The sequence below is a fragment of the Chaetodon trifascialis genome, chromosome 4 (assembly GCF_039877785.1).
Source record: "Chaetodon trifascialis isolate fChaTrf1 chromosome 4, fChaTrf1.hap1, whole genome shotgun sequence".
NCBI classification, from domain to species: Eukaryota; Metazoa; Chordata; class Actinopteri; order Chaetodontiformes; family Chaetodontidae; genus Chaetodon; species Chaetodon trifascialis.
The window spans coordinates 22,434,545-22,578,723 of NC_092059.1; positions in this window are offsets into that span (position 1 = coordinate 22,434,545).

The following is a 144,179-nucleotide window of genomic DNA, read 5'->3' on the forward strand; positions in this document are numbered from 1 at the left end:
GTGAAACCAGAGAGCCCACAAGAGAGAGGAGGCACGCCAGCATCAAACAGTTAAAACCTATGTATTATCAAACATTTTTTCAGGTCATAAGACAAAACTTCAGATATCATCAAAGTGGCCAAAACATATAAATCATATAAACATAAAAGAGGTGTATTCCTGAACTCCAAAGTACCATGAAAAACTGTACTTAATCCTGGAGGCCAAAAATAATACATTTATAAATCTATACTTATTTGTGCTTTGTTTCTATCTCTAATTTTAGTTTATATACTTTATAGATTGTGAACATGTAATTTTAAAGAAATCCATTTTTGTACTTGGCATCCTTGTCAGAGCTGATACAGAATTATTGTTATAAAAAGTAAATGGATACAAAATATTTCCAGTCTGTTTCCATTGAGGACCACGAGGCTAGTCGGTGCCTATCCCAGCATGCACTGGGTGGACAGGCCACTGGTCCCCAACAGGGAAAACATAGATTGATCACGAACCACTTTCACACACATGGCCATTTCAGAGTGTTAAATTCAAGTCAGCTGCATGTGGTTGCACTGATGGAGAAAAGTAGCACACCTGCAGGAAATACCACATGCACACGTGGACAACATGCCACTCAGAGAGGACCAGAGCAGAGGTTCACACTGAGAAACCTCTTATTTTGAGGCCAAAGTGCTAACCACTGACCCTGTACAGTCCACAATCACATTCTAATTGTCAAAATGGACCAATCCAGGAACAAGGCTTCACATCAGTATGCTGATGACGACAGTTTGGTGAGCCATGACAAATTGAGGACAAACAGATGCACAATGGTAATGATTTTCCTTTTGCATTCAAATCACAACACTTGACTTATTTGACTAAACGCAACCTCCACGTTAGCTTCCGCCGCCGTGATAGAGAAAGATGCCAGGCGACCAAGGTCACCTCCCCCCGGTCTTATCAAAGCAGCTGGATGGCACTGAATGTACGTTGTCACCTTGATGCTCACTGAAACTGCAGAGCGAGATGGAAGATCTGCATCTTGGACTCGTCGGGGGCCCAAGGTTTGCTGTTGGAGCTGTCGAATCTGTCCTTGTTTGTGTGTGTGTATGTGAGAAGAGCAGCAGTCTGTCAAAGCTTCTGTCTCTGTTCTTGATACAAAGTGTTCCTGCAGTTTAATTAGAGATGACGGAGCAGCAAAAGCTCAGGTACCTGCAATAGGAAGGTTTGCACGCACACTTTTTCCCTTTGTTTGTCATTTTTGAGCTAAAAGCCTGAACCTACTCCTTAAACGTGAACCCTAAAACCCTTCATCTTAACCCTAAACTAAACGACTAATCCAGGGACGAGATGTCTGTGTTCACGTGGGAGGCAAATCTCTGCAATGTGACAGAAGAGGCTCAGGCTGCCCCTACAATGTGACTGATACAAGGAAACACACACGGCCCAGTCTCAATTTGTCTTGGGATTTGGTCTTAAAATGGGACAGGAAGAGGACTAGACTATCACTGATATCGCCGAGCTCTTATCAAAACATTTTGTATTTCACCTCTTCTTTCTGGCAGAGGAGGAGCAGAAGGAGAAGGATCTCTTACTGTTTATCCCTGTGTCCTTCCACCGGTCAGCCCTGGTCCCATTTCACTCCCCTGAGGTTGGGTGGAGGAGCTCTCCTCTCCTCTCACTCATTTATAATATTCATAGACGTGAAGAGTGGAAAAGCATCATGGATTATTAATTTTGTCCTGCACCATTAATAACAATGATTTAATCTAAATGATCACTAATTAAAAGCATAGCAAACAAAGACATGGTGGTCCAGTGTTATTCAGCTTTTTATGCTTGTGTTTAGGCTCCAGCACGTTACATGAAGTATGGAGTTTTATTCACTCAAACAAACGCTGACACTGCATTATTGACGTACAGTACAGGAAGACTGAATGTTTCAGATTTCAGAAGCTAAGATTTACAAATCAATCATCGCATTCATTTCAGTTACACTGTGTTCAAACACCACCAACTGTTATTTAGATTGTTCTACTTCACGGTAATGTAGATGTTGACTATCGTCTCGATCAGTTATGATAACATTGTGCTCTCCAAAGTGCTTGCTGAGTTTTGGCAACACGCCATTGCCACAGAGAGGTCCAGTTGGATAAGAAACACGAGCTGTCAGGTGGTTTTTTTTTTAGACAAATGATCAAAACCGCTCTATTTAGGGGTAAAGCTAAATGTGAGTGCACCTGATGGGGATCTCTTACGACACAGAAAAATCATCAATATGCACTACTATGGTTGGTACGATTGGTCAAAGCTGAACCAGAAAACTGTGATGAATGTTTACTGTGGACATTTGGGCTAAAAATGTTCCTATCATTATATTATACTGTAATTACACTGAATGCTCTATTATTAACATTTCGGCTAAGCTATGATTTGGATAAACCCTGTCTGATAATCTGCCTGCTTGTGTTTTTGCCCCTTTGGACTTCCAACTTTACTGTTCCCAGACCTCAGCTACTAACAATACGATGTTATTGGCTGGTAGGAAAGATGACCAAATTACAAAATAGGTTTAATGAACTGAAATAACCCTTTAAATGCCACCCAACAGCGTTAGATAAATGCTTTCCCTTTCATTGTGCGTTTTTGAGATGGTAGAGCAGCTTTAAGTCTCACAAGTACTTTTGTTGATGTTTTGTCACTCTGTGTGTGTGTGTGTGTGTGTGTGTGTGTGTGTGTGTGTGTGTGCCACAAGGGGTTTTTGCCCCACTGACCTCAATGGAAAAAAAACTTGATATTAACACGACTGCTTCCGTTTTCTCCCTCTTGCTCTCCTTCTCTCAGTCTTTCCATCCTTCCCTCTCTCTATCTCTGTGCCTGGTTTCCGCTGGTTCGATCCCACCTTTGTTTCTCTGTAACTAATATGACACATAAAAGGCTTCTGACAATAGAAGTGGTGCTAACTCAGAATCAGGCTTCACCTGATACTGAGGCTTTACTCATAAGCCTCAGGGTGTGTACGCAGGGAGTGGGAGGTGGGAGGAGGGAGGAAGGAGGAGGAGGAGGAGGAGGAGGAGGAGGAGGAGGAGGAGGCAACCGCAGCTTATTTATCTTTGTCATGTGGCTTTCTCGTCTTTTTAAACGCTATCAGGCTCTCTCTTCAGCGGTTTTGTGATTGTTTTTCTCTTCAGGTGGATCTTTTGTCCGTCAGGAAGAAGAGTTTAATACTCAGACCCCTGGGGTTAATAATAGGTTTGACCTCACAGATAAACCTACATGTGTCTTTGCCTTTGTGTGTATAAAGGTGTTTGTGCGTGTCTGTGTGTGCTGCCTCCTCTCCTCTTAAAGGTGATAAATCTGTGTAATAAGTTGTTTTATAGATAATGCCAATTGTCTTTGACTGCCGCAGCGCTGCGATAAGCTCCCACATACTCTGTAGCCGCTTGACTCTAATTGTTCTGCTTGACTCCTCTTGGTACACATTAATATTATCATTAAGGTTGGATGGTGTTAAGTGGCTACCCCTGTAGGCGCAGGGTAAAACAGATAGTGCTCTCTGTTCATCAAATAAGTGGCTACAATAATCCTCATGTTCCAGCATTCAGTTAACAGATAGGCGGTGTGATGGAGAAAGACTGGCCTGTCATATCAACAGTGAGGGAAATGAAGAGGGACAAACTAAAATCACCTGAAGACCTGCAGCCTGAAAAGAGAATATTTAGCAGCAGGGCTGGTATTAATTTTATCTTGTGAGTCTGTGTGTGTCATCGTGGCAAAATGTGGTCCTGGAGACAGGTTGTAGTAAGATCTGCCGCAGAAGCAGTTTTAAGTACTTTGCCAAGCGTTTATATGTCTGTTGACAGATTTTGTCGGCGTGATAGTGTCACAAACTGCAAGGTGCTGTCATGAAACAGTACAGGTGTGGAGCTGAGATCAAAATGAACTCTGAATAAGAAGAGGAGTGCACTCCAAGCAAGGGGCCATTACGCCTGTGGCACAAATGTGGTTTAAGTTGCGAAACATGTCATGAGAGAAGTGAGTTTGGTCAAACCGGTGAACTGTGCCAGATCTGAATATGCCTGATCGTCATGGAATGTACAACATTAAAGACGGTGAGTCATGACCATCAAATGTGTCTTTATTGGCAAGAGATAAATGATGAGTTTTTTGGCAAGAACATGAATCAATGTCAGTCTGTCTGTCTGTCTGTCAGTCTGTATGTTTGTGCGTGGACAGATTTTGTCAGTGTAATATCATCACAACCATGCAAAAGGCAGTCACGAAACCTCACAGGTGTGTAGCTGAGATCAGAATGAAGGCCGAACATGGGTGTGGTTGGACCCATGAGGACTGAGTATGTAATAATGTAGTAATGACTACTGAGCACTTACTGTATGGGTTGGAACGTGTTGACTTGGCTTGGGGCTGAGTGCCACAGAGAGGGCAGGAATTGCAGAGATGAGCTAACACATTGTTGGTTTTGGTATTTTCGTGGGATGTGACAATAGCAAATGTAGACTATTGCCAGCTTTATTCTCTAAAATACCATGTGGTAAAACTCTTATGCACTGTTAAAATATTTAGCCAATTAGCAATATTTTGATATTAACATTGAATCAGATGACTAGCTGTAATATGAAAGGGATACTTATAGCACTAAACCCACTGAGAATCAGCATCTAACTCCACAGGTCTTTAGAGCTTATACTCACTTTTAGCTCTAGCATTTTTTTTTTTTTGTTTGATCTGCACCTGGACTGTTTGATTCCATCTCATGACTTCTGGTTAACTGACGAAAGCTGCTGAAAGCAGAAATCAATCTCAGATAAACTGATTACCCTACGTATGTGCCCAGCAGGAGATGGCATACGACCAAAGCAAACGAGTGGTTGGTGAAGAGATACCTGTGATGAGTTAAGGCCAGATGTCTGTCTCAAGAGTTGGTGGAGGCAGAAAAACAGAACAGAGATAAAAGAAGAGTGAAAATTGATTGTACATTTGTAGGATGGATGGAAACAAAACAGTAATGATGATAAAATACTCATGTTGCTTTGTCTGCTCTATGTGTATGTGGGCTTTATTTCAGATCTGATTTTCATGTTTGAGCTTGTTAATTCTTCATAGTTGTTCACCATTTTCAGTGTAATCTTTGTGCTCACTGTACCAAAACATTATATATATGCACATACAGTACCCTTGAAAAGTTTGGGATCACATTGTATTGATCCCTTCCTCTTTCCTTCAATAATGGTTATTTTAACATGGATAAAAATTGTATTTTTCAAACACAAAACCCTTGCCTAACCTTCTATTTCTGTTTTGATGTTTTACGAATAGCTTTGCTAAATGAACACTACTGTTCATTCCAGCTTGTTATCGGCATTATTGTGCTCTTGACACTGAAACAGGAACCTGCTCCTATTTAAACCTGCACTGTTATTGATGCTAAGCTTCCAGTTTCTTCCAATCACCTGTGATGTCATGTTTTTATTTAACTGTTGCTCAGGAGAATATTTTGGTTGAACCACTGAACAGTGTTTCTTCTTCGTGTACAAAATGTTATTTTCTTTGCAAAATCTTCATACAAAATAACATCTATTTGTAAAGAAGACTTTTTACAATCTAATAGCATGAAAGACCATTCAGAAATACGGAGTTGTCCTCTCAGTCCTCTGACTGTACTGAGTCAAGCTTTAGTGGCAGGTGATTGGAAACTTTTGAACGGTTGTGCACATATAGGTATAAGGGAACAAGATGTGAAGTCGGGGAATAAGAGGGTTACAATGTAAGGACTAAAAAATTTATAGTATAGGTATTCTCTTTGTACAAAAAAAAGTTATTGAGATTTCTGGTGGCAACAGAAATGTGGAGAAAATTGGTGGTGAGGAAATTTCAGAACATGCTACCAGTAACAGAAAAAATAGAAGGAAAATAGAAGGAAAAATTAAGCCAAAAAACTGCAGTTCCTTGAATGGCCACTTAAGGCTGGCTGCAAAAGCAAGTCAATCCCCATAGACACCCTTATCAAAAATAAAACTTTACAGCAGAAATAATTTTTACATAAACAGTTTTGGTCTCTACAGCTAATTTCCTCATTCAAGGCAACTATACAGGGTTTTATATAATTTACCCATTTGAATTATATCAATGCTTAAAGTTATGCATAACTATGGGCATGGCTACTTTGAGTGATGGGTAGCTGCTATGTTTTAGCAACCAGGTTTTATTTGGTCCACCTAAACTCCATCCACGCTCCACCTCTTTGCCCATTTTTGGATTATCTGGGAGTTTGGTGGAGGCAGACCCTGCCAAGATGGTGAGGGCCAGAGCCAGCTTCACAATGGCTCATCAAGAACCTATGGATGACATCACAGAGATCACATGCATGCTTTATACTTTATCAGTTGTCTATGAGAAAACTGATGCAAAACATCAAAGAGTCCCTGATTACACAGACACATTTTAACTAAACATAAATATCAATAATTCCAGTCTGGTCCACATTGTTGTCATCTTGTTTCAGAGAAATTAAGTCCATCAAAGCACCATCAGATCCTAAACTGCACTTGTGGCAGTGCTGAAAGTCTATCCTTCTTTTGAGGTAGAAGGATCACAACTCAGTCATGGTACTCCAAATATTTTTGACATTTGCTTTCTTAGCGCTTATACAGTAACAGGAACACACACACGGACATGTCTGACAAGTAACCAAATAAAGTTTGTTGGTGTTTGTCATGACTTCAACTTTCAGGGAAATGTTAATGAGGTGGCAAGAAATAAGTCATGGGATTTTAAGAATGTGTGTGTGCATGCTTGTGTGTTAAGTTGACACTGAGGTGGAGCGCTGAATCCTGTCCAACAGTGATAAGGCTTTTGATGACAGGGCTGCATTAACCTACCTGACACACACACACACACACACACACACACACACACACACACACACACACACACACACACACACACACACACACACACACACACATAGCATGGTTGGGGAGGGAGGGGGTGTGTGAGAACATGCTTTAAGAAGCCTTGGCTCTCTGTCTGTGACACTAAATCCCATTCATGGCAACAAACACACTGACAGAGAGGCAGGAGTGAGATGGAGGTGCAGAGAGGAGGTTTATTACACACCAACATGGCATAATATGTCATCTTCTCCTCCTATATTATAGGAGGAGATGGAGGGAGGAGACTGTGAATCTACCAAGACACACGCTCGGCTGTCATCTTCTTCCCAAGAACAGGAAGAGAAAGGGAAAATGCTTGAAGCGAATGATACATGTGAAACCTGCTGGAATGTGTCCCACTGTAATGCAAATATTCCTCCAAATGGGTCTGGGCAACTCTAAAATCCCCCAGAGCAATTTGTGCCTCTAACTTCAAGGAGATCATTCCAGCTGTACGGTGCGTAGTACTGGAAACCAGTATTCCGCAGTTCAGGACTGGTGTGAGAATTTTTTAAATTTATCCCATGATCTGCAGTCATGATTATCAGCTCTGAACTCAACCAAGGATTTTAAATATCTTTACATCTTAGAAAGCAAGGCCTTACAAATGAAGACACGGGTATGCTGACAGCGTGACTTGTATGATGAATTGAATAGCACTGTGGTAGATGGCGTCCAGTAGTTTAAGGGTAGTGGCAGCAGTATGAGCACATAGGACATCTCCATCATCCATTGTAGACTGCACAGTGTATTTAGAGTGGTTTTTCTGTTCTGAAAGGAGTAACAAGCTCTGTCAGCACAGGGAGCCTATTTGAATTTTTAGTTTTTGAGTTTTGTTGGAAAATCTGCTGTCTAACCAAATTCCTATGCATTTTCCATGCTGTTCTGTATCAGTTTGAATGGATAGAAATAATTCATCAAACAGTCACCTCGATACCACAGCCAGTTCTGTCAGGATCCTGCTTTTTGATTGTTCAAGTGCTTTTAATACAATACAGCCACACATTTTAGCCGATAAACTAAGTAATTTTAAATTGCATAACAAAACCATTGCCTGGCTTTTAGACTTTTAGATCTTCTAGCTCGTCCCCAGTATGTCAGGCTTGACAAAGCTTCAGACATCATTTTAACCAATACAGGAGCTCCACAGGAGACAGTTGTATCTCCTTTTTTTATATTTTGCTTTATACAGCTGATTACAGACATAGTCAGCCATCCTGTCTAATACAGAAGTTTTCAGACGACACTGCACTTGTGGGTCTGCTTAAGCATGGCAATGACCTGGCCTACAAAAAAGAGGCACACTCATTTGCCAAATGGTGTGATACAAATGTTTTTACAGTTGAATGTTGGTAAAACAAAAGAGCTTATCATCGATTTTAGGAAGAATAGAGAGGAGGCTGTCCCAGTGACAATTAATAATCAAAAAATTGAGTTCTACAAATATCTTGGTGTCCATTTGTACAATTTGTACAATAAGCTCGACTGGAAGGAAAACCACCCACTCCACAATACATTTAAGGAGCTCAAAAGCTCGTTTAGTGTGCCGTTACCGATGCCTCATGTTTCTACTGAATGACTTAGACGCTCCTTTGTTCCTGCAGCAGTCAGATTTTTTAACAGATTTTTTATTTATTTTTTTTTACCTTCTGGAGGTGTATATTTATTTATTTATCTTTGCCTGTATCAATTTAATTCACTTGTTTTGAGTACTCTGTCGTATTAGGTATCCAATCATGTCGATACAGCTGTTTTTGTGCAATGGTATGGAATTGTTCGTATTGTTTGTTAAGTGGATGTATGTACTTTTATTGGGTGGCAAAGCAGTTTCCCTTTGGGGATCAATAAAGTTTTCTATCTATCTATCTATCTATCTATCTATCTATCTATCTATCTATCTATCTATCTATCTATCTATCTATCTATCTATCTATCTATCGCCATTTTGCTATTTTGGATTTCAGGACAACTTGCAAATTGATTAGAGAGGTCTGGAAGTTGTCAAAAACACACTGCAAACTGGAGAAAGCCTGATACACAGTGCTGCTGATGGCATACAAGATCAGTGGCAGTGGTCCTAGTACTGACCCTTGAGGGACACCTGTAATGATCATTTAGGAGTTTGATTAGTAACAATGGACAACAACAGTTGTAAAACTCTATGAGAATGATGTGATTTGAACCAGCTGACAAGAATCCTAAAAAAATAAATAAATAAAACAAGAAACAGCTTATTTCACAAAATATAATGATGAACAGTAACAGCGGGTTTGGAATAGTTCTACAAAGCCTGTCTCGCTTCAGTGGCAATGAGTTCCAGTGAATGCACATTGTGGATGTTGGCATATTTGGCCACTTAACCTAGTGAAAAATCTGTGCAGGTCTTGCCCTGGACAATGGACAGAGCTTGTGATCCCCTTCAGGGATGTAACATAGTTGGTAGTATGGGAGATTATGCCATCAGACAATTTGCACACTTCAACTCTATTTATGTGATATTTTTGATATTGACATTTATTTCAATGACTTCCTAAACCTCTGTTAGTGCTCCTGATTCCAATTGAGAACACTGAATTCTGCAGCTCTTTTAGCTGGAAAAGGGAAAACAGAATAAGCTATGGCTATGTGCTAATGGAGCAGAGGCCACCAAGGAGAGGGGTCTTTGGATGTAAAGTGAGAAAATAAGAGTTTGTAGGAGCTGCAAAGCTCAGTCGCTTGTATATCTAATGGTAAAATGTATGTAAAATACTGATATATTACGCTATGAATTGAGTCACCAGGAACCAATGTCCTGGTTTTTCATAGAAAATGAAAAGTGGAGTCTGTTTGCAGCTGAGATTAATTCACAGTGATAAATAACCTAGAGCAGGTGTTTGTAAAAGTACAGAATGTACTGAAAAGGATATACAATAAAACTTAACTACTAACAAGGTTACATGAGGGAAAAGTCACTTGAAGAAACTTACAGGGCACCAAAATGTACAATTCTTTACCTGATGATGAACTCATATTGACAATGGATGGGATTGGATTCATATTAAACATTGTACCAGTTATCTATGACAAACACTTCTTTAAAAGCATCCGTCAATTGTAAAATGTGATGTAATCGAATCACGAGATAAAAAAGTAATTGTACTGTTCAAAAGTCATGAAACTATGACACAGATACCAACTGGTTGCATTGTAAAGCTGTCTAGAAGAAGAAGAGAACGGACCGAGGGAGAGACAGAAAGATGACAAATAACAACAGGAAGACGGGTGGAGTAAAAAAGAGATCGTGAGATACGCCCAGTTCTGACTTTAACTGTCATTCTCCATATGGTGCAGTAATGACAACCCTCCACCTTCAAACCACCCGCACTGCTCGCCAACACGCCTCAGGGTTTCTGCCAGTGTGTGAGCTTGCGTGTGTGGTTGTGTGTGGACGAGTTGTTACCTGTCTCATTTACCTCGACACAGCTTGCAAGTGTGACATAGCTGAAGGCCAAAAACAATTTAAACACTTTTTCTTTCTGAGCCTTTTACTTTTACTTTACTATAATTACCAAGGTAGAAATTGTAAGTGAAACTCTCTTTAATCAATTTTTGGCTTTCGCCAAACCATTACTTTAAAAAATTTGTATCAACACACAAAATTCATGTATGCACGTTGTTTTAATAGCCTGAATCCTCCATAAAAATGGTGGGATTGTTATTGTAGTAAAAATGTGATTTTTTTTCTGTCATGGAGTGAAGTCAGACTGTCCCATTGTTGCTCACTGTAAACTTAAAACACTCCCGTACAACAAATTCTGAAACCCTACCTGCAGAATAAAGACAAAGATGGTCCTGAATTATTATTTTTTTAATTGATAAAGTAATGATACTACCGTACTGTTGCCCAACTACTTTCTGTCATCTCATAGTTTATGCAAAAAAAGGTAAGCATTAAGTGTCACGCCTGAACGTCTCCATCTATCTATATGATCAGAGACACCCAGGCAGACAGCCAGACAGACAGCTGTGAGAGGCGACAGTTGTCAGGCCAGCACCAGAAAAACTCCCTTTTGCATAATTCAGCTGTAACGGTCTGTCCTGTCATCAGGACCATCAACATCCAGGTATCACGTCATTAATCAGCTATAACCTGTAATATTATCACTTTGTCAGTCTTTGATCATGTATTACATGGCCATCTGCTGTGAACACGCATATATTTAAAGTATCCGTTTATAAAATAGACATGTTAAAGTTCAAGCATTCAGTGGTTTTATCAGAGGAATATGGATTTGTTCTGATTCAGAAACAATATGACCACCAGGGCCTTCAGGTATCATATGTAGAAAGGTCAGACAAACAAAAAAGTGTATTTTCTACTCATTGTCACCCACATTTCAAAGGTATTTATTTAGTTTAGTATTGCTGAGTTGACATTATTAGGACATTAAGTCACAGTTCAGTAATGTATTATGGCCTTAATAATAATACCATCAAATGATTTTTAGGATTAGCAATAATTATTGCAAAAACAGCATTTTCAACTGTCTTGATTATAGGATATTGCATTTGCATGTTGTGAATAACCAAGAGAGGTGGAAAAGGGTGAGAAAATGGAAAGAAAGAAGGAGGAGAGGTGAAGCCAGAGTAAAGAGTGAGAGAGAAAAAGAGAAAGAGGGAAAAATGGAGTGGAAGAAAGGTAAAGAAAGCAGAGAGGGAGACCATCCGTCATGTATCAGACGGAGCTCTGCGACCACCAGAGAGCTCCCCTGAGACCTTCTATTGCACACACACCTGCACACACCATGCACACATACACACACACCTGTGCACACCATGCACACACACACACACACACACACACACACACACACACACACACACACACACACATATATAGGTAGGGTACCATGGGCTGTAGGCTGAGGGCTGCCTGTCTACCTGCCTGGCACACAGATACCTGAAACTGCTTCAAAGCTGAGGTGAGCCCCCATTCCCCCTGCCCCCCACCTCACTGCTTCTGCCTCCCTACACACACACACACACACACACACACACACACACACACACACACACACACACACACACACACACACACACACACACACATGCACACAGGCCTAAGGCTACTCATGCTGTTCCCTCTGTGACAAAGTCAGACTGTCACTCAATGAAAGAACTGCAATAGATGAGGTTCGCTCATATGAGAGTACAGATTCTCACATGCTACACCTCTCACTAAACTGTAAGCTTCACATAGATAGTGCACACACAAGTGCTTTCAATTTATCATAAGCTGATATGATCATGAAATTTAGAAGTGTGACTGTGATCCAGATCATCAAGGCCCATTTACCCTCCTGATTTCATACATGTCCAGCTGCACTTAGCTACTGTATGTGAGCCTATGCAGTTATGCATTTAAATGCATCTCAAACTGCCTTCCGAGCTGTTTTCAGACAGAGCACAACCACACAACCAGCACACCAAAACAACACGTTAAAGTCAGAAAAACAACAATCAAGCAACAAAACAGAGCTGATAAATACAGTGTGATAAAGAATCATAACTTACTTTTTTTATTGCCTACAGTTTGTGGTCTACCTAAAACAAGTGCAGTAGTAAAGTGCAAATGTGCTATAAAAGAAACCAGTTCTTGTGTAGCATTTCAACATAAGTACAAATATTTTTGTTAATATTTCAGATAATATGTAGCATTAGCAGTTCTAGTGATAAAAAATACTCATACTATGCTAACTAAACTTTAGATTTGTTGTTTGAAACCGGCCGTAGGTAAACACTCAAAGAGGAAGCTACAAGAAAGTCAGTCCTCACCAAATCAACAGTCAAGATGAAAGGCGGCGGCACTGAACACAACCTTTGATTGATGTGAGATCTTTCGGAAGTGCAGTAGCACAGAAACATAACCACATCAATTCTGTGCCAACATCATCATCAAAACATGAAGGAAGTCGTCGATTCACATTTTGATTTATTGCTCTACATCTTTGTTAGATAATCTGTCAATTACAGGAAATGTTTCTCTCCCTCCTTGTTGTTTTTCCGCCCAGTCTCTTCATGCCAATTCTTTGATGTTCATTTGACAAGTAGGATTACACCAAAATGCACTTCCCACCGCTCATCTTAATGAAACGGCCTTCTCAAAGCGGAAACTGAATCTATATTTGGTGTCTAAAAGGCTTGTGTGGTACGTTAGTGTCACTTATTATATAGGATGAGAGGCTGTCAGAAAGGCAGACAGACAGAGGGAGAATAAGTGCTACTGTAACAGTGTCCTGTAATAATAGTTAGCTCTAACTGAGTTAATCCAACTGGAGCTATAGCGTCTGTTGTGATTTAGCCAGGATTAAAAGACATGCCAAGGCAATTTTTTTTTCTCTGGTATCCATAGCAACGGAGTCCTATAGGGATCTAAGAGGGAATAGCTGCTAGCACATAGTCAAACACATATAGTGCATGCCCAAGTGTGTGGACACCTTAACACTGTAGTTCTTGTGCTTGTAGAACATCTCATTTCATCACCATGGCCATTAATATCTTACAGAAACAGCCTCCTCTCTGGGTTTTGAAACCAGGCTGCTGTTAAAGTTCCAGTCCATCCCAAAGGTGTTGGATGGGATTGAGGTCAGGATTCTGTGCAGGCCAGTCTTCTTCTACACCAAAAACCCCCCAAAGCATTACATTTACAACAACTGACAAAGTACATTGTTATAAATAATCTCTTTGATCTGATCTGATGCCCCAGTGTGGACAACAACATCAATCACTAATAATCTGATGCTACGAATCTGCTACACTTAAGGTTTGGTTAGGTTAGCGCACACTAATGACTCAGTTAGGGTTTGAGAAAGATCACGGTTTGGTTAGAAGTCACTACTTGGTTAATGTTAGGGAACAATCATAATTAACAAACTAACATGATTAAAGAAGCCAGTGCTGACTGTTGATGCTGGGGCTGCAACGGGTCAAAGTTCGGCATTTTGTTGGCCAATCCATCCACCCCATCCTCCCTCCTCTGCAGACCTTGTAGCTCTATAATAAGGTCACACTATTTCCTCCTTTGCTCCTGAGACTCCCTGCCAGAGGGCTTTATCACTTGAACATAAATCTGTGTCATTGTTGGATATTTGCTTAAACAGCCGGTGCTGCCGTTTTTTCTTAAAAGCACAGTTTCTTCTTTATGGACTTGCACGGGGGAATCATCATGTTGAAATGAAAGCAATTTTCCACAAACTTCTGTGACAAAGTTAGACGCACACTGTTGCCTCACATACTATTATATGCCGTTGAGTTTAAGGTTTCAAACCTTGAAAAACAGCTCCAAACCAAAAATACACAAAGTGTAGAGCAAAAAGTTCTGGGTCAAAGTCTCTCTAAAAAGCATGCTATGTAATGTTAACCATGAAATAGTTAACTCTAGTCAACGATCTTCCTGTCTCACTTGCTCTACCTGCTGTGATCTATGTCTCTCTGCCTCAGGGGAAACACAATCATCAGTCAGTGGATCCACCCATCCGTCCCTCCACCGTGCCCAGGGGCCCCCCGGGCCACTCCTAACCCCAGAACACTGCACCCTCCCTGGGATGAAACCTGGCTGTGCGCCCCCTCTCCCCTCCCTGGAGCCTCCGTGGAGCTGCTGGCATCGACTCGTCTTACAGGGCGTCGATTCAGCCTGAAATCAAACCCTGGTGAGAGAACACAGGCCTGGATGGACAGACAGATAGATGGATGGACAGACAGTAAGGTAGATACGTGGGGAGCAGATGAACGAGCGCATCCAGGCCAGGTTGAGGGAACAAGAAGAGGTCCACAGGGACAAGCACCGATGAATAGAGGCTGGAAGTGTGTCATTTTCCTGCGGGAGGTGGGGAATGTAACTTTGCAGGCCTCCTAAACTTGATCAAGCCCGATTCTCCAACTGTGTCTAGTTTTTGACCAAAAACCCTGAAATCTGTCATGAAACAGAGCTGTGGGAAGGAGAGAGAGTGGAACAGGAGACTCCTCTATTTACCAGCTGTTGTTTCAGGAACACACACACACACACACACACACACACACACACACACACACACACACACCCACACACACCCACACCCACACACACACACACACACACACACACACACACACACACACACACACACACACACACACCCCCAATGGCAATTCCAGGGAAAAGCCAAAGCTACTGTAAACAGCACATATGGGAGATAGGGAAGTCACACTGGCACACATAGAACTAAAATGTGAGTCAAAACATGTACATGCCTACAAATGATGCTCATGTCGTGAGTGAATATATTTGATGCATGTTAGATGTGCTTGAGAGAAGAAACACCGTCAGTATAGTGTGCACGTCCTGTAATATCATCTCATGTCCCAAATTGTAGAAAGGTACTGACAAACAGACACACACACAGACAGACACACAGTAAAAGCTGGTCAGGAGAATAGTTTATTCGTAAAATGACAAAAATGAGTTTCTGAATTGAAAAAATGTGCAAAAAGGTAGGATTTTTGAGTTTATCATGTCCATGAAAGTGTTTGAATTACAATCTGGCCTTCAATATGTATTTGTATACGCTGTATATTACTTCCAGTACATGTGGATGACAGTGTATGACATGTATAACAGTGAATGACAAGATTATACAAGACACGTCATATTGTTTGAGCATCATTAATGGACCTCCATCTAACTACAGTTGTAGAATCCAGGTGCTGTCATGACAATGACATACACTTTCACACACACACACACACACACACACACACATTCTTATGTGTCAATAGATCCCCGGAGAACACAATGCAAAAGCACTTTACAACCATAATTCATAAGAGGACATCCCACCACATGTTGACAATTACATCCAATGTGCTTGATTGTTCAGATAATTTAAGGTTACCCTCACTACACTTCTCATTTAGCAGCACAAAGATGAGTGCAGATTCAACGTTATTTCAGTAAAACAAATCACAATGGTTGGCATCAATGGTAGCCTTTGGCTTTTTTCGTGAAAACAATAATGAAGATATTCTCTTGTGTTAGAATTGCAAAATCTCTGAAAAACTCTGTTGAATGCAGAGTATCAAAAAGCTCAAAACGAGCTCAGGGAAGAAAGTCCAGTCTTATTTTGATGTCTTTTGAGATTTCAAACCATAAGCTTTTTAACTCATCTCCATCTGTTTCGGTTTCAGTCAGAGCCAAATAATGACGATTATCATAGCTTGACTTGTGGTCACAAATTTATGTCAAATCATAGAGTTTCTCCTCATGTGTTCCTCGTGTACATGTACCTTTCTTTTTCTTCAACTGCTCTGTACAACTGTATCCTTCTCTTCTCTTCTCTTCTCATCCCTTCTCTTCTCTCTTTCCACTCCTCTTTCCATTTCAAGCATGCATCCAGAAGTTAACATGGAGGGAAATAAACTTTGAAGCTCTGCAACCTCCAGGCACGAAGGAAAATGAGAGAGAGGGGGAAAGACAGCAAGAAATGCAGGTAGATGAAGAGGGAGTGAGGAAGAGACTTGTTACTGAATGTTTCCATGCAACTATCAAGTGAATTTTACGCAAACTTTTGAAAAGTCCCAGAAAGTAAAATGTGAATTAGGCGCGCTTCCATCAGCTGAAGTTGAAGTTGATGAGAACAAATCGGTTAGATAGAAGATAGAAAGTAGAAAAAAGAGCAAAAGAGAAGACAGAATTTATTTTCCCTTCTGCTAAATCAAACACTAAACAACTTGTCTGTCTCTCCATCTGTCCACGTAGCTTTCTTTAGCTGAAATCTTCCAGCTCTTGCTGCAGTATTGGGTTTCCTGACATTAGCGGCCCCCGTGGCGGCTCCGAGGCTGTTGCTCTTTGAAGCTTCGGCGGTGCTGCTCCGGCTCATTTGGTAACAGGTTGGGAATGGGCCGCTGGCGAAAAATGAGACCCCGGTCGCCTTGGAAACAGGTCCCCCACCCACTTTCACAACGTGGTTTGGAGGGAGCGTACAGTGACATTTAGCCGGTTTCTCACCGCAGAGCCAACAACACATGGAGGGTTAACAGGTAAATAGTGAGTGAAGAAGATTAAACAGAGATCTGCAGAGAATGTGGGACTAATGATGCTGGCCCCAAAAGTGTATGTGTGCACTTTTGTGTGGGAATTTGTGTGAGCATTTGCGACAAAAAGTGCGTTACTCTCCTGGTTATACTTAATGAATTTAAAGCATAACTGAAGATTTCAGTTCACAGAGCAAAGTGGAAAAACAGCTCCTGGCCTTTAGTTGGAAGGTCTTAAAGATATCCTGTTACCCTCCTCACAAGGAAGCCAGCCCAGAATCAGGCCCTGGGCCCATTTTGGGTCCTGACCCGTAGTTTAAGAAACCTGGTTTTGGACAATTGGTTTCGGTGTAATGAGTTTGTCTTCGCAGTGATACCTGGTCATTACTGTGGCGGGGAAGTAGAAGGGGCTAAATGTTACAGAGTGTTTAATGTAACAGGCATCTTCTAACTGACCAGCCAGCAGCAGGTATCAGTTTACTGCAGCTGCGAGCCTCAAGGCACCACAGCATTCTGGGAAGTGTAGTAAACATCATTTCTGTAAACTACACCTAAAATTTGATATGCTCATTTTTACAAATCCAAATATTTTTGGGTCACAAAGTGAAAACGATGAGGCTTACTCATATAGGCCGGATTCTCATTCGCTCTCTGAACCTTGACCAATACAAAAACCTTCCTTTGACTGGCTGCTCCACAGTCCTTATCAGTCCAGTCTTACATTATTTGGTATTGCAGTTCTCAGTGCTAGTAGACACAGTATTATTAAGCAGTACAGTTGCTCCTGCCCTTGTCAGCCTACAGCAGCTGGTAGTGAAGAAGTCTGAAGTACTACTCCAGTGCTCGGTGCTCCAGGACTTTGTCCTTCAGTACTTCGGGTAAAATTAAGTTCTGCAGTTTAAGCAGTTAATTATAGCCATAACTAATGATCAGCTGGCTCTGTCATGTAGATGGGTAAAACTGTAAGCAGGTTGCGAGCATAATCAGAAACAATTTTATACTGCAAACAGCTTTTCCCTGCAGTAATCAAGCTGAGAGCAACCTGATGCAAAGTAGTTTACATTTCAGGCTATATGCACTCCCTCCCTCCCTCCCTCCCTCTGTGTCTTTATCCTTCATCGTCCCACTCCTACTCTACTTTTTCACTTGTTTTACCTCATCCCTGCACATCGTTGCCTCTCTGTCCCCCCTCTGCTGCTGATTAAGAACACAACCTGTTGTTGTCGCCACTCTTTCCTGATTACCTACTGCTATTTTTTTTATTCCTTCATCTTCCTCCTCCTCAATCTCCATCTCTTTTTGGCCTAGCTGCTCACTCAACCATACAGTGTGTATGCGTGTGTGTGTGTGTGTGTGTGTGTGTGTGTGAGTGTGCGCGCATGCGTGTGCGACGGTGCGTGGCGGCCTAACGAGTTTGATAGCTGTCACCTGATCTCGGTGATGAGGGTTGCAGTAGTAGCGAGAGGAGCGGGAGCGAGAGGAGAGTTAGATTTCTCCGCTGTAATTAGTTTTCCCAGCCTCTAATTATACCAGGCGGAATTACAAGCCTGATTGACTGTCATTTAAGCATTTTAATTCATGGAATTACCCTTTTTCTCTTTAAAAAAGAGAGAGACTTGTTGTTTTGACAGGTGGGCATGTTGGGATGGAGTGCAGACCATACCCATACATACTGGCAGTTCTGACAGAGGTAAACACGCTGGGCTGGAGTACAGCAAAGACACACACTGTAAAACAGTGAGTTAAAATGAAGAGCCTGAACCGGTAAAAACGATGCACTGAGAGAAGGTTCACGACAGTCCAGAGCCTAATTAATCATAGATTAGCTTCGATAAATGCTTTAAAAAGAGAACAGGCCGAGCAAAAAATAACCAACTTTAGATACTATATCTAATTCTCCTTCCTCTCCTCTCCTCTCCTCTCCTCTCCTCTCCTCTCCTCTCCTCTCCTCTCCTCTCCTCTCCTCTCCTCCTCTTAACCCTGGAAGCTGTGTTGTTTTAACCCTCATCTTTAATTCATCCCCACCGAGCAGCCTGCACTCAGAGCAGATTAGAGTAGCTGAGAGGCGACACAGAGAGTTATTTGGTTTCTCCTCTGTTTATAATCTTGTTTTTGCATTTTCCTCGTTCAGGATGAGAGGTTTGAATGAGCCTCTGGACACTTTGTAACTACTCCTCTCTCCTGTCAGCTTTTACTGAACAGAACAGAACAGAACAGAACTACTGAGAATGATCATTAAAATCATATTGTCTGCTAATGTTTGGTTATATTTGAACATGTTTGCTGATGCTTCTCCTCTCTGGATGAGAGTTAGAGTACCAAACAGCAGGTCTAACAGGGCGTGAGATCCTTCTATCTGTCACACCATCAACCTGTTAAAAGCTCATGATGAGTCAGCTGATGGTGAATCTTCAGTATAACAGTTGGTGGGAGATGATGATGATGGTGAAAATGTTTTAACCTTCAAGCACTGGGTTGGATAAGGTTTTGTGATTTATTGTCACTTTAACTGCATTGTCCTTTATGTGAGTAATATGTCGTTGTCGAATTATGACTGCTGCCTGTACGACTGTGGTGGAAGAATGAGATCACAGGCAAAGTAGCTAACCACTATTGTACTGCACTGATATTGTTGCCATCATGTCTCAAAAGTAGTATAAGAAGTTTTGTTTCTGTCCCATGTTTTCATGATATCAGTCACTTTAAGTCTTTTCCTTCTTTCATCATCACCAGCAGTTGCAGAGCAAACCAGTCCTGGATTCAACAGATGCTGGTGAGAGCTGCCATGAATGCAACATAAACCAGCTTTTAGGTTCCTCTCCTGGCCTTGAGTGAACTCCTAAAAACTAATCTCTGTTCATCAAAATTACATATTAAGATTTTTTCCCTTCCTTCCCTAAAATGGCTCTGGTGTAACTCTACACTTTTACTGTCATTTAGTATGTACAGATCCAAATAGTGCTCCACCCACCCCTCCACCGCTCGCCTGCAGCTCCTGTACCTGCTAACCAAACACACAGACCTCTGGTTGTTTTTTGTTCTGCTAGCTGCTGTATGTTACACAATGGCTTGTGGTAATATAGGAGTATCAATGCGTCTAACATCTATGCATGTTGGAACTGAAAACAGTGTTTTCTGTCAGATCATCTAATTGAGCAGCTTAGTTTTCTGACAAACTTTTTGAGTAAAGTTTACTGTAACTTTCTTTGCCATCTCCCTCAAGCTATATAAAATGTCCTGTCAGCATTTGACATGAATCATCATGTAACTTGGCAGGCTAATGTTGGCTAGCATTATGTAGCACTCTGCAGATTTGTTTGGACACAGTCAACGATGAATCACAAGAAAAATAAACTTACCAACATGTTGGCTCATACTGTCTTCAGGATAAATGAGTGGCACAGCTTTGGCTTCAGTAGAAGTTCAGCCACTCTTGGATATGTTTGTCACGTTCTTTTGACAAATCTGGTCACACTCGGACGGTGGGCAGCTTACAACAGCCCAGGGAATGTTTTGGCCTTAAAGGTCAAAGGTTTCCATGAGTCAGGTAATGTGATTATTCATCCTACATCACTGCGTCTGCTCTGTGAAGCTTGATGAAGCTGGAATATTGGCTAATGGGCTCTGCTCTCATACTGTACATCTGATATCCAACTAAAACAAACACACACACGTCTGAAACTCGATGCCGTTCCTCATATCAGGTGTGATTCCCGTCAATACACTGAAGTGATAAATGAGCCAGCAGCCTGTTTGTCTGCCTGTGTTTCCACACTGAGCGTTCATAGGAAACTACTACGTAATATCAATAAAGGAGAAATAAAACTGCAGCTTTATGTTTGGAACTCAACTAATTTTTAAAAGGAACATGACGTTGTTTTTTTGTCCTCCATGAGTTTATCAACACTTTGCCTCAGTTTAATATACAGCCTTGCCACAGTATTGATCAGTGTGATGGTACTTTTACTTTTCTTTATTGTTTCTCATGTTTCATCTCTTTGCCCTGAAACTATATGTGCAAACTCATATCTCAAAGACTATCAAGTGTTCTGCTTCTTCGAGCGTGTGCGTGTGTGTGTCTTTTGCTTTTGTGTTGCTGCTCATGCTGCTGTAGTGACCTGAGAACTCGCTGATCTCATTAATAATCCGGCTGACTGAACTGAGCGTGCTCCACAGAGCTCTCACCCCTCTTAAATTTTCCTTTCCCCTTATTGTCTTTTGTTTCTGTCTTCTCCTCCTCTGTTTTTCTTTTGTTCCTCTCTCATCTGGTCTATTTCTTTCCCCTCCATCCTGTCGTTCTTCTGTCTCTGCCTCCTTTCCTCTTCTTCTCTGCACGTCTCTTGCTGTCTCGCTTGCACTCTCTGTCTGTCCCCTATCTCTTTCTCAGTCTGTCTCTCGTTCTCTCTCCCTGCAGACTTCTGCCTCTGATAGAGCAGCAGCCCCTCAACCGATTAACTCTGCAATCCCTTAATAACAATCTCATTCCCTCTATCCCCCCTCCCTCACTGCCTCTGTCTCTCTCTGAAGCCCTCCCAGTTCATTTGACCACTTTATTTCAACCTCCCATTCATGGGGCTCAGATCACACAAGGGGCTGTAATGACAGCACATTTATTAATTAATTGCATGTGTAATTGCTAAAATTAAGTTTTGGAAACTTGGTAATGATGTGAGGAATTACAGGGATGGAAGGAGGGGACGAGCTTTGAAGACAAGCCCCCTGAAGTTCTTCTGGGGATGGAGGATGGGGGAGGCGTGGATGGATGGATAGAAAGGGAGAGATAGAAAAAGAAAAGAGGAGCGGGAGGGGTGGGAGAGGAGTAATCCAGGAGGAGAGCCGCACTGTAGGGCTGATCAGAGCCGAGAGTTTTGTCTCTGGGCTAATCTTCTCTTCTCAAGTGGTGTCATGGCCGTCACTCCGCTCTTCCCGTCAGTCCGTCGGTCTGTCCGTCGAGCGGCAGCAAATTCCCCCATTGATTCAGACTGGGCCACTTTAATTAACTTCCTCCCTGAGATAATGGCTAGCTCAGAGGAATCTGCTCGCCGCGAAAAACTCTGAGAAAAACTTTTCCCTATGTCTCCAGGATGGCTAAGACGGCCCCTTCAGCTGCGGCGTAATTTATTTCTTTTTATTGTCAAGACTTTGTCCGAAAAATGAGATTTGAACATGAGGAGTGAATTGTTTATTGTCTGGGGTATTCGGGAGCAGATGTGGGTTCTGGGTCTCTCTGTGCTGAGACGATAGGAACATATTCCATTATGTGTTGAGTGTGTAATTTCACTGGATGGACGCTCAGATGGAAAAAACGTCCTTGGAGGGATAAATGGTTTATCACATGAACCGTCGAGAAGGAGAGCGAGAGAGAGAGATGGAGAAAAAAAATGGAAAGTGGAAGAAAAGAGGTGTCAATAGTGCAGTTTATACTGAGACATATATTCATACCTCTGAAAGACATAAATTGGTGGAAGACAGAGTCCATATGTTCTGCACGCTGCTGGCTTCTTTCATTCAGCTTATTTGGCCACAAATCTTTAACTTGTCACTTATTTAATGGCAGAACAATGCAGCCATTTTCTCTCAGTGTATGTGAGAATGTCAAAGTGCATGTGTGTGTGTAAATATTTCAACAGAGTGCTGTGGAGGTACTGCAATAATCTTATAGGACTACCGACTGTGGTCATAGTGCCATAATTAACTGCATAAGTAGTCAAATCAGTGCGTTTTGAAAGACTCACATTTTGGCTGATACTAATATTTAAACCAAGGTGCAAAACACAAAACAAAAGGAAAAATCAGCATGTAATTTCTTTCTTTCTTTCTTTCTTTCTTTCTTTCTTTCTTTCTTTCTTTCTTTCTTTCTTTCTTTCTTTCTTTCCATGGACTGATCTTGCAGGCGCACTGAAACAAAGTGGTATTTCAGCAAATTACTGGCAGTGAAGTAAGAATTGCTGCAGTACGATGGTTTGATTTTGGTGAGACACAGAAGGGGCTCTTGGAGCCAATGCACTGGTGCACAGCATGTCATGTCCTCCATCTGCTGCAGGGTTAAAGCGCAGAGGCAAGCGTTCACTCCCCCAAACTTTGCTGTTTGTCTCTTTGTCTGCACACAGTTGGTACAGTAATGTTCAGTGGGGACTTACCTGCACTTTGTACCCTGTGCCTCAGTTCATGTAATTAGTGCTCATTATCATGCAAATAATATCTCAGAATTGTTAGATGCACTCTCGTTGTCAATCAGTGATTTTTTGCTTCTCAGAGAATGAGAAATATTCTTTCCTTTTACTTTCTGTTGTTCTCTAAGCTGCAGTCTTTCTATCAGCTACTCTCTAAATGGGCAACAATGGACGGATATATGACACAGACATCTCTGTTGACACAACTGACAATCAGAGAGACAGCAATGGTGTCAGTGTTGATCTTCTACATATGTGAAGGACGTAGTTTGAAGGAGGGCCTCTCAGCTTTTAAAAGAGTCTTCAGATAATTTGGGATTGCAATCATCGTTTGAATCACAAGAGACAGTTAAAAAAAATCTAAAACAATGCACCAGAACCGTCTTTTTATGCCTCATATTTTTCTTTCTTGACAAAACCAACCAACAACTCATCTGCAGCTCAGGTAGTGATTTTGGATATGTTATGCCAATAGTCAGCTAGCCTCGAGCTGCTACCCTCAACCAGAGATAAGGAGCAGGCTACAGAGTCCTGGTAAGATCACTTCTTGATAACTCACTGCCTCAAGTGACATCACTGAAGGCAGCTTATCAGATTTGGTGCAACTCCCTCCAGAAAAGGCTTCATACTACATTTAAATGAGCTGCTTTTAACTTTCACTCAAGTAGGTTTTTAAACATGTAACTTAAAGCTGCTCTCAGCAATATCTCTATACTGTATGAACAATGTTAACAAAGACAAAATGACTAATGCAATGTCAAAAGAGGTCACTCGTAGTTTTGGCTTTATAGCTTTACAGTTTTAGTGTGGTCCTGGGAATCTCATCAACACTGATTCACCAAATAAAGTGCATACCAATGAATACTACTACTACTACTAATAATAATAATGATGAACTTTATTTATATATCACCTTTCATACAAGAATGCAACTCAAAGTGCTTTACAACAAAGCAATCACATGCACATAATCACATAAAAACAGACACAATGAACTTAAAACATGGATAGAAAGTTAATGTAAAATAAGATAAGATAATAATAATAATAGTAAAAATAACATAAAAATAAGCATGGAAATAGAGAATGTATAACATAAGATGGGTAATAAAACCCACTGAATATTAATAATAAAAATATTAACAAAATTTTCTTTTGGTTGTTGCTGGAAACCTTGAATAAACCAGCAGCATTTAATCAGAGTGTTCTCGAAGGCAAATAGTGTACGTGTAAGGCAATTAGCAATGTCGCTTGGTCTGAGCCCATTAAAGGCTTTGTGTATGAAGAGGAAGACCTTAAAATCAATTCTGAGTGTTCCACAAAGCCAGTGCAGAGCAGCTAAACCTGGACTAATGTGCATAATATGATAAAGTGTGTGACTAATGTGATAAAGTGACAAGCTAAATATTGAACTTACTTTTGTCATGTGGACACAAACACAATTCCAAGGTAGTGCTAATGTCACTCCATGTCTGCTGGGTGTGCAAAGATGACACTATCTGCAAACATCTTAACCGGATCAACGTATTAAGGTGATGAATACGTCAAAAATTGATAAATGAAGGTTTAACTATTGCACTGGAGCAATAATAGTATCAAACGCACCATCCCACAATAGAGGTCTACAGAGGCTCTCTCATGTTGCATTCATTCCTTTGCAAATAAATATAATGCTTTCTGTTTTATCTCCTTAAGTTGTTTCCGGTTTGTTGCCTTTATTGCCCAACAGGCCAAGAAATGACCTCTGAAATCAAGTTAACAGTAGCCGCTCAGTTTCATTTTACCAGTGAGAGCAGGTCTGAAAGGTCTGCAAGTCCAAAATGACTGAACATCTCCTCATCTCCTCTACCTGTCTGCTTCCACTGAGAGGCACAAAGAGGGGGCAGCTAATCCATGTTGGTGTGGAGGGAGGAGGGGGGAAGTAAATCCAGCCAGCCGGCCAGCAAGCCAGCCACTCCGATGTGAGGGCTTGTGATAGCAGAGACACTTGATCACATTTATCTGCAGTTTACACCTTCCTGTCTTGATCTCTGAGCTATACAGGGGATCGCCTTTCCTACTCAAAGAAAGAAAGCAAGCAAGCAAGCGAGGGTTGGGGGTGGGAGGTGGAGAGTTGGATGGATGGAGGGAGAGAAAAGAGGCCAGGGCCCTCTGTGTGAATGCTGGTTGGGATTGTAAAGCGAGCTGAGCGATGACAGCTAAATGCGCTAATTTTCTACTGGGACTTGGTCTTTGTCTCACAGGGAGGGCTCGGCCACGGAGCTGTGACATAGAGGGCCGATGAACCTTTTTATTTAAGATCTCAGTGATCCAGTTGCAAGTTTGGTGACTAAATGTTGGTACAAAATGTTTGACAAATGCTTGCTGTCTGGATTCGTAGCCACTGCCTGGCAAGTCTGACTAACAGTCTACAGGCATTGATTTGTTCAGTTTCAGTCTTCTCAAAATGCTCTATTGGAGATTTATGAATATAAAGCAAAAACCTCTTGGCGTCTAAGGATAAAAAGCTGTTTTAAGAGATCAAGTTTGAATCAAAAACCTCTGAAAATTGTCATAAGTTGAAAATCTTTGACTCGACTGCCTGCCCACGCTGAACCAGACAAATGTGAGGAGAGAGCCTTTGTTTTGTGTGTGTACCAAGTTAAACAGTGATTACAGACATCTGCATGAGGTTTCATTTTCTTGTGAGGAAACCTTGAAAGAAATGAGCTTTTACAATCAGATGTTACCATGTTTTGATGTGCTTGTTCCTCGCTTTTGGCTTTTTTTTTTTTTTTTTTTTCATGTGAGCTGTGTGGAAGTTAAGTGTGGTCTGACCATGATATGTGACCATGAAAATACTCAATTTCCATAACAGGCTCATTACAACATGCTTCTTTATTTTCTTCAGTGAACCCAAACTCAGTTTAGCAAATGAATGTGCTGCACAAAAATCTTGGCAAGAGTGACACAAGTTGTGGTTTGTGTTGAGGAATGTTTTTCTGAATTCCCCTCCCCTAAGTGATGCCTTACCCTACGAACATTTACGACATGGTTTTAGGTGATGTCTCCAGTTTGAACACAACATTACTAACTAACCATTAGAATGTGGATTCGTAAGTGTAATCTACGAAAGCTGAGCCTGAAGTGATCCTTTCATGGGACCAAACAATCACCAAACAGGGAGCACATCAGGCGGTAAGACCAGCAACAAAACAATAAACTATACAGACATATACTGTGTATGCACAGTCAAATTATGTGTGCAGCAGCGTAAGCAGGAATTTTTCAAACTTTGACATACCATAATACTGTCTGTAATGCATTAATCATTAATGAGAAACTATAATGACAAATGTATTAGAGATAATGTTGGTCAACCTTAGTGAAAGTTGGCCTTCATGGTTTCATGAATGAATCTAATGTTGAATATTGGCACAGTAAGAGGGGACGCAAACCCTGGTCTCTGGTGTCAACATCACGACTCAAATGGCAGCTTTTATTGTATTTTTCCTTTGGGAAGTATGACTATAAGGACTGGGAAAATTGTGGAATGCTCCAAAAACACCTGTTTGGATCATTCCACAGGTAAACAGGTTCAGTGGTAACAGGGGATAGTATCATGATTGGGTATGAAAGGGGCATCCTGGAAAGGTACAGTCGTTCACAAGCAAGGATGGAGAGAGGTTCACCTCTTTGCAAATTCAGCTGAGTTCAGTTCGTAAGCATTGCTGCACATAGAAGCTACTGCTCTTCTTTGCTGTGATTTGTGCATTTAGGGAAAATAAAGTAGAAAACAGCAGAATATGTAATGTTTGTTGAAGACAACTTTTTATTCTATCATTTTAATGACTGTAGTGAGGTGGGTAGGAAGAGGACATTGAGGCTAGGTGGAGGAATGGGACACACAGACACACACACTCTAGCATGAAAGCTCTACAATGTAAAGGAGCAATAAGCAGTGATAATCCCCCAAGACTCCTCATGGAACAGTCTCCTGTTGTTTGGTTGTAATTATCCTTTAATATGGACTCTGATGTCGTCTCTGCTTTCACCTGCGCTGTCATACAGTATAGTACATACAACACACACACACACACACACACGCACGCACGCACGCACGCACGCACACACACACACACACACACACACACACACACACACACACACACACACACACACACACACACACACACAGTGTTGCTCTGTGCATCATTACACTCACTGTATTGCCTTACACAGGTAGAAACCTGAAGACTGTGTTAAGCTGTTTAAGACTCTTTTAGCTTCATTAAGACAGACAGAGCTCAGTCAGACAAAGTAGCTTTCACTGAGGCCCACAGTCTGCGGCATTCAGTCATGGATAATTTAACTCAGACCAAATGTCAAGTGATTTTCAACTTTTACTTTGATTCTAATCCATTCTTTTCCCCTCCGATACATTCTAGGCTCTTCTATTCTACTCTATTTTGTTCTCCTCTACAGTCATAATACAAATGTGCTGACTGAGAAACATTCTCTTGTCTGGCAGCCAATGTCAATCATCTTGCCTGTTTGTGGAAATCACACCTGCGCCAAAAAACGCTCTGCAAGTGGTTTCACATGTCTCTATTACGCCTGAGGAGAGCCTGATTTAACTTCAGAGCCGCTCTGAGAAGCATCAGAAATTAAAAGTGAGAGAAATGATCTGACAGAAATACTCCTCATGACAAGACAGAAGTTGGTATTTTCTAGTGGTGCGGTTGCTTTAATGTGGTTTAACAAGCAGAGCGGAGATGAAAGCGGTTGGGAGTCATCTTAAAATATAGTTTTCATGACCTTAGCATAAAATTTCCTCTATTGCTCAAGTCAGAATGCTTCTGTGGCCTCATGCTATTATTCCATATCTTATATTTCCCTTTTTTCTGGCTATTATTCCTTCCTTAGCCTTATTTTTAGGCATGTTTCCTCAACGGCAGGTCCAAAAATCACCCTGCAGTGCAATGTAAAACAATGTGAAGCAAAGCACAATATTGTCTACTTCCTGTTGAGTTATCCATTAAGATTTCTTATAATTTTCTGGCGTTCAAAGAGAATTGTCACAATCCCAGACTTTCCCTTTCAGCTGGAAAACACCTGATCCTGACTTTTAAGACCTTAGATACCCAGATGACCAGATATTAATGCTGCTCACTGAAAAGTGAAAAGTTCTCTAGTGTGTCTTTCCCTCCTGTAAAAAGAAAAGAAAAGAAAAGAAAAGAAAAGAAAAGAAAAGAAAAGAAAAGAAAAAAAGATTATTGAACATCAACTTCTGCAGGACAGTCTGATTAAGTGCTGTTGTGACTGCAGTCTGCCACCAGGGGGCACTGCAACTTCATGGCCCCACAATAGAGCAAGTGAAGAACGCCTATGGAGAGTGGAGTGAGAGTTGGGGACAAAGAGGCAAAGTGTGACAGACGGACATGGGAAGAGTGGTTGAGGCGCAGAAATGCTGAGAAAGTGATATAAATAAGGACATGTGACTGAACAGTGAAAGACAATGAGAGAGACGGAGAGACAGATGGGTTTAAGGACATCCAGAGTGAGCCTAGAAGAGTTCAGGGGCGAAGACAAACTCTTTCTCCAGTCTCTCAGGTTCATGACGGGACGCTTGTCTGTCGATGTCTGTCTTTGTTTCATGTCTCCTTTGTCCCCCTAACTCAAGTCTGACCCTCTTTAGGTAACAAGCATCAAACCTATATCAAATGTATGAGTGAGAAAAAGTAGTTTAGGAGGAGGAAGATGGAGTTTTTCCTCATATTGTAGAATTATATGAGTTTTGTTTGAGTTGTATTTCTATATTGACAAAAAAAAAAAAAAAAAAAAAAGATTTATGTACTGAATGGACTACATTTGTCACAAATGGGATTCAGGCTGTCCTTGTCTTGGCTTGGACTTGACCTGCATGTCGCTCTCTCAACTCCAACTTTCGCTAACAACAGCTCATCTAGAAGGAACTGCTCACAGCGGCAACCATGACTCACAATGGGTGAATCAGCACAATAACCTGAAAAGGCTAGAACACCAAGGTTTTAATCAACAGTATGAGAGGTCAAAGGTCAGCAGAGCCACAGAGCCCAGGTAACAAACGTCAATACTTATGCCTGTGGGTGTTAGCAATGCAAGGAAGGGATGCTGAAAGTCAAAAGTAAGAAGGAGCTTTTTAAGAGGGTAAAGACAGGACAAGGACATGGTGGCTGCTTGAATGCAATTCAAGATGCGGTAATTGTCGACCATGGCGCGAACACCTCAGGCCATTCCCATGTTGTACATCAAGGATGTGGATCTGCTGCTGTCAGCTGGCTTGTTTCTTCTTCACAACGGTTCAGACTGCACCTTTCCCACAAATAAACAACAAAACCAACTTTTTCTCTACCTCTTATTCTTTACAGTTGTTGCCCATTGCTTGAACACTGTTGACACATGCTTAGACAAAAGTAACAAAACTTTAAGTTTTTGTTACTATACCTTGAACACAGTGTAACCACACCCTAAACAAAAGTGCTGCTTTGCACTTTATTTGCAATTCTGCAACACACTTGCTCACACACTACAAACTATTTCATGCATAAGACACTTCGTTCATAAATGAAATCTCAGGCTACCATTGGGAAAACACATCCATTCAAAATAAAACACACATACTTACTTATAAAACTGAACACCAACCAGCCACAAATAGGCCTCAGCTAAGCAATAGTTGGCTAATGCTCCTTTTGCAACAAAAAATGGAAGTTCTGTGTAACATACAGTACAGTATAGTACATAATACTGTACCACTGAGATGTTACAGTACTGTGTACTGTACACTATACAGTACAGTACTGCAAATACAATAAAGTTTTGTGAAACATGCAGTGATTATACTGAGATGTTTAGGTACTGTGTATAGTACATACAGTAAAGTACAGTATATACATTACTGTAAAAGTAACCAAACCAATAACAATTTGTGGTTGCATTTTCCTACAGAATGGCTAGAAGACCCTCTGGGGGTACGGCAAAGCATGTTCACCCAACAGCAGGAACTTGCCATTGTAGAAATAGTCAGAGCAAACAATGCAATCCATCTCCACCGGCTGCGGCAACAAAAACTTGCAGATAGGCAAGTATTCATCAACATAAATCGAGTAAGCATTACCACTATCAGACGCATCTTGGTAAATCACAACATCACCATAAAGCAGTTGTATAGGGTCCCATTTGAGAGGAACACTATAAGGGTCAAAGGACTTCTGCATGAATATGTACAGGTAAGTGTTACAGTCCTTTACATTTACAATGCAGTATTGGTCAAATTGAGTAATAGCTGAATATGTACCATTGTATCAGTACCACATAGATACATCCAGAGAGGGCCGCAGGTACCTGTGTGTGTAATTTTTGTTTTATTTTCTCTTTACTGCATGTACTGTACTGTAAAGTATAATACCATAATGTGCAGTACTGAATAAAAACAGTGAAAATGAAAGACTGCAGTGTTTTATATAAAGTACACTAGTGTGTTGCTGCTAATCTGAAAGTGTATTCGTATGATGGAAGTGTGTATTACAGGCAAAAACTGTAATGTACTGTCGTGATTCTTGCAGTTGTTGGGTTGTGTCCACTCACTGTAAGTCGCTTTGGAAGGGTAGGGACTGAAGTCAGAGTCTGACTTCACTGTTTCTGAATACACCTGACTACTGGACAGTGTTTCTGACTACACTGATGGTCAGTCCCAAGATGATAGAATCTTCTTTCTTATCCTGATTCAGACAATTTTGCATTCTGATCACACAGATCTGTTCAGCCCACAATTAAAGGGGCCTTACACCGATTTTACACATAAGAGTTCCACATACTCAGCCTGTGAACACACTTTATGAATATTATCTCAGTGTGTGTGTGGCTTAATATTTCAAACAGGAAGGCTGCATTACAAACTGGAAGTGTGGGGTTTGAAGGAGGCAGGTGGTTAATGAAAGACACTGACTTGCATCATGGGAAATTGTTTTTTGGAGGTTGACCTGTACTAAAGACTACAACTCAAACTCAAATTTGCCCCATGTCAGTCCCTAAACTTTATAGAGCTGTTATGCTAAATCACTGGAGTACCCCTTTGAGTTGTATACTGAATAAAGAAAACCTAGTGTCAGGTGCTTGTTGAAATAGTGTCAACACATGCATATGCATGTCTGTTATGTTTCTAAAACTCTTAAAATAACTGTGTTCGGTAACATACCATAAACCAAGCTGTTGTTTTTCTTTTCAAGCATGTTATTTTTCACAATTTTGCAGCACAGAAGATGTGAAAAAAGGATTTGAAGGAAAGACTAAGAGGAGGAAAGAAAGAAGAAAGAGACACAAAGGCAAACAGAGTGAGAGTGAGTCAAAAGCCTGGAAGTGTTTCCTGAGCTCCTGTGTGTGTGTGTGTGTGTGTGTGTGTGTGTGTGTGTGTGTGTGTGTGTGTGTGTGTGTGTGTTTGTGTGTGTGTGTGTGTGTGTGCGTCGGTATGTGTGTGCGGTGTGTGTGTGTGTGTGTGTGTGAGAGTGAGTGTCCAGGGGTCCTAGAAGTGGGAAAAAAACATCTGTGACCGCAGTGATGTCATTGAGAAGGGTGGCAAGAGAGGAGCAATTAACCATCATACACACACACACACACACACACACACACACACACACACACACACACACACACACACACACACATACGGTGTGGGACAAAACAGAGCTGTAAAAACAGGGCCAGCTTGCGGCCAGTCAGTTCGTTACCCACAATGCTTTGAGTCTGGATGGTTGTCACTAGGTTCCGGTCGGCGTGGCAACAAAGCTTATTAATCTGCTGATGGAGGGCCAGCTGCAGAGGTGGCAGACACACACACACACACATGCCCCCCCCCCCACACACACACATAAACACATGCGCGCGCACACACACACACACACACACACACACACACACACACACACACACACACACACACACACACACATTACGGCAGAAACAAACACACGCATTCATAGACACACACACACACACACATTAGTGTAGAAATGAACACACGCATTCATAGACACACACACACACACATACAACATAAGTTGCCATTTGTTGCAAATCAGGTGTAACACTGGTCACTTACACAACACCTCCAAGACAGACACACACACGCATGCACATTCTTGTGCTCTTGTTCACCTCTGCATCACTGTTGGTTTTGAGTCAAACCTCTGAAGGTCAACACATAGTGTGGCACTTCGTCATTTCTCTACACACACTAACACAGCGCGCCTCACTCACTCACCTTTCCTTTTTATTGCTCGACATTTCTGATTGGTTTTACAAATACGGAGAGAAAGAGTGTCAGCCTAAAAGTGTGTTTGTGTCTGTCTGTATGTGTGTGCGTGCGCGCGTGTGTGTGTGTGTGTGTGTGTGTATGTTAGTGCTTGAACAGCTATCTTTGTGAGAACCAATCTGTGTTTTAGACCTTGAAAGTGAGGACATTTTGGGTAAGTGAGGACATTTTGGCCTGTCTTTCAAACAGACCTTCAAAGGGCTGTTTGAAGCTTAAGACTTGGTTTTAAGGGTTTGGTTAGAATCAGGTTTAGGTTCGGCTTAGGTTTGGGGTTAGGTGTTCAGTTGTAAGGGTAAGGGGCTAGAGAATGCAGTATGTCAATGAGTGTCCTCACAAGGACAGAAGCATAAACGTGTGTGTGTTTGTGGTGTGTGTGTTTTTTAGTTTTTCTCCAACTTTAATGCTGTTCCCCCAGCATATCCTTGCTGGTTGCCTAGAGACAGGGATTTGAGCGAGGCCCCTTGGTTCATTCCCACACAGTCCTGTGGTCTGTGTATGTGTGTGTATGTGTGTGTGTGTGTGCGTGTATGTGTGTGTGTGTGTGCGTGCGCGCATGCGCATGTGTGTGTGTGTGTGTGTGTGTGTGTGTGTGTGCATGCATGTTGAAAGGATATTTCTCTCCTTTGCCTTTTGATTCATTCTCAGTGTGAAGCAGATCCCTGTGGAGACAGTATGGGTGGGCAGAGAGGAGGAGAGGTGGAAGAGGAGGAGGTGAAGAGGAAGAAGAGGAGGAGAAGGAGAGAGAAGAGGAGAGGAGGAAAGAAGTGACAAGAAAGCAGAAGGCTGAGTACGCCAGGATGAAAGAGTGGAAGAAGGGAAGGAGAAAAGAAGGAGAGGAGCTGGGCAGTATGTCGTATGAAGGGAGGAAAGAAGGAGGGAAGGAGAGCTGCTGGTCACACATCAAGGCCTGGAAACAAAGAAGCCAAGAACTCTCCCTCCTCTCCTTCCTCCATCCCTCCATCCCTTCATCCCTCCATCCTCACAAACACAAGTTTCTCTTCTCACAGGAAGAGTGAGTCCAATGTTTCAGCCGTCTGAGAGAGAGAGGAGGGGGGCGGCTCGCAGTGTCCATGCTTTGGTTTGTGTCGAGCTTGTCTCCACATAAAGGTGTGATTAATATCCACTGCCTCCTCTCATGGTCATTTCTGACTGGTTAGAAACTACATCTCCCATCGACCTATGAGTAGGAGTCTCGATCAATGCAGGGTTCACTTGAAATCAGTGAATGGCGCCTTGCTTAACAAAGTTCAGCAGTCAGAGGCTGAGCTGTGACTTCTTATACAATAAAGTAAAACAATAAGTTTTCAGTCACGTAAAAAGAAAATAAATGGCAAACCACTCAAGCTTCAGTTCTTTCTAAAACAGCCCGTGATTTATGGTTTAATTTTATTTGTACTTGCCACTTCCTGCTGGTGCTTAAATGAAGAAAAAGAAGAGGAAAAAAGACTATAGGCAACATTAGATAACAACTGGCCATTTTAGAGGAAAGGAGAAATTACACTGTACTGGGTACACCACTGAGAAAAACAAAACAAAACAAAACAAAACAAAACAAAACAAAACAAAACAAAAAAACTGTTAACAGCACTGATATCTTGCAGAACCTTTATGAAATAACAAGATAAGACAGACAAGACTTTATTGATCCCACACCGGGGAAATTTAGTAGTTACAGCCAAGTATTACAAAGAGCAAGCACAGTGGCATAAAGAGGTCAAAATAAAAAAGTATACAGGGTACAGAATAGAAAAAGAACTATGTATATGTAGGTTGGTACAGGTTATAAAAAATACATATAAAATAATAAGATAATATGGATGTGAGGGATTTCACAGCCCCAAAAGAATCCTAAATAGGTTTTGTAACGGGACAATATAAAAATGTCAGTGAGTCAAAATGGGTTACCCCTCTAATTCCCTTTCAAAATAAAAGTATGGCAAGCTGTGGAGCAGTTACTACAACACATTAATGTCACACTCAGCTCAGTCTGATGTGGTTGTGTACTGACTGGTTTAGCATTGCAGCACTATTAGTGGTCATGGCGCAAGTCTGTGGACTCTATTATTATCCTATTCCATCCTCTTCTCTCCCGTGAAGGCTCTGCAGCAGATTTTGGAACCTGGCTGGAAGGATTTACTCCCATTCAGACACAGGAACATTAGCGAGGTCAGCCAATGATGTCGAACAAAAAGTCTGATTCATAATAGGAGTTCCTGCTCATCCTGATGCTGACATGTTCCTGTGCTGGATGGGTTTGATGTCAGAAATATGAGCAGGCCAGTAAAGTTCTTCTACAAACTCAGAAATGTCTTAGTGAACCAAAAGAGCAAAACACAAACTGATGCCACAAAGTTGGCTCTCGTTCTAGTGACATTATTTATTAATTTGCTGTACAACTACAATCACTGTTATATATTTAGTATTGTCTCAGAATAACATGTCCTGCAATGATAATACTGATTTTCTCAATAATGAGAAACACAGCAAATTACTACTTTCACGCCACTAATAACAGTCATTACCAATCAAAAAGAAAGTTGCTATGTATCATCACCTCTTGGAGATTGAAGTTGAATTATCCAGAAGTGTCATCCTACCGCTGTCAATCTGATTTATTTTCAACAGAATTAGTCATCATCTTCCCACTGCTGTATGGAAAATGACAGTTTCATCCACTTCCCACTACTCTGATTCCCACTGCTTTGCATTTAGCAACATGACAAGAACTTTACACACCAGTGCTGCTTGGTGTTGATCACTCACGAGAGGAGCCTTACACATATGTAATGGTAAGGAAGTGTCTCATGTTACACTACGTTCATACATCAATTAATCTTTAGAATTAATATTACAATAAAAAACACACCACAAACCCACTCATCCAATCTTGTCTGTTCATATTCTTTCAGTTTGTCAACTTTTGTCAAACTCCTCTCTACCTCATCATCTCTCCTCCTTTCCCCTCCAGTGGCACCTCCTCTCTCCTCCTTCCTCACATCCTCATCATCACCCCCTCCACATAACGCCCTCTGATCCCAATCAACCCCCTCTCCCCTCCTCACCTCCTCCCTCCCCTCTGCATTCCTCCCTGCTGATGTCAGACTTTAAATGAACCAAAGAGAGTGTGTGTGTGTGTGTGTGTGTGTGTGTGTGTGTGTGTGTGTGTGTGTGTGTGTGTGTGTGTGTGCATGCATTTGTGTGTGTTTGTGTATGCGTGTGTGTGCGTGCTCATGTGTGCTAAAGGGTCAGGCTTGGTTGCCAGGACGATAGGCCCTCCAACAGCTTTCTGCTCCGACGCTTTGAGCCCAGAGCCCTCCTCAAAGCATCATGGGAAAACAATTAAAAACTCCTCCAAATCTCTCTTGTTCCCCTCTTTCTGTCTCTCTTTGTCCTTATCTCTCTCTCTTTCCCTTCATCTCTCCATCCCACCCTCTCCATCTCTCTTTCAGACAATTTTCACTCAAACTTGAGATTCTGCCTGAGTTTTCAAACAAGCATTTTTATTCTATTTTCCACCTGACATGTCTCTTATATGGGGGATAACATGGGAGGGGGGCTTTATTCTTAACACTATAGTCTGTGTGTATGTGTGTGCTTGTGTGGATATTTTATTTGATTAATATTCAGTGTGAAGGGAAACAAACTCCTGCTCAGTTACTTGCAGAGGGAGGCGTTCATGATCTTGCCAGCAGATATTTACAAATACAACGCTGCTCTGCTCCATCCTCCGGCACTATCCAATGCAGGGATTTCAGACGTTGAGCTTAAAAGCTGAGATCTAGAAGTTTTAGTTTGGATTCTGTGTTCCAAGATGGTGCCCCAGTTATTGCAGAGAAAGATCTTTACCGGGTGAAAAGTTATATAATAGCACATAGTCGCGTCCTTCTGAGCCACCTGACTTCCTGCTTTCTCCCTACAGGCATGAATGGCATGGAAATAATATGCTAATAGTAATCTTTGGGACCTTTTGATTTTTGTTATTGGCCCTAATTGTTCAAATTTTGGGCTGCATGGTGGTACAGAAGGTAGTGCGCGTGCCTCACAGCAACAAGGTTGCCGGTTCGATTCCCTGGTCGGGCCTTTCTGTGTGATGTTTGCATGTTCTTCCCGTGCATGCGTGGGTTTTCTCCGGGCACTCCGGCTTCCTCCCACAGACCAAAAACATGCTCATTAAGTTAATTGGTGACTGTAAAATTGCCCCTAGGTGTGAGTGTGTGTGTGAATGGTTGTTTGTGCCCTGCGATCGACTGGCAACCGGTCCAGGGTGTACCCCGCCTCTCGCCCGTTGACGGCTGGGATAGGCTCCAGCACCTCCCGCAACCCCGAAAAGGATACGCAGTATAGAAAATGGATGGATGGACGTTCAAATTGTGTTAATACACAGAGGTATAGATGTATTTATTTTCTAATAATTATATTCTGGGCCCAAGCAGTGACCATAATGACAAAATCACCACGTAGCCCAGCACTCTTCCAGGAGACTTGTACATAGTTCAAGTAAAAGTAAAAATATATTATTATCATCAGCTTTAATCACAAGGATCAACTAGGGTGGATTGATGATTACTGTGAATGCGAACTGTCACCAAAAGCATGTACAAGGTTTGATAGCCAGACCTTTCTGTGTAGAAATATTTCCCAGAATTGGTTTTTAAGCTGTTTGGTTGTTAGATTTTTGGCCACACACAGTAGAGAGCTGACGAGAGAGACGGGATAACAAATGCCCCCACTGTACCTGTTTGGATCACTCCACAGGTAAACAGGTGCATTGGTAACAGGTGATAGTATCATGATTGGGTATGAAAGGGGCATCCTGGAAAGACTCAGTTGTTCACAAGTGAGGATGGAGAGAGGTTCACCACTTTGTTAAAAACTGCATGGGCATCTGCTATTCATAATATGATGAAAAGATTCAGAAAATCTGGAGAAATCTCTGCACATAAGGGACAATGTGAAAACCAACATTGAATGGCGGTGACCTTCGATCCGTCAGGCAGCACTGCATTAAAATCTGACATGATTGTATGAAGGATGTAACTGCATGGACTCGGGAACACTTGTTGTCAGACTGTCAGTAAACACAGTTCCTCACTGCATCTATGGAAGCAAGTTAAGACACTGCTATGCAAAGTCAAAAGACAACATCCAGAAATTCTGCTGACTTCTCTGGGCCTGAGCTCCTCTGAGATGGACTGATTCAAAGTGGAAAAGTGTGCTGTGTGAGTCCACATTTCAAACTGTTTTTTGGAAATGATGGACATCATGTCCTCCAGGATAAAGAGGATGTACCATCCAGACCAGCACGTGTGATGGTATGGGAGTGTGTTAGTGCCCATTGCATTAGTAACTTTGACATCCGTGAAGGCACCATTAATGCTGAGAGACTTTGCAGCAGCATATGCTGCTGTCCAAATGACGTGTTTTTCAGGGACTTCCCATCTTTTTCAGCAAGACAATGCTAAGCCACATTCTGCACATGATACAACGGCATGGCTTTATAGTGACGGTGCAGGTACTGGACTGCAGTCTAAACCTGTCTCCTACTGAAAATGTTTAGTGCATTACAAAGCACAAAATATGACAATGAAGAACCCGAACTTCAACAATTAGTGTCTTTAGTTCCCAAACGCTAGTGCGCCCCCCCAAAAAAGAGGACCCTGTCCCGACTTTGCTGGAATGTGTTGCAAACATCAAATTCAGAATGAGTGCATTTTTACAGAAACCAATAAAGTTTATCAGCTTGAACATGAAATATCTTGTGACCCTGAACAGAAATTACCTGGGTACAAATTATTCTAAGAATTCCAAGCAGTCAACTGGAAAAGTCTTATTATATTTTTCTCCTGAAATAATTTCCACTGAAAGCATCCAGACTGCACGGTACAACATGCTGCCAGGATGCTACCAACAGTAGCCCTAAGGCTGGAGATTGCATGGACCAAAAACAAAACAGGGAAACACAACCTGGTCACTTTCTGTTTGCTGCTCTGTAGTGTCCATTATGCACAAATAAGATATATGTTCATTTTTTCAGGCCTGTCCAGATTAATTAATTTCATTTTGATGAAGTGTGAAAGTGAAAGTGAAAGCAAGAGTGAGTGAGAGCAATGTCCTTTGTGTGTGTGCTTTTTTTTCCCAACACACTAGTAAATGCTGAGTGCTAAAGTAGCCACCCCCTTCCATTCATTTTCCTTTTGGCTGACAACAGCTTTGTAAAGCAGCATGTAAACAAAGACGACTTTTCAATGGGAGAACACAGTGGAAAGGGAGACCTAACTCTGTGCAAAAGGCATGAAAATGGCCTAAATCACAGATAAAGACAGTTAAAATGTTGAAAGAATAATCCAAAGGCTGTGTGTCTGCTTCAGTGGAGAGTTTTCCCCAACACAATATATGTACCATCAATGGGTTTTTAACAGGTGATGGAGACAAGGTGAATAAAGGAGGGAAACCAGGAATAAAACCACGTTTGGCTATGACTGTGGCTTATAAGGAAGTCCCCTGAGGGCCGACCCTCATGAGTGGACCCATGGTTGGACTCTTTTTTAAAGGATAATTCTGCACTATAACACCTTGGGTAACATTTTTTGTAGCTTTGGAAACCAATGCAATGGTAAATCACGACTTTCTACTAACCATCTTATTTGTTGAAAACAAAGGTAAAAGATAAAATGATGTCCCATCGCAATTTACGAATAACAGTCATTTTTCACTTTTGGTGCGCTCACTGTCAGATTTGCTGCTTTTGAATTAATTGGTTCCAATAATGTTTATGACCTGTCTGATCTCTTGACTCTCATGTTTCTGATCTGTCATGATTCTTCCAGTTCTCAGTAATTTACTGCTGATTTAGAAAAAAAAAATCCTTTTGCAGATGATTCATACCAAAATTCATCAAGCCGCTCATGAAGTTTGAAAGATTACTGGTGAGTGTCACCGTACTGTACTTTGCAATCCTCTGTGATACTAACTTCTCCATGTGACGGGGTCTTTCTGCGTTTTTCTGCGTTGTCATTTTCGTAAATGTCACAGCTAACATATCATCTGCTTCTCAGCTTATTATCTCCACATGTACTTTACAAATTCAATTAGGCCCTTCTTTCCATCTTGTTACATTTCCTCAACAGCTGAAATAATTTTTGGAGCTGCAGTAATTTACTACACGACATTAACATTTTCTGTCGTGAGCCGTCACGTCTTCGTCTCTCTGACAAACTTACTGAAGTCATAGATAATTCATTTGATTCTAAATTACAGCTTTCCATCGCGCCGCGCGCCCCTCTTGCAGGGGTTTGTTGTGACAGGCGGACGCGTCGCTCGTCTCCAGCCGTGGTTTCTGTCGGCCCTGATGACAAAGATATCATGCAGCGCGTCTTTAAACATGACGCTGACATGTAGCACTTATTCACTCACTCAGAGAGAACACGACAGCATTGCTCCTTGTGACACCTCCCTCATTTCCCATGATGCACATGTAAGGGGTCGCCTCCGCATGACGATTAGTATTAATAAGAGTTCTTGAAAATTTTGGGATGCACTTTATTGTGGGGGGGTTCCAAGAGGGGAATGGGGTGGGGAGCTGGAAGGGGACAAAAGCTGCCAAAGAGCCATTGTGTCTTAATAAAATGAGACATTTCTTCTATTGTGTGTGAGTGAGTCACTTATGAAGGCAGTAACGTTGTACAAAGGGAGACGTTTATTTCATTCTGATTCTGGTCCAAATTTGCATGTGAAACAATGAAAAGGCTCCATTTGATGTGTTTTTCTTGTTGAGGCTGAGGGCAGAGGAGACGAGAGGACTAGAAAGGAAAGGAAAGGAAAGGAGAGGAAAGGAAAGGAAAGATGAAAGATGTGAATAGAAGAGAGAGAGGAGTGATGAAGGGGGCTAAATGAGGTCATGGGAGCACAGGAGCCAGCAAAGAGGCAAACAGGAGTTGATATAAATGTTCCTGTAGGTTAGCTATTCTATGTGTTGCCTTCTATTGCTGCTGCAATGCTGCTGTTTTTTTTGTTTTTTTTTTTCAAGAAAATCTAAACACATTTTCCAGTTGTGTGTATTTGGATGACATAAAGACTTTGTCAGTGTGTGTTTGTGTGTGTGTGAGTCAGTGATGATGTCAAGTGCCAGTGTGTGGGTTGGAAATGAGCACAGATTTACAGCCACGCTGGATGAATGTCTGGCCTCTGTCTCCGAGTCAATCAATAAATCTCTGAAATTGATTTCTTTCACAGGTCAGCCACCTCGACTGTTTACAGCAGCTAACTTTAAACACTTCTCGTGGCCCTGTGGGAAGAGGGACCCTCTGATTTACTCATGTCTCACTGAAAGTCAGGTATGGATTGGGGAGAAGGTTATTTAGCCTTTGATTGTTATTTTGATAAACATTCTTTGATTGAGTCACTTGAAATACTGAAGTGTTCTTCAGGGCCGTGACCCTGCACCGCTGGACTGAGTTCACACCTCTCACATGTGATTGGGGTCATGTCTGATTCCCTCGTTCACAGAACCTTCTTGAAACTTTTATTTGTGATGTGCATTGATTGGTTATTGGTAACGTCTACAGTACAGTGATGGATGGACTGGGGCTGGTGTCAAGTTTTCCTTTTCTTACTGTTGGATATAGTTGGCAAGTGTTGGAGAACGACAACAACATTTTTATCTGAATGACAAAGCTCTTCAGTTTAGAGCAGACCTGGACCCAAGATCCAGGACACCACAGTGGACCCTCTAGCCCACGCATCTCCACATTTAATGGTCTATTGGCTTATCAGGCTTCACCCATTCTGAGCAAAACAGGACATTTCACATTTCATGATGACAACAGCCAAAAGGGTTGTCAACGTATCAAGTCACCAGCAGCCTTCAAAAACAGCAAAGTGATGGCACCAATTGGAATGAGAGAGATGACAGATGGTGACGGTTGCATTTTCATGGAAATGTATGCGAACTTGACCTCTACTTCAACAGATTTTGAAAGCTGCATGTAAAAATCTATTAATCTATACCTCATGTTTTTACTGGGGATCACCTGAAGTTCAAGTTTATATCTGGAACAAGTTTATTTGACCAGTTTGATACATATGTATACATATACATAAAATGTAAAAGACCAAAAAGGTAATAAATCATTTTATGTAATAGATTTACAGACTGCTAGCTCCTTCCATCAACATACACATTTAATTCTCCCTTAAACAATGTCAACATTTTATCAGTAATATCCATTCTTTTACTTTCTAGTTTTGATGGGCAATAATTTTCAAAAGTCTATCTTAATGTGTACACATCTATTTCTATCCTAAATCTAACGATTTGGCGATAATGGCCTAAAAGTTAGAGAAAAAGACCTCTGACCCTAAGTTACTACTGATATTTAAATGTCTGCCTTAGTAAGCGTCCACTGCAACAACAGTGAAGTCATAAATATTTTAATGTTTCACCAAAAGTGAGATTAATGGTGCTGTAAGGGCCAATGCTACATAAAAAGTTTCAGTACTTTCAGATCCAGACGTACACTTAGGTCATACAAGTGGCTTCAGAACTGCTGCTGAACCTGTATCTGATGCTGAAAAAACAGGCGGTGGTGGTCAAACTGTGAATGGGAGCTGTGTGACATTTGTGAAATGAACAATCGTAACAAACAGCTGCCAGCCACAGCAGGTGAAACAGGTGCAGCCAACATGGATACTGATTGAAACTGCAACCTGTACTACATAAAGTAGATAGTACAGAGTAATACATATGTACAAATAGTACACACTATGTAGTATGAACTGCTTTTGATTTAGTTTTTGCAGATGGTTTACCAAAAATCAATGGAGTTACTTTAGGATTTCTAAGACCTTTCTGGAGTTGCCTCACCACCATCCTTACTATGGAGCTGGTACATAGGAACAGAAATAGATTTTCTGTAGTCTGGTTGAGGCCAGTAACAAACATGAACCGCTCTATTCCAAGACACGTCCTCTAACCTGACATGATTGACAATCTTGAGGCGTCTTACAGTGTAAAGAATAGAGTGATGTTTCAAGACACGTTTGAGTGAGAAAATGCATAAATATTCTTCTACCTTCACTCCAGGGTTCTTTTTATCTGAACCATTTTCTACAGACTGAAGGAGAGACAAATAAAACCAAAAGAAATCGAGAGAGCACAGAGACGCACAGACACACAAGGACGAGCACTGAAAAACAGACCAGAGACTGAGTGACCTTGGAGGAATTCTGGTTGACCTTTGCCTTGTGCGAATTAGTCTGGGGAACAGCCGGCTGGTGTAGCCTGAGGCCACACACACACACACACACACACACACACACACACACACACACACACACACACACACACACACACACACACAGATAGAGAAATAGAGAGAGATGTCAAAGAACCCAGTGTGTCTCAAAGACCAAAGGACACATTACATTTTTGCCGCATTCCCTGAAAATTATTTGTGTGTATGTGTGTGTGTGTGTGTGCATTGGTGTGTGTGTGAGACCTCTTGGTCAGAGTGCTTCTGTCAGTTTTAACTGTCTCCAAAAGCACATAACTGTTTCATTAAAGAAGGACAGGGAGATACACACACACACACACACACACACACACACTCTCTCTCTCTCTCTCTCTCTAACTGCTGTTTTGACAGCCATCATGGGCGTGGCTAACGGGCCTGCAAAAGAAATTTGTCTGTCGGTCAGTCTGTCTGTCTGTTTGTCAAATTTTCGACTGATAAATTGTTGGGGAGAGGGTGTGATGATGCCTTGGACTCACCCAAATTCTCCTTTCAGCATCGCTCTCTCTCCCTCCCTCTCTCTCTCTCTCTCTCTCTCTCTCTCTCTCTGTCTGCTCACCTACTTTTCAATCTCTCCGACATGCATTAAAAGCAACTGAAGGGAAGAGCCACAATTTGAAAGATAAGAATTTTCATTTGAATATGAATACTAGTGGTTCCATTTGTGTGTGTGTGTGTGTGTGTGTGTGTGTGTGTGTGTGTGTGTGTGTGTGTGTGTGTGTGCGTGCGCGCGCGCGCGCGCGCTGCAGGTATATTTTGGCGTGCTGGGAGCATTTTTAAGACTCGAGTTTAGCTTTTGTATCAGCTGGACATCTTCAGCATATCAGGACAAGGCAGAGACAGCCTGGATGTTGTTGTCAGGTGAAGTGTTTATTCCGGAGCCATGCCTGTAATCTTTGTCTGCCGGGATGTCAAGGCAAAGATGGAAAGACGTGGCCATGGATCATGACTCCAAAAGAATGCTAATGTGGCTCTGTATCTGCACGGCGTCTAGACAACTGTTTGCTTCTTTACAAGGTGATATTATGTCAATGTTGTGTTTACAGCTTGTTTTGCTCCCAAGTGGCCAGAACAATCAATTAATCCTGCTTTGTACTGACTTGGCCCCTGAAACTGATTCTGATCTGCACTTATTTCTTCCTTGTAATTTTCCTATGAGGGATACAGCATAAAACTGACAATTCTTTCATCTATTTTCTCTGAAAACCAACAGATAAACTGGGCGGTGAAGTTTAGGGGCCATTTATTTGCTCTCAGATCACTCTGTGCATGAACCAGTGGCCATTTTCACTCTTATTTGTTTTAAGAGAAAAAAGAGAAAAGAGAAAAAAAATCATTTTAGTAAACTGAAGGAGGTGTGGTATAATGTGAAAATGGTATAACCAAACTTCTCTTTAATATATTTCCAACAATTAATTTCCATGTCGACAGAATGTACACCTTTTAACATTGTACCCAATCACGTTGGCCCACGTTCCAAAGTCTTTTTTGCCAAATAATACGAATGTTTCTACTTGCATCATCAAATTTAGGATCTATGGATCTTTCTGATATCAGCTCATCAGCCTTTCTAAAACTGCGTCATCTTTCACATGTTGTCACCAGTCAAATGTGCTCCTGAAAGGCTCTGAATGGTTTTCAAGGATCCTGAGTTATTAAAATTGTGTCCACCTGTGCAACAGAAACTAGCAATGAAATATAATTCTCTTCTCCTCTGTGGCACATCTGTATTCTCCCACCTTCCCCTCCGTTCATCAGCCCTCTCCATTAGAGCTAAAGGTGTTGGGCTTCTGTCTGTATTCTCCACACTGAGATGTGTCTCTGCTGATTAATTGCTGTCTGATCGTTGCTGTTGCTGCTCCCTGCTAATTTCTCTCTCCCTGGATTTTTACAGCCTGTGGCAGCCTGGGTGTGAGGGTTTCTAGTGGTAATTGTGTGGTATTTGTTGCTAATAGGATAATAATTGGAGCAGGTGCAGATAGCTGGGTGGTTATTGGGTTGGGTGAGTAGAGATGGAGTTTGGCACCACGCCAGGGAAGCCCGCTGTGCAGCACGACGACGCAGACACGTAAAAAACACACTTTAAAAACCAGAGTGCCACAGAGGGAGGGCAATTATTATCCTCTGCTTTTTTTATCTTCCCCATCCAGCTCTATTTGTCTCTCTGGAAACCTTGTACTTTTTTCATGAATCTGTGTTTTCAGTCATTTGTCTACTAGTTTCTCTTTCTCTACATGTATCTGCTGTTCCCTCTGTTTATGGTTTTTCTGATATGACCTTTTTCTTTCTCTGCTTACTGATTCATGTCAGTTAATGTACTGCAGTTTTGGCCAGGTTTAAGCACAGTTGTCATAGAGGTATTTTTTTCTCACGTGATAATAGCTAAACTGCGTGACAGCTGAGAAACTCCGACTGCAGAGGATGGCCACAAGACGCAGTTGAACGGTTTGGAAACAAGTTAGACCTTGTGATGAGATATTATTTGTCAAGCTTCTGTTTCTTTGGTAAAGAATAACAATATGAAGCTGATATTGTATTCTATTTTAGTTACGCACTTGTGTGCAGCTACAGGATTGATTCTCTTGTTGGGGGACAGTGTTCCAAAAAAATAATGTCTCAATCCGTCTTTGTGCTAGTCAGTCCAACTGATGGCAGTGTGACCACAACCCAAAGAAAATCTGGACTCACTTTGCAGATTTGCATGGTTTTGTTCAGTTGGGTTTAGTTCAGTTTGTCACGTCATTATTGAAATGCACATCAGTAAACAACGACAGCAGCCTTCACTGTCACTCTGACATTAGAGCACTGCTTGTGTACTTCACTTCACTTTTTGGATTCAAGGTCTGTTGCTTGAAACTTTTTCATCCAGTTCATTAAGAAATCAGGACTACAAGCACTGTATGTAAGATTAATAGCTCATCAACCCCGTGTCTGCAGGTTAGTACATAATGATTGTGTCTGTGGTTCTCAGTGAGCTTGTACTGACACCCTGTACGTCACGGCTGACAGCAGCACTTAGACTCACCTTCAAGGACAGCGCGGCTACAAAAGTCTCAGTCACACTGATGACCCAGAATAATCAGTTTAGAATGAGGAGTCAGTCTTAAAGATTTGTGTGGTCATGAACTAACACCTGCAATAAAGGAGTCTTAAAAATAATTTTAGACCATGGAGCTTATGTATTAGTCATAATATGGCACTGAAGCATCTATGTCAATTGACCGTGTAAAGGTCGGTGATAAGTGTACACCATCATTGTCATTCTCTCACAGTAACTGAACTAGTAGCTAACCTGGAGATGTTTAAGTGGAGGAGAAATTAAAGTGCTATCTCTTTTTCTGTATCTCCTCACAGTTCTACATACAGTTAATGACCCTGAGATACTTATAAAAATGACCGATGAGATATTGAAACAGAGAAAATTTCTGCTGTCTGAAAAGTTTGATTTTTTTTTTCCATCACGTTTACAATGTCAGACACCTGCTATTCTAATTATTTACCATGCTTTTTCCTGCTTCAAGGCCTCCTGGATACAATGTCTAATTTCCAACATGGAGGGGGGGATGTGTGAAAGTGCTGAGTAACACCTCTAACCCTGCGAACCAGGCAAAGCTGCAGTTATGATTAAAGCAAGAGACGTCTCCTCAGTTAAGGTCATGCTTTCAAAAAGCAAGCCGCCATATTTGGGCAGCAACAGTATTGTTGTGAATACCCCTCCCTCATTCCCCTCTGAGACTTCTCAGCCTTGAATATGGTGATGATATTAATACTAATCGTAATATAGCCGGCAATAGATATAGGCTCTGCCGCTTTGAACTGTAAATGGGTTGTGTTTGGAGGAAGAGAGGCGATTAAGAGCCGCGAGTCGGTATAAGATGGTAAATCTGGAGAAGCAGAGGCATTCCAACCCCCCCCCACCATAAACAAATAATCCAGTACTGCTTCTCAAACCCCCCTATGCCAACTCAAATCAGTTTGGATTAGGACAGAATACAGGGATGTTCCCTTTAATGTCACACAGAGACATAGAGAGAGAGGGTGCATCTTCCTCTTCCTCCTGTGCCCCCCCCCCCCCGCCTCTCCACGGTGCGCTGTGTTTAGCCCTGCTTAGCCAAATGAGCTCCTAATAACTGCAGCGCTGAGCCCGTCTGCTGACGAGTCGCTTATAATTGGAGGGCTTTCTCCTTTGCTTTAGAGAGGAAAGTATTAATGAAGGGGTGGGGTGGTAGGTGTGTGTTGAGGGTGGAGGGTGTATACGTGTGTCTGTGAGTGTGTTTGTAAGGCGGAGTGAGCGAGCAAGTGGGTAAGTGGGTGACTGTGTGTGTGCAGAAGGTGGAGTGCGTAAGGGTGAGCTGTGTATGTGGAGGGTGTGTGTCCCTGAGAGTGTATTGGAACACTGTGTGCATGCTTTGCATATACGGTAAGTCGCACATATGTGTGTGTTTCCACCTGTGCTTCGTTCATATGGAAATGCGATCCCATGTCTTCATTTCATGCTGCCGCTCACCAACCAAACACACTTGTGTTTTTTTTTAACCTCTCGTTATCATTTTTTTTCCCATTTCTCTCCCTTCCACTCCTCTCTCCTGTTTAATCCTGCATGCTACCTGCAGTGTGAAGCTGCTTTGTGCTCCAACAATAGAGAATCTATATGGCTCATTTTGAGCATGCATGCCTTAAAGACCCTCAAATCCTTCATTTTGCTTTTTTTTCATCTGTTGTTACTACTCCCTGGAACCTTGGGTAGAGAAGAAAAAAACAGACTAACAAAGATGAAGAGGGCCGCCTTGTTTGTCCGCTTAGGTAATTAATTTTCCTCCAATTAGAAGTGTTGACCAGTATGTGTGTGTGTCAGTCTAATAACCGCAATGCACAAGTGTGAAGGCGTTAATTTGAACTGCCATTGGCATGTTGATAACAAGATCAGAGAGATCATGGTCCACCCTGTGATGTCAGACCTTATCACCTAATTGGTTGACAGAGTTTGAACTCTGACGGAGCAGTGTGATGGATGACTGACTGATGACTGTGTGTGTGTGTGTGTGTGTGTGTGTGTGTGAGAGAGAGAGAGAGAGAGAGAGAGATAGAGAGAGAGAGAGATAGAGAGAGAGAGAGATAGACAGAGACAGAGATAGAGCGAGGGGTTGGGGAGCCTTGAGGACTCAAAGCTCTGTGGTCACTGACGGGATGGTACTTGTTGATAATCCTGTTCACTGCACAGCTGTACTGGCAGATGTTATAATGGATGGATGGATTTGCTTATATGCAGTAATATGAAATGTGTCCTCATCCTCACACACGTCCTCTAGAAGACCACACTGGTTCCCGATGTGTTGTTTTCAGAACATACATGTTGGCAGGTCTTGTTTTGTTGTTTGAAGGTCAGAGGTCAGCATCAAACTGCAGCGCTTGAATGAACCCCATCTGTATCAAACATGCTTGAAATGTACAACATTATTGCTGATGTCAACAGCTGAAATCTGACTCAAATAAGTTTCACTTTTGCCTTTTCACACTCCAGCTCTTTCATTAGCACTCAGGCTCTTTAAATCTATCTCTTTTGCTCTTTTTTTTTTTTTTATTCCCCATCCTAAGTTTCAGTTAGCCAATAAGTTTTTGTTGGTTGTGCCTGGGGAGAAATGGAGAGCAGGAAGATACCTCTCAACAACACATGTACATGAGTTTTGAATAATTACTTACGTGTATTCACCAAAAAAAGGTGTAAATTGCATTTAGGAAGGACACAGACTTCAACAAAAGATCTGAAAGTCCAAAGTATGTGAGCAAAGCTACTGAATGCTGAAAAGACAAGTCAGACAGGAGCACAGAAAGAAGTGCATACTGTAATGCAGTCTCCATTAATTCTCATAATACGTACAAATTAAATTCTGGTGAAGTGCATTAAAACTTCTCTATACACATTATTTGACAAATCAAAACCAGATACAAATACAAAAATGAGCTATAAGCTAAATGCTGTCATGTCACTGTGGTTTTCTTTGATACAAAGCATCAGGTTGGCTTAACTGGTCAAGCACATGAGTGCACTTCACTGATGTCATCTCACAGGATTTCTGGGAAATGCAGTTCAAACAGTTTTCAAGTGCCACTTTTGTGTTTTAACCAAAACCCAATCTGTAGTCCAAAGGTGCCTGAAGCATAATCAGGTTTAAATGGCAGACCTTTTAAGATCTTTACCCTTGCAACTTTTTCTATCGAAGGAAAAGTAAAAGTGAATTTTTAGGACGTGTGTTTCAGTTAGCCAAACTCCATTCCCATGAATGCTGGTGTCAGGGTACTGCATCCAAGCTCCTGGTGCTTTATTGGGTGGCACCCTCAAATACATACAGTGTGAATAGGAGTCAAACTGAAGAATATAAACAAAGGAATACAGTAAGCAAGATACACAGTGAATTTATACGCTGCTACAGAAACTCCACATGCATCTACCATGCATCTGCAGTGTAAGGCTTCAGGTGTGTGGTATAGCAGCTACTGGATACCATAATTCTAACATACAGAAATACATCATACATCACAAAATACTATCCAGATCAAGTTCTATGGTCGGTGCTAAACTAATAGTTAGAGAAAACATTTTCAAAAGCATAAACAAAAGGAAGGATTATAGCAGATGGTTTTCGTACCATTCAGCAAAAAATGTAGCTGCATACTAAAAACTGAAATGGCAAACATACTGTTCTGGGTTAAAGTGTCAAACTAAAAGAAAACTAAAAGGCACAGTAGGGGGCACTAATCCACCAAACCCGAAGGCAGAACAGGGCTTCTCAAATCCGAACCGAACGGCAAGTCAGTCTGGACATATTAACAACTGCAGGTTGCATGTATGAATGACTTCAGAAAAATTACATCTAACATGACTCAGGCCCAGTTTGTCTGAGAATGACTGCGTATTAACTTGCCAACACTTGGCAACGAGCCAAAAATATCCAGAATTTGTAGTTCACCTGCTCTACAGAAATTCACTGAGACTCACTGAGCTTGTCTATTTGACACACGAGGCGTCACTTGGGTTCATTTTCATTGTCCAACTGTTGTATTGAGTCTCAAACTGAATATTTTTGTTTGCTTCGTGGGATCCTGAAGAGGAGTTTTTTGTTGAGATAAGGACTCATTCATTGGTAGCTGAACTGTGGGTTTTGCACTGAGCTCTGTCTGCCTCCTTGACAGAGGTTGGACATACATTTAGAAATGTGCTTACACTCGTGTAGACTCATAAAAATAACATTAATTTCGAAAAAAGTGAAAATATGAAACAACAATAGGCTAATAAGGCCTAAATCAGTTCTAATTATTATTTGAAAGTTTTAATTGGGCTTACTTCCATTGAAAGGGTCTTGTTTTCTCTGGTACATTATTTCTACAACTAATGCAAATGCAGTTGTAAAAATATGTTTGAGTTAGAAATAAATATGGACTGGTTGTCCATAACTGTCCTTTTCTGCCTTGATTTCATGGTAGTGGTGTGACATCAATTGACTTATTAAATGTTATTTTGTTATTTCCGATAGTTCTGGACCTCTGACCTTGACCTTTGAGTTATACGTTTGAATACACACTCCATTCTTCATACTCATATTATCAGCAGATTTTATCCTAAACCTTTATGGGTCCTGGTGCATGAGACAGACTCTCGATCAGGAAAGACTGTTATAGAAGATGGTGGGAGAGGACCGGAATGGTGGAAAGTAAAGATTTATATCCATCTTTAAGGATGATAGAGGCTAAGTATAGATGATCAAAGTTAAATGCTAACTTCAGATGGATCAGTTCCTCTTATGAAAACAGAAATTTGTACTTAGATAAGGTTTTGTTTCATTTGCTCTCAGTTTACTGAAGCCAGAGAAACTGGGGCTCTTGGGACACACAGTAGTAACATGGTTGCTGGTTAGCCATGACTTTCAGGTCAGATCTTTGTTGCATAGCAACTAAAATAATGTAGACTACTAAAATATGAGCCAGATATAACAGGACAGGATCTGGGGTAGTGATTTCAAAAATTTGGGATATGAATCATTCAATTGGAGGCACAACTTGACTAATCAGGATCTACAAGCCTTTGCTGATCTGGCTTTTTTTTGGGAAGATTTCCTTCAAATGGTTCAGGGGAAAGACATTGTAGCGTCACATGATATGAGTTTGAATTGTCGTCTCTGATGTAAGTGAATACGAATCCAGAGATAGAAATGGAGTGAAAATGGGCAGCTGAGAGCATGTCTTAAAATCCTCACATAGAGTATCCTAATACTCCTGGTTTAATTGAGCTGACCGCACTCGAGGTTGGGAATGTGCGGCTACTGATGTCTGCATTTAAAATCTGAGATAGTGCTGGCCTTCTCTTGGCTTAGCTTAAAAAATCCCAGCTTAATATATAAAACCCCGAATCCAGAAACTGACAACGGCTGAAGTGGTGATGGCTCGCTGCAGAGGTATCTGAGCAATGGATGAGGACCGTAGTGCTTAGTACCTGGAAATCCTGCTCTAATGACATTCACCACGGAGACAGAAGGTCCTGAGCTGCCTAACCTTTTCACTGCAGTGAATAAAATGTTCAATGCCAAGACATTGACACCACATACAATTAGTTTGCCAGAGCAGTCTGAGTCCGGTGTGTATAATGGCGAATTAGTGTCAAAACAACAAGCCCGATGTTACATCTTTTGTTGAGTTGTTGAGAAATCCATCATTTTATTCAAGTTAACAGTGTGTTTCATTTGACTGCCTGCCAGTTACAACACAGGAAACACCAGGGAGCTAATGTATTGAAGACTTTCATACTGAAACTCACAAGATTTGAAAAGTACGTACACACGGAAATCTCCACATGCATAAAACTGTGAGTGCATGCCACTTCACCAAGGTTTGTACACTGGAATCAGCTACAAATGCAGATTCATGGAGTGGCAGTGTCACAATGTCAGTCAGTGCAGCCAACTCGGAGACACAAACGGTCTGATATCAAAGTGGATGTCAGATTTCACATTACACAACACAACGTGCAACATATATTGAGTTCCCTTCCTAGCTGACTCGCTCTGGATAGTGTAGAGGAGGTGTAATCAGTCAGTTGCTGAGATTACAGCATGAAAGAAAGAGAGTTTGAGCTTAGTGTGTGTGTGTGTGTGTGTGTGTGTGTGTGTGTGTGTGTGTGTGTGTGTGTGTGTGTGTGTGACAGAGAGTCACAAGGTCATGTTCATAATGCCAAGCTGCTACAGAGGAAGTGTTCCCCTGAAAGGAAGCTGACCCAGAGAATGGAAAGAGCTGCCTAAAGAAAAGCCGCTGTGTGGCAAAAAAAAAAAAAAAAAAAGGGGGTAAGACAAAATAAAACATGACAAACGAGAGAAAGAAACATTCCTCTGCTGCAGTCTGTCTCTCATTGACGCTCACAATAAGGTCTCGGCTGTCTTTTGTTGTTTTCTCTGTCCCTCCTCTCTTTCTCTGTTTTCAGCACTAATTTGATTTCTGGAAATCAGGGTTTTGTCTCGTCAAGTGACTGACAGTCTCCTTCTCCTTAATGAATGCCGAGAGGGAAAAAAAGATTGTGGTGGATAATGCTGCTCTCCCTCTTGCTCCCTCTCTTATATCGAGCTCCAATAATTAATTCACTCACATATCTGCAACATTAGTTCCAGAGGAGATAATTAAGGAAATGATTTTGGTATTGTTCCCCGGCATCTATCAAGACAACGTTGCTATCTGTTTTTAGAAAAGCTAGTAGTCACCATTACCGTATCTTTAAAGGGCAGTGATTTTGCGTTTGGTAATTGCATGACGGATTTCAAGCAATGCTATTAATTGAGTGGAGTAAGTATGCATTTATCTGTGTTTTATTCTCATCAAGTGTGTGTCGTTCGTCTGTGAGAGGGAGATAGTATGGTGTGTATGTGTGTGTTTAAACAAATAAACTATCTCCGCGTCACATTCATTATCATCTTAAGTCATTTATTTTTCTGCTATCTGGCAGCAAACATTTGTGTGCTGAGTTCTTTGTCACGGGACACCATTCAGCCACAGCGTTCGGCTGCGGCGCTGCTTTCATTGTGTCTGTATCTTGTTCATCATGCTAACGTCAACTGCTAACATGAAAGGCAACTTTTTATCAATACGCTCGGGCACCAGGCCAGATATTAAATTAAATGGATGGAGGAAGTGGAGATATGCTTTTTGCCCTTCTTTGGGCATAATTTGACGTTAATTTAAATGTGGGTGAGATTCAGCGGCAGCACGTGAACACATACCATTTTCAGATCAAATTGTTGCACTTTGGTATGAATTCCTGTTGACATATGAGAACATGCAGAAGTTGTCAGAGCAGCCGTATCGTGGTGTTACCTCTTCTCTGGATTGAGGTCACATTTATATGTGTAGCTTCCTGTTAAAAATACTGTGCGTCATTTCATCCTGTTTGCTCAGCGCGTTTTGTATTTTCTTTGTCTTAAAGCTGCATTAATTGATAAATTGTTGTTTTTTTGTTTTTACCATTTATGCGCAACAGAAAAAGCTGGCAAGATGCAATCACCTTATAAAATTATCATGCCAAATAGTTTTCTATTAACATGTTCAACAGGAATGGAGCAACATTTGTGTTTTTGGCCAGCAGATGAATTTGTGTTCATTCACCCTCCTTTTAACCATATTTTGCTCTTGACTAGCTCCTGAAGAGAGCTCCTGCTCTCTTTTAATATGGGGCCGTAGAGTTCAGAGTATTTTTCCCGCCCATTGTAGCAGCTACAAGACCACAGAAGACGACGGGCTATCGTCAGATGAGAGAAGTCAAGGCAGCCTGGATGTGTTACCTTGAATGAGCCAGTGAACAATAGCACGTGGGAGCATCCTGTTGCAATATGCTGCGCCTAGTTACGCCAACATGTGTTGCCACCGTTGATGTGGGTGTACATTGAAAACGACAAGGGCAGCTGTTCTGACCTACATTGTACAATATGCATTTGTTATGGATTTCACAGGCAGGAGATGCTTATTCTGGTCTTCTTTTTATTCTCACTCACTACGCTTACATGCAGGCAATGTTCAGGTTATGGTCAATATTCCGGTTTCTGAAACATTCGGAATAACCTGTTTACAATGCGTGAGCAAACAGGGGTAATCAATTGGGATATCCCGATCAAAAACGTCATGACGCAATGCATTTCAAAAACATCGCCTTCGTTTGCGCTTTGGTGCTGGTGCTGACCCACCACCAGTATGTGACACTATTCTGTCTCACTTTCTTCATTAATGGAAGGCGAGAACGTGAAGAAATAGGAATTGGAGCCGGAGCTGTGCCATCTATATCCATGCTACCTGCACTCAAAAGACCAAGATTCCTTGTGAATAGAACTTGTGCAGAACACAAATTAATGTTTCGTTCGATGGGGATATTCAGATAGGCGTATACATGACCAAATATTCGGGTTAGAAAAGGAGTAACCCAGGGGTCATATTCGGGTTTTTAAAAACCTGTAAACTGTATTCTAATTGAGCCAAGGTAAATAAAAGTGGTCAATGGCAATATTTGTATTATTTTTTTTTTTTAAAGTAAATAAGTATCTATATAACAAGGTCGGTGTGAAAGCAAGTAAATACAACTGAAATCGACTGAAATCACTGAACGATGTTTTCACACTCAGAGGAATTTGACACAGCATGCTGAAATACTTCAATGGCATTAGTTTCAGCAAAGATATCAGATTTTCTTTCTCAGTGACTGTACATTGATTCCATTTTACACAACGGCACACAGATAGTATTTACACCTGAACAGCTGAAACCTTGATTCATGCCACCTTGAGCTATACAGATTTAAGCTGAAAAGGATTTTCCTATGAGTGTGATCTGCCAAATGAAAATCTGTATTCTGTAAATGACTCACCAATTGTAAATAAGCAATTCTGGTATAAAGTTCATGTCACAAGACGTTTCCTGGAGCAGTGCAGTTTGCATGCCATGTGCTCGTCTGTGCGTCTGATGGGGAGACAGGTATGGTGTTTGCTGAGGGTCAAAGTTCATGTTTGTAAAGTATGGAGTTACTTTAGCATGCATGCTTGCTATGCGGATAAAGGTGTTTGTGAATGTGCCTCTGTATTCACATTTGTCCCACATGCATACTCTGCATATATGTGAATGTGTCTCTTATTCATGCATGTGTTTGTGTGTGTATTTGTGTGTGCGTGTATGTGTGAGAAAGCAGGTGCGGGTTATATTTAGTACAAGGTGCGTTCCTTCACTCTGACGTCAGTCAACAGGACAATTGACCGAACCCTGATAACTAATGGCCTGTCAGTCACAGAGTCAAACCCCTCCCTCTTAGACAATAACCACCCCCTTCTTCAACATCACCTGCCTGATCGTGTGTGTATGCAAGCAATGTGTGTGTGTGTGTGTGTGTGTGTGTGTGTATGCGCAAGTACTGCATTAGTGTGTACACCCATACTTTTGGCTGAGGTCTTTTGTAAACTCCAGTCACTCTGTCGTACAGCAGGTCAGATGGGCAGGCCTGATACACCATGTACACTGCAGACGACGTGTCTGTCAGGCCTTTCATATGCATTTGAAATTGATATGTTTTTCAAACATTATACTCTCACATCAGGTGTTTGCAGTGATCAGGGATTTAGGATCATCAAATTTAAACTAAGATGTCACAATTGGTGTTTTCAGATTCTGACTTTTTCTGTGCTCAGTGTTTGAAAAGTTATGTCTGTCATCTAGGCTACGAAATACTCCACAATGGAAAAAGTGATGCTATGGTAAAGCTAAAGCTCACAAAAAGATCCAGTGGTTCTTTACATAGGTTACATCATGACAAACAGCTTTTCTTGCACAAGATGAATATCTGGCAGTTTCCACAAATAGTCAGAATGGAATAAGAGAAACAAAACATTTCAGTTACTGTGAAACAGACATTAGTAGACATGGACGATGTCCAATGTCTGCCCATTTCTAAACATTTATTCTTCATTTACAAACCCATCATATTACTCCTGAACCCTTTTAAAAATGTGTTTTTCTCATGTATTTGTCTGAAGCAAATGAAATCTGGTCTGGTATTGTGTTCACTGACACTTCCACTTGCTGAGGAAACACAGTTGAATCAGTACTTAGTAAGCAGGATTAAGAAGGCAGATTTGGTCTTCAGAGCTTCTTAACTATTTCGATACACTCATCAGAAATACTACAATAGACACAGTTGTACAAGTTGTTGTACTGTAAGACCGACTGAACTGACAGAAGAAGCCCTCAAAGTGCTCAGAAAAAAACAGACGTTTTTCCGTGACAGCTTGGAACTTCATCTGCTGAGGAAGACCATGTGATACAAAAGCAACAGAACATCTACTGAGTGGACCTTGTGTCAAATAAAACCACTGTTTGCCAAATGTATTAGATTTGGAAAATGCTTAAACTACCACATGCTACTGGAAATGTTGGTTAAAAGACGAGCTCTTCACTGCTCCTTCTCTGCACGTGATTTCAGTGAAAATGTTAACAGCTCTAATGTCAGTGCAGCAGCAGATATTGAGATGTCGGGGACTGTTCCAAGAAGCATGTTGCTGAGTTTATAAGTTCTAACTTTGCTAAGTAAAACCTGGAACAGTAACTCATGTAAAAAACACATTTTTAATTTCCTTCATTGTACGTGGAGCAGCTGTTTCCTCATACAAGAATACTTAAAGTGACTTCAAGAGTAAAATTCAATCAGCCAGAGATGAGATGCTGCATTTCCTGCCCTAAAAAGACAGACCACTTTTAGATTTCATATCAGAAACATATTTTCAAATTCATATAGCATTTCTCAAAGTATCTCTCTTTCTCTTGCTCTCAAACAAACAAACACACACCCACTCGCACACAGTGTTTGCTCTCTGCAGCTCCAGGTGAAACAGGTCTGACATTTGAGACCAGGTGCAGCAGAGAGGAAGGGAACGAGGAGGTTAGCTGTGTTTTCTTTCTTCAGCACGCCAGCAAACCAATAAATCAGCTCCCTCTGTCTTTTACCCACCTCCAAACATGTTATCACGTTTTTACATGACACGCTTTGATTTTAGGCCCACAATCTGTAAGAACAAATGCTGTGATTGTCTGACTGCATCTTTTGAAGTGGTTCAAGTTAATCCCATTACTTTGATCTGTTGATATTAAAGTTATTATGGAAATGACTGAGGAGAAAATGTTTTATGATAAGCACTTAAACCTGCGGCTATCGTGAGGTTCTTTCTCTTTTTTGATAACTGGCCGCAGCAGCAAGTTGGTTCAGAACCAAATATCTTGTCAAAGTAGTTTTACAATAGATCAGACTGACTGAAAACACACTGGCGTCCTGCCAAAATAGCTGGCAGGTGACTTCCAGCCACAGGCAGAATTACCAGCATCTGAGCTGCGATAATGTCAGTTTCCAACCAACTGCCCTGAGGGAGGAGCAACAATGCAGCAGGTGTGTTAAAAATGGGACTTGATTAGTTGTTCTTTGCATCCAGCTGTCAAGCGTATTTTTGAACTTTATGCAATGTCACATAAATGCAAATGAAGTGACTTTTCAGCAGCTAAAATGAAGCAAACACCTTGTTCTGGATTTTGACCCAGTTGGAGAAAATGATTGTGTATTGTGTGTTCAATTTCATTTCAATTCAGTGTATTTATAGGGCGGAAAATCACAATAAAGGTTGCCTGGAGGTCTAGACAATACGCTTTAATGCACAGAGATCCAACTTTTCCCCCATGAGCAAGCAACTGGTCATGAGCAACTTCCTTTTCAAAGGCAGAAACCCCGATCAGGACCAGGTCTGGGTGGCCTCCCCCTGCTTCAGAGAAACAGAGATGTGCAATGTGCACCAGCTGAAAAGAACACCAGCAACAGCAAAAAACAGAAATAATTTGCGCTCTGGTTCGACTCCAGCCGCAGACCTTAGATCCATATCATATCCAACACGTCCTCATACCGAAATGACTGAATAGATCAACTGCCAGTGACTCCTAAAACATCATTTATGACCATTGCAGAGAACCAGTGATAGGCTTGCATGCATTTACACTGTGCTTTTTTGATAACGATATGAATGTGAAGTAAGACGGTGCAGGGAGTTCATCACTTCACTTCTGTTTGAAGCTCGAGCCATTTTTCAGCCATTTGCTGTTACAACTGGAGTCAAGTCTGAATGGGTCTCGGCTGGGAACCAGTCAACTGTTTGACATCACATTTCATCTGTAATCTGCGTAAATCAGCTGTTAATGCGTGCTGTAGTCTTTGTTAATATTGCAGTTTTAACAGACGATTTTCAGTATTAGTAAGATTTGTCCAATCAGAGCAAAGCTAAATCATTGTGTGTTCTCAGTTCATAGCATAACTTTATTATGCCAAAAGTCTAATATTTTCAGTTACATTTGTAAAGCAGGATGTTTTTGTGACAGTTTTTCCTTTTTAGCTCTGATTTCAAGCATCGTTATTGACAAAACAATTCATTGGATTGTTTTTTGACATTGTGACTTCATCTGAAACACCTGAAACAGACACATTTTCACTTGTAAATTAGATGTAGCTCTATTCTTCCGAACAAAAGACACAAATGAAAAGAGTGGAGAATGGCAAAATAAATTCCAATAAATAAACAGCAGTAACAAATATTCTTTACATCATTTGTCCAACAGGTCCAGCACATATTCCTTGTACAGTAATGTGTCGTTTATCATAACCTGCAGTATTTGTATTGCCTACATTTCACTAATAAAGTAAAAAAGAGATGAACAGATGATTGGACAGACTCTCAGTTTAGTTTATGTACTGTAGCTATTAATGGATAAAAATGATGATTTGATTATCCTCAGGCCAACTTCTGAGAGCAGGAGTTATGAAACAGTAAATCAAAGCACATAAAAAATTGAGAAACACTAAGGAGACATGCACATGTTCACAAGAAAAGATAAATGGATTTTCTGGCACTTGGCCTGTACAGTGTGTACTCTCCCTCTTTTAATCTCTCTCCATTCAGTCAGCCTGTCTCAGTGTGTGTGTGTGTGTGTGTGTGTGTGTGTGTGTGTGTGTGTGTGTGTGTGTGTGTGTGTGTGCGTGTGTGTGATTAAAAGGTTGTCTTGTCACACCTGTGAGGATCTTCTGCCTACTGCAGGCAACACATCTCTTACACACCTTTCTTGGCCCTTGGCCACCCCTCCACATGAGGGAGATTCCTCTCTCTCTCTCTCTCTCTCTCTCTCTCTCTCTCTCTCTCTCTCTCTCTCTCTCTCTCTGCATGTATTCAGATGCTCAATGACAGACTTGAGCCACTTCCACCTCTCTGCCGCTAGCTGCTATGCAGGCAGTAACACACATGTTTTATGATGCCATAACTGACAGGATAATATACGACATGTTTGTTTTGTCTTTTAAGGACAACATGAGACATGAGAACGTTTGAGGCATCAGAGATTACAGTAAATACAGGAGATCACCGAGGAGCTGGCAGCCTCTGCTGCCTTCTACAGTACACTTCATTTTCAGAACTTTGTAGAGCTGGGAGCTGATTAGCTTAGCTTAGCATGAAGACTGGTCGCAGGGGTAAATAGTTAACCTTGCTGTCTTGAGGCTGTTTAATTCTTCCACAAACCTCAATGTGAAAAAGATAAATTGTGGTTTTATGTGGAGCTACATGCTGTAACTATTGTTACTAGTATTGCTGTCATCATGTGATCGGCTAGCTCCATTGTTAATGCACACTCATGAGAGTGGTGTCATTCTTATCATCAAACACTCGGTAAGAAAGCAAATGAAAGTATTCCACAAAATGTTAAACTCTTCATTTAAAATCTTAAATAATCAATAAAGGGAGATGCTTCAAACACCTACCTGCTGCCACACTCAGACACATCTCCTCCACCCTATTTGCTCTTACTGTATGTCTGGCTCTCCTTTCCTCACTGATAATGGTACTGTGGAGGAAGGGTTCTCCCCTGCTGTCGGAGGCCTGACACATGCTCATCTTCTCCGTGCTGGTTTTCACACTGGAAGACAACCGATCACTGAGTCAAACATCTTCACCTATCTATATCAGCACAGAGATAACACACACAGCATCTTCGCACACACCTACTAGGAGCTGTTGTCAAATGTGCCCACAAGGTGGCTCATTTTCATGAACCGATGCTGAAGTCCACAAAGCACGCCCGGTCGCTTGCATCAGCACTTGCTTCAGCGCCGGACAGTTTGTGACACACCTGTGCAGGATGAGAAAGACAGATTTTTAAGATTTCAAAAAATGCTGTCTTAAAGAGACATCCTGCCTGCTCCAGCTCGCTCAGGCTGCTCATCGTTCACAGGTTACAGGAGAAAATTCCCTCTTTACGTGGTGACTAAAGAGAGTAAATGTTTGAGTGAGCTCATGTGTTCCAAATGCAGAGCCAGACAAAAACAAAGAAACACAGGTTATTACAAACACAGCTAGATGAAGACCAAATAATGATACCTTCAATTTCCACAGGGGCGGTTCACGGCTGGCGTGGAAAAACCGCTTTGTGTGGAGTCCAGCCCTCAGCATATGATCTGGAGGCTTTCCAATGATGTGGAAGATGTGCCTCATCTGTGGGGACAACACAACGCTGTGCTTCACTTCAAGGTCCATTTGTTAGAAGCAGACTGATCTTACATCGTATAATCCTTATCTTTTATATCCTTTTCCACAAGAACATGCTGAAAAGAAGTTGCACTGCACCATAATATTACCTCATTATGGCTGAAAATTACATTTATGTTGTGTTTTAAGTGTGATACTATTAAAGTGGAATACTTACAAAATCATATTCATCCTTGGTGGGGAACAGTGGAGCGCCCATCAACATTCAGGCGGCGATGCAGCCCAGAGACCTCACGTCAATGGCCTCGTTGATGTGAAACAGCTCTCCCAGATATCCAGATGTGCTGTCAGTTACCTGCACATCTGCTCACCTGAACCAAAGGCCCTGAAGAGTGGCTCCCCTCCATGCTGTGAGACTGACACAGGTTAATCCAAAGCCAATGACTTTCACCCTCAGTGGCTGATGTAAGCAGCCCACCATCATGCTGTTGTCAAGCTTCAGGTCTGCATGAGCGATCCCTGCACTCGTCAAAAACTTAAGAGCTGTAGCCAACTGGAGTCATGAATTACAGTAAAAATCAGCTGTACTACAGTGTTCACTTCATCACCAAAACTATGACAACTTTATTGATGGATGTTTTCCCACAATGACAATTCAGCTATAACAAGAGCAAATATGTACTTTTCTCAATAAAACTTGAAAAATGTATTTCAGCTTTTGTCAGCAGTTACAAACAACCAAAAATATGAACACATAAGCAGGAAATTTCTGAGACAGTTTTGAGAAAGACCAATATTTGTAGCCACAGTCACAGTGCACACTCTGGATGATGACTACAGAGACTTTGAAGGTCTTTTACCTTCATTTGAAAGAACTGAAGATGGAAATGTATCAACCATCTCCATCCTTTGGTATCATTATTGGGCTAAACATACTTCAAAAATCTATCCTTCCTTTGTATTTTGTTGATAAAATTGCTTTAGATGTAATAAAGTACACCCTTCATCCATTGTTTTAGATCCTGCAAAGCAATTTGTGCAGAAGTTTGACTTTGCAAAAACAAACCTGTTGCACGATGGGGCGGATCTCTGCCAACCTGACGGACGGAAATAATCTCTGGTCTAGAAAGTCAAAGAGACTGACGTTAAACTTCTCAAACTCAAGACAAAAATGTCCTTTGTAGGTGAAGGAGTCTTTCCAAGAGACACTGTTTAAAGAGTTCACCTCTTTCATCTTTTTAAGGATTGCCTCCTGAATGTATGAGATGTTAGAGAGATCTGGTGTGAATGCAAAGGGTTACTGAATTATTATACAAGAGAAATGTTGGTAGAAATCATTTGTGTTGCACCTCTTCCTTTGCCTCCACAATGCATTCCTTGTTTTTCAGGATTTTTACAGCCACCGTTTCATTGGTGGCTGAGTTCATGCACTGGGTGACGTCTCCATAGGTGCCCGTCCCCAGGACAGCCTGCACCTCATACACAGTGGTGTCAGAGAAGATCAGGTCTCCTTTGACCGCCTGAAAGCCCTGGCTGTCAGTCATGTTACAAGATCAAATGAGCTGTTGATTTGTCACACCTGAGAGCAGAAAATAAGGAATTTAGACACACAAAGTCCTGTTTCTCCTCTCGGGACCCGGCAGCCAGTGCCCATGCACACAGCAACACGTGGACAGGCAGGGATGTGACTCATCAGGTTCAGTCAGGATCAATCAGTCATCTGCCATTTTAGCCTTAAAACTGATCTGAAACCAAATAAACCTAAGTTATAGATTGAGAAATATTGCTCACTTCTACTCTACTACTACTCCCATATTGTAAGCGGAATAAACTTATGCTGATATTAATATACAATCTTAATAATACATGAAAATAAAAGTATTACTAACTCACGCAATCACAGATTTTTAGGCCCTTTACTCCCACTTACTTGATTTTTTCTTGGTGTTGTTGTTCATGTTCACATCCCTGCTCATCAATAAGTACACAAACAAAGCTGCATATTATTGTATGTTTCCTGTATTTCATTTTCAGTATACTTAAAGCACAGATGGAAACTTTTACAGTAAGTTTAAGATGAAAAAGTAATCAGTGAGAGATGGGATTCAACTCATTTCTCAAAGTATCTGTTCCTCATAAAACTCATAATACTAATAAGATGTTTTCACTGTTACTTCTAAAAACAATGAGCCAATGTCAGCTACATTAGTTTTGAACTAAGTCAACTCTTTTTATATTTACAGTGCAGTCAGATGCTCATGAAAACTGGTGACATTTGGAGAATTTAATCGACTTACGAGACGCCCAGAGGTGACTTGATGTCAGTGATGTTTTGTTGTTGTTTTGTCGATCTTCGGTTTACATGAACTCCTCTTAGACAAAATCTTTCAAAGATGTTTGCAAGTTAATCGGCCAACAAACAAGGCTGAACTGACTGAAATGATGAAGTCTAACATACATATAACCTGTGACATTCTGCTGATCGTATTCCACCATTCGGACTTCTTTCTGACACACAGGTAGATGGAATGGAACTTTGACTTTCATGAAAAACTCCATTCTATACAGATGCACATGTTTATTAGATAAAACAAACTAAAAGCAACACCTTGACAGAAACTTTCTTTAACCCAGAGGGGAAGTTTGCATGTCACAGCAGCAGCACATGAACAAACCAAACGGTACAAAGAATAGTACAAAAACAAATGTCAGACACAAGTAGCAACATAACAGTAAAAAAGTACCTTCTTTTAAGCACATGCATACAAGTGTGCTCAAATTCAAAAGATGTATTGCTCTGTGCCATTGCTAACTGTTGCGTCAGTGCATGTGGATACCTCTCCTCTTTAATGGTTCTCTTTAACAGCCTCCTCCATATGTGCATCCATACTTACAGTACACATGGATCAGTAGATACAGTGTCTGTCTGGAATCACCCTGTGCACATTATTTCAGTTTGAAGTTATTCTTCTTCTGCCAGAAGCTCACTCAGTTTTTGATAATAATAATAGTGATTTTCATTATTTTTATTATTATTTTATATTTATTTGTATGGGTCATCAACAAAATAACACAGATATTGTAAAGTATTTACTTTGAGGAAAATAGATCAATATCAAATACAACAATAATGTACAAGGTGAAGCTGTTTATAATATATTCAACATTTCACAGTTTGTGAGACCTTTTTCCTCCATTAGGAAAAATTTTTGTATGTAATAATCTCCCATTTTTGTATGAGCGTATCTGAATGCATTTGTATTCATCAATGCTCATGTGATTGAATACCATCAGCAGCAGAGGTGTGGAGCGATGAAGACTTTTGTGAGATCTTGTTTTCACTGAAATGATCATTTCTGTGTACATGCTTTGGTTCTGATTTCAATATTAAGGCTGAATATGCTGCTGAATATGCCACAGATGTTTTGACTGTTTCCTTCATGCTTAAGTACACATATTTACAGATTTGTTGATTTGTGATTCCATTTCATCTTAGTTTGAATATGTTTATCTGACGAGAAAGTCATAGTCGTCCTTATTACTCAAATCATATTATCTTGTTAAAGAAAAACAGAACTTGGAAAAACTCATCAAACAGTTGAATTGAGATTTAAAAACATTCACGCTCTCACATCTCAGTGTCTTTTTAATGAATTTTCAGCCCACAGTGAAAATACAGCCATTGTCTCTGTATGTGTCCCTGTGCTTCTCTTCACCGTGTTTACTGATTAATCTGTCATCCATCAATATCAACTCATCTCCGCCCAGTAAACAGAGGTATCAGTGATGGATCAGCCTGATTTGTATCAAGAGACCTAATCAATGAGGTTAAACACTCTAATGCGGCACTAGAGAGTGTGCAAACAAATGTGTGTGTGTGTGTGTGTGTGTGTGTGTGTGTGTGTGTGCGTGCGTGTGTGTGTGTGTGTGTGTGTGTGTGTGTTTATCTGTACTTTTAATTGCAGACCAAGTTTTTTTTTTTTTTTAATTTTTTTTTTTTTTTTTTTACCAACAAAGTAGGGATATTTTGACCAGTCCTCACAATTTCAGAGGGCTGTTGGACTGTTAAGACTTAGTTTTATGGGTTAGGTTGAATTAAAATGTCACCAGTAGCAGGTACAGTTCAGTCTGCACATGATCACAAGATAGAATACATTAATGTTTACACACATCCATACATGCAGAAATACTGACTCACCAGGTTAACCAGCTTCAGTGCTTTAATCTTTAATTCTTTTCCTGTCCCATAGTGAAGAAATCACTAGTAGTTTACTGGGTGACCTTGTGGGTCAGAAATCTGAACATCTGATTAAGTTTTTAGAAGTGATCAACAACCTCACCTCATTTTGGGTCGTTGAGAGAAAAGAAATGCACTTGAGTCAGTTGCAAAGACTCAAGAAAGACTTTCATGGGGCACACTGACGCTATTTTCTTGACTGCATCAGTTTGTTATCTTGGTGCCTTGTTGTGTGCCCCAACAAAAGGAAAAGAGGCATTGTGTCGATGCCAATCCAGCAGCGCACAGCAATCTTACTGCCAAGAATGAGTGCATTGAGCCACCACTTTATATGGTGAAGGCACATCCATATAACCCCTGAAATCACATAAAACCCTTTATTATGTTTTATTCCTCTTTAAACTTAACTTAGCCAGTCAATACTGTCTTTTACCTAGGTGTCACAGGTGCTTGATTGCTGTCACATGTGTCCTGCATTCATTTGGATTGTTGGTTGTCCATGTCCTCAGAAATAAAGATTTGGATGCCTGTTGCCAGAAAGTGGAGGGTCACAGCAAGCTGGTCTGCTGAACTGAGTCACTGACTGACTCATTGTGTGTGTGTAGTGGTGTATTATCTGTGCGCTGATCCAACAGAAAAAAAATCATCAAATGTCCTGAACATGATAAAATACTGGTGGTGTTTCTCACCATCACTGTCTTGTATTTTTAGAGTAAGAGAAACATACTCACCATTGACACAACATGCCTGATTTAGTGGCTTTACTTATCTCTGTAAACAGATATATCATCATATGAATGCAGAATCAGGACGAAAAGGACAAGATTTTGTTATTAGAAGTAGAGATTAGCCAAACTAGCTGATAAATTGCTAATCCCACTGTACACAATGACTGGTATACTGAAGATATTCTGCACTCTGATATTTGTTATTTGGCTATCAACTGTCTACACCAGAAGCTCCAAAACATTGGCCATTGCCCCCAGAGGCTAAATCACTGCTTTCAAGATCGGAGGTCTTAATCAACCATCTCCAGCCTAACTGGAGCGATGCTGCACACTGCCAAGCCATAATTACATATGACAGATCCTCTGCTTAAATTTTATGCAACCACCACCAGACTTTTGTAAAACTGCCCAGTGTGTCCATCCAAACTGTGGCAAAGGCTCTGCACATCTTTTTTATCAAGAAGCAAATTAAGAGTGCACCAGGTCAGCCTTGACTGCAATCTGCTGGTTTCACAAAAATAGCACCATTACTTCTTACTCACCCCAATTTACAACAAGAGTTTGAAACTACCATTTGGGCTCAGTGGTGCAGCTGCTTTGGATTCATAACTGATGCTTCTTTCAATAAACACCCAATTATTTGGACTACATTCTTTTAGCCTGAACTATGCTGGTCTCAATATGGAAGAAATAGTTGAAAACTATTTCTAGGTTAAAAGAATCATGGATCCCATCTTTTATAGTCTGGAATTTCACCACAGTGTGTATTATTACCCACTGCAGCCAACTACAGGTCAGATTTGCCTGTGATGCGAGTGGTCCAGTGTCATTTCAGTTGGAAAAAGAGTTGTTAAATAATCGAACTGACATTACTCAAGGCGAATTAAACAAGCTACATCAGTTGGAGACATGAATCTATTCGACAAATTCTTCAATCTTTGTTTGAAGCCAAAGAATATTTCAGTTCGTAGAAACGAATCATTCAGTTGGTCAGTTTCTGCTGAAGTAAAGGATTGCTGAACACACTTTGTCATGTTGCTTTGTGAAGGATGGTCTCATTTTTTTGTAGACTAGAAATAAGTAAAGAAACATTAAAGCACTTTATATTAACCAGCTTTTAAAGAGTCTGCATTTTTCACAAGCATTCATTTAAGATTATGTGAATGTGCTGGCAAATGCTGGCAGACACCAAACAACATTAGCATTCGCCTGGAATTGTGTTCATGGCCTTGGATGAATGTATGTGCACTTGCTTTAGGTCTCCACACACTCCTGTGTAAATGTACGCTCTTTAGCTGTTCTTCACCAGGTAGTCGCTCACTTTACTGTCATTTGATGGTGGGCAGGTAGAGTACTGCACAGTGCCTTTATCGGAGCTTTTTAATGGAAACAGCTCCCTGCTAGGATTCATTGATGTGAACTAAAACAGTTAAATTGAGGACTTGGAAAAACAAAACGATGAGTTTTTCAGAGTCAAGTGATAGTTGTGTGTGGGTTTGTCCGTACAAGCGACCCCTTTCACATTACATGTACGCTTTTAATCCTGTTGTAAATAATACATTGCAAACACAAGCAATTCAGTTTTTTTTAATTCCGTTACTTAAATTTGCATTATAAGACAAAATGTTGCCCTGAGGCACTGAACATTTTCTGTGTCCTGAGGAGAAAAACAGGAACAGGAATTTCAGCAGCTGATGCTGGAGCTGCAGAAACCCTGATCTGGTTTTTAATGTTAACAGCCCTGTCTAAATAAAAATGCTGGAAGCCGTAACCGAAGCAGTTACTGTGATCTAAATGATCCTGACAAGCAGCAGGCAGTACAGTATGATGTACACACACACACACACACACACACACACACACACACACACACACACACACACACACACACACAATAAAATGAACTATAAATCCACCTTTTTTTTACAAATTGTAGTGGTGAAAAAAGAGATAAAATCAAATAGCTAACATTTTTCTTCCTGGCAAATTCAGTAAAAAAAAACATTCTTTAGGCTCCCAGCAGCACTCATAATGTGTGATGGCAATAAATGCACTGATTCAATATCAGTCCTTATTGGCAACACGTGTTAATTTCATCCATCTCTCCAGCTTGCTTACACATATCAGGCTTATCCTCTTTCTGAAGCATGACTTTACTAGAAAGCCTCTGATAAAGGATCAACAATAGGGAAGCTTAAATTCACATCCGGCTTTTTCACCGTCCTCTTTACACTTTACACATAATTGTTGCAGCAGATTTCAGTCTCATTTGTTCCCTCGGTCCTTTTTTAATATTCCACATATTTTCAGGGGTTACAGTGCAGACAAAAATAAAATATCTCATGTACAGTGGATAAATTGACATACCTCACATTTTCCTTGAAAGTTGCTTGGCATGCTGAAAATCTCCCTGTTGTGGCTCAAATTGCAGATGTAGCCTGAAAGAATATAGAAATAAATGTAAATGTGTGTGTGTGTGTGTGTGTGTGTGTGTGTGTGTGTGTGTGTGTGTGTGTGTGTGTGTGTGTGTGTGTGTGTGTGTGTGTGTGTGTGTGTGCCTGAGGAAGGATCTGTCCTTTGATTCCAGGGTGAGACGGCTGCATTTCAACGCGGCAGCTAAAATTGCAGCGGTTGACTAAATATGGATGTGCAGTCGCGACATTAAAGAGGGAGACATAATTGAAGAACATAACTACAGGACATCCCAGAATAAGGTGGGGTGATGGTTGTCGCGGTGACGAATCGGTCTCAAGATGGGGTTGGGGGAGTCCTGCTCCTCTTTCTCTCCCTCTGTTGCCCCGTAATTTTCATGTCAGTCTGCTTCCTCCTGGATTTCTCTCTCACGCTAGGAGGCTTCCCATCACACATACACACACATGCATGCTCATAGGAAGCTGAAACTGCATCCAGATTGAGTCCAGCGTTTAGCTTCGGGGTTGGATTGTTGTTGTTTGTGCTTTTTTCATTTAAGCAGAACAGCTGTATGTTTCACACATTCTCACTTGCAAATCAGATATATTCATTTAAATAAACAAACGAAAAAGAAATTACAGCTGTAGCACACATTGTCTTTTATCTCAACCTGCAGCATTTCTATTACGTACGTTTGACCAAATAAAGTAGAAATGAGCAGAAGATTTGATTATTTACATATTGTAGTTATTAATGGAAAATCAGAGCACCCTGTCCTCTGATGATTTGATTTACGCCAGGCCGACTCCTGAGAGCATGATGTGTCAAACTGTAAATCAAGCTGTGTGTGTGTGTGTTTGTGTGCATGTGTGGTAAAGTAGTGAGGGATTAGGGTTAGGATATTATGAATGTGTATACATCGCTGCAAGGTTGTGTTCATATTTCTGTAATCTAAAGTTTGATGATTGTAGGAGATAAGACGATACAGCAGTCGTCCATAACTCCTTATATTGTATACATCCTGCATACATTTTCTTGTCCCTGTCATGATCACGTCAAAAGTTCAGATTTCTTGATCATGGGAACATTTGCCGGGTTTTTGTTGGTTAGTCATGCACATCACAAAGACTTCAGATGGGGAAAATATATCTGTTAGGAGTAGAGTATCATAAAAGTAAAAATCCTTAGTCTCAGCAGTGCATCCTTGTATCCAAACAAATTAAATCTCAAACTGTAAAGAAAGCCAGGACGTGTTCAATAGATGAAGCAGCCTGCTGCACTGCTGTACTGAGACAAATGATTACATACTGACATGTTTTACACAAAACAATAAAACAATAAAACAGAAATATCAATAAAACTCCCACTACATCTGCATGAAGATGCAGACCGTCTTTTCATCGTGGTGTAGGTGTAGCTGTGGTAGAGGTCCACTAATCAGAGGGGTGGGGGTTCAATCCTTGGCTCCTCCAGTCTGCGCATCTAAGTGTCTTTGGGCAAGATACAGAACTCCAAATATGTGTATAAACGGATGAATGTGTCATGTGTTGCATAAAGTGCTTTGAGTGGTCGGTAGACTAGAAAAGCGCTATGTAAATGAATCCCATTTACCATTTCATGCTTTAAAATGGAATATTAGATTTCGCACAGGGTTTTTTTTTAATGTGATGTACTTGAGAGAATTGCACACCTGGCACCAAGAAGTTTCAAAAAATGCTAAATTTCAGAGCCTGTCTTCCTGTCACAGAGAACGAATCTTATACACATACAGTTCGGATGAAGTTTAAGCGAAATAGATTTGCTGTTAGGCATGTAAGGATGACTGAATTAAATGTGATTCAGCACAACTGGCAGTGTGACGATGACAAATACTCCACTAATACTAATATTCTTTCATTTCAAGAATGAAAAGTCAACACCATATGACACTAGGATATTTTATTCTATGTAATCTATTTTGTGCCATGCCATGTAAACGCAACATGTATATTAGAATTTCAACTCTACACAAATATAACTAAATACACATGTGAGGTTCACCTGGGTACACTAATTCTAAAATATGTAAATAAATACTAACATGCGCAAGTTGCATTGATGCATTTTAAAGGCAAATGTTAGATTTAAGAACTTTAAGTTGGATGTACTGTATAAATGTTGTAACTGTGAAATAGTTTGACAGTTTTTTCTAAATAGGGTGCTTATTTGGAAAAAGGACAATGATTTTAATGCTTGTGTTAAAATGGAGAGGTTTACCACTGCATCAGTCATCTCATCTAAATCCTGCACTGCTATTAGAGTAGCTAACTTAAGAGAAAGCACACACACACACACACACACACACACACAAAAAAAACACATCCAAAAATAAGGTGAGCATAGAGAAAATTTGAAAGGGCAGTCATTTCTGCTGTCTATGTTGGAAGATGATGATGCTATCAAATAGCCCTGTAAACCAGAGAAGGGTGGTTCTTGTTTTTACATCAGTTGGAGAGTATAGAGATAAGGATCGTGTAAAACCACTTTAGAACAGACAGACGCAGTGCATCAAGCAGTTCTGATTGTACGATTGGTCAAGACTTGATGAGGCTCATCGGTAATGACGGGTTGAGACGTCCACAATCAGTGATGGCAGCAATCACATAATGGGTCCTTACTTCACCTCAAAAAAGGTGATACCAGCCTACTCGAAATACTGTAGATCAGCTGTAATCATTGATGACATTAACCTGGATTAGTGGCTGAGGGGGTAAAGCTCACACGTTGAACCACGTGACCAGGCCTGCTCTGTGGAAACTATAACAATGAAGGTTAAAATTCTTTAAACATTTCTTCAGTCCAGCTACTGTTATGTGATTTGGCTTGAGTCAGACTTCAGTCAAAAATGTGAGGACTTGAAACATGCAGAAGGTTAGTCATGACTTGAGACTTGATTTAGACTTGAGGCACATGACTTGAAAGGACAAGGCAAGATTTTAGATTGCTGGTCAAAGTTTAAGCTATGTTAGACATAACTTTGAATTGATAATGCATTTTATTTAGAAGACATATTAATGTAAAAGACGGAGGGAGGACTAATTGGGGGCTAAATGACAAGTTAAGCGATATGGATATGTTGCTAGCTAACGCAGCCGTGGGCTCGTTTAAATTGTTTCAGGTGTAATGTAAGTGTTCTCTGGACATGCCGTTGTACCCCATTCTCTGCTGCTTTAAACGCCTCTTTGATACACCATTAATTTGAATTGTGTGCCCACTCTGCTACAATCACTTTGCTGCCACATTGTTACAGCTGAGCAAAAAACAGGTCCACTCGAGTCCTTGGGCATGCTGGTCATGCATCACGGTCACTGTTGTATCAGAAACCATCCAAAAAGGATCATTTCAGAGCCCCACTCTCCCTTGTTTCAGAGTGTGAGTGTGATGAGTAAGCATGCTGCTCTGCAGGTAGTAGTGGTCGATTAAGTTTTCCAAGCTGGTAATTCCAGCTGGTAGTTCCAAGCTCATTTGAGCAGTTTCTGTGGTTTTGGTTGATGTACAGCCCTGTTTCCAAAAAAAGCCCAATATTTAATTGGAAATGGATCAAAGACAACATGTCAAATGTTGAAACTGAGAAAGTCCATTGTGTTAAAAAAAACACATCATTGAAGTGAAGTTACAGATTGCAGCCAGTCTCGCCTCATCATCCGCTTCCAAGCCCTGCAGCGGCTGCAAAACTTGTGAAAATACAAATTTTATATTCCATTTCTGCCTAATTATGCCAATAGATCTCCCCAAACCTTGCACAGTGGACTGATAAAACAACCAACAACTGACTATTGGTTTCATAGGGGAACTGAGCCCTGGTCTTTTGTGTGAGAGACCCGTCTTCTACATGGAAGACGTAAGAAGGCAGAGCCCTGAACTGAGGAACAGCACTGAACAACTGTCTTAGATTTGTGGATGACACATGGGTCCAAATCAAAACCCAGGATGTGTAATGATTCACAGAACACATCAGCTCAGTGGATGGTAGCATCAAGTTCACATGAGAACACATCAGGATGCAGTCCGTCAGTGAGGAATGCACAGACCTGGATATCAGTGAAACTAAACACCCATTAAATAAACCCATGGCTCAACGTGGAGGGCCAACTCCTCAGGTCAAGACTCAGCAGTTTACCTCCACCTGAAACATAAGGGACACTTATTCAGCATAGATATTTTGGACAGGGAGGACAGATGGTTTGAAAGAGGAGTGAAGGAGGCTATTTACATAAAAATAGAGAAACTAGCCTACAAATATCCAACTTGCCCCCCAGCTACATTACTGTCCTTTCATCCCTCCTAAGGACATTTACCAACCATTCACAGCTGGCCTGATGTGACAACTGCAATGACTGTCATTTATACTTAGCCTCAGGTGACTCCAACCTGGGACTTCCCACCACTCAGTCAGACCTGAAGAAGCCCCTTGGATGAGATGCAACTAAGCCCAGCTCCTGTTTGAGCCTACAGAGGATCATTTTTTAATTCTCAAAAGTATGCTTTTTTCTAAGGTCCTGCTGACACTGTATACGTACCATGACTGGACATACTGTATTCAAGCATCTATCTATTAACACACACACACACACACACACACACACACACACACACACACACACACACACACACACACCATGAGTCACACGAGTCAACCAGTTGCTAGTGTGAGAACAGGAAAGGCCCCCAGCCGTGACTAACACATGGTGCTACCAGCCACTGCCAGGACCCATCTGTGTATGTGTGTGTGTGTGTGTGTGTGTGTGTGTGTGTGTGTGTGTGTGTGTGTGTGTGTGTGTGTGTGTAAGTGCATGCATCATAAATTAATAAACATATCTGACAAGAGCATTGCAGGCACCCGAGGGCATCATCATGTTTGCAAACAACTCCCCCTTTGCACCCCCTCCTCGCACTCTCTCGCCACACACACACACACACACACACACACACGCACTCACAGAGTCGCAAGCGCACACACTCCCTGAGGAGTAGCGATTGTTTAATGATTCAATTAGCTGTGTGGCATGCTGAGAGCTAGAGGCAAGATGGAGTGATAATTGATAAACATGTTTAATCCTGAGAGAGAGAGAGAGAGAGAGAGAGAGAGAGAGAGAGAAAGAGAGAGAGAGAGGAGGGGTGGAAAGTTAAAACCAGACAGATAGAGCACACACACACGCACGCACGCACGTGCACACACACACACACACACATTTCAAATGTTTTTACAACACAATGGCTCATTTAGTTTTGACTTATGTTCATAGGAGAGCAGTCTTGGCATCTGAAGCAGTTTAAGTAACATTAGGCACGTCTCCATCCACTTCCTGTACCTCAGTGGAAGCACTCAGTGTGAACACCAAGAACTCAAAACAGCTGATGTGGAAATTTCATAGAAGAGAGAAGATACAATAAAGGCTGACAGAAACAGATAAAAATAGACCCTGCCGCTTGACAGTGCGGTCGCTGTTTTCACTATTACTGAAGACAAAGCCTTTATATCGTGCTGCCACTCACTGTTCCCTGCTTCCATTTCAACACAAATCCCTCCAAAAATAAACACATGGGTGTATGTAACAGCAATAAATTCCATTTAGTTCACATATGAGTTGGCACATTTAGCCTATTTGAATAAATGCCATATATCTTAAAATCCACTAGTTGCTAGTTAAGTTCAGTGGTGACAAAACATAACCAACTGTAATATGATGACTTCATATCACTACGCCGGCAGTTTCTCAAACTTCCTACAGAAAGCAGTCATCATGGGGCACTTGGGGACAGAGGCTTCATGGAAGAAACAGGACAATTATAACAGCAGCACAATTCTAAAATGCTTTTTTTCTCATATTAAAATGTGGCTATGGAAACGCAAATATACACATACAACTAATTATCTTCTTACGCACATCCAAACTTGAAATTCTAGTAGTTTTGGAAATATATCCAAATGCATAAAGTGGATGCACTTGCAGATTTGCATATCATGGAAGAGTGGACTGCAGGCCGCAGTGACACATCGACCATTTTCCTCTGACGTCACGCTCAGAGTGTGAGCAAGCTTGTGAAATAATGCTAGAACTGGTGCAACATGTTCTCTTCTCCTGGTTTTTGGTAAAACTCTGGCATTGTGGTGAAAACTTCTGAATTAAAAATCGAAAAATAGATGCTTTCGTATGTTGAACTGCCGTTGCACACATCTACATGTGTTTACCAACATGTTGTATTGTTTACTGAGGATTATTTGTTTACCTGTGTCCAACCATGTGTGCTGCGAGGCTGCCTTTCAGCGCTGTGCTGTCTCAGTGGAAACATAGTTTAAACAGCTGCTCTGTGTGCATGTTTGCTTGTGCCTGTGTGTGTGTGTGTGTGTGTGTGTGTGTGTGTGTGTGTGTGTGTGTGTGTGTGTGTGTGAGGGGAGGGGGGAGTAAACAGGGAAGTCAGCGAGATCTTTTGTATTGAAGAGAAACGTTGACTTCACCTTCCTGGTTGGCCTTTGGCAGAGGGATTGTGGTTAGAGCTCGTCAGGTGACCCTGGGATCAGAAAGGTCACCGTTGCTAAAAAACAAGTTTGTTTCCACATGAGCAGCGGTGAAGCAATTGAAAGGGAAAGAAACACTTCCTGCTGGTCATCATATTCATGTGGAAAACACTTTTTCCCCTTGAAAGTCACTGTTACACAGGTGTGTGCGGTAACAAAACGTTTCACTTCTTCCGTCATTTGCCTGCAATTAGTGGCCTAATACGGAGTTTTTCTTGAGTGCTGGTTTGAAGTTTTTCAATTTCGTTGACATTTTCAGACAAAAATCTCCACAGCAGGATAAAAATCTTCCTTTCATCGGCGTTAACACCACACCATAAGCTGTCTCTGAAGGTAAATCATTTCAGATCTTCAGCTCCACAATCACACTCATGCAGTGACAGGCCCCTTGTTCAGCTGCAGCTCAGGCTGTTTGTATTTCCTGAAGAAGCTTGAGAGCACATTTAATCTACTTGTGACCCAAATCAGGGTCCTGACCCAGATTATGAAACACACTGATGTCGCTGATTAAAGGCCAAATCCCAACATTCAGTTGCAGGACCCCGAGCCCTCAGAGCTGAGCCCGCCTTGAAGAGAACCCACTGTTCAGATGGAGACACACTCATTTCACCCTATTAGCCCCTTGTTGGAGAGAGAGAGGCATGTTTGTGTGTGTGAGTGTGTGTGTGTGAAGGAGAGAGAGAGAGTATGTGCCCTGCTGGGTGGCAGAATTAAAGGAGAGGTCTGTTTGAGAAGAGTCTTTGAAATGGACACACACGAACTTGCTCCCTGTCACACACACATACACACACTTACTCCTATAGCACCATTTATTGACCATAACCGTCTGGTTTCCTCCAGAGAGAGAGGGAAGAGGAAGAGGAACTACAGTTGTATGGTACTTCTCTTTAACCTATTAACATACAGTTTCCCAATTCCCCTCCACACGTAGCTTTCAATTTTACATTTTGAATTTTAAATTTCGCTATAATAAAGAGTCTACTCATTTACTGATTGCTTCATGCTTTACTGTTTTCATGCTGGAAACAGACCATAGTGTAAAAAACCCCCAAAGTAATCGTTTATATTATTTAAAAACAAGAGTCTAAAAAAGAAGATAGAGGAGAAAAGAGGAAAACTGGGGGGGGGAGTATAACAGACAGAAGAGAGAAAAGGACGGACATGTGAGAGGAGGGGAGAGTGAGGAGGGAAATAGAAAATAGAAATTACCATAAAATGACATTACTTTGTGGTTATTTTTCATTCATGAAAAATGTGTAAATCAGTCAGCAGTGTCAGTCACAACATATGAGTGCTGTCAGTGGAGGGTTTTCTTTTTTGTTTATTTTAAGATGCATGTCAGTAAGATTTCTGTCTTTCCTTTGCCTGATGAGACTGTGACATCTTGACTCGACAGGGGAATTGAGGGGAAGTTGGAAAAGTAACAAGATGAAATCTGAGGAGGAAACAGGTTTCCTACTGGTCTTTTCCAGAATATGATGGAATTTGTTTTCTAAACTGGGAATTTCAGACATTTTCAGAAGATTTCAGCAAAGCTGGAGACTTAACAAATCAGACCTTTACTTGCTTGTTACAGTACGCGAACATCTATTATATAACTTGTTTTACACATAACTTTTCAGACCTACTGCACTGGAAATCAGACTGTCGGCTAAATTGGCACAATAATCATGTAAGAATAATCAAGTTCCTTCTAAATGAACGTTGAGCATGCAGTGGGTTAGTATTTAAGTTCAGATTTGTGTCATTTTCATGTGAAAATTGACCACATGACAGGAAAACCCTTATTTTATCTGATAAATTTCAGCAGGCACAATTCAACCATTTCGGCTGTGGAGCATTTTGGAACGAATCTTTTCATTTTCACATCTTGGAGGAGGTCTAATTCACGTATGAAAAAAACTCAGACAATTTCACTCCAGCAGAAAGAAGAGTGTAAGGTGGGGGGAAAGCAGCGAAACAGGTAGAGAAAGAGCAAAAGAGTGGCAGAAAAGGAGCACAGGATGGCTGGCTGAAAAAGAAAAAGAATCAAACTGACCCTGTTCAATCACCAGCCCCCTGTCTCTCATAATTGCAGCATCTCCAAAACAACCAAAACAAACCAAATCAGGCCTAATGTATTTCCCTGTCACAGCTGCCTGGCGGGAGCCAAATAGCTGCTCCCAGAGAGAAATGTCTTTTTGAAAAACACCGCTGGTAAATATGCCTCTCTGCATGGCAGATAGCAGTCTGGGCCCTCCTCCTCCTCTCTCATCTCTCCTCTCATTTGTTCTCTTTCACTTTCCATCTGTTTATTTCCAAGGTAAAGAGAGACTGCACTCTGTGGACGACACACTCTTTCTCACTTTTTCTGCTCCTGTCTGCTTTTCTGCTTCCCTTTAAGCAGACCTGCGCTATGACTGACACATGGCAAAATGTTTGCTATTTATCTCTGAATGTCTTGATTTCTTTAAACAGTCTTGAACATGATTGAAATGTTGCTTGATCACATTAACGGCCCTCTGATTGGGTCTTGATTGTGTGTGTTGCTCATGTAATACACACACCACCTGTTATTTTGTGAGGGGCAGAGACAAAATACCTCAATACAATTCTGAAGGTATAATGCCGAAGAATGTGCTGAACAAAATAAATCAATGACATCAGTTACGTGAAACACCAGGTATTGTTTTTTCAGCATTAATTTTTTTTGTAAAAAGTAGCATAAATCAACACAGGACTTTCACCCAGCAGACTGGGGTTTGTGTCCAGTGAGAAACCAAAACTGAATGAATTTTTCCCAAACATGACCAAGCAGTTCTAGAGCCTAAACCACACCAAACTGTGACTGTCTGACAACATCAAGCGCGTGTCAGAAAGGCTTTCTAGCAGGAAGGCTTTGTGCTGATGACATGAGAACGTGTTGAACTTACAGAGGAGATGATTTCATTAATTTAACTAACAAAAAAAAACATTAGTGCTGCTGCATACTAAATTTGCGTATTGTTCAGTGTTGTTTGAAGTGGTCTTAAACAATAGACGTTAGACAGTCAACAGGCCTCAACACTGAACTCACTCAACTGCTCTGGTGAGCATTGTTGAGGCCTGTGGAGATTCTTCTGTGGTTGCTGGATTTTGAGATATTTCTATATATGCATAGGCACCGTAAGAGCAACTTTCTCAGTCAGGACATGTCAAAGGAGACATGGCTGCTGTCCTGAGGTGACAGGTAAAGGTTTAAATCAGAGGGTGGTCTCAGTCATCTCATAGTTTTCAAAAAATAGAGACACTTCCTCGAATGGCCACTTGAGGCTGGCTCCGAAAACAAGTCGTTCCCCACAGACGCCCAAAGTAAAATGTTCAATTTTACAGCAAAAAAAAAAACAAAAAAAACATTTCAGCCCAGAACAGAGATGGTTTTGCTCTCTATGGCTGATTTCCTTGTTCATAACAACTGTATAGGGCTTGAATTTCAATATGACTTGCCCGTTTAAATTATATTAAGACATGAAATTATGCATACTTGAGGGACAGCTAACTAACCAGACTTCATTCAGCCTGCCTCAGCTCCATCCACACTTCAGCTTTTTATCCATTTTTGGATTAGCAGGGAGTTTGGTGGAGTCAGGCAGTGCCAAGATGGCGACAGCCGGAGCCACTGTCACTGAACTTCTCAATGGCTCTTCAGAAACATATGAGTGACTACATCCATCATTTCAAATAGCTTGTGGTATAGTATCAAACATAGTAGCAGGAAAATCACGGGAATATAGTGCTCCAAAGAGTTAATAAATCACAGGGTACATCACAAATCAAAACTTGCATGAAGAGCAGTTGAATCATTTTTCTACCTTGCCATTGCTCTCCAAGGCTGCAACCAACACAGATAAAAGAGCGATGGCTTGTGTCACTAACATGTGCCCCCACTTCAATATGTGAAATAAGGAGAGTGCCACTTTCAGGTAAGGTCTGTGTTCAAGGACAAGAGCTGTCCTCCGCTATAGGATGACAAGTTTTAAAAAGATGCTTTATCACCCAAATTTCAACACTGGGTCCCCAAACAACTGTTCCAGCTCAAAAAAGGTCACTGTTTTACTAATTTCAAGCTAACAAGTGTGAATGATGATACAAGTGGCTGCAAGTGGGTACATGTCAAATAGTCCCCTTCCCTCTGAATATGAAAATGTCCCTATGCTGGTATTGTATTGCTGAAAGGCCCATGATGGATATTAGAATGAGCTGTTCACTAACACTTGCTTCATTCATACGATTTCATAATTCTGCATTACAACGAAGTGAACAAAAAGCATCACTTTTGTGCACAAAAATAAAATCTGTATTATTATGAAAGGGTTCTTGAACTGGTTAATTTAATGATTTGGAGAATTTTGTAGTATTTTTGCTTTCATGTGTATGTTTTATCACTCAAGGAAGCTTCTAGAAAAACAGGCTTCACACAGCTGATAACGACTCACTCACCTGAATGAAAACTCACCTGCCTAAAAACAGGCAGATGAGTTCCTGTATGTGTCTGTATGTGTGTTTGAAGGCAGGTCGTATGTCACAGCAAAGGATTAACAGTATTTTAACGTGGGTTTAATGTTTATGTTCACAGGCAGACAGACATGTACTACACTCAACCAATGACAGGTCTCTCTCTCTCTCACACACACACACACACACACACACACACACACACACACACACACACACACACACACACACACACACACACACACACACACACACACACACAGGCAGACAGACACTCAGTGACAGACAGATCAGAGTGTTTTAATGCCTTTCAAGCAGTATTAATGACAGGACTAAAGCTTATTAGCGGGTTAGAGGATGTTAGCCAGCCATTCAAACGCAGAAATATGTAATATGGATGTGTATGTGTTGATGCAGCTAATCTAATTACAGGAACGAAACAGAACTCACTGTCACCTCCTTGTGCTGTAAGTACATTAGCCGTCCATCAGCATTTTTCACTTTTTCAACTCGACTCATGAAACAGACTTGAATTACAAAAAATGTTGTGCTTACACATGAGCAGTTAAATTCATCACCATCACCCACTGACCCCTTTAAGTTATGTTAGTACTATTTTATTGTTCTATTATATATTTCCAAAGACTTGATGTTGTCTCATCACTACTCATTTTTCATTTGTTACCATCACACTAAATTGAATAGTTATGTGTGACTCTCTCTATGAGTCTTGTACTTATTTTTATGCTCTGGACCCCCCAAAAGAGACCAGGGGCCTCATTTATACACATTGTGTAGACAGTAAAGAAGGCATGTGCCACTTTTGAAGCAAATTTTGGGATTCATGAAAAACCTGATGGGAGACTGTGCCCACCACTACATTAATCTGACCCATTCATAAACACATAAACTGGAGAGATGAAAGACTGCAACTCTGATTGCAAGGATGAGACTCAAGAAACTGTTTGAAATTGATACAGTTGTGTTAAATAAATCTAAATATTACCCCTGGAGTATAATCATCAGAAGGACAGTTTAATTGAAAGTCCTTAATTGGATCTGGCATTATAAAACAATACTTGCTTACATGTTATGAAATGTATGTAAGTATTTAGGTGAGCAGTCAGACAAATTAAGGTTAGGCAGAAGCTCTTTCCGATGCCTTGCTCGAGCAGCACCTTAAGGTGTCACACAATCGCGTAGATTTTCAGATACAATCAAATGAGCGGGGTGCTTCTTTCATGTCCGTCCTCCATCACCACCACACTCAGGAGGATTTCAAAGTTGATAAGGGTTTATAAAGAGAATGAATGGGGTGTGTATATGCACTATGTTATAAATCTGAATATTCAGGGGTAAGCGCACTTGCTGTGCTGAATCCCTGTGCTGCTGTTTGTTCTCAAAAACAATTAATAATCATTAACATATCTGATGTGGCAATGAACAATAGAAGAACTATGTCCATAATGCCAAATGAAAATCTAAAGTCCTGTCATCGACCAACATAAACGTGTGTGTGCAGCTCTTTCCTGCACTGATTGGCGTCAGTGCTTGCAAGTCGTAACCATGGGAATCTTCCACATGACGTGAACATGGCACAGATTCAGCTCTCCTTACGTCGTGTCAGTTTGCACCAGCAGAGGATCATACTGGAGAACAACACCTGCTGGCTATTCAGAACAAATGTTAAAATGAAGTCCAGCTGCTTGGTGATCCTTGAGAAGTGCGTGCGTCTCTGCCTTCCCACCTGACCAGGTAGGTTCATGTGAGCCACGCCTTAGATCAACCTCTTAATGCTTTTCACTCTCTCTGTCTGCTCTGCAAACTGCTTCCCCGCTGCAAGAGCCAACCTGCCCGTCACACTTTGTTTTTCTCAGTGTGTGTGTTTGTGTGTGAGAAAGCGATGCAGGGTTAGGGCGTTGCTCTGGCTAGTTTACTCTCACAGAGCAAACAAATCTCTGATGTGTTTTTCTAACACTGATAGCCATGGCTGACACCATGTCAACAACAGGGCGAAAAATATTTCTTCCTCTCCTTTCTTTTTCTTTCTTCTCCATCCCTGCATTCTCTCCCCCTCACTGTCTTTGTCCTTCATGAAGATCTTTCATTTTCAGCATTCTTTTGTCTTCATTCATATCCTCCAGTTCCTCCCTCAACTCTCTCTTTCTGTCTGTACGCCGACTGCGATCCTCCCTTCTCTTTCTTCCTTTAAGGAGAGAGAGAAAGCTGTAACCACAGAGAGGTTGTGTTTAAAGGAAGTGACTGAGCCCAGCTTTACACAACTGTTTGGTGATCTCTGTTGCCAATTTGTATCTGTAAGTCTTTGAGGATCCTGTTTGTGTGTTTGTTTGAGCCTGGCCAGGTGTGCTGGATGCAAGCCAAGGCAAAGATTAAAACCTCAAATCCCATTTCCTATTATGCATATTGCTGTTATAATAGTTTGCTTTGATGTATTTTTTCCACTTGAATTGAAAGTTTAGTTTGCACAGTCATCGAGGTGCTGTCAGTTTCGTGGCCCTAGGGTTCATGAAAACCCTTCAAAACAAATTTGTTACATTCGCTGATGCTGAGTTACAGAAAAGCTCGCTAACTGTGAACACCACAGTCAAATCATATCAGAATAGGACTGAAACTAGTGTTTATTTTCCTTTCAGCTAATCTGATCGTTATTTTCTCCATAAGATAATGAATTGTTCATTTCCCAAAACATCAGATAATGTCCATTAAAAGATCTCAAAGGCCAAGTTGATATATTAAAATGTCTCCTTTGGTCTGACCAACAGCCCAAATCCCAAAGATGATAAATTTACAATAAACAGAGAAAGGTTGCAAATTCTCACACTGAAGAAGCTGAAACCAGAGAAGAGTGACTCAAATGATGAATTCATCTTCAAAACATACTCTCTGTCTCTCCAAATACTGCTTTACATTAGAATTTGTTTTATCTAAAAGAAAATCTTACATTCTTATAGGATATTTTCTACCACTTGTCAATAAACAGTAGAGACATCTGTCACTAAAACTTATATCATGACACCATAAAAGATTGGTAAGCAAACATTAGAAAGCCAAGTTTAGATATGTTATGATCACCAAACCAAAGATCTGATTTGTCTGATTTGCTGAACAAAATATGAAGTTTTGGAGACACCAATTTAAAATCTTACTGTTTTGTTATTTAAGGATTAAAGCACCAGAGAATGTCTTGAGCTATAATTATGTTTACATTTTCACTACAGATCAAGGGCTTTAATTCCAACACTGAAATAGAGAAATAGTAGAAATCTTTTTTTTTTTTTTTTCCCACAAAGGTGGCTCTATCCCCATAACACCCTCCCCTCTCTTAATGCTGGTTGAAACCCTAAATAGTGGTATGTTAAAACCTTGTTTAACTGTTATGAGTTCTGAATCATACCCTCACTTCTACACACATGCATGCACACACACACTGTGGTGTTTTGACTGGTATGTCAGAGTTAAGAGATCAGTGCAGACCACCCCAGAAGAAAGGAGAGGAGGGGAGAGGAAAGGAATGGATTTAAAATTTGTAGGTTGAAAAGTAAATTTTATTGTTACATTTGAGTGAAAGGCTTCATAAAAGGTATGGAAAAATGGAAAGTTTTCCTTTCCTTTTTTAAAATAGATGTTCAAGGACCAAGCTCTTAAGAGACAATGCAAAAAAGTTGCCCCTGGAAAGTGCAAAAAAAAAAAAAAAAAAAAAAGCCAAGGTCCGCCTCTCCATGACAAACTTGAGAAAAGCATTTCTTTTCTGATGTTCCACTTGCTGATAAATGCACCTGTGTTATTAAAATGCTGCGTATTAGTGGGTAGAAAAGGGGTGTAGAGAAGCACAAAAAAGCAGCACTGAAAGGAAGAATGTTCCTTGACCTTTTTACCCTGCAGCAAGAAGATGAATCAAACAATTTGAACTTTTCAAGCATTGTTCCCGGGCTTTAGCTTCAGCCGTGAACAGCAGCCGCTACGCTAAAAGCTTAATCTGTGATCCAGACCTTAAAAAAACTGCCTTAGAAAACAGGAAATGAGGCTTTGTAAAGCTGATTAAAACATAATATACACATAAAAGAAAACACAAAGCTATAAAAACAGAAGCATTTACAGGGAAGTTCTAAAAGTTTACTTTCATAAATGTAAGCACTGATTGGTTAACGGCATGTGATGTAATGTTAAGAGTGCGTTGTTTTGCTCTGTCTGGGCCGAGCCTGGTCAGTCCAGTTTGTGTGGTGCTTCTGCGGTGCTGTGCTAAGCCTCTCTCTGCCTTGCTGTGTTCCATCCTGTTTAGTCTCAGGGCAGAGACGCCCTCACTCTGGACAAATACCTTCCGGAACACTTCCGCCCATCCCCAAAACCACTTCTATCACTGGCCCAGACAATACACACTCGCAAAGGGCTCAAAAAGGCCGGGGCCACACGCACGCAAGGGACATGGGAGTGCGTGTGTGTGCAGCTTGCAGTGAACACGCGCAGGTGAAACTTGCTAATGCTGCTCCAATTATGTTTTAAATTAAAAGTTCTTCATGAGATGCCTGTATGCACGATTATGTGGCAGAACTCTTTGTCAGATGTGACTCTCAGCCGCTCAGCAGTCAACAGTTGAGACTGAAGGTGAAGGTCCTTTGGTCTGAGGGCTTCAATACTACAGAACAGACTGTCAGAGGATCATAGGTCGGCATCTTTTTTTCAAACATAATGTTTCGTTTAATTTTTTCTTCTGTTTTTATTGGAATCTTAAATGTCTGTCAGCTTGTTTTTATCATTTGTTTCCTCGGATTGCACAATATTTTGCAGCTTTATTTTGAAAATGATATATTTCATATTATATTGCCACAATGTACAAATACCATATTCTAGTTAACACAGTAAAGTGTTCCGTCAGTATCAAAAGTAAAAGAGATCACTGTGAAGAATCCCTATCAGCTACATTATTAATTATTTATTAAAACAATAAAAATCTGCACAGACTTTTATGCTTTTTGGTCATTTGGTGGATTTTACTTGCCGGGCTAGAAGACTTAAGACTCAAGGTTTTGCATTTATGAAAAAAGGTTTATCAGAGTTCCTGAAGATGACGGAGTTTTACCTGAGAAATGTGATTTCAAGGGTATATTTCATGTTGAATATGGTCTGCACAGAAACTATATCTGTCAGATGAATACAACAAAGTCAAAATATTTCCCTCTGAAAGAAGGAAAAGTCAAATACCAGTACCTTCACACCGTTTGTGTAACTTTATTTGATTACTTTCATTCTCTAACACGTGCACACACACACAGACACACACAGACACACACACACACACACACACACACACACACACACACACATACTCACTTATGTCCTCTTTGGGGGCGCACATCAAAACACCCTACTTTCGGGAACACCACTTTCTGAATGGTTTAGAGAGATGCCAGCAGGTAGGATGTATCACCGGGAATATCCAGATTATGAAAATCACCGGAGATTTTAGTTTAAAACAACTTTTGTCCAACTAGATATTTACCTTGAGATTGAGGACAAATAATTTTAATGTCAATTTTGGGGACTTCAACTGTACACAGATACACAAACTAATAAAAGTCACTTTTAGGTGCCTCATATTCCTTTGGGGACAAAAGTCTATTAAAGTAATTTTAGCATGTATTTTTGCTATGTTTGAGTTATGAGAATATTCAACCTTCAAATTCAGTCTCAACACTGCTCTTGAGTAGCTCTTGACATATCTAAAGAAATGCATTAACTCACTCTTACTTAACTCATTCAATAAAAACCAAAACAACTGAAGGATGGCTAAACTAATGGCCAATTCTTGCCATACTAACAAGTTTTATGTTGACATGACCATCTCTGTGCCTAGCATCAACAGTTGGGTTTCAATAAATAACTGATCAGAACCTGGTTCATCTCCTGCCTCTCTAAAAGCCCCTTGTTAACAGGCAACCAGCTGTGTCCCGCAGAGTGAAGAGGTGGTCTGACGAGGCTGAAGAGGCTCTGAAGGACTGCTTCAATACAACCGTGTGGGATATATTCAGTGACTCTCATGAGGAGGACATCGACAGCTTGACAGACAGCATCACGGACTACATAAACTTCTGTGTGGAGAACACTGTACCCACCAGGACTGTACGGTGTCACTCCAACAACAAACCCTGGATTAATCCTGACATTAAGGCTCTTTTAAAGGAGAAGAAGAGGACCTTCAAGTCAGGAAACAAAGAGGAGCTGAAAACTGTTCAGAGGGAGCTCAGAAGGAAAATCAGGGAGGGGAACGACAAATACAGGAGGAGAATGGAGGAACAGCTGCAGGAGAACAACACCAGAGGAGTATGGAGAGGCCTGAAAACCATTTCAGGCCACCAGGAGCCAAACTCTCATCATCAGCCCTGTAGCAGCCCTCCTTTGATCTGCCATCACCTCACATACTGGATAGTGGACTACCTCTCCAACCGGCCACAGTATGTGAGGACACTGTGTCAGGGACTGTCCTCTGCAGTGTGGGGGCCCCCCAGGGAACAGTGCTGGCATCGTTCCTCTTCACCCTCTATAGAGCTGACTTCTCCCACCTGTCACCCACCTGCCACCTGCAGAAGTTCTCTGATGACTCATTGTCGGCCTTATCACAGATGGGGATGATAGGTCATACAGAGGATCATCCAGGATTTTGTGGACCGGTGTCAGAAGAACCACTTCCTCATTACTGCGGACAAAACCAAGGAGCTGGTTTTGGACTTCCGTCGGCACCCGTACCCCCCCTCCCATCACCAGTGAACATCCAGTGAAGGTACATTGAGATGGTGACATCTTATAAGTACCTGGGTGTTCATCTGAACAACAAACTGGAATGGACTCATAACACCACTGCACTTTATAAAAAAGGACAGAGCAGACTATCTGCTCAGGAGGCTGAGGTCTTCTGGGGTGCGTGGGGCACTCCTGAGGACCTTCTATGACTCTGTTGGGGCCTCTGCCTTGTTCTATGCTGTAGTCTGCTGGGGGAGCAGCACCACAACAGCTGACAGAAAGAGGCTGGACAAACTCATCACGAAGGCCAGTTCTGTCCTGGGATGCCCTCTGGAACAGGTGGAGGAGGTGGGGGAGAGGAGGATGACAGCCAAGCTCCTCCATGACAATCAATGACTCCCACCCCATCCAACACACACTCACTACACTGAGGAGCTCCATCAGTGCTAGGATGCTACATCCAAAGTGTGTGAAGGAGCGGTATCGCAGGTCATTCCTTCCTGCAGCCGTCAGACTGTACAACAGAAACTGCTCAAAGTAATCAGTACAATAATATGTGTAATAATCTGTGCAATCAATAATCGGTGCAATAACCTGTGCAGTAATCTGCGCAATACTACCGGTACATAACAGTCTGTAAATACTATTTATATTTTTTTTATATATATCTATATCTTTTTATCCCACCCTTTTGTATATACTTGTGTTTAACTTGCATGCACTTGTTGTACTATGTTATCCACTTTATTGGTGCTGCTGTGAATTGGAATTTCCCCTTGTGGGACGAATAAAGGAATATTGAATTGAATTGAATAAAATTCTATGGGAAACACTTTGTTCTAAATAAGATTTAGACTGAATATATTAGCCACATTGGCACCAAAATCAAATTTGCATGAAAATAAACATCACCCAACAAACTAAGGTATGCTGTCAAAATGTGTTTTACTAACACAATGTGTGAACATCATGTACAACAAAGGAAATAGAAACTCCTCTAAAATTTTCTACAGGAGTCAAGAATTTGGCTAGTTGGTTAGTGCAGTCAGTAAAAATAATTGACTACAGCTGCTCAGAGCAACAATTTCTGTGGCTAGAAACATACAAATGGCGCCATAATTGGCCATTTAGGTAACAGGTGGGGCCAGTCTCAAAGTGCCACTATTTTGTAAACAGAAACAGGTTGAGATAACAGGTATACTTCAACTAAGAGTATACATCAACAAGTATACTTAACCAGGGTAAATTTTAAAACCAGCAGAGTTCAAGATTTTGTCTGCTAGCTAAGGAACAAGCTGAGTCTATTTCTTCCAAAAGAGAGATATAAAGTGAAAAATGATCTGAAAAGCAACAAAAACTATTCTTATTGTTTAGCACAAGCCTTTCTCTTCAAGGCAGTGATTCGATTTCTGACATAATTTTTTACACCAGTCCAGTTGCGGTCTCTCAGTGCATTGGGCTCTGCATTGATACACCGCAGACAGTCGATCTTTTGCGGTACCTTGCAAGCGTGTATGAAGTCCATCATGTGTCTTTCCACAGCACGTACCTCACTGTCATTCCACTTACGTTTAGAGCTGTCTTTGTTCAGAAGTGTCTGTGAAATGTCTATAAAGAAAAGAGAAAAGGTGACGTCAAGTTACCTTTCTGTCAGTACCAATGTTAAATGTGCAAGGACAACAGAGGCCAAGTGACAAATAATGGAAAACCATGAATAGCAGGTTTTACTACAGTAGTTTTTAATTTTTAAACACTCCTGTTTCTGTGTCGCAGCTCCCGGCGGAGGAGAGCTACTGGATTGATTTTAAGACCCGCGATAAGTACGAATCAATCACATATCCAAATATGTAAACATAGAGCCCAGGCTGAAAAAAAATGGAGTTTGACCATAGCTGTCTGTCTGATGCTATCAGTCACTGTAGAGCTGTAATGTAAAGTTAGGTGACAAATCTGTATGTCTCTGGTTCCGTCTTTTTTACGTTGCGTCATCATGTCCGTGGAAGTTGAATAAAAGTAACAAGCTATTTTTAACAATGTAAGGAGTGGAAAGTACAGATTTTTGCATTCAAATGTAGGGAGTTAAAGTAAAAAGTTGTCAAAAAAATAAAGAATCAAGTACAGTGCAGATACCTGAAAAATCTATTAAAGTACAGTGACAAAGTATTTGTACTTCGTTACTTTCCACCTCTGGTTATCCAACACAGCAACCTGCTATAGGACTGCTACAGCAGCTGACTACAGTGCAGATTCTGTCATCATACCCAACTTTGGGGTTTTACTGGATACATTACTGTTGCTTAGTACAAAAAATTAATTCTGTCTTATTTTTACCTTGATTGAGAGTGGCATCAGAAGAAGTGGAGAGAAGTGGAGATGTCACCTCTGCCTCATGGTCGTCTTCAGCTGTGGTCTCTGTGGCTGAGCTGACAGTGGCAGGCTCATCCTCATCACTTGATATGTCTCGTTCTTGTGAACAATCAACTTTTTCTGAAGTGGCAATGTAAGAAAAGTACAAAAAAAAAAGAAACCTTAGATGGTAGAGATTGAAACAGAAACAGATTTTTATGATTCTTCATTATACTTATATAACCAAATACAGTACAAAGAGTACCTTACAGGTAAAGAGCAGTGATAATGCATTTCTCGTGGGACAAGAGCCATGGTGTACATCTAACCTTAATTGTACTAATATACACACATCCATACCTTCAGGGTCAATCTCAATGTCATCAAGGGCTTTATAGTGTGAGAGGGTCCCCTTCTCCACTGCCAAAAGCACTTTGCTCATTTTGGCGAGCTGTAGTGTTCCCTGTGGAAGGCGGTAAGAAAGAAGAAGAAAAGATGAGAAAATCAACTAAAGCAAACATGATACTCTATTCAGTTACTTATACCTTCAAATTTACTTTTATATTTGATCATTAAACATTTAATTCCAAATATTTCTGCAGAATTTTGAAATCATCACTTCAAGTTCAATTCCCTTGCACACACACAGGATATCCAATACTGCTGGGTTTGCAGTGAATCTCCCAGTAATACAAATGATGAAAACAGTTCAGGGCAGACAGCAATGTTCACATTACTCACAAGAGCATCCAGTTCTGCCAGTTCTCGAGCCAGCCGTGCACGCTTTAACAGAATCCCGGTATGTCGTCTTTCTTCAGCATCTCGCTGCTCCTCTGCAATTTTGTGTCGCTTGAAGCATTCCTCATGGTGCTTTCTCAGTTTGGCCATTCGAGACTATGAGGACAGCAATTAAAGTAGGTAAGACCTTGTTGAGCAAAGCAAACATTTCCCGGAAACAAGACACTTTATAGTCAAAAATGTGCAATAGTGTAATAGTGATTACATTCAAAGATGAAAAGTGGTTGTTATTTGCCCCTGGATTGCTGCTGTCGAAGTTGATCTTATCTTCCGTTACAGATGTATCCGCAAGACCAGATAACAGCTAAAAGACAAAAAGCATATATGTATACATGTGAGTGAACACTCTTTGACCATTGTGAAAATGTATCAAACCTTAGACCCTATGCACTATGTGAAGGAAAAAAAAAAAACTGGTGGTTTCAGGTTGACAACATAAGTTGGTATGGGTTTGGCTCTAGAATATTGTACTGCATTGCTGATTATAAATTGCAATGTTTTGATATCCTGCAATCTGCACTTTCACACTTGTATTGAATGCTCATTAAATTAAGTTCCTGCTTTTGCCTACAGAAGTGGTTCTCCACCTTGGGTCGGGGGTGCCAGAGATCCCAGGGAATGTGCAAAATTTCTATATAAAGTATAAATCTAGAAAATATTTGCTGAATTTGAAGAAAGAAAAAAATCATAGGAACAAGGGCTGTCACTTTATATTCGAGTTTTGAACATTTGTTGGGACATGAGGTGAAAAGTTCATGTTCGAGCTGTAATTACCTGTTGGCAATGTCGGCTGCAGTCTCTATAGGCGCATCAGACAATTTGATGTAGTTTGCCTTGTGATCCAAATAGGGCACACTAAGAATTTACTATAATTGCATGCCCTACTGACCTATCACTAAACAAAGCTAATGTTAATGTTTTGCCATGAAAATGGAGGACAATAGTGAGCAAAGCCTCCCTAAGCAGACAATCACGACACCAAAACATCTGAGAAGCAGCTTGTGGAAGTATTTTGGGTTCTACACTGTGGTTGGCAAAGTCACAGACAAAGATAAGGCTGTTTGTCGACTTTGTAAAAAACAGCTAATTGGTGTGGCAGCACTGCGTTATGGCTGCGCTGCAGCACTTGAGCTGATATGCAGCCATTCTAGTCAATGCTCGTGTTTACACCAGAAGCGCAGCAGAACGTTTTAGTTTTGTCCCAGAACACAGAGCAGATTGAATAGGCAGGAAGTCAGACACAGAAAAGGGAGGTAGAATCCGGTTAATTTTCAAAATAAAACACCCCGACTCACGATCATAAAGACAGACAGAAAAGAAACGATTTTACTACGTAGCCTGCTTATCCATGGTAGATGCACATGAGCATAACACTCAACTACTGAAATGCTTCTGAAATAAAGCTGGTGAGAACATGAGGGAACAAAACAGTGGCACAGCTGTGACAACAAACCTGCGGGCTCACATATTCGGATGAATTTAAAATGACCTGTAAAACTTGATTTTTTGAAAAACTGACAGCCCTAATAGGAACGCATGTAGTGGAATAATCAAAAGTCTGTATAAACCGAGTTAAAAAAAAAAAAATCTTTGATCTGCATTTTCAAATATGAAGCTATTTAGTGGCCTTTATGTCAAGTCTGGGAACATTTTAACTGCTCAGTGTTAACAGACGTTCAGTCGAGTTTAACTTAGTTTAGTTAGTCGGTCCAGCCATACTTTTGGGGTCGTTCAAAACACACACACTTGCTACCCAAACCTAATTGGGGACGTCCCGTTAGATGAAACCTTTAGACACCAGCTTGTCAGTCCAGCCATACTTTTGGGGTCGTTCAAAACACACACACTTGCTACCCAAACCTAATTGGGGACGTCCCGTTAGATGAAACCTTTAGACACCAGCTTGTCAGTCCAGCCAAACTTGTAGTGTGGTAACTAACAGACAGAGTCCATCCCAACAGCAGACATGAGAAGTACTTATAGACACAGACTACTTGGGCTGCTCTAAGAGTGTGCTGGGAGGTCATTCATACTCACTGACCCACTATATAGAACACAGATAACCAATACTGTCTAATCTCTGAGAGATTAAGTAGTGTGTAATAATCTGGCTCCTACCTGAGGTCTGTCACTCTCATCCACAGTCTGCTCGCTGACATCAGGTGATGATTTCTGCTGGAAATAGAAACAGGATTTAAGAAACCAACAAGACTTAAAGTTTGAACTTAAGTGTGTGAGGATGTAGGTGTCTCCATTTATGTCACGTCTGGGAACATTTTAACTGCTCAGTGTTAACAGACGTTGAGCCAAGATCAATTTAGTTTAGTTAGTCGGTCCAGCCATACTTTCGGGGTCGTTCAAAACACACACACTTGCTACCCAAACCTAATTGGGGACGTCCCGTTAGATGAAACCTTTAGACACCAGCTTGTCAGTCCAGCCATACTTTTGGGGTCGTTCAAAACACACACACTTGCTACCCAAACCTAATTGGGGACGTCCCGTTAGATGAAACCTTTAGACACCAGCTTGTCAGTCCAGCCAAACTTGTAGTGTGGTAACTAACAGACAGAGTCCATCCCAACAGCAGACATGAGAAGTACTTATAGACACAGACTACTTGAGCTGCTCTAAGAGTGTGCTGGGAGGTCATTCATACTCACTGACCCACTATATAGAACACAGATAACCAATACTGTCTAATCTCTGAGAGATTAAGTAGTGTGTAATAATCTGGCTCCTACCTGAGGTCTGTCACTCTCATCCACAGTCTGCTCGCTGACATCAGGTGATGATTTCTGCTGGAAATAGAAACAGGATACAATTTAAGAAACCAACAAGACTTAAAGTTTGAACATGAACGTGTGAGGATGTAGGTGTCTCCATTTATGTCACGTCTGGGAACATTTTAACTGCTCAGTGTTAACAGGCGTTCAGTCGAGTTTAACTTAGTTTAGTTAGTCGGTCCAGCCATACTTTTGGGATCGTTCAAAACACACACACTTGCTACCCAAACCTAATTGGGGACGTCCCGTTAGATGAAACCTTTAGACACCAGCTTGTCAGTCCAGCCATACTTTTGGGGTCGTTCAAAACACACACACTTGCTACCCAAACCTAATTGGGGACGTCCCGTTAGATGAAACCTTTAGACACCAGCTTGTCAGTCCAGCCAAACTTGTAGTGTGGTAACTAACAGACAGAGTCCATCCCAACAGCAGACATGAGAAGTACTTATAGACACAGACTACTTGGGCTGCTCTAAGAGTGTGCTGGGAGGTCATTCATACTCACTGACCCACTATATAGAACACAGATAACCAATACTGTCTAATCTCTGAGAGATTAAGTAGTGTGTAATAATCTGGCTCCTACCTGAGGTCTGTCACTCTCATCCACAGTCTGCTCGCTGACATCAGGTGATGATTTCTGCTGGAAATAGAAACAGGATTTAAGAAACCAACAAGACTTAAAGTTTGAACTTAAGTGTGTGAGGATGTAGGTGTCTCCATTTATGTCACGTCTGGGAACATTTTAACTGCTCAGTGTTAACAGACGTTGAGCCAAGATCAATTTAGTTTAGTTAGTCGGTCCAGCCATACTTTCGGGGTCGTTCAAAACACACACACTTGCTACCCAAACCTAATTGGGGACGTCCCGTTAGATGAAACCTTTAGACACCAGCTTGTCAGTCCAGCCATACTTTTGGGGTCGTTCAAAACACACACACTTGCTACCCAAACCTAATTGGGGACGTCCCGTTAGATGAAACCTTTAGACACCAGCTTGTCAGTCCAGCCAAACTTGTAGTGTGGTAACTAACAGACAGAGTCCATCCCAACAGCAGACATGAGAAGTACTTATAGACACAGACTACTTGAGCTGCTCTAAGAGTGTGCTGGGAGGTCATTCATACTCACTGACCCACTATATAGAACACAGATAACCAATACTGTCTAATCTCTGAGAGATTAAGTAGTGTGTAATAATCTGGCTCCTACCTGAGGTCTGTCACTCTCATCCACAGTCTGCTCGCTGACATCAGGTGATGATTTCTGCTGGAAATAGAAACAGGATTTAAGAAACCAACAAGACTTAAAGTTTGAACTTAAGTGTGTGAGGATGTAGGTGTCTCCATTTATGTCACGTCTGGGAACATTTTAACTGCTCAGTGTTAACAGACGTTGAGCCAAGATCAATTTAGTTTAGTTAGTCGGTCCAGCCATACTTTCGGGGTCGTTCAAAACACACACACTTGCTACCCAAACCTAATTGGGGACGTCCCGTTAGATGAAACCTTTAGACACCAGCTTGTCAGTCCAGCCATACTTTTGGGGTCGTTCAAAACACACACACTTGCTACCCAAACCTAATTGGGGACGTCCCGTTAGATGAAACCTTTAGACACCAGCTTGTCAGTCCAGCCAAACTTGTAGTGTGGTAACTAACAGACAGAGTCCATCCCAACAGCAGACATGAGAAGTACTTATAGACACAGACTACTTGAGCTGCTCTAAGAGTGTGCTGGGAGGTCATTCATACTCACTGACCCACTATATAGAACACAGATAACCAATACTGTCTAATCTCTGAGAGATTAAGTAGTGTGTAATAATCTGGCTCCTACCTGAGGTCTGTCACTCTCATCCACAGTCTGCTCGCTGACATCAGGTAATGATTTCTGCTGGAAATAGAAACAGGATACAATTTAAGAAACCAACAAGACTTAAAGTTTGAACATGAACGTGTGAGGATGTAGGTGTCTCCATTTATGTCACGTCTGGGAACATTTTAACTGCTCAGTGTTAACAGACGTTCAGCCAAATTAAATTCATGCAAGGCTTAAATGCATCAAAAACTGGATACCACCCAACACCAGGACGCATCATGGAAAAGCATGTAACATTCGTACTCAAACAAACAGTCAAATGTTATTACAATTTAACCTTATGTAATATTTTCATCATTTGAAAGGAAGAGTAGAACATTTGTTAATTGGTCCATATTCAATTATCCATGACATGATGGTGTACCTGCTTGCGCCAAGGCCAGTCTGCATCCCCGTAGTTGTAACTTACTTCTTCACCTGGGGTAATGTCTTTTATTGCAAACAAGCATAGATGTGGCATCCCACCAATATCGATAGTTTTCATCTTGCAGTTAGGCTTTTTGTGGTCATCGTTCACAAGCCTTCCAAGCGACTTGTCTTCAACTGATGCATCAAGACTTAAGAAAAAGAACAATAAAGTTCAGAGTTAAAGTTGCTTACTTGGTTTGTATACATTGTTCATTATAGTAAGACAGTTAAAAATATGTCAAATTTGGATAAAGAAAGATTGGAGAGAAGGGAAAGTTTAATTCAGCCATTGAAGTATGATATGAAGCTAGAGCTGGGCGAAAAATAGAGAATATCTCTGCAACTACCACACCTATATGAATAATCTTGGTATCAAAACAAAAGGTAACACTTGTCGGGTTATTGTAGAGGTGAAAGCATCACAATATCTGTTACTGGGGCTGATTAAATGAAAATTTACACTATATTTCAATTTTCGCCTGACACAATGTACTTTATTTAGAGTGAATATCCCTTTTACATGAGGCCAGTGAAGGCATGGAAGTCCAGAATTTAAGTGCTCATGAAGCACCCATGCTCTGTGCGGAGTTTCACCGAGATCAGGTGAAGCAGGAAGGAGTTTTAGGAGTTTAAGCATAAAAATGGCCATTTAAACATATTTAACCATCAAATGTCTCATTTGAGTTTTCTAAAACTGTACAAATTAGGGCTGGGCGACATGGCCTAAAAATAATGTCACGATAATTTCAGGCTCTATTACAATACACTATATATCTCAATAATTTAAAAACTCCTTTAAAGCGCTCCAAGAATGTGTCATTCACACTTTTGATGCATAAAATGACACCAGTATGATGGTTTAAGTTATCCCTGCAACACTTCTCTACATGAAACGCTCCTGTTTGTAATATATTCATCAGTGGTTTCTGTTGGAATTTTTTTATTTAATTTGCATGTGAAAAGGGGGGAAAACTACCCATGTCATGCATTCCTACTGATTACACATGCAAGGAAGGGGCATATTCACTCTTACTTACCAATAACTTTTCCCTTTCCACTTAAAATCAAACAGGAACACTGCTTCTGTGTCATCATAGTGCCTCCAATGAAGGGGGCTGTCCTGTTTGAGAAGGTTGCCACAGTATTCAAGCACAAAATCTCCTTTTCTGAAAGCCTCAGTAGCAAAAACACCGCGACCTTTAAAATAAAGAAAAAGCAAACACCATATCAATATTTTTCATCTACTACAGCAGCATTCCATATTTTAAATCAGAAGTTATTGTTCTGAAAGCTACAGGAAAGCTGTGCAACAATATTGTGTTAGAGCAGTGGTTTCCAAATGGTGGGCCATCAGAAAGGTCCTGGTGTGCCTTGGAAGTTTTCAAAACCAGAGTATTACTAAATTCACAATTATACAACAAGTAATGAATTGAAGTGTGGACATTTTTTGATTACAAGATGCATTATAATGCAGACATGAAGACTCTGCATTGATGTAGAGACAGGGCATGACCTTGTAGCAGGAAAAAAATACAGGGTGGGCAGGAGCATAGGGTGGAGTTATTTTTCTAAGCATTTGATTCATTAATACAAGTATGTACTGAAACTTTAACCAAATGTTACCAAAATGGCTCAAAAATACTGCATAATCCAGCTCTCCCAATCCATATAGCCTACAAAAAGTTTCCATTAAAAAATAAGATATGCATCAGATGCAGTGCTTCCAAAAACATTAGATAAATCACATATATAAACACTAACCTTTTTGCAGATTGATAAAACGCTCTTCGAGTCCAGCCTTATCAGTTTTCAACTGAATGTGTTGCTCTGCATCATGTTGTGAAGTGACTCGTTTCCTCTTCCTCACTCTCTCCATTGTAATTCCAATGTGAGCCATCTCATCTAATGGAGAAGAGACTTTTATCTATGAGATTCACCAAGATTAGTTAACAGATTCTCAGTTAACTAACCATTCATTAGTTTTGTAAATACTTGGACATAATTTTGTATTGATGCCATACCTAAACACTAATGCAGACTATCAACCCTCATGATAAAAACCTCTTAAAAAGCAAATGCAATGTGTAGGTCATTAAAGTATTTACCCTAATCTATCAAACACACTTCTTATTTGTATTATACACACAAGATGAGTATAGTCATTTATAGATCCCCTTTAAAATCTGATGATTTACAGTCCTGGAACACAATTTTTAATCATTTGAACAATGTGCTTTCATTACAATACACTGAACACATAGGCTTATATCAAAGTTTATACCATGGTCTGGGTGAATACTTGATTCTGATTGGCTGCAGGGTGTCCGTTAAAAAGTGTTATAGGACACCTATAAAAAAGTTCCAGTCAAATATCCTGATTTTTCTAAATTATCGGGCTGGCTCAAACGCTAGTTGGTAACCATGGCAACAGAAACTCGGAACATACGTTAACGTTAACGGGGCATCGCTGTGAAAGCAGCCTGCAGGCTTATTGTTCTCCAGTCCAGGAGATACGAGAATGGAGCGACATTTTGTCGTCCCGCAACGTCCCAACCAGCAGTGGTCAGGGTCCACAAACGTTAAGTCTCCGTTCTTCAAATGCCACTATGATGGACATGCCAGTATCTCTATCACATTTCATCATCAACGGCAATGTTGCATTTAATTATAAACAGTTCGATGCTTGTCTTTCTCTCTTGCTTACCTTACTTACTTGCTTGATACAGAGTGAATGGTGGATAACATTTATAAAAACGATTTAGGACAGACTTACTTGCTTGATACACATTTAAATTAGAGTGAATGGTGGATAATATTTCTTGCAATAAAAACGATTTAGGAAACTATCTGTGGACTTTGATTCTTTGAAAAAAAAAATCGCATCATCCTCTGGACACACACAAGCGGTAAGAGGTGCACTTGCCCTCTGAAATGATACTTTGTATCATGCAACATAACGTTAAGCAAACGTCTCACTTCCCTCCACTGATTAGGCTTCGCGTCGGGCGGCTCATTTCTGATAGTGGACACCTCGTCGAGCATTATCCCTTACTTAAACCATAACTGATTGGAAATCTCAGTGCAAGACCCTCCAAGGAATAACGTTAAATAGCGCTTGTCACAGCAAAATTCAATAACTCATCCCCTCCTCAAAAGACTGTATAATTAGTTTTTAACATAAACTGTAACGACATTCACAAAAACCGGAGCTAATCTGCGCACTTTTCCCCCGAAACTAATTAGTGCACCTGTGTCTGTCACTCACTACGCTAGCTTACCTAGCCTGCATAGCGCCGCTATGATAATGCTACGTTAGCGTCGTTAGCGTCATTAGCATCAGGGCTAAAATGTCCGGTCATCTGCACCAAATCAACAGAAACTCGGAAGCGGCACATTTTTACTGATGTCACAGTCATTACACGGCTGGATGTTGGTAGACTGCACAGAAGCCTGCTATTCCAATAAAATGTTTTGCCTACCTTAAAAGCTAACTCCTTCGTCGCATCCTGCTGTCATTCCGTCCAACATTGACCGTAGCGCATGCGCAGGGCTGCCACGAAGACACACACTTCCTGTCGGGAGTGGGGGATGGGCTGTGGCGCGCGATTTCACAAAATTTAGCTTCGCTCTTCAGAGGTGGTGTTGATCTTTGTGGTCGTGTGTGGATTGAAATGTGCATTATATGGGTGTTACACTTTAGTCAATGGTGACTTATTATTTATTGTACAAGTCACCAGAGTGCAGACCTTGCTGTAAAGATATTATAATTAGACTATGATAAAAATTAATTTATTAATGAATTAATTAGTAGTAGTAGTAGTGGTAGTAGTAGTAGGTTTAACTAATTAAGTTCAACTACATTCACAAATACTGCTCACCTAATATGCAGTATTGTTTACAATTTTCATAATACTGAAACTCATCCAGCAGTGCTGTATCCTACCCTGTATGGCATGCTGATAATTAGGGCATATGTTATCAGTAGTTTATTAGAACAGTAATCAAAGCAGTTGGCTAGATTTGGAATATAGAAGTCAATAAACATGTGTCTCACTTCCATTCACCTTTGGTTAAATCAAGATTAGATTAACTCTGTTGAGGAAAGACAACAATGAAGAATGCATGGTATGAAAACTTATTACCTCTATCCCAGAACATTTGGATCCATGTGACTCTGAATAATAGGAAAATATATCCTGAAATTGGTTTTGTGTAGAAGCTTATTATAATTTATTCCAAACCTTATACAATTCCTCTGTTTTTGTGAGCATCATATTATTGATACAGTGGGTTATTTTCTCAGGTTTCTGTGTTTCAACAACCATGCACTCCACCCATGCAACAATGAGAAATAAATGCAAAATTAACCAAAATCTACACATAAAACCATGTTTATTTTGATAAAGCAGGAAGGTCAGGAAGTTATTTCACTCTCATCATTTGTGGGTATGTCTCCACCAGCTTTGCACATCTAGAGACTGAAATTTTCTTTGCAAAACAGCTCAAACTCAGTCAGATCAGTCAGAGAGCGTTTGTGAACAGCAGTTTTCAGATCTTGCCACAGATTATCGATTGGATTTAGGACTGTACTTTGACTGGGCCATTCTAACACATGAATAGGTTTTGTTTTAAACCATTCCATTGTAGCTCTGGCTTTATGTTTAGGGTTGTTCTCCAGCTGGAAGGTGACCCTTCGCCCCAGTCTCAAGTCTTATGCAGACTCCAACAGGTTTTCTTCCCAGATTGTCCAGCATTTGGCTCCATCCATCTTCCCATCAGCTCTGACCATCTTCCCTGTCCCAGCTGAAGAGAGGCACCCCCAGAGCATGATGCTGCCACCACCATGTTTTACAGTGGGGATGGTGTATTCAGAGTCATGTGCAGTGTTAATTTTTTTTCCACACATAGCGTTTTGCATCTGGGCCAAAAAGTTCAATTTTGATCTCACCTGACCAGAGCACCTTCTTCCACATGTTTGCGGTTTCCACCACATGGCTTCTGGCAAACTGCAAACAGGACTTCTTATGGTTTTCTTTTAACATTGGATTTCTTCTTGCCACTCTTCCATAAAGGTCACATTTGTGCAGTGCACGACTAATAGTTTTCCTGTGGACAGATTCCCCCACCTGAGTTGTAAATCTCTGCAGTTCATCCAGAGTCACCATGGGCCTCTTGGCTGCATCTCTGATCAGTGCTCTCCTTGTTCGGCCTGTAAGTTTAGGTGGACAGCTGTGTCTTGGTAGGTTTGCAGTTGTGCCATACAATTTCCATCTCCTGATGATGGATTGAACAGTGCTCTCTGAGATGTTCAAAGCTTGGGAAATGTTTTTATAGCCTAACCCTGCTTTAAACTTCTCCACAACTTTATCCCTGACCTGTCTGGTGTGTTCCTTGGATTTCACGATGCTGTTTGCTCCCCAATTTTCTTTTAACAAACCTCTGAGGCCGTCACAGAACAGCTGTATTTGCACTGAGATTAGATTACACACAGGTGGACTCTATTTAGTTAACAGGTCAACATACGACCATTCAGCAATCATCGGGCAACTTTTGAAGGCAATTGATTGCACTCAGAGAAAAGGGGGCTGAATGCTTTTGCACACTGCACTTTTCAGTTTTTTATTTGTTAAAAAAATTTAAATCATGGATAGTTTTCTTTCTGATTCACAATTGTGTGCCACTATGTGTTGTCTTTCACGTAAAATTCCAATAAAATATAATTATGTTTGTGGTCGTAACGTGACAAAATGTGGAAAGGTTCAAGGGGTATGAATACTTTTGCAAGCCACTGTATGTCACACTGAGAGCAAAGGGGTGAACCCAAGGGTACAGCGGACGCGGATTACGCGGGGGACACGTCCGCCACACTTCCTGTACCCGCCCTTTTACTTTACTTAAAATCACTTTAACAAGTTAAAATCACTTTAACAAGTTGGCGCTCATATTTCGGAGTTGCCTTGAACGCACCATGGCGTGTAGGCTACAGGGCAGCGCTGCAAGTCTTGCTGTTAGCAGTGAGCAGGGACAGTGAGACAGGTGCTGTGACTCTGGATGCCGCGGGGAGGATGCAAGCTAAATGAACTGTAAGTTTGAACGAAAGTAACGTTAATGATGTAAAATAAGCTGCAATGTCCAGCAACCCAGCTAGCAAGAGGCAAAAAAAAACAAAAAAACAAAACAAAACCCATTGCATTCGTTTTTTAAATCAAACCGTGTAAGTTGAGTGATACTGTTTTTGATAACGTTTGCTAAATTATGTCAATTTAGTAATTTCAGCCAATTTAGCTCAGTTAACAAGCATAATTAGTGATACAGTGCAAAGCACTGAACCACTATTGTTCTTATGTTTATTTTTTTCGGATGAAATTTCGGTTCGCTACTAGTCAAAAACGATAGCGATAACCCAGGCAAATTATATATCAAAACGTGCGGCTGATCGGGAATGGTGTGCTATTATCTACAGAATACGTTTTTCGCGTCGTAAGACCCGAAAAAAGCAAAAGCTCGTCACCATGGCAACCGCTGGATTTATAATGGGTGTGTATTGCACGGAATGTTTGCGCTAGAGTGGAGGGGATTAACTGCCAGAGTGGAGAGACGCTCTGAAAATTGCCTGAAACTTTTGTCTTTCCACGCTCCTCCAAAGCACAAATTTCACTCTATGCGTGTGAAATTTTCCAAGCTTGTAGTGCTGCTTGCGCTGATTCCCACGATGTGCCTGGCTAAACAATAGGACTTACGGTTTTTGAGTTGTGAGCCTCTGAGCGAGGAGAGTACCTCTGACTTCTCCCATAAGGTCCAATACAAACCAAAAACAGGAGAGACAGAAACCAGTCATTTTAACTCGCACTAAAAATGGCATTTTTGAGCCCAGCGAAAAAGGAAAGTGATCAGCTTGTACAGCAAAGCCTTGTGGCTCTCATGGTGAAGAAATTTTGGCAATAGGAGTTTCGGTCTTTGCGTGAGAAGCATTTGTTCGGAGGGTGCGCAGAGGCCAAATTCAGACGTTTCTGTGTCTGCTCCTCATTGACTCCAATGCAATGCATGTGTGTGTCTGCACCTGTGTCTGAGTGGGTGACATCATTGATCAGGCCACCTCAAGTTGCTGTGGCAACCTCAGCACTCCTCTCCCACACACACTTTAGCTGCAGCTGTGCAGCTCAGTCAAATGATCAGTTCTCCATTAAGCTCTGTAGTGTCATGCTAACCAGCCACAACCAAGCCTACTACTGGTAAGTTGTATATATGTTAGTGAGGTAATGAGTGATGTTGGCCTGTTAGCATTAGCCACAATGCTAACATGCTAATGCTAACATGAGGCCCTATGAACTTGTTGGTGTGTGGAGGTTTGACTGTTGATGTCGGGTTGTTGTGCTAACATGCTAATGTTAGCATGCTAATGCTAATATGCTAACATAGGTTAAAATGATTGGCAAAGGCATTCTAATGGTGTTTGAGACCTTTTCAATGTGTTTTTTGACATGCTAATGTCAGCTTAGCATTGTCGCCGATGCTGAAATTGGCCCCTATGAACGGGTTTGACTTTTGACATGGGGTTGCCGTGCTAATATGATAGCACTAGGCACGCACACGGCCCGGCGTTTGTGCACTGTATCACTCTCCAAATTTCCCGCCGAGGGGAATTTGTCTAGTAACTATTGTTACTTTAAATCTTCATGTTAGGAATAGACCCACTCTCCTCAAGTTGTGCTCTCAATTTCACTTTTGCTTTGCACAGAGTCTATTTATTTATTTATTTTCAATCTTATTATCTATCTATTTAATATTATTGCAATAGAAAGAGAAGGGAGAGGGTAGTTCACAGTATTCATTTTGACATGAATTTCCAAAGCTATTTCACAACTTATCTTCTTAATGTCTACTCTAAATTTAAATTTTCTTTACATATATTTATTGTCCATATTGCAATAGAAAGAGCAGACAGAAGGCAGTTGTCAGGGATCAGGACAGGGACCAAGCAGCAATGTTGACTCCACTGTCATGGAGAGGCTTCACAGGTGAGGAGAGATTATAGCTTGTTAAGGAAATATCTGGATGAGAGTGAAAATTAGATTAATTTCCACAGATGCTTTATAACTAATCTTCTTAATTTCTACTCTAAATTTGGTTTTTCTTTGCATGTATTTTTGTCTGTGTTGCAATAGAAAGAGCAGTTGTCAGGGATCAGGACAGGGACCAAGCAGTTGCAATGACTGTCAAGGAGAGGCTTCACAGGTGAGCAGAGATTATAACTGGTTAAGGAAATATCTATAGGATAATAATCATCTTGCTCCTGAACAATCTGTGCCCTTCACTTCTGAAATGAAAGCTATGCCCCTGGGTGAACCCAATGCAGGAAATGGCAAGCAGGGAACTCAATGGATCAAGTTCATTCATCATGTCAGGAATAGGCAAACACAACAGAGCATAACAAATGACTAAAAAAAATGTAATCAGTCACAAAAAAGTCATAAGGTTAAAGGTACTCTAAGCACGGTTGGCTGACGTCACTTCTGTGGACGTTCAAAAATGTTATCAAACAAAACAGAGCTAGCTCGCCCCTCCCCATCTTTGCCCCTGACATGAACATGCATAAGGGTAAGAACACGTAAATACAGGACTTGGCTCATTCCTTTTCCCTCTTCTTGGCCAGATGAGCATCTGAACGTCTCCTTTTTGGTCCAGTGTCAGCCATATCAAATTTAAAAAAAATACTGTTCATTGTCGGTGTTGGCGTCCTCTCTCTCCTATAGCTAACTTCTCTCATCTACTCTACTCCCCCACCCCCCCTTGATGTGCATGCATGCAAACCTCCAGTACCTCTTTTCAGCGATTGGCTGGTTGGTGCAGCCTGGACTACAATGTTTTTGGAGCCTGGGCTGTTGACACAGACTGAATTTTTTCAGAGCATATTCAGAGGAAAGTCAGCCAGCAGATCGTGAGGAGATGTTTGCTGTACATGACTAGCTTAGAAACCACGAAACAAGACTTAGAATACCTTAAATATTAGGAAGGTTATAGGTAGGCACTGGTTCGTGATGGAGGCTGCACCATCCTGTACTTGCATAGACAAAATTTCCTGAACAAATTCATATGTAAATGCATTACTATTATTATTTTATTAAAGCGAGATAACCCAGCTGGATACATATTCAGGAATGATACACAATGATACACTTCAATACACTTTCACAATAATGAAATATGAACAAACAATACTGATATTGCATGTTGATATGAACATTGCACATTGATATGATTACACATTGATATGAAAATGAACAATCAGTACTGACATTGCACATTGAATGACAGTACTCCTGACTGGAGTATTGATAGTGAATAGGTTCCTATAATGCACAGAGCAATTGATATATTGCATCTTAAGATGAAATTCACCTGAGCAAATATCTTCACAGTATGAATGAACACAGTTAATGTGTATTATAGTGCAGTCATATTGAAAGTCTTGTGAGTGTGTGGTCTACTGGGAGCACTGCTGGTTGTAGAGTCTGACCGCTGCAGGAAGGAAGGACCTGCGATAGCGTTCCTTCACACACTTTGGGTGAAGCAGTCTGTTGCTGAACGAGCTCTCCAGTGCTGTTAAAGTGTCCTGCAGGGGGTGGGAGTCATTCTCAATCATGGATGACAGCTTAGCCATCACCCTCCTCTCTTCTACCACCTCCACTGAGTCGAGGGGGCATCTCAGGACAGAGCTGGCCTTCTTGATCAGTTTGTCAAGACTCTTCCTGTCAGCCGTCGTGATGCTGCTCCCCCAGCAGACCACTCCATAAAAGATGGCTGATGCCACCACAGTGTCATAAAAGGTCTTCAGGAGTGCCCCCTGCACTCCAAATGACCTCAGTCTCCTGAGCAGATAACGTCTGCTCTGGCCTTTCTTGTAAAGTGCAGTTGTGTTGTGAGTCCAGTCCAGTTAATTGTTCAGATGAACTCCCAGGTATATCACTATCTCAATGTCCGTACCCTGGATGTTCACCGGTGTCAGGGGGCAGAGTGTTCATCTTTGGAGATCCACCACCAGTTCTTTGGTTTTACTTGCGTTGATCTGGAGGCAGTTCCACTGGCACCAGTCCACGAAGTCCTGCGTCAGTTCTCTGTACTCTCTGTCATCCCCATCTGTGATGAGGCCGACGACTGCAGTGTCATCAGAACTTCTGCAGGTGACAGATGGGTGTGTTGTATGAGAAGTCTGCAGTGTAGAGGGTGAAGAGGAAGCCAGGACCATTCCCTGCAGGGCCCCCATGCAGACGACCGTGTCGGACACACCGTCCCGGGTCCTCACGTACTGTGGACGGTTGGTGAGGTAGTCGAGAATCCAGTGTGTGAGGTGATGGTTCACCCCGGTGTGCTTCAGCTTGCCCCTCAGAAGTGCAGGCTGAATGGTATTGAAAGCAATGGAGAAATCAAACCATGATTCTCACCGCACTCCTAGGTTTCTCCAGGTGAGAGAGAGCTCGGTGTTGGAGGAAGATGACGGCGTAGTCCATCCCGATGCCAGGCTGGTAGGCAAACTGAAGTGGATCTAGTGATGGGCTCACCAAGGGGCTGAGATGAACAAGGACCAGCCGTGTTAGGGTCTTCATTAGGTGGGATGTTAGTTAGTTAGCTAGTTCTCTTTCCTTTGGGTTCTGTATTGCACTTGCCAGTTACTGAATACATGGATTAAATGCAGTCATGTACATTTGGTGTGATCACTGACTCACGCTGACATCAGTCAACTTCTACAGTAGGGTTTGGAGAAGCAGGCTCAGTAATGGTAGCTATGTGCTTTCAACAGCTTGCAATACATAGGAGTGCACATTCCCTCAGCTAATGTTGCCAACACGGTCCTCAAGTCCTCAAGAAGTATGTTTCTCAAAATTTACAAAGAGTGGCTCACAACTGTACTTAACTTTAAGCAAGATAGGTTTATTTAAAGTTAAGCAAACCCTAGACAAATCCACATGACTTGAGCAGATAGCACTGGTATATGCATGGTACTGCAGTGCCAGCTACATTTCTAGCTATGGATAGCACTAGATAAATATGTATTATCTAAATATAATATATAAATATATATTATATATATTAATTTCACAGTCAGACTTTATTTATGTTATTTAAGTTATTGAAGTTATCATTTACTGTGTATCCTTCCTATTACCTCACCTTTGGGGTCGTGCAGTTCCACACACTTCCATTAGGGGCAATGTAGAGTTATACACAGATTGGGTGGGGGGGGCCACACACACACACAAAATATCTGAAAGAAGTAATTTTTGGGGACAATGGAGATTTTAAGACAGAAACCCATTTTAGAGCATGCTGAATGCAACTGCAATGAAATCTAATTGGGGACCGTGGTTTTGGTCCCCAAAGGCAATGGTGTCCCCAATCAACTGGTGTGTGAGCTGATGAAAATCCCCAATTTGGACATTAGTAAGAACACACACACACACACACACACACAGGACAAAGAATCGTCTGGAATGTGTTTACCTGCCTTTACAACTCAACTTAGTGTCCAAGGTAAACGTGACAGATCTCTCCCACACCCCTCGTCGTCTTGGGCCATTCACACACACACACACACACACACACACACACACACACACACACACACACACACACACACACACACACACACACACACACACACACACACACACACACATACACAAACCAGACAGCTTGGAATGAGCCTGGTCCACTGCAGTGTGTTGACAATGAGTCCAGTGACAGACGCGGCTTTACGATGACATCGATCTTGACTGACAGCTGTGACCTGATCTCTGACCTGATGTATCGAACCTGTTTGTCACTTCACGTGCATTTATCAGCCAGCCAAAGATACACTCTGATCAGTTTACCTGTGACTTGTTTCCCTTTCTGCATGGGGTTATACCAATTTGTGTACATGTCTATGGACAGGAAATAGAATCCAAATCAATGTCATTTCAATTCAAAAACTGACATTTACTTTTTCAATTGTCCATGTTAAATGACCAGGATCGGCCAAACCTTTGGAAGGACAAACAATCTCCGTGTAAATATTGGAAAACACAGTGTGTACTCCTTTTCAAACTACACAGAATTTGGAAATGAAATCTTAAATGAAAGGCTTATTCAATAAGGACCTTGGGTACCATGCCAACCAATGGTGTGAATGATGAACACAATAACCATTTTTACTGAGTATTTTCTAATTTGGTATGGCTTTCCAAGTCAACACTGCAGGGCCGGAGTGGGACTCATTTTCAGCCCTGGAGTTTCATGGCTCAGACCGGCTCACTTTAGATCACGACCTATTATTATTAAAATCATGTAATTACAACCTTACATTTTAAGTCTACAATAGCGCACTGTTATGTAAAGCCTTGTAATTCAGTGTATTCTTCTAAAATATTTCCAATTCAGTGCAAGTAAGGGTTGCTTCACAATGTAGATTTATATCAACATGAATGCACAACCTCAACATTATTCTTTACAACATATCCTTTTCAACAATATCTGAATCTATATTCTGTTCAATAAGTGTTGGTTTGGGCATAGAAAGTGGTTTATTGGAACTAATGCTTGCTTGTTCACACACTCTGTTACAACAGCTCACCTGTTCCTTCCATACTGACAGAAGCAATCCCTTCATCACGACTGGCTCCTGGCTCTGCTTCCGACACTAAATCACATTTTAAGAATGGTCATAATTCTCAGCACAAATCTCCCCTTTTTACAAAGCCTTCAGATCAATTCAGGTCAGTTTCATTAATGTAGTGCTGAATCATCTAGCATCTCAGGGCACTTTTCATATAGAGCAGGTCTACACTATACTCTTCATTCTATTAATTGTAATAATATTCACTCAACGAGCAATCCTACCTGCCCACTCTGGACTTGTGGGCTCATGGCTGGTGCTTGGTGCTGGATCTTGCTTCTGACTCTGAGGGGCTACAAGACAAAGTTTCCCAGTTATGTGGCATCGCATCATACTATAATTTAAATAGCGTTATGTTATATGTCACAACGCTACACAATTCATTGACATGATAATTAATTAACTTGAACGGTGGTTTGCAGGCAAAGTTCAACATCTTGTCGTGCCCGTTTCATCGTCCTCATTTGTCATTTCCAACCGCAAGCTCGTTTTAGTGAAAAAGTTGCCAAAGTTAGCACATTTGGCTGCGTCTGTTTCTAGAGCTTTCCTCTTTTTAAGTCTTGCCTTCTCGGCGCCACCCTTGCTCTTCCTATTTGCCATCTTTCAAACACCACTGACAAGTGAACACCGGCCGTCGCAGCCCAAACATCAGACCGGCCCACCGGGAATTGTCCCGGTCCTCCCGATTAGCCACTCCGGGCCTGCAACACTGGCTGTGTAACTGCAGCCACGACAATAACAATGTTGCATATCTTTGTCTGTAAGCCTCCAGATTCATAAATAGAGAGAAAAAGAAGGAAATACTGAAGCCACACAGTGTAACTGATGTACTTCATGACAGGAAGCCTTATCCTTAAGGGCAACACAAACAAATGTGGGACATGATCAGATCATTTAACAGGCATTTCTCAGTGTTGACTTGTCAGATCTCATTAAAAAGCATCAGTTAGGTCACATTTGCTCCACAGATTTGACCATTTTGGATGCTATACTAACCATTTCCTGTCTGTGTGCATTTGCTGCGTGCTATGGGTACCAGTTGATGCAATGCTATATGGCACGGCTGTTGAGTGTTGTACTGTAGAACCATTGCTAGTGAGCAACCATACAGTCATTGTCCTTTCTGTTTCTCTATGGAAACAGCAGTGACTAAAACAGTGTTATTGATTATTGAAAACAAAGCTTATTCTTTCTAAATTTGAAATGTTGAATTTCTAAATTCATCCTCCTTGTATGACTTACAATCAACAGCAACAACAACAAATAGTTCTCCTGATTTATCCAGTACAATATTGTAAGTAACAAACCGAACCTCCCAAACATTTCCATTTCTTTTTTAAATTATTTTTGGGGCTTTTTAGCTGAAGGAATGACAGGAGAGGGGGCATAGAGAGGGGACGGCACGCAGCAAATGAGCTGCAGGTGGGAGTCGAACCTGCGGCCACTGCAGAGGACTGACAGCCTCAATGCATGGGGTGCACACCCCACCGACTGAGCTATGGGGGCACCCCAACACTTCCATCCCTTTAAAGATGGAATCCACAGCTTTGCTACTGTCACATACTGAAAAAGTAACATGTCATCTTTAACATGCTAAAATAACACACCACCTCCACTCATTCAAGTTTTCTGTTAAAGCAGGTGAACTGAAGCACAAAGGGTGTGATTGCAGGTGAACAGGCCTCTTGGCATACTGGCTAATTTACATGACATGATTAGGGTACCACTATAATTGCAGTACTACAGGAACATTGATGTACGTGTATTGCCCTGATCATTTTTCACAATGCCACACAAGCTATTTTTGTTTGTGTCCACAGTGAACCAGCATTTCAGGTCTTGGATTCAGTGATGGACATGTTTGTTTTGTTTGCAGCATTTTTGGAACATCATTATTGTTGTTTGTTTCAAACTGCCATCCCTCAAGCCACAAACCTGACAACTGGTGGGAATATTTCTCGTGCTGAGACTTTGTCATGCCAAAACAGCCAGAGTTTCATTCCTGGTTCCCACAAATAATGAAAAGCATCCGCTTTATCTCGTTACACGTCTGTCCCTTACGCTCTAACATCCTGTCTGTTTAGATGTACTGCCAACTTCACACGTACGGTTGTCTGGCTGCCAAATGCAGCTTCCTGTTTTGTCTCAGAGAGTAATAACCTGAAGTGGTTCATCAACTTCGAGGAACCCGCTTCATATTTTGGTGTCATTGTGGAACCTGAGGGAACTGTCAGGCTGAGGGTGGGTCAGGATTGGGCGTATTGAAACAGGATTAAAGTCTAATATTAGGCTGAGGGCAGGGGAAAGTATCAGGTAAGTCTGAACCTTCTGAAAAACAATTATCATTTCCTGCCTGGGTTCAATGTAACATCATTTTGGATGAGTTGACTTGAATGGAATGCACAGTTAGCATAAAGTTTTAAAGCCAGATTTGAATGGAATGCACTGTTAACTGAAAGGCTTAATAAAAGATTTGACTTGAATGGTCGGATGACTTAGAAGAGAGGAAGAGAGTGACTCGTCTGGGAGATTCCTCTGAGGCTAATCAGTGCTCACAACACGAAATGCGCACACATATGTAAGTGCATACACCCAAATTCCCCATGTCTCGCTCTCTATCTCACACACACACACACAAAACGCGCGCACACACACAACCCTGACTTCCTCCTGTTGTGTGTGTTTTGTCAGTCTAATCTCTGGTCTAATCCTCACACTGCTGCCAGACAGACAGGCCCACCCAGGTGAACAAGTCTGAATTTAAGAGTGTGTGTGTGTGTGTGTGTGTGTGTGTGTGTGTGTGTGTGTGTGTGCGTGCGTGCGTGCGTGCGTGTGTGTGTGTGTGTGAGACACACAGCTGGTGGATGTCTCAGGTCATGTGACTGAGACGACACTGAGACTGTCATCCCACACTGGGATGTGTGTGACACGGGAACGTACAGACACAAACATAAGCAACACAGAAAGATGTGTGAGAGAGAAAGCGAGGCCCGTCCGCTGATTAATTAAAAGACAGAGAGGCACAGCAGCATTCAAAACCAGTGTGGAATCCAATACTGCAATTAATGGATTTACTCACAGGGCTGAAATAATCCATGGCAATCTTTTCAAGTCTAGTTCAACTTGGGTGAACTTTGACCTGTGAATTTGCACTGTTGACCAATAGAAACCATCTCGACCGAGCAAACCTTTAAGGGAACACACAGCCAAAGAAGCTCGGCTTATTAGTTGTGTAGCACTGTTCCATTTCATTTAACATCTTCTGCTCGAGTCTAAAGTGCTCCACAGAAGCACAGCTGTTTGCAGGCAATTATGAGTCGAGGATACCAATACGACTGATGAGCGCATCAGCGGTAAGCTTGCCTCTTACAGCAGTTCTCACCCCAGCCCGGTGTCATATGTCACTAAGCTTACTAGATCAAATATTTCATGAAGACATGCAGATTCATTTGTCTCTGACACTTTCTGGTGTGACTGGACCTTAACACTAATAAATATGTAGGGACCACGATGTCAGAGCATTCAGGTGGATTTCATGTGCTTGGGACAGTCTTCATGGAAGTCTAACCTGCAGGTAGCAGTTCTGGATATAGAAGCAAGGTTTGATGTGCATTTTGAACATACCCAGAATGCATCCCTTTAGCTTACCTTCACCAATTTCGATGTCATCGTAAAGCCGCGTCTGTCACTGGACTCATTGTCAACACACTGCAGTGGACCAGGCTCATTCCAAACTGTCTGGTGTGTGTGTGTGTGTGTGTGTGTGTGTGTGTGTGTGTGTGTGTGTGTGCGTGCGTGTGCGTGTGCGTGTGCGTGTGCGTGTGCACTCACACACACAAGCATGCCACAGACAGAGATGACTGTCAGTGTGGGGCTCCATGACTGGCAGACATTATTTCCCAGCAAAGATCTGCCAGGCGCTCAGTGGTTGGAACAGAAGATGTAAAAGCATTTATGAATTTGTTATAGGCTGTCAGTTGGTGACAGTGAGGAGCAAATGGGCCTTTTTTTGAGCACCTTTACTGACATCAAAATGTTGTGGTTTATTGCACTGAATAAAATGAAGAGAAGAAGACTTGATAAGGGGAAGAGTGGGCTGGAAAACACTGACCAGTACAGTATGTTGCTGGTTTGATCCCATGCAGCAGTCAGACATGGAGCATCTACCTGCTCCATCTGCCTGAAGTCTTGCAGCGCTGTGAAACTGTGAAACCTATACGCGCTGTATGCCTGACATACGCAGAAAATATATTTGTAATTAAACTGTGTCATGTGGTTATCTGGGGCCTCGGCACCCCAGCTCCAAAAAGGGAAAAATGTTCAAAATAATACTATTCCACAGACACTGTAAAGTTTAACTTTGAAGATTTCAACAAAAATTTAATCCATGTTCGAGCCATTCCCAGCTGACATTAACAGCTGAATTGCATTTTATATTCAACTGAGACATGCTGCAACTATTCTATATACCACATATGACAAACAGCTAATCCTTATTTATGCCTTCCCAAGCCTGTCACATATTAAGCTGCAGATGCATTATGGCCAGTGGCAGGTAAAGTACAGTAAGCCTGACTGGATTTGGCAGCAGCCTGAGACACAGACGGTAAAACGAAAGATACCCCATGTTTGAAAACTGACACCTTGCCTGCAAAAGAAATGTTGGCATGAAAGTAAAACACTTTACAGAACAGCAGGAAGTCATTAATTATCTTGACACCTTTGTTTATATCAACAATGATGCTGCCGCTGATGTGACAATCCGTCGTAAAATGCTGATTGATCAAGTCCTGTCATGTTGAAGCAGACTGTTGCATGAAGGGAAATTTGGTGCACAGCCAGAGTTCAAAACACCACCCTTGCAAATAGCAAATAGGGATTTAACGAGATCATAGATGATAGGTGATTCAGACTAAAGTGTTAGTACATGTGCGAAAACAAGGGCAAAGAGGGCAGCCTTTAAAGTACATAAAGGGTTCCATGTTCAGCATACTGGCAACCACAGACACAAAGACCAAATTCACAGCAGACACACAAGCAGCGGCCAGAAGACAACAGCTTGAACTCTTTGTGGGGACAAATGGTTTTCCTCACCTTTAGTCTGAACAGAACATTTCCTCCCCATTTCTAAAAGTCACTGTAATGGCGAAAGACGACTTCCTACAGTAACATCAATGCTCCTCTGTTTTTTTTGCTGCATTTACTGTGGCTGGAGAATTGACCTCGTACACTGAGACTCTGAGACCAATGATCTTGTTTTAGGGGCTGATGCTGTGTCAGTTTAGTCTTTTGTCAGGACACACAGGTACACCCTGAACACAGAGGTGACATGCTCCTTTTTGCTGACTGCAGAGGGCGATAATACAAATCTGCTGGGAGTAATGCACCAAGAAAAAGGGAGAGGTGTTATTTATGTCCTAAATCATGTTTTTTGTGCACTCCAGGGAATCAATCAAGCAATCTGGTTTTGGTTCATTCGTTTTGCCTCCTAAATTCCACGTTCCGTCCACAACGCATATGATGGAACAGATCAAGCCACACAGGAAGTCATACACAGGAACAGTCTAGAGAATCTGATAATACCCTGTGCAGACCTCCTCCTGATAGTACATCAACAATAAATGCAATTAAAACAGATAATGCTCTGCAGGCAAAACGCCCTGCTTCTGTAACACAACTGGTGGGGATTGGTGATGCATGGAGGGCATCACATACAAAAGTCACAGGTACATACCTGGTGGAAACTCGCATTCATCTTTTTTTGCAAATGAATTCCTCAGTTCATTCCCCGGTTATTTACCATTTAGCTGCAGAGCTGCTGTTGAGACAATGCTAATGTCTTATACTTTTGTAGCAAGGCCAAAGAAATAAGCCAATGTGACGTAGTGGCCCCCCCCACAGACTTATATTTTGATTGATCCAATGTATTTGGTCCATTATAATTTGGAAAGTCTAGATGAGGTCCATGATTACATCAAACCTACAAAAAAAGATGCACATTGTAATAGAGCAGAATTATTCTTTAATACAGTGTTAACATGGAGCATCTTAATGGGACACGCGGATATCAAGTTAATTCTAACTATGGGTAAGTTAATCAACTAACTGGTCTCCCAAAAACCGCATTCTGTTAAAAATACACCACAATACATGGAAGGCACAATATTAACAGAGATACAGCTGAGTAACATTGTCTGAAATTACATTCCTGGATGTGCGGAAAATGTGTCCCCACCTCCATTTTGCAGAGAGAAGTTTCATGTTGAAAGCAGGTTGGACTGAAGCACTGTGAGGCTGATTGCAGGTGAAGAGGCCTCTTGCTATGCTGGGTAATTTACATGACATGATTACTCCAGCAGCCCCTTCCTTTGTGTGTTCGTGTCTGTGTTTGTGCATGAGTGTGTGTGAAAGAGAGAAGAGAGGAAAAAACACGTAAGGAACAGGGTTTAGTGGTAATATGGTGCTAAACATCTGTGAGCTTGATGACACTCACTTAAAACAACGAGAGGAAAGGTGGGAGGGAGTCATGATTGAAGGAAGAAAGAGGGAGGAGGAGGACGGGGGAGGACGTGGGGGGATGCAAAGAGAATGATGAAGACAGGAGAACAAGAAAAACAGAAAAATATGGAAGAAGCAGAAAAGAAATATGGAGTAAAAATAGAAAAGTAGTGATGGAGGAGGAAGTAGCAGAATTCAGAGGAAGAGACGCCCTAAGATACAGAAGCTAAATGTGCAAACATCAAAGAGACAGAAAAATGTTTTTGTGTGTGTGTGTATGTGTGTGTGTGTGTGTGTGTGTGTGTGTGTGTGTGTGTGTGTGAAGGGGGCAGACAGGGCAGGCAGGCTGCATGGTCTAACTTGCTGTAAAAGCACCTGAAGAAACAACACAAGACTGGCACGATAACATCTACCCTGACTGCCCTTCCAGCTGTGTGTGTGTGTGTGTGTGTGTGTGTGTGTGTGTGTGTGTGTGTGTGTGTGTGTGTGTGTGTGTGTGTGTATTTGCGTAGGTGTGTTCAGAAATCTGACACTCAGATTTATGTGTTTTTGTCATGTCCTGCACTATGTATAACCTTTAAAACTCAGATATTGCTTTAAGGTAAAAACTGAACTGTGTGTACTGTTTGTGCAGTAAACTCTATATCTGCTGGTTTCAACACTTTATTGAGTTTTTCGTGACTGTACAAAGCACAGTAATATCCAAATTTGGGGTCTCTGATTTAACAGACATGATTCCATCTTTATCAGTTTCTGACCGCCTGGGCGTGGGCATGTCTTTGATCCGTCCTCAGTCTGTCACACAGTCTGGATTGAATGATTTTCCTGAGCAGTTGAGGATGAACCCAGTTTGGTTAATGGTTGCCTGGATGCTGCTGGTGTGTCTTCTCCATTTGATCACCAGTAAGACAAGAGAAGTACTGTAAGACTAAAGCCACAATAGAGTTTATCCTCTGCATTAACTGTGTCAGACTTTCACTTCAGTTTCAGCATGTAGAACATCATTAGATCATTCGGCATCTTCTTTTGTTTTGTTTTACTGAGTTGAGGACACAATTGTGCACATACTAGTTTTGCTTGACTGTTCCGACATATTCAGTTTCGTGAAACCAGGATATGATGTTAATGTGTGCAGATGTTAACAGAAATACTCCAAAATGTATGTTGCAGAGATATCGCCTTAAGTTAGCATGCTAACCAGCTAGCCCCTGCCCATCCTGTCTTAAAATACCACGCCGTACCTCAAGAGGAGTCACTCTACTGCCAAGAGGCTGTATTCTAACCTGGTGTCGGTTATGTTGAATCTAATGCACCAGTTTGACCATATAGCTGAAACTCCTGGCAAGCGACCATTATTACTATCACCACCCACTCCCAGCAAGAAACCACATTTGGCAACAAAGAAAAGAAGTGATTGAAATAGAAGCAAAACTCTTGTCACTCTTGGTAATTTCTAAAATGAAGTTGGATGCCAAATTCAGTAGGCTTCCTCTTGACTGGTAAGTAAACAGCTGCTAATGCTAACATTAACAGGTATATAGCATATTAGCTTATAGGTGGCTAATTGTATGACGTGACTGACAGTGTTAATGTTTGCCAAATTAGCTGTTTGTTGATACATAATTCAGACCAGTTAGAATAGTTATAGTACGGGAGGGACCGTGCATTTCCTTGTTTCTTACGATAAGGGCGGACACCCCAGCTTTCTGGTCATGCTCCCCCCAAAATTGTTCTCCAAGTCTTATAGCACCTTTAATGAGACATGGAGAATAACTTCTGAGTAACTTCAGCTGCCATTATCACAGAGGACAGACCTCGCGAGGCCATTTTCACAAACCACTAGCTGACAAAATTACTCTTGGGAGGAGTAAAGATTACGCATCTTAGAGACATGGATGCAGTGACACTTTTTTAACAACTGGCTAGAATGCATCTCAGTTAGATTTCAGTTTGATTCGTGTTGAATGTCTCTTGAAAGAATTATGCTTCTTCCATCTTATAGATGTATTTTCCCCTAAAGAAGCATTAAACAAAACCTGCATACATAACATGTGCATAAATCTCTGCGGGTGCAAACTGTGCTGCATTTCTAATGATGTCATTTAGGGATATTTTAATGTTTAAGAAAACACTAGTACACCTCACATCACTCTGTTCTTACTTCACCTCCTGCTCTCTCTCTTCCTGGCAGAGGTGGATTAGCAGAGTTCTGCTCCGTTTACCTCCACCTGTCAGCAGTGCGAGGCCTCGTGTGTGTAGCTGTGTGCATGTGTGTGTGTGTCCTGTGCATTCAGCCATGAGGAGCTACTGCTAAGACCCTGCATCATGAGTTCTCTGTAGGTGACAGCTAAACAGTCCCACCCAGAACACACACACACACACACACACACACACACACACACACACACACACACACACACACACACACACACACTTAAAGTGACGCTTTTAGACTGTTAAGCCAAGTAATGCTTTGGGTATCAAGTACCATTAGCAGCAATGCACTCAGAATATGAAAACCTGAAGCCGCTTTAAAGTTTCTGTTTCCACTTTCAGCTGCTGAGAGGAAAAGAAGAAAAGAGAGAGAGAGAAACAGACAGACAGACAGACAGACAGACAGACAGACAGAGCAGGAAAGAGAGAGAGAGAGGGTTCGTTGACTTGTTGTGTGGTCCCGTGTGACTGTGAGGGAGCTGCGCCTCCACGCCTCACTGCCATCCTCCCTCCTTCCTCCAGCTCTCAGAGCCTGCTCCGGCCTGTTAGCAGGAAGTGTCCTCCCAGCTGACGCATACATACACACACGCACAACTTTAAAAAGTTGGCAAAACACCCCCCATGAGACCTCAAAATGCAAATATTTCAAGCAAACTTAACGTTTAGCGATGTCACAATGTGTCTGAATTCCCTCTTGGAATCAGGCCCGAATGAGTAACACATGAAATTTAACTGTGTGAGTTAACAAAGTGAGTAAAGTGTGTTTCAGCAGGTGGTGCTCTTCTGTCTGTTTAGCAATGGTTGTCTGACACTACCAGGTTGTAATTTTCAAATCACTAACTGTTGTCTGTCAAGGCTCAGTAGGTATTTGTTTGCAGCAGATGTCGAACAGGAAAAACATGTCATGGATATGTTGTCAAATCTGCTGTAAGCTACCCACCAAAAGTAGTTTCAGAATAAATATGAGACGAGGAAAAGGCTGTGCAGGAGCAGGAATGTTTTGTAGCAACAAAAAGCGAGCTGTTCGACGTTCACAGTGTGAAGGATTCAGGAGACGTTGAGGCATATCAGCAGTCCAAACTACTGGAGCAGTTTTCCACTCATGAATTTTATACAGAAAGAGCTGAGTTTGTGGTGTGTAACCTGACTTTGTGATGCAAAGTGGGAGTATGTGTCAGAGTTATGAGTTGAACTGCTATGAAAGAGCCACAACACAGCATTTCAAGTTATTTAAAAAAAAAAGGTTGCATCATTTTTAGACAAATTACTCTGTAAAGTGATGAATCTTTTAAGCATCTTTAAATATCTATGAGCTCATTATTTTGGGGGAGTTTTGCTGCTCTTATCTACATCTCCTGGCAAACAGCCTCACAAAATTAAAATGCATGCTAGCTGCCCAGCACCAAGACTGGCAGTCCATGAAAGCAATGGTGTAAAAAGCAACGCTGGGTCTTTTTGGGTGCTCAAATGATAGTTTGGATGCACCATACTTCGTCCATCTTACAAATGATTCATTGCATGGGTACAATATGGTCGCCACAAAAAAATATAAAATGCAATTCTCCTTTAGAAAAGATCAAAGACACACTGTAGGATTTGTGCAAAATTAAAATGCCTTTATTTGACATGGAAATATGTATTTTAAATGACCAACCTTTACAACCAACATAGGTCTTCATCAGGGTCATTGTCAACAATGTCATACTGTGTTACACAAATGAACTCAATGCAAGGATGGTTCTCTGTCAGTGTGCAAGCCTGTTGGTCAAAAAGAAGGATGTGATACATGACCAATGCAAGGTAGAAAGAAGGAGAAGGAAAGAGAGGAGGAGGGAGATGGAAGCAAGTGTAGAAGGGAGACAGAGAGGGGATGAGAGCAGGGGTAGATCTTAAAAAGAAAACAGTTATAGTACCTTGATTGACTACCAGGTCAAGGTGGACCTAATTCTGTCCTTGTGTACACATGATAAAATCTATAACCTGGTCGACATTTTTCTGCCCATGACTACAAGCACATATTGGCTACCAGAAGTGTTCTCAGAGTTATTACTCAAAGGTCCACCTCTCATTTTTGTTCAAGGTCAGAAGTCCAGAATGACTGCTGATAGCAAAATAACACTTAATCAATTAACGTCACATCTCTTGTAATTGGGCCAACAGTAAACCGAGGCAGACAAAGCTCAGACAGTTTTTACAACTATATATACACTCAATCTAGCAATTGTGCACAAGAGAAAATGAGACATGTTCTGTATCTGCGAAATTCTCTGGTTATCCTTAACTCGGCAGTAACAAGCAGTTACAGTTACACTGTATATTCAACATTACTAATAATTTATTGATCAATAAAAAATGTATTTCAAAATAGAGAACTTTGCATGTCATAACATATTGTAGCCTATTCATAACACAGGGAATGACAGACATCCTCAACTGCATTCGTCCAAGGGTCAGAATTTCTCTAAGCAGGCACTGTGGGTTTTTTATTATTGTTTTTATTATCGTTATTGTCTTTCTTACAAAAATAATGTTATTCATGTGAGAATATAGCAGTGTGAATAGACTGCTAAACTGAACTGGTAAATGAAAGAATAAGAGAATAGTTAGATTACATAGCTAGTGAAAGTGGAAGCTCCGAATCCCACAAAAGAGGTGGTGGTCTGCAGTCAGGGAAGCTCAGTTGTTTTGCAGCAGGATCTGAGACGGGAATTTAGTAAGACACTAACAGCTGGTCATATCTTTGTTTCTGTGAGTTTGTTTTCATGCCCCTCTGCCCCCTAGTGGTCAAAAATTGCTTCATGCAACTTTAAAATAAAGTGCATGTGATAATGTCACTACAAGAGCATTGTTTATGATGTTGAAATGATTAGTAGATTTGCAATTACAGTAAAAGAGACATGGGGGGACAGGAGAAGGAAAAAAAAAAAAAGCACCAGACGCTTAGCCCATGTACCTTTAAAAATCCCATCACCTGCTTGCAATGAGGTCAAACTGTGATGTTATAAATGCAGTGTACACACTGTATCCACCAGGTCAACTGAGATATTTATTTATTTCACTGTAACTTTTCCCCTGTGAATTCAGTGACGGGTGGTTTGTCTAAGTACCTGAATTAGAGAGAGACGTAGAGAAGAGACAGAAAGAGAAAGGGAGAGAGAGGAGGAGAGAAGGAGGTAATTAGAATCCAGTGATTAATGTTCTAATGAGTTTATTCTCCAAGGGGATTAACATGAAGGCTAATAGCAGCTGTGCTAAAAACATCCCAAAAAACCCAAAACACAGGAGACAAAAACACAGGCACAGGATTTACTGGTCCACGAGAAGAAAAACATTAGTTTGTTGGTGTTGTTGTTGTTTTTAGAGTTTATTCTGATAGTTTCCCATCAACTCGTACAACCTTGGAACGACCTTAACTCAAGCACAGGAGTTTATCTTCAACTTAGCTGCAGCATTGAGGCAGAGATGAGGCAGAGGGTAAACTCAGCAAAGGTTCATTTATGTTTATATGTGTAGAAACTACAATCTATGATGAGACATTCAGTCCAATGTGACAAACAGCAGAATGTTTTCTGAGTTACCTCAAGCAAATCTGGTGCAAGGCTTCATGTTACTGTTGCAAATTATTGCAGAAACTGTAGATTGGTGAGAAAAATGGCAGAGTTGAGAGAGAGGTTAGAGAAACCGATAGGAAGGCAATAGAGGAGGAAAAATATATATCCTTGTAACCAATTGGTTTTTGGAGTGATATGGAGAGTGACATTCGGGTTGGCTTAGCCCTTTTCTGAAGGAAAAGGAGAGATTAAGACAATCCGCAGCGAGCCACCTTCCCTTCGCCAAGGTGCTTAGGGACCCAGGGAGCAAAGAGGATTGTGGGAGAGAGAGGGGGCTTCTGGGATAGCGTCGCAGGGATCTTAGAGGGCATTAGCAGTAACGTACTCTACCTGAGATAGACAGAGAGGAGACCACACCACCAGCACTGGACCCCATTGTTGACTGGCTTAGTGGTGCTGTCTTGCACACACACACAGATGTGCACACACACAAATGCAAAGACACACAGACCGCACATGCTCACAAAAATCCTGTACAAAATGGCATCATATTGTAATAAACATGAACATACATGCACAAACACTCCACGTGCTAGGCCTAAATATTAACATACCTGCATGCTAATACTGCCACATGTGCAAAGACACTTCAACAAAGACACTAATGTTTAAGTGTCTTTGTTGAAGTGTACGGACACACGCACACACGCTCACACGTCTGTGGTAGTTCTTTGTAGATTTCCAATAACTATTGCTAAAATAGGTCAAATCTTATTTAAAACTAAGCCAGAAGACATATTTGAAAATAGGTCAGTCGTTTTAATGAAATCAACATGACCCACATGGAAGCACTTTACCTGGAGTCCCATTTAGCATTCATAAAGATCATATAAACATGTAATAATGGTTTATAACACACTACATTGCTGATATACATTCATAAAAGTACTTACTTAATTGTCAACAACTGTAACTCATCATGTGTGCACTCATAAATGACTAATAAATAGATAATGAATATGTCTTCATAGGAGTTAGTATCAAATAATGTACATTAGTAAACATAAAAACGTCATTATGTTGGCATACAAATACAGTATGGTATGTTATGAAGCATCTTAGGGGACTGAAAGTAAAATGTTACCACCAATATGGATTCATAATGAATGTGGAAATATTTCATCCATCCATCCATCCATCCATCCATCCATCCATCCATCCATCCATCCATCCATTTTCTATACCGCCTATCCCTTTCGGGGTTGCGGGGGGGCTGGAGCCTATCCCAGCCGTCAACAGCCGAGAGGCGGGGTACACCCTGAACCGGGGCAATTTAGAGTCACCAATTAACCTAATGAGCATGTTTTTGGTCTGTGGGAGGAAGCCGGAGTGCACGGAGAGAACCCACGCATGCACGGGAAGAACATGCAAACTTCACACAGAAAGGTCCTGCCCGGGGATCGAACCGGCGACATTCTTGCTGTGAGGCACGCGCACTACCTGCTGCGGCTACCGTGCCACCCGGAAATATTTCAGTGATCATAAATGTATTACTTTTTGTACCATAAACTGTACGTTTGACCAGAATGAACATGTGTATTGTTTACTACTCTTTCAGACACAGTACATTCAGTATATACACATAAACTACACTAGACTTTGACAATGTAAAGCATCACAATGTAAAAGTTTCAATGTAGAACCCCAGTTACAAGAAAGTTTAGATGTTACATAAAAAATAAATAAACACAGAATGCAATCATTTGTAAAGGGGGGAAAAAAACTAATATTCTTCATACAATCATGTGTTCACAAAGTGGTGAACCTCTCTCCATCCTTGCCTGTGATCGACTGAGTCTTTCCAGGATGCCCCTTTCATACCCAATCATGATACTATCCCCTGTTACCAATGAACCTGTTTACCTGTGGAAGGTGTTTTTGCAGCATTCCACAGCTTTCCAAGTATTTTGTTATCCCAACTTGTTTGCAATAAGCATATATTTACAAAAATCAAGAAGTTGATGAGGTCAAACATAAACTGTGTTGTCTTTGTGCTGTTCTCAATTGAGTATACATTAAAAAAGGATTAGCAAAAATCAACACTGTGCTTCACAAGTCTATAACCGAAATAATTATAAATAATCATTTATCAGATGAATCAAATAGGTGGTGTCAAGTGTATGTACGCAGTGATGAGACACTGCATAAAAGTGAGCCTTGTGATGAAACGCACATACGTACACAGATGGTAGAAGCAAATTACATTTTTATTTGCTTCAAGAACAGAAAGTGGGTTTTTGAGTTAGCATCAAATAGACTGTGTTTAACTTTAAACATCCACAGAGCAACAAATTTTAGAATGATAACTTTGGCTTTTTACTGCAGGTATTCATTGCTTTCCACACATTTTGCTTTACCATAAAATCAATTTGAGACAGCTGAACTAGCTACCCAAATAAAATCAATCAAAGTCAACATTGTGTTGCCTTAGTTATTATTATTTGGATAATGTGCTGACACAGTTGGGACTAAGTTTAAAGTATAAATAAATAAACGAGAACACATAAACATCCTGCAAATATATCTGCAAATAATATGTTTGCTTCAGCTGCCGTCAAATGACCTTCAAATGATAATTAATTCTCTGTGATGCAGAGAAATCTCACTGTTGAACATCAGACTACTAAACTAGTGAAGATTTGTCCTCAAATCCAACAACTTACAGTATATTTGTGCAGTCTGGTATTTCTCCTTGCATGCAGAAAATATCACATTACATTCCTGACACTGTGTAATCATGTTGGATTTACTCGCAAATCTGATGCAAACGGTTGACTCAGTATTTTGAATTTAATTTTTATTTTCTTTTTTGCTGTATGTTGGTATTTTTTAGCACTGCCACGTTGTCGGAGTGCAGTCTAAATCTAATCTGGGTTCTGCTGGCTTGTACCTTTGCCTGAGACATTGAGGAATTAAGGAGGAGATTAAGGTGTGTGTGGTAATCTATAAGGATGTGTTGATTCGTAAGGTGCAAACAGGGATAAGCATGACTTTGTGTGTGTGTGTGTGTGTGTGTGTGTGTGTGTGTGTGTGTGTGTGTGTGTGGATTTGAGAGTTACATAAGTAAGAGTTTGACTTTGGTGTGTCTATTTCTTCAAGTTGTGTTTCTTACTGATACGCACAGACAAACACACATACTGTACATACGCATACATGCATATTAAGACATAAACAGATGTTCACTGGTACACTCATTCATTCACACAGTGATTTGTCTCGTCTGTTAAGATTTGTTGTCACTCGCTTTGTTTGGAAGGTGATTTATGTGTGCACCGTAAGGTCTAATTGCCTTGTGTGTGTGTGTGTGTGTGTGTGTGTGTGTGTGTGTGTGTGTGTGTGTGTGTGTGTGTGTGTGTGTGTGTGTGTGTGTGTGTGCAGCCTCAGGGTAAAGCAGCACGACAGCTGCAAGAGGCCTCAAAATGATCCACCCTTCCCGCCTTTCTCTGTATCCACCCTCTCTCATCCTGGAGGCCTCCGAGTTACTTTCAGATGGCAAAGTATCAAGATGCTGTCCTGTGATCTTGTGGATAAACACACATTAAACCCACAAGGTGCCTGGATGAACTGACATCAAAGGATAGAAGCCGCAGAACACTATTGCTCACTTCAGACTGTTGTTTACTGCAAAGTCAGCAGGATGTTGTCACATACAGCTCAATCTTATCCTGTTTATAAAATCGATCATGCTCTCTCGATAAAGGTTATTGTCACCATCGCTGTCCAAGGTGCTGATTCTGGAGCTGTCCAAGATACTCACTGACATTTCCATGATAAATAAATTCCCTTTCTTGTGGAAAATGTGCTCAGATGACTGATGCTAGTCTCATGCCTGGTAAATATGAAGCTATCACCATTAGCTTAGCATAAAGACCAGACACAACTCTGTCACTTTCCATTAATATGACGTCACATGAAATGATATGTTTATATATGTGATAGAAATAAATTTGAGGGAGTTTGTGGACCACAATCTATGCTGGCAATTTCTGAGCAGAAATACAGTCTTTCCCTTATCTTAATCAAGCGCTTTAGTTGCCTAGCTCCAATCACACTGCACTTGTCGTGCTCTGATGCTGTAGGAATAAGAAATAAAAAAGTCTTGGCACAGAACGCTCACATATGTTGTCATTTAGCATAATGGATCTTTTGTAGAGAGTCATAAAAGAAACTAAAATGTGATTCTCAGAAAGGCAGTCTGTGTTTATGTTGCCCCATCTTTTAAAATGCATGTGCATGCTGGTAAACCACTTTTAGCACAAGGGCTTAGTTATAAGATATTTCTCTACAGGACTACTAATGGTCAAAATCTCCACACGCCACCTTAAAGCATAGAGGGACTGTAAACCAAGCCTTTTCTGTTCTGCTTGCTTTCTTTTGGTTATTTACATCCTGGTATATTCACTCTTATATAACTGTAACAGGTGGGCCCAAAAGGGGGTCCCCACAGAGAAAGAGAGGGAGTAGTATGATGGATTGATAGTGGGTACGCTGATGCCAACCTCTCTGTGACAAGGAGAGGCAGCTGAAACAGACGGTTCCCTCCCCTTTATTTGTGTGTGTGTGTGTGTGTGTGTGTGTGTGTGTGTGTGTGTGTGTGTGTGTGTTGTCGTCACACTGCTTTGGCAGGGGTGGCACAACCATCTGCCTGGTCAGGGTGGTGCATGTGTGTGTGTGTGTGTGTGTGTGTGTGTGTGTGTGTGTGTGTGTGTGTGTGTGTGTGTGTGTGTGTGTCTGGGGGAAGACAGGCCGAGATAAACGGGTGATTGAGTGTTCGAGGCTGCCTGGTGTAAGTGAATGGACTACTGGCAGGAACACACACATGGTCAGCTGTACGCATGAGACATTAGGCTACAGTTGACCTGCTTAGAGACAGACTGGGCACCATGTTTGTTTACAGCTCAATGTGTGTGTGTGTGTGTGTGTGTGTGTGTGTGTGTGTGTGTGTGTGTGTGTGTGTGTGTGTGTGTGTGTGTGTGTGTGTGTGTGTGTGTGATACTTTCTGGCTGTACATGCTCCTTTTTCCCTGGTTATGTGAACATTACATATACAGTACTGATTGTAAGGTTTAATTATGTATCTTTGGATGTGTTTGTGTAAAGTGTTCATAACAGCTTTACACATGTGTGCATGTGCTTGTGTGTGTGCATGTAGTGGCATCTCACACACCCTCTCCATTTCTGTATTAAAAGCCTTGTGTAATGAATAGATATTCCCCCTATGGAGCAGTTGAAGCTGCCACATCTGTTGTTTCTGTGCAGCCAGAATCACCTTAAACCACGATAGAAAGAACTAATCGAAATCGTAACTAACGAATCGTAACCTTTCTGTTTAGACAGCTTGCCTCAATTCTCCATTCCTTTCATCAAATCAGAGCAGTTAAATGAAAACACAGGAGTAGTTATGTCAAACTGATGTCACTCTCCCCACACAATACCTTGACACTGAACTTCCTCATCAGTCTGGTTCACGTGTGTTTTCACAGAGGACATTTAACCTTTAGCTGAGCCAGGCTTCATGCTATGGTGAGAGCTGTGCACAGAAGGAATTTGACAGAAACGTTTCCTCCTGTTTTGAAAAAGAAATAAGGGCTGACTGTAATTTTTTAAAAGTGTGATTTGTGCTGTATTATTATTTTGATTATGGCTGACTTTTAGTATTATGGAAAAGGAAGGAAAAGTTGTATTCCTCAAAGCTGCACTTTCTTTACCATCTACATGTGCGATAAAGGATTCTCTTTGAGACACAAATCACAAAATGACTATGCCTTATTGAATACTGGGGATTATGAATCTATGAATTAAACATAATCTAGCCATCCACTTCTATGTACATATCTATTTACTTAAAGTCTGTTTTCGGTCACACTGATCTCTGCAACCAAAAACCACTGATTTCTCTCTATCAGTAGTGCCAATACCGTCATGCAAATGTGAGACCAACTAATTCCAAATCTGTACGAGGAAATCAGAGAAGAATACAGATGCAGATAACTGTCGGACATTTTCTCATGTATAACAGAAAGATCTGTGAGAACACCTTTAACTACGCTGACCTCTATGGAGCCCAATTACTATTTATCTCATGAACCTTACATTACAGGCACTGTGGAGCTGCATGGCATTCTCTTGCTCTTCCACAGCGGGTTTCTTTTGATTTTCGTTTGAGGAGCTTATAAGCTGCACTTTGCACGAGAACGATCCCATGTCTAAAGATTTCTCAGACTTAACAGCGAGTCTGATGTTTGTCACTGTACTGTAAGTTGACAGCTCACTTGACAAAGACACTGAGACAGAGGAGCACAAACAACTAGATTGTTCAGTCTTTTCATCTCTCTCACTCTGTTTCCCTGCTCCTTTCTCTCCCTCCGTGCCTCTCACACTGATTGAGACACAGAGAGAAACCACTGAGCAGTGAGAGCAACAGTATCTGCTGTAATCACTCTTGTCTGTCTGCAGCCTATTGACTCTCTGGTTAACTGAGACCCACTGTGTGTGTGTGTGTGTGTGTGTGTGTGTGTGTGTGTGTGTGTGTGTGTGTGTGTGTGTGCGTGCGTGCGTGCGTGCGTGCATGCGTGTGTGTGTGTGTGCGTGCATGTGTGTGTGTGTGTGTGTGTGTGTGTGTGTGTGTGTGTGTGTGTGTGTGTGCATGTGTGCGTGTGCGTGTGCCTGCGTGCGTGCGTGTACCATAATAGAAAGAAATAGTTTTGACCCTGCTGCTATTTATTACATATCAATATTTTCTTTTTGTTTTTTTTTCCTTTTCCTTTCATTACTGTATATTGCTGTTATGCATTTGTTCTCCACACTTTTATCATCCTCAAATACTTTTTTTATAGTTTTCATTTATACATTATTGCAGTTCATTTGTATACTTTTTCTCATTATATGCTGTTATTATTTTGTTGTGTAAAATCCTGCTTTTAGTTCATCACTTTCAGCACATTTTTCCTGTCAAATCAACTCCAGTAATACACATGTAGCTAAACATATGATTGGTGTGGTGTGGCCAAACCTCCTGATTTCTGTCCTGCCCTCCACCCCTCTACCTCGCCTATCTATCCACCCCTGCCTCCCCCTCTTGTTTTGTCCAACCTCTCTCACTTATCTCCTTCCTCACTCCCTCCCTCCCTCCCTCCGTCCCTCCCTCCCTTCCTCCCTCTCTTCCTACCTGCCAGCTGCTGCTCAGGGCCTCCTGGCTCTTGCAGTTCTCCTGCAGACAAAAGAATGGATAGAACTACAAAAGAGAGGAGGGCAAATGATGGACTCCTTTGTTCTCTGCACTACTCTGTCTCCCATATTACCTTGTTCTAGTCTCTCTCTCTCTCTCTCTCTCTCTCTCTCTCTCTCTCTCTCTCTCTCTCTCTCTCTCTCTCTCTCTGTTTTGTCCCTGAGGGAGTCTTCATGGTCTCTGGTGTCTCAGTCTTGTCTAACGGTCACTCAGACCATCTTGCCTGCACAAATCGAACCACAATGGCCCGCTTTCTAACGTAGGGGCAAACACAGGACCAGCTGGGGCTTCATCTTCAGTCTCTTTTACACTACGAGGCTCAAACAAGGCTTCTCAGGGTTGTTTCCCCATAAACCTGATTTCCATTACATGGCCAAACAGGGCAAGTCAGGGCCAAGTCCACTTCAGCTTTCTCTCTCTAAACTCACTGTGTTTTTTATTGTTGGTGTGTAATATCTGTGTGACCTGGCAAAAGGTGGACTTATCTAGGACTTGTCTGAGTGCTCAGTCAGAACTCACTGTCTGCATCCCAGAGCATGGCTATGGTCAAATATTGCAAAAGTTAACACACCCTGGTTCTGAATTCATGATTCCTCATGATGTTCATTTATAGTATATAGTACATATGGTACTGTATAGGAGACAAGGTGTTTATGTATCCACATCTATTGAGTGTGTGGCTGTTTGGGCTTGTTTTATGGAAATAAGGTACATTTCTGTAATGTTTAAAATACATTGTTTCTTATTTTGTCCTACATACATGTATATATAAATCAAATTTTCCTGCCATCGAACTGGAGCTTTTGGTACTTTTTACCTTTTCCAAGTTGCATGTAAAGATAAGTCAAGTCCATTTTTCTTTTTATCCCAAAATCACAAGTAGCTTTTTCTCAGAGAAAACAAAAACGCAGGGCAATATAGCATATGTAGACAGCGGTACAGCAATTACCGCCCCCCAGTTGGTAAAATGACCAATATGTATCCCCCCTTTTAACCTGCCATTCCCTCTCCCCACCCTCCTGTAGCAGAGCATGCAGGCACAGAGGATTTGTTTAGCTGAATATGTTAGTCTAGTCTGTCTGACTCATTGATCCTTTATCTGACTGAGGTTTGTGAAAGTTAGAATCTATGGCTCTGACCAAGTAGCCTAACTGTGCTGTGTATTGATAAATCCATGGTGCTGTCCGTGGTGCTGAAGCAGCAGATTAATTTGTAATTGCACCTTTTTCTCTCAGTTTTGTCCGCCACTCAGATTCATCTTGGGTCGATAATGTTATTAAACTGTATTCTATAAATACTTACTTCTATGCGATATTGTAGCCAACAGGCTCTATAGAGTAGAGTCACCTTAGTCATCAAAGTGATAATTAGGAAATGTAGTCGTGGAAGAGTGAGAGGATCATAGAGACACTGCTGTTGTGTTCCTCTAATATTTCTATGATACTGTTGCCCAGCAACCTAAAGTTCCCAAACTTGACATTAATTTCAATGAACTATAGCTGACCTGAACTGTACAGTTTGCTTCAATATTTTCTCATTTTTGGTGAGCAAACTAGATGATGCAATAATAATAATAACTAAGCTATAGATATATAAATCTGTTGAGATTCTATTTGTCTCTCAGGATTTCATTAGATTTTTTTAAAACTTTCTAATTAAATTACTTTATACAAATAAATCCTTCAACTTGACTCAGATAGCTTTTAAAATCCAATTTGCTTATCTTGTCAAAGGACAAATTTGCTTTCAATCTAATTTACAGCGGTTAAGACAAAGAGTAGAACAGATTTATCAAATTTGCAGGGTTGAAAGGTGACTGAGTATTTATCAGCAGCAGTATTTTACCCTCACTCCAAATGATCTTCCTGACACTAATCGCAGGATATATAAATTGACAGACAATAAAGGTAACAGGTCACATTAGTCCAGCATCAGTTCCCGAAAATGTACAATTATTTAGTCTCATACAAAACAAGAGCACTGTTTCTCTGTTTGAATGGGTGAATGTTACTGAGTGATATGATACGATATGATGCAGACTTACAGGGACTGAATGTCAACATTTTTGGGTTTTGTTTGTAAGAATGCTGCAACATGGAGGTGAAGACAGTTTCCACCACAGACACAAAAGGATCTGATCGTCTGATCTTCTAAAGTAATGGTCACCTTTGTCCCTGTTGTCAGCAGCTTCTGAGTTTTGGTGGTTGAGTCTGAGTTCAATGCTATGAAAATTGAATTAACTTCAGTTTTATTTATATAGCACTAATTCAGCACTAACAAAAGTTATCTCACAACACTTTTCATTCAGAGCAGGTCAAGACCAAACTCTTCAATGTAGACCCAACGATTCCCCCATGAAAAGTGATCCACTGTTTAATCCACACTGACTGCAGATGTAATGAAAAGGTGAGCTCGGTACTGACAAACGTGTGTTACCAACTGTACAGAAAAAAACTGTACTGAAATCCTTTTACTGACTTAATCCATTTCACGTCCCTATCTGACTGTCAGACAAGCCATTTGTACAAGGGAGAAGATGAGGACATGATCCATCTATGTATCTACGTATCTATGTATGTATGTATGTATCTATTGTTACAGAGTTCCTCTTATTAACCTGTTGCCCCCAGGGACATTAATAATACAGGAGGAACTAATTTTGAACTTGACACCAAGATTGCCGGCCTTTAGCTTTACAAAATACCTCCTCCATCAATTATTGAAAGAGCAAATCCAATATGGGAGTGCAGGCCGCACTGACGGACTGACACAGGGACAGAATGAAAGATGGACTGATGTCGATAGACGGATGCACAAAGAGGCAGACAGGCAGGTAAACGCAGGCTGCAGCCAGGTTTCCATCCAAATGTCTTGGAAATTTGAACTGAATTTTCAACAAACTGTTAAAAGAAAGTTGGTTGGTTCAGTCGGGTGCTGCAGAAGAAGAGGATGCAACAACATGACGTATTTAAAAGATCAGAAGTCAAACCTCAAACAATAGAAAACTATGAAAACACGTGTGATATTTACTATGTATCAGTTTGAGGGACGTTAGTCTTCTCATCACTCCACACAGATCTGATGCTTTGTCTGCTGCTTTTTGTCATCTCTTCACTGGAAGCTTCAGTGCTCCATGATTCATTCATTAACTCTCTTCCCGCTGCACTTTGTTGCATTTTGTTTGTCATAACACCAACTTCAGTCAAGCATTTTACAATATTTAATCTTTTTTTCATTGTTGGTGTTTCCACTTTTCCATGTGCAAATTAAAAATGTGCATAAAAACACGTTTTCTGCGATTTTAAATGATTTTGGTTGATGATTTCCTTTGACTGAGACCAGGCACTTTCCACAAAGCTGCATTCTTAACCATTCAGCCTGTGGTAATAAGATACAATCTTAGGTGTAATAACTTTGACTAAAATGACCAAATAATCTAGGTTTTAACAAAACTAGATTGGCTGAAATGTTCAGTCTAATTTAATGACTAAAAAGCCAACAGTTTTCAACAAAAACTAGACTAGAAGATCAGACTAAAATGGCAGACTTTTAGGCAATTAAAACTTGACAAATAAAACAGGATGAGGTTGACTAAATATGCTAAAAGCTCACAAGGTCATTTGACACAGGACTAACACTAGGACTACATTTAAAGAGCAGCCGTCAAATTAAGATGGTCTGGTATGCCTGTCGCTGGTATTCTGCAGAGGTTAGATTCGCCTTTTTGGCAGACATTGGCAATTGACCTATTCAGTCATTTCAGTACAAGGATGTGTTTTCATATTGCTCACCTGAAGCAGGAAGTGGACTAATCCTGTTTTTTCAGCACTCAGGCAGGCAGAGCGGGAGGGTGGGTTTGTGTGTCAGTATGGAAAAGAAATGGCATTCAAACATGTTTTACATGTTAATTTACTTAATCTGAGCAAAACTGGAGATATGTGCAGTTGGAGTAATCATGAATGGAATGGAAGTATGTGATGTCACTGACATTTAAAGACGGGATCAGATAAACGAATTGATAAATTATTTTTATTTTCTTCCTCCTCCTGGTGTAATCGAGGTAACTGCAACACCAAACGGTCGTGGCGATGAAATTATTCAATCAGAGACAGCTGAGGTCACTCATCCTGAACATTAGAAGAGAGAATTATTGAAAAAACAAAAGTTGGATCACATTATTGAGCTTGTCCGTCACTGATTTGAGTAATTTAGAGGCACTTTACTCGAGCACTGCCATTTTATGTCACTTTATATTTCCACTCCACTACATTTCAGATGAATATATTGTACTTTTTACTCTTAGTGTAATATTTTTTGCGCTGTGGTACTTCCACACCTTTCTCCACCACTCTCTAATCTGGCTCCCAGAGGTAGGTTATTTAACCTGAAGCTGTCTGCTGGAACACTTTCCCAACCTCAAACCCCCCAAGAAAGAGTTGTGAAACACCTAGAAGCAGCACAGAGGAAAAGCTGAATGTGATCTGCATGGGACTGGTGCGTGAGTATGATGTGGTGTGAGGATTACTGCTGCTAATACCAGGTGTTAGAGAGCAATCACCCTACCCATACACACACGCACACACACATACATACACACACAAACACATACACGTCACAGCCCGTCTCCAAGCACCTCAGCTCTCCATCAGCACACAGATAAGACAAACACAGCACCCACGCACAACTGTGTGACTCACTGCACACAAACACTCACACAGGTGTGCACGAATACGCACAACTGTGAACTCGCAGAAACGCGCTCGCATGTATACATCATCGTCAGCACACACGCACACACACGCACACACACACACACACACACACACACACACACACACACACACACACACACACACACACACACACACACACACACACACACACATCACAGTGCATTTGCAGAGCTGGCTGGCTGCCTAAGCTGCTAATTACAGCTGTGTGTGTGAACTCTCACTCTCGCTGTCTGAACAACCCAATATTAAACACCAGAGAGAGAGAGAACCTCAGGGTAGTTCCTCCATAATCCATATTTAATGGCTTATTATGGTACAGCTTGTGGTTGTGTTCTGCTTGTGTTTTCATTAGGCCGATTAAAGGGATATTTACAGAAACCTTCTGTTCTGTAAATAGTTTCTGTGTGTGTGTGAAGATGCTCCTCTCGAGCTCTACAGTCTCTGACCTTCTTGACCTTTTCTCTGAAAAATACAGTACAATCAAGAAGCAAGTTCCATATGTGCAGCTGAAAGCCCTTAAGCCACAAAGTAAGTAGACTGTAGAGAGCATTCATTTGTTCATTCTTTCATCCATTCAACTTTTATTTATACTTTAGAGATCATTGAAGGGCAGTGGCATCAATTGCAAAAACAAAGAAAAGGAAAAACAGCAACAAAGAGATGTAATAACAGAGGAAAGGCAATGCTACTATTACCTAATAAAAAGCCATCAAACCTTTTCTCTCAGGGTAGATCATTTATTCAATTAAAAGATAAATTAAGATAATTAAAATGTAAAAAATTGTTTTGTAAATCCTAAAACTTTCAATAAGGGAAGATAATTTGATAAATGATGATTATAAATGATTTTCTTCCATGAGAGGCTGGGATCAAATACAAAGTCAGACCTTAATAGTGTGCTAATTTAAAGTTTGATTTTAGTTGTTCTATGCTATGTACAAGTACACACCCTCTTCACAGGAAGAAGTACAGTTTGTCCCATTCCAAACATACACTACCTCATAAATTATCGTTATACTACTTCATGGTTTGGTTTTGTTCTTTCCCATTATCCTGTGATGCTTTGTTCAAAACAAAGGCTGCTGTTTTGCTCCTCCGTCTTGCTCTAAATAAAAACTCTTGATTTCGTGTTCTACTCTTTTCTATTGGCTTGGGAATAATGTGGACAAACACACAGGACAAAACATTCATGCTTCCACTGACTGACTCTCGGTAATTTAACAGTCTTTTCTGTCCGACCTCTGTGACCTCCGTTGTGGAAACAAGCTTTTGTGAGGAGCCATAAGAAGAGGGGCAGATGCTGAAAACAGATCAGAGAGTAATGTGAAATGTGGAGGAATTAAAGCAGGAGAGAGGTTTATCCTTGAAATCAGGACACAATAGCTAGTGGTGCCTATTCTGACACCACGGCGCTCTGCAGACATTTCCCTTATGTTGGTGCAGGCACTTGTAAACTCTGTTTGGTTGTGATGTGTTCAGTTATCCACTTTTGGACATCATGCAGTCTGATTATCAAGCTGAAATTGGTGCATGAAAATCTTTAAAAAACAGAAAGTTGTGTACACTTCATGTCCCGATACTATTATGCACTGACACTATCAAGATGAATTTGATCACATTGGAAGCTAAAGTGAAATAACTGATATCACATTGCTTGAGTGAGTTCACACAGCAAGCAAGCTGCACCAATAAGCATCCAAATAAAAATACATGACCTCACCAGCAACTGTTTATTTCTGAAGTCTTCTTTGTTAAGGCTGGGGAGCTTTCAATGGCTGTAATCAGCCTATTATCCATGCGTAACATCAATAAGGAAACAAGATATCAACAAAATCTGATTGGCCACAGCTTTTGAAAAGGTCACAGTGGACACATTTAATTACATTTAAATTTAAGGCAGCAAACCTTCAGCAGTAAACAACTGTCATTTTTCCACTGATGATTCAACTTCCAGTAACTTGCTGAAGCAAAAACTCAAGGCGGTGAACTATATAATATATAGATACATATTATGTTTCAGCGAATAGTGGACTTTACGCAGGATGGTCTCCCCGCTGTACATGTTGTTATGTCATACATTAATGGAGTTCTGTGGAGAGGATCGTACGATCAGCAGCACACCTTTTGGTCTGACTTCACACTGTTTATCCACCCTGAGTGGAAACTTTGCAATCGTTCACTCCAGTATTTCCTAATGACTTAGTCAACACTCAAGCTGGTATCTGCATGCATACCTTGGTGTGTGTATGTGTAAGGGTTTGTGTGTGCATGTGCATGTCTTGCTGTGCCCTGGTGAGCTGGTTAAGCCTTCACTTTGCCTCAGACGTGTGGAATTTTCCCTCTTCATGACAAAATAGTCTTGTAGAAAATTGAACCTATGGAGGTGTCTTTGAGTCAGATATTTCAGAGGGGGGGGTCTTTGCCATAGAAGTCATATTGATTTAGTATGCATCTAATAATTCATTTGGAGCTATGTGAGGTGTGAAAAGGGTCACTTGTGTTGACAAAACCAGAGAATTATCACACACCACTCTATATCCGCTGAGCTCTGTAGAGCGTTTTAGCATCTTTCAGCTCATTGCTTTGTTTTTAAAACCAGCAGCTTCTCCATTTCAGCTCACTCCCATCGCCCTCTTCTCTATTGTTCTCGTTCCTGATGCACACTTCATGCTACCTGCTCAGCATCAAGTGGCAGATAAAGTTAACGACTTGCTGGTGAGACAAGTGGAGCGTTTAGCAGATGACGGGCCTGATGTTTCTCTGTGGAGCTGGTGGACACCAAAAGGAGAATAAAGGATGGATATTTGTCATGTTCAGGAAGGTGATGCCAAGTGAATGCAAAAGTTTCTTCAGATCTGCTGGTTGTGTAAAAGAGCAAATGTTTGCTAAGAGCAGCTGCTGCCGTATCAACTTTATGAGGTGATAACCTTCTAAACCTTTTAGAAGTTAAAAAACTTGCCTCTGAGATGTATGTCATGTGTTGTTTGTGGCATAGTGCCACTACCAGCTTCGCTGATGGCAGCTTTGTTAGGTCTTTTCAGAATTTACTCACAGGCTGCCTCAAACATAACTGTAACTCCAGCCCTTACCTTACCCAATCCTAAACGCTCACTGCTTGAAAAATGAATTCTAGGAGCCACATGTTGTAAGGTGATGCCATTCTGGTGGTCTGGCAAGTTGATTGGCCTGGAGTGTGTTAAAAATGCTAAATGGGGGTCATCACATCAGCACGTTCAGTCCGTGCATGGAGTGTGACTTGGCCAAACAGTGTGACAAAAACATCAGATTCAAGGCTGAGGGGCACAGATTTCACATGTCACGCAATTAAACAGTTCAGTGATTCAGCTGTAGTGGGGATGCAATGGCCACAGCTGCATCTCCTTGAAAATGGTTACTTGGACTTAATATGATCTTCTGTGTTTTTTTAATTCACATAAACATATTCAAAGCATTAATCTAAATGGTCTCTTTTCAGACAGACAGAGGAGGGCAATAATAACAAAGTGTTTCAGTGTGTGTGTGTGTGTGTGTGTGTTCATGTACTGTATGAAGGCGGATGTGTCCTCCCTTCTTCTGATGCTGCAGCCTATGTGTGTGTGTGTGCAAGCATGCATGTCCCCGATTCTGCCGTTCTGTCTGTTTACATGTGCGAGTGTGTCTGTATGTGGGCGTGTGTGTGCCCACAATACTATTAGGTTGAGGTGTTGACAGAGGAGGAAGGTAACAGTTACAGACTTTTCCAGATGAGTGCAGACACTGATGGCTCACACTGATATAATATGATAATGACCAGACTGAATGGGCAAGACAATGTGCTGGTGTCATCTGTAGTAATGAAGAGGATCACAGAACTCCACAGTTTAAATCAAGAACAATGCCTGATGAAAGGCAGGTTTGTAAGAGTTTCTTTAAACGAGCATTCTGGCATTTAAGAAAAATTGTCAGATGAGAAGTTCAGCACTCACGTTTAACTGACTGCTCTGGGTTTTATTTTATCATACCTCAGTTCTGTACTGTATTTTCTATTGTATTGTTTATTGTTTTCAAACTGTGCTGTCATGTGAAGTTTGGCTTTTTTTTCCCGCAGAACAAATTTCCAAGTAAACTGATTTTGACACGTGTTCATCGCTGTTTTGCTAGAAACACACAAGAGAGTTTGTGTCCTTGTAGGATTTTCAGGGGTTGCAACATCAGTCTAATGATGGCTCAGGCATCCAGAGCCCCTTTCACACACGCAGTCCATCCCTGAAATGTTCAGGAACATTTCCTGCACGGGCTCATGTGTGAATGATCGATGTTTAGGGAAATCTGTTCTGCCAGCTTCTGCCTCAAGACGAGGATGTGCTGGTTTTATTTGTTTATTTCACTCTTTTTTATTCTATGTGTGAATCTATTGTCATGTATTTTATGTCATTTTCTCTACTTTGATTCAACTAATATTATTTGTTATGCTGCAATGTTTGGATGATTTTTCCTTCTTGTGAAGCAGTTTGTAACATAGTTTTAAAGGTTTACTGCATTATTTACCTCAATACATGCTTCTTTTTTACTGTCAACAATAAATGATTTGTTGGTGAAAATTATTCAATCTTGACAGGTTTGAAGAATCTTAAAGTCTGTTCTCAGAGTTTGCCTCAATCAAACGTGAGAAGCTGCTTTATGTACATGTTCTAACTTGTCATCTATCAGGTCCATCCAGGGATCATCTCTGTGACAGCAAGCAGCAACTTCACCATGAGCGCAGGACCTCTGACATACTGCACACAGCATGGACTGTTGCTCTGTGATACTGTGTCTAACCACTGCTTTTATATTTACATTTGTTACATAGACTTGGCACAGTATGTACATGAGCCAGCTGAAGCAAGTTTCCTTAAGTGGAGAGTAGCTCTGAACTCTGTTGTACAGTAAACATACAAAGTTCAAAACATGTCGGTGTCACAGGAATTTTCCAACTTCAGAAAAGTGTAACCTGCCAATTAAGGATTGAACCTTTTGTGTCAAGCCTAGACCAGCTGCTATGAGTGTGTGTTTGTGTCAGAGTGTGTATGTGTGTGTGTACATGAGGAAGTACTGAGGATGAGGCTCTGTCAGCAGGCAGGATTAGACCCAGTGCAGCTTCAACAAGAAGAACCTTTTCAGTACATCTCATCAAAGCACTTACACACACACACACACACACACACATACAACCAACCTTCCTGCGCTGTTTCACACTGTGTATGAGCAAATCAGTGTTCACACTGGGTACACACACACCTGTTGGCATGTGTGTGTGTTTGCGTCTGTGTAAACCCTCCTCCAAGCAGCAGGGTTTTAGCGAGTGCATTTAGAGATCAGAGGTTTCTCAGGGCGATAATACAGAACACTCCACTCCCTCCCTCCCAACCAAACCAAACCAAATACACCTGAAAACACTCACACAGGTGTGTGTGTGTGTGTGTGTGTGTGTGTGTGTGTGTGTGTGTGTGTGTGTGTGTGTGTGTGTGTGTGTGTGTGTGTGTGTGTGTGTGTGTGTGTGTGTGTGTGTGAACGACAGGGGTTGGCAGGGAAGGGGAGGAGAAGGGGTGTGGAGGGGAGGGTGAACACACAAGCACTTGCTCTCATATACGAAAACAAACACATGCAAGCTTGCTCTCATATCTCATACTCTCTCTCTCTCTCTCTCTCTCTCTCTCTCTCTCTCACACACACACACACACACACACACACACACACACACACACACTCACACACATTGATCCAGGGCTGGCAGGCAAAGGATTACAGCTCTGTGGTGCAGCTTAGCTCCGATGTGAAATGTGAGGAGGCCTTGGATTGAACTTTCAGACTAATTCAATAATTACAGCTGTTATGAGCAAGGGGACCAGCCAACCTGCCTGTCTGTCTGTCTCTGGACCTGTCTACATGACAAACCTGTCTAACAACTGGCCTGTCTGTATCTTTGCATGTATGATCAACCTGTCTGTCTGATCCACCTGTCTGACCTAACTGTCTGTCTCTCTCTGTACCTGTCTGTTTGACCATCCTGTCAAACACATGGCTGCCTGTCTCTCTGTACCTGTCTGACATGCCTTTCTGTCTGTGTATCTGTCTGATTTACCTGTCTGCCTCTGTGCCCATCTGCCTCTGCCTCTCTGACCTACTTGTCTGTCTTTATGCACCTGTCTGTCTCTTCAACTGTCTTTCTCTATACATTTCTGCCTCTCTCTGTGTCTGTCTGTCTGACTCTACATGCTTGTCCCTGTCCCTGTACCTGTCTGTCTCTGTATTTGTCTGTCTTTACCTGCTGACCTATGTGTCTGACTACTTGCCTGTCTCTGTACTTGACTCTGTGCCTGTCTGTCTCTGTCTGTCTGACCTGCCTGTCTGTCTACGTGCCTGTCCCTGTCTGTTCTGTATCTGTCTGTCTCTGTCTGCTGACCTACCTGTCTGACTACCTGCCTGTCTCTGTACCTGCTTGTCCCTGTCCCTGTCTGTCTCTGTAACTGTCTGTCTGACCTGCCTGTCTGTCTGTCTTTGTACCTGTATGACTGCTCTATCCAGTGTGTTTAAACCTGTTTATTGGCATCTGTGTAACCAACCTGTCTACCTTTCACCTGTCTCTCATTGTACCTGTCTGCTTCAGTATCTGTCTGCCTCACCAGCCTGTCTGTCTGACTGCTTGTTCATCAGCCTGTTTTTGTATCTTACAGTTTGAAAATAAATCAATAAGTAGCCCTGAAGATGCTTCAGCAACAGTATCATCATCACCACTCTCTTTAAAGGCTGGTATGTAGATTTCAGTGGCATCTAATGGTGAATCAGCTGAATACCCCTCACCTCACCCTCCCCTAGGATGGTCACCTAAAGCAAAAAAAACACATAAAGGCCCTCCTTAGAGTCAGTGTTTGGTTTGTCCACTCAGGGCTACTGTAGAAACATGGCTGTGCAATATGGCGGACTCTGTGACGGAGGACCCAAACTTCTGTTTATCTAGTTATCATCTGTGTAAGTCTGTGTGTGTCTTTGCATGTGTGTGCCAACGCGGGTGTGTGCGTGTCCTGGTAATTATCTGGTCACACAGGGTTTAATAGTTGGCTGTTAGAAAAATAGGTGTACTTTAGTTGCCGTGGTAACATAATATGTAGAGCATGTTGACGGTTTTAAGGCCCGCCTCCTGTAGACCTCACCCGGTTTCATACTTTGACAAAGTTTGCTGGAGGATTTCTAGCGGGCAAGGTTCAAATGACAGTTCAGAAGGACTTTTATAGTTTTGTAACACCACGTTCGTTTACCACACACACTTAGCACATGCCAAGAAAGCAGTAGGCCATCAAAGAAAATGGAAAATGAAAGTTTTTCTTCTTATCTTATGTAATATAATAAAGGTCGGACAACTCCAAAGTTGTACAAAATTTTACTCAAGGCTGTAAAAAGGATTGCACACCTTTAAAAGGTACATTGTGCAATACAGTTTCTTTGTGTTACTGCTATGAAAGTGAAACTACAAGGAAAAACGAAAAATAACGAAAAATTCACACAAAAATGGTAGACATGCTTATACTTTCACATTATATGAACTAGTGGGTCTGCTTAACATTAGCTTGTCATAGAAAGTTTGTCACAGATAAAAAACGACTGCTGAACGTTTACATTGTCAAAGTCCATGCTGTCAGTATGTAACACAGGCTTTTTGTTAAATTAATGAATTAATTGTTTCCATGCCCAAGCCGAGATGACCCTGATGACATCATCAGCTCCTCCAGAGCCACAGAGGTCATTATACAACATGCTGAGTACAGTCCTAATGACGAGTAAACCGTAATGTGTCAAATCTGTGGAGGTCCCCTTTAGTATTCCAATGATTCTGAAACATGCAGTTAAATGTACCTGCCAATGAATGTTATTAAATTTGAAAATAAAAAATTAAACTCAGATTAATTAAAATTAAACTAATTTGCAAATTAATTACAGCAGCCATTATTTGGCCTGATTTTGTTCAATGAATTTACATTTTCACATTTAGCCAATGAGTTAATACTCTAATCCCCAGCGATTTGTAGTCATTGCAGCAGTTAAACCACATTGTCATTACAAATAACTGACAGTAACACAGAGTGGTTTCAGTACAACTAGTGTTTGAATGAGATATTCTTCTGATTATGATTAGAATTGTTGTTACTTTTGGGGGTAATAATATAGTAAAAGGGGAAATAAGAAACAATAAGTCAAAATTTACTGTAAAGATTTTTCATCAGCCAAATACATACAAATGTGGTTTTGTTGCATGAATAAAGAAGATATAACACATTGTAGCTAAATGAACCCCAGTGTGTTTGAATGAAATTTGATTGTACTGTAGGACAAGATCAAATATAATAATAGTAGTTCTAAAGAGTAGGAAGTCCCACTGTTATGGATGAAATTGTGAGTGAAAAAGCTAGTCCGCATTTATTTCAGGATCTGTAGCAGAGCCTACATTCAATATTCTACTCCACACCAAAACAGTAGTTAGTACAACTTGAACTGAGGTCATGGAAAACCCTGTACATAAACAACAACAAAGGTCTGACTGAGCTCACATTGTTTGTGTCATTACAGCAGCTTTGTGGTCCGTGCATGTGTACCTTTGTTTATCTAAGTGATTTCATGTATGTGTGCTTGACTGTGTGTACATGCATTGGCTGCATCTACGTTCAATGAAGTGCATGGAAACGTGTGCATGCGCATGTCGTGTATGTACGTGTGTGTGTGTGTGTGTGTGTGTGTGTGTGTGTGTGTGTGTGTGTGTGTGTGTGTGTGTGTGTGTGTGTGTGAAATCAGATGAGCTCATTGTAGCACTATGAATGGTAATCATACAGCCCCCTCTCGGCAGCCGTGTGTAACCTACTGAAACCCAAACAAGAGATGAAGTGTGATAACACACACACACACACACACACACACACACACACACACACACTCACACACACACACACACACACACACACACACACACACACACACACACACACAGTATGATGGGAAATGCAGGCTATTGTGGAACTTGAACCTTCATGTCTCACTGCCAGGTGATCTCATGTTTTGGACCAAATAAGAGAGAGAGAGAGAGAGAGAGAGAGAGAGAGAGAGAGAGAGAGAGAGAGAGAGAGAGAGAAAGAGAGAGAGAAAGAGAGAGAGAGAGAGAGAGAGAGAGAGAGAGAGAGAGAAAGAAAGAGAGAGAGAGAGAGAGAGAGAGAGGTGTAGAGGAGGAGGTAGGAAAAAGGTAATTAATACACCAGTAATGACACTATAATCTGTACTGTAATCTCATATCTGTACAGAAGCAGTTAATAAATTGGAACAAATTTGCACATATTTATTGTATTTACCCTGTGCTGTGAAATTTTCATTAATAATTTAAAAAAGTACTAATTTTCATTATTAAGGCAACACTGTAGGTCTGTACATGGTTCAGGTTTATTTCTATGGTGTAAGATCGCTGTCAGAAAGATGTGTCCATAATTAAAGATTCATATTTGTAAAGTTAACAATTTGTGTCATAAAAGTTGTTTTACACAAAATTCTGCTGTCACATACGTGAGTCTGTGAAATTGGGTTTGGGTTACGATTGTTTTTATATGAGTATGAGTCTAAAAGCTGTGAGTGCAAAGTCTTGAGAATACGACTCATTTTTCTACAACTACGAAGTCTTCACTGTGAATACGAATTCAAGTTTACGGGTACGACTCGAGAAGTGCTGAAATGACGTCACTGAGTCACGGTCAAGTCGCAGGGGAACGTAATCGATCGGCGATTCCTCCAACTGCTCATGCGCACGCCCCAGACGCAAACATGCAGGGCAACGCCGCCAGCCCTGGAGAGACTTCACCACTGGCAAAGCTCTCAAGTCTCACCCATTGGACGTGAGACACACGCATTTCAACCCATTCACATGTTCACACGTCATATCTTGTATTTCTCACGCAGAGAAATTACCAGGATAACGCCCACCAAGTTGTGCCACTATTTTTTAAAACAGTGGAACAGGTGGAGGAAGTGGTGATGTGTCAGCCGTGAATGAAACGGCTCGTAGAGCCGCTCTTTGAAGTGAACGATCGGAGCTGGCTCCTGCCTGGGAGCTGGAGCAGCAGCCGCTTTGGTTTTTTTCACGCACTGAGCAGGATGGGGAAGGGCGGGGGTTACAGACACAGCGCACACACGCACGCACACACACACACACACTTGCTCACACACGCACTAAGAAATGCTGAATTGAATAAATATTTTTATTTGTACCAATTTATGTGTCATTTATCAAAACAGACCCCGTCCCCACCCCACCCCTCACTGCCACTGCCAAATCTCACTCTGAACTCAGTTCAAAACTTGAGAGCACAGGTAGCACAGGTAACGTCAATAATAACGTGCATAGCCATTATTTACTTCATAAAATCGAACCACTTTATACAATATACATTTCTTGAACTCACACACTTATTGCTTTAGCTTGCAAGATAAAGATATTTACATGCCGATGAAGCTAGCTTAGTGCTATGGTTACTGGGATTAGAAGTGGGCCAGTGCTAATTAGTTAGCACTAAACAGCATATGAACCATATAACGTTACCCCTCAAAAAATGCACTCTCCTCACAATTTTCAACCAGAGCATTAACAATCAAGCCAGATTTGGGATGAGTTAACGTGAACCAGTAACTTATTGTCTCAAATTTATAATTTCACTCGTAAACTGTGCAATAAACAGGATGATTCATCATGTCTGGGTTTATTTCTCCATATCAACCTTCTCACTTTTTCCGTGTTAACTTTACACAAAATTACTGGTTCACGTTAATTCGTCCCATATCTGGCTTGATTGTTAATGCTCTGGTCGAAAATTATGAATGATAGCACCCAGTAACGATAGCACTAAGCTAGCTTCATCGGCATGTAATTATCTTTAGCTTGCAAGCTAAAACAATAAGTATGTGAGAAGAAGAATACACGCATATTGTATAAAATGATTCAATTTTATGAAATCAATAATAGCTATGCACGTTATTATTGACGTTACCTGCGAAGTCTCTCCGGGGATGGTGTTGCCCTGCATGTTTGCGTCTGGGGCATGCACAGTTGGAGGAATCGCCGATCAGTGAAGACTTCGTAGTTGTAGAAAAATGAGTCGTATTCTCAAGACTGCACTCACAGCTTTTAGACTCATACTCATATAAAAACACTCGTAACCCGAACCCAATTTCACGGACTCACGTATGTGACAGCAGAATTTTGTGTAAAACAACTTTTATGACACACAAATTGTTAACCTTACGAATACGAAACTTTAATAACGGACACGTCTTTTTGACAGCGATCTTACACCATATATTTCCCAATGTCATATCACAACAATGAAATGTATCTACAGCTCATGCAGGATCAAATGTTCCATACAATAAGTATAAAAACTGACTGACAGAAGGCGCTTAACATGGCACTCATGGTTAAAAGGTGCTGTCACTTGTTTTGTCTGATTAGACCTCTTCTCAGGACTGTGCGTTTGACATCTCCCTCTTTTTCCTGTTACTCCTGTCGCACCTGTTGAGGCAGGACAAGTTTCACCATCATCATTCTTATTGGTGCAGTACATCAAGTTGGATGAAACCCATGGTAGCATAACTCGACTGAAACCTGAGCAAATAAAGTCTTCCACGCCAGAACAGCTGAAGGTGGCTGTGTGGCTGTGCAGGACCTTTAAACAGTCAAAGGATGGACAAGAAGCTTTTGTAGTATGCAATGAAAATCATCACAATAAGAAAGGAAGTCATTTAAATCCACTTTCATACAGTATGGAAATTATTCATTCACCTGCATTTATTTAAGTCTCCCACTCACACAAAAGCCAAGTCATAATTTTCTTACATAATATCACCTCATCAGACGACCCCCTTACACACACACACACACACACACACACACACACACACACACACACACATTGTGACCCTTGTGAGCCCTCACAACCCCTCTCGTTCCCTGTTAACCCTTGCCCTCTGACCTTAGGCTGTAAACAGGTGGAAGCTGAGGAAGTGGCAGTGGTGGTGGTGGGGATATTATTCTGATTAGTTTGGTGGCCTGGAAGAACCACACCTCCTTCGCTCCTTTATTCAGTGTGCCTCAGTCAGCCTGAGGGTTTTCACTCACTATTAAGTGTCTATGTTAGAGTGGCACTTTTGCACAAAGTGTCACAGTATAATCCAAGTGTTTGGTAGCTAATCATGCATCATTGCCTCACCACAGGCCTGTAATTGATGTTTTTGTCATTTTTTATTTGCTTCTGAAAGTGCAGCTATCACATACTGCAAATAATTCTTTTCAGACTTGGTGTTGAATGTTCAAGTGTTTGGAGTGGCTATAGTTTGCTGTTGCTTTGTTGGTACTCTAAAAGCAGCAAGGTAAAATTGACAGCATTTTCATTTTGTGCTGAACTGTTCCTTTAAGAATACAGAGCGGCACTGGGCTTAGAGGGACGAAGGAGGGGAGACTGGAGGAAAACTGAGAGAGGAGGGCAGGAGGGATGTAGGGAGGGATGGAAGGCAGTCACCTGTGGTGTGGGAATGGAGCACTGCTCTCTACAGGGGTTGGTGGTTTCTCCTGCTCCCCACTTGTCACCCCATTCCCCCCCACACACTCCACTCCACTTACCTCATCCCCCTTTTCACCTCCTCCTCTCTTTTGGATACAGCTGCGGGGGGGGTGTGGGGGTGGGGGCACGTGGGTGAAGTGGATAGGTGCACAGTGAGGAGGATAAAGGGACAGAAGAGACAGAAGCAGGACGGATGAGTGGATCAAAGGGGGAAGCAGGTGAAGGAAACAAACTGCAGCGAGTGTGTATATGTGTGGAGTGTTTTCGTATTGTGTAGTATTATTTTATGCCCTGAGAAACATTGAAACATACATAAAAGAGCTAAATGCTGAACGCTGAATACAGTTCATCCTGTTATGACTCTTACTGCACAGTTTAATATATGACTGTATGACTGATAGATACAGTGTACTGTACGAATGCATCAACAGCAGCTTACAGAAATGCCACTGTGAAATGTAGAAAGCTCACATTTTCAAATCAGTGCCTGATTTATTGTCCATATTGGAAGTAATTTGTCTTATCCAAAGTTTTATAGTAAAATTTCTCTTTGGTTGTGTTATTGTGCCCAAATATGTCTGAGAATTTGCTGCAAATGTGTCAATTGAAAATTGAAACACGTCAGACTATGCACGATGACGTACTTATTAGTGTGTGTGTGTGTGTGTGTGTGTGTGTGTGTGTGTGTGTGTGTGTGTGTGTATGCTGCCCTCTGTCCCCTAGGCAGCTGCTTCTAGATGACCCCCAGCAGCGAGCTGTCACTGGACATCTGCATCACATACACACACATTTGTGTGCCTGTGTGTGTACATGTGAGTGTGGTGGCCTCTTTTCTGCTTGGTTGGGATTCTGTCACAAGTATTTGAAGCGCCTCGCAGCCACACACACTGACAATCGCT